A 144,179-nucleotide genomic window follows, 5' to 3' on the forward strand; every position below is an offset into this window, starting at 1 on the left:
CCGTCGACTTTGGGTTGGTAGTTGCGTCTTCCCCGGAGTCTTCTATTCTCTCGTGGCGTGCTGTGTGCTCCTTCCGTCGCTGGACGCGTTGTCGCTCCTTCAGCCGGCGCTTTTCCCAACGCAGTCGCTCCTTGCGCTTCTCACGCAGATCGTCTTGCTGCTGCTGTACCTGCTCCCGGGTGTACGTTTGTTCGGGTGGTATGTCCCTCACATACCGCTCGACCTTTTCCAGTACCTCATTCGCCAGGAGTTGGTGCGATAGGTACCGCCGGTGGCTTTGGATTGCTCGCAACGCCGCCTGGAGCCTCAGGTGTCGCTGCTCCGGCGTGAGCTCCCCTATAGGGATCTCCTCAAGCGGGCGCGGTTTTTGGTCCTCGCTTCCGTCGGCTATTGTGGTCGGCCGCCCGATGAGGGTTGAACATCTCCACTGCCCGTGGTCTTCTTTCGGGCCCCTTTCGTCCCCAGGAATCGAACTTATGGTTTTAGTGGATTCGGTGGGTTGTTGGAATTGTATTTTCACTTCATCCTCGCACTCCATTCGCATTCGGTGCCTCATCTGGAAGTCGATTCCCAGCACGATGTCGTACGCCAGTGTTTCCACAATGCAATACTCGTGTGTGAATTCTTCTCTCCCGTAATGTCCCGTGATACGGGCCTTATTTGTCACGGCGCTGCCCCTTTCCGCAAATGCTCCTCTCAGGCGGAAGCGCTTGATCGGCACCATCTCAATCTCCTCTCCCGAGTCTATTAATTGCTGGTAACACTCTCGTGTGATTGCGGTTATCTGTGATCCGGTGTCGACTAACGCCCTCACCTTGCATCCCCCAAACTCCAACGTTATCATCGGTACATCGGGACATTTGACTTCCGCCTTTTGTGACTGCTCCATGTCTCGATCGATTTTTTCGATGATCTCCCTGGTCCTTATGATGTTGAGCAGCCTTTACGTACCTTTCTTTTCTTCATTCACGCACGTTGTTGTGACGTGGTTGCACTTTCTGTCACTTGCCTTGTCGCACTTGGTATTCGCGGAGCTGTTGTAACCGAACGGCACTACAGGAAGGTACGATTCACGCTGAAATGTCCTTATAATCAACGGTCGCCACTCGGTTTGACCTTGAATAACCGAGAAGGTAAGTATCTTTGATTTCGTAGAATATCAATTTAACTAATTTCTCCTTTTTTCAGGTTCCTGTCCCGGATGGGTCATCGCCGTCGCCGACACTCTGAATCACCGCTGCCACCGCCGACCAGGACCAACGAGGGACTTCGATTCGCCAACACCGATGGATCAGGTAAGTATAAAGGTAAGTAAATGTGATAATTCCCGAAATTTTATGATAACTGATTAATTAATTTATTCATTCTTCTTTGTTCACAGAGTGTTGGTTGTTCACAAATCTTCAGATTACACAAGATGGTGGTCGCACGTATCGCTAAGTCACGACGCACAAGTTTTCGGTGGCATACAATGCCTTTTGCGTTTGTAATTGCGAATAGTAACGCTGTTCTGCGGGCGTTCCCGTTTGTTAGAGATGTCTCGGTACAATAATTATCAAAATCGCGTCACAATTGCAGAAGTTATCACGACAACGTGAGAGATACAAGTAACGCATGTTACCTCTGAGACGATCCACGAGAGACTGCCTCGAGCCGCCGGGCTCTCTTGGGCTCCCCACTTCGCTTTGCATCCCCACTCCGTCGCCTATTTGCGCCGTAGTGCCAGATGTTCCGCTTTCACTTTTCCCCTTCCACACGTGTTTACGCGTTTCGGGCGTTCTGGAAGTTTCCTATGGAAATTTCCGCTGTTATTGCATTCGGGAGACTTCGCCGACCTGGTGCCCGTGCACCGTTTTTTCACCTTCGGCAATTTTCGTCTGCCATCAACGCCGACCTATGCGCACGTCCTATTTCTATCTAATATACACGATTCCGGAGGTTCTCCCCGTAGACGATGTCCAGGTGCATCGCACCCTGAACGCCGATGACGCCGACCTTATTTGACCACTCCTGGTGGTCGACTAACTCTATTTCCGCGTCCACTCCCCGAGGATGACGACCGGGTCGTGAGATCGCGCGACGTCGCCGTATCTCTTGTCCGGGTGTCCGGACCTTGGCGCCGACCTACCCGGTCGGTGTACTAGGCTCCCCCTAGTGAGTCAGTAGTGGTCCATTCTCGCTACATATTCCACGCTACGCAATAACATCTGGTGTTTACAGCTCGCGCGAGTGACAGATGTTCCCGGCGAAAAATTCAGCTTAATTCGCCTTACGAACGACGCACTTTATCGCTGCCCGGGAAGCGGTTTTCCACCCTTTACAATTTTCGGATTTCTACGGCGCCGACCTGTGCGCACATCCTCTCCTACGTTCTTATAGAGGAATTCGGACCAACTTTCTGGAGAAGACGTCCAGGTATACTTCGCGGTACCCGCCGTTGACGGCGACCCCCGGTGCTCGCTTCTGCGACCCCCGCGAGCCTTATTCCACGCTTTGTTCTCGTGGCCGATGTCCGGGTACCGTTTTTGCGGACCGTCACCGTAACTCCCGTCCGGATGCTCGGATTTCGACGGCGACCTGTTCCTCGGGTGTACCAGGTCCCTCTCATGGGGCAACGCGGGTTTTTCCCCGTGGATGACGTCTGGTTCGCTAACTCGTTACCTAGTGCTCGGATCGCGGCGCTCTTTGTTTCTGCCCCTATCTTACGACGCTGCAGCGTGGCACAAGTAGTTTTCTCGCGACCTCGCGGGTTGGTTTCTCCCGTAGCTTACCCCTGATGCGCTATCTCTTTGCCTAGTGCCCGGATTGCGGCGCTTTTCGTTCGATCCCCTATTTTGCGACGCTGTAATGCGGCACAGGTAGGTTTTAGTCACGCTCCTCGCTCAGTTTGATAGTTAGTGTCCGCGCGTCATTTTACGTTCGCGTTGCCGGAACTTGATTTTGATTGGCTATGCCTTATTCTCGGGTCCCCTCTTCGGTCGTTATCGCGGAGAACGCTTATTTACGGAGATCGTAGACGGTCCCCCATCTTAACCCCCTGTGGTCAGCTCTCGACGCCGTTCCCTCCCGGCTGACCCTTGTGGGATGGTGGTGCGTCAGGGGTGATTATCACACCGTTCAAGTGCCCGGTCGGCTAAACTTAATTCTAGGATTGCGTCGGATGGGATCGTTCGGACACACAAACAAACCACTCCAAATTCTTGTTAGTTAAACCACAAATCAAATAGAACTTGGACAGTGGTCCGGATCCGTCTCCCGTGTCGGGCCGTACCAGCTTTCTCTTTTCTTTCGACGTTTTTTCGATGTTTGCGCGTTCGCTGTCACGCGCGGTTCGCCTGCTGGGCTTCTCAAAGGTTTGCCTCGACTGTAAGTTTTACAAGTTTTTCCGCGCGCCTTCACTCGCGCTTGAGTGCCACGCCGCTCCGCCATGTTCGCTATGCGACGCCATCCGGGCGCCGCGACACGCCTCCGTGAGTCCTTTCCGCACCCCATGTCACTATCTCGTGTCGCGCAAATTTCCTTTCCCGGTTTGCACACATGGGTCGTCTCGGACCCCGGCCCCCTGGTTCCTCCATCTGGGGACAGCGCTGCCGTGGAGTGCCGCTGGTCGCCTGGTTCGTCCTTGGTGACGCCCCTGGTGACGCTCCGTCCGTTATCTCCCGCAGGAAGCTCGTGGTCTCTTACTTCCGGAGGGCATCGCGTGTCCGGGGTACCTCAGCCCCTGGCTGTCGGAGTGCGCCTCCGCCTGTGTGGGTGAACTTCGAGAGGACCTCCGAGCGTGCTCCGCTTTTCCGTAGGACATTATGTGTCTCCGCTATCTTCGCACCCCGTGGGTGCGCCGCGACACGGATCGAGTCTGGTTTTGGTTTGCGCCCCCTGTCACAACCCGATTGCTATTTCGCCCGCGTTGACTCGCTCGGCTCGCACGCCGGGGTCAATCCGGCACGGTTCCGTTATCTCGTGGGCCCTTTGTCGGTGCTCCGCGGCGTCCGGTCGTGTGTCCTCCGCGTGCGTCTCTCGTTATGCCCCGACCGTTATCTCGTTCTATCAGGCCTCTCCGACTCGCCTGCCGGGGTCAAGCTGCCCCTAATTCCCTTTATTATCGCGTCCCCGATCGCCTACGTGAAACGCCAGCCATAAGGGCTCTTCGGACTCGCCTGTCCGGTATCTTACACTAGGAACTGCGGGTGTTTGCCGATTCCATGGCCGTTGTTGCCTCCGGCGTGTCCCCGGCTCCGTGGCTGGGTGAACGGTTGCAAGGTTAGGTTGTAACCGAACGGTACTACAGGATGATGCGATTCGCGTGGATGTCCTATATATCAACGGTCGCCACTCGGTTTGACCTCGAATAACCGAGAAGGTAGGTATCTCTGAATTCTCGAATCGTCAATTTAACTAATTTTCCTTATTTGCAAGTTCCCGCCACGGATGGATTATCGCCGCCGCTGCCCAGTGTCGCCGCTGCCACCGCCGACCAGGATCAACGAGGGACTTCGATGGATCGACGCCGATGGACCAGGTAAGTGTGTAAGGTAAGTAGAATTGATAATTCTCGAAATATTTTATGCTATGACTCAACAATTTATTCAATAATCTCGATTCACACAGTTGGTTGTTGACAAATCTTCGTATTGCACAAGTTGCTGTTCACGGGTATTGCAGAGGCCAAGTGCCTTGTCGCTTTACGGCGCACAATGATTCGTTTGGCAATTGTATGCCATTCGCAATTGTAATTGCGACAGTTAACGCTTTACGCGGGCGTTCCCGGTTGTTTCGGATGTCACAAGAAGTAATACAACGCACCCGATTTACGCTCGCGAAGTTTAACGCGGCTACGATACTTATACGGCGTGTAATAGATCTTACTCGTTCGACGATCCCCGAGAGACTGCCTCGAGTCCCGCGTCTCGCTGTGGCTCCCCACCTTCGGAGTCTACCCCCACTCCGACCGTATTGCCGCTTTCTCTTTTGATAATTTTCCACGCTACGCCGTTACAATAGGTGTTTACCACTTTCGCCGCGACAGGTGTTCGCCAAATGTTCGCGGTGAAAATTTCCGCGCCCTTCGCCTTACGGATGACGCTCTCTCTCTTCCCCAGGGTGGTGGTTTTTCACCCTTTTTATCCCGCACGTTACCACGTCGCCGACCCGCGCGCACGTCGCCTTCCGGGTCACAATTACGGCATCCGGACTGACTTCTCAAAGAAGATGTCCGGGTCTACCGGGTGCTGTCCGCCGTCGACGGCAACCCCCTCTGACTCTGTTTGGGGACCTGGTAAGCCTGTTCCCGGGTTCGGTTCTCGGCGATGACCTCCGGTTACCGAGATTGCCAACGGTTATGTATCTCGGGTACCGCGCCCCGGATCTTGACCTTGACGCCGACCCTATCTGCACGCGTACCAGGTCTCCGTGAGTGGTCAGGGCCAATTTATTCTCGGCGATGCCCCGCGGTTGGGCGAAGTCACAAAACGGGTGACCAGCGAAAGAGCGACGCGATACGCTCACCGGATCGTGAGTTAGCGCGACAGGGTACCTAGGTGGTAGAACCGTGCACGCCGCGAGAAAAATAGCGACGCGGTCCAAACCGCGGAGTCACAAAACGGGTGACCAGCGAAAGAGCGACGCGATACGCTCAACGGATCGTGAGTTAGCGCGACAGGGTACCTAGGTGGTAGAACCGTGCATGCCGCGGAAATAATAGCGACGCGGTCCGAACCGCGGAGTCACGAAAGGGGTGACCAGCAAAAGAACGACGCGATAAGGTCACCAGGTCGTGAGTTAGCGCGACAGGGTATCTAGGTGATAGAGCCATGCTTACCGCGGGAGAATTAGCGACGTGATCCAAACCGCGAGGGCGAAAAATAGAGGACCGGCCAAAGAGCGACGCGATACGGCCACCAGGAGGCCAGATAGATAACCAAGCGTCATCCGCTGGGAAAACCCAGCGGGTCACATCCAGCGGGACCTGGGACACTCGAGGAACAGGTCGCCGCCAAAATCCGATTACCCGGACGCGAGATACGGCGACATGTCGCACAAACTCGGTACCCGGACGACCCGGACGTCGTCCACGGGGACTGAGTCCGGAATCGCGTTAGTAGGGACTGTGAGAGCGAGACCCGAGGGTCGCCGTCAACGACGGACGTCGCAATGGCGACCTAGACATTTTTCTCGAGAAATCGACCCCGGGTCGCCTAAAGTGACGTAGGAGAAGACGTGCGCACGGGTCGGCGTCGTCGTAGGTTAAAAATTACGAGTGGTGGAAAACCACTATACGGGGATCGATTCAGGGCATCGAGTACATGGTACTATCAGTGGAAATTTCCACCGCGCACATCTGGTACAGTCAGAAGTTGTCAACACCTATTGTAACTGCGTAGCGGCAAACATCTGGCGCACACCTGGCGATCCGAAAGTCGTAAACATTGTTAACGCGGAGAACGGAAAATTACCGCGAGGAGAAAGCGGCCGAGACCCCATGGTGGGGGTACCTTGCCGTAGGTAGGGAGCCCGAGAGAAAAATATTCCTCGAGGCAGTCTGTCGTGGGCGCTCGTAGGTATAACTTCTTTCTCACGCGTATATCTCGGAGTATCATTCGAATTATCGCGATTACATACCGAATTACGAACTTAACGTACCACAGCGTCCGAAACAAACGGCAACGCCCGCGAAACGCGTTACTCGTCGCCGATACGAAAGGCGAAAGGTTTTGACGTACCGTAAACGAAAACTTCGCACTTTGCGAGACGTGCGACCGCCATCTTGTGCGGGAACAACAATTGTGAACAACCATCTATGTGAAACGACAATCATGAATAAATGGAAGAATCATTTGTGATAATAAATACGTAGTTATTGATTTCTTACATCGGCGATGGTGATGAGGACCGTGTAGCAAAAACCTGAAAATAAAAGAGAATTAATTAGTTATTCGAACTTTTGATGTTTGGACTTAGCCGATCAAGCGGGTGTCGCGCCATCTTGGCTCCACGTTGACACAGCCTGATGATTGATAGCGCATATCCGAGGGGAGGCGACGCAGATGAAGACCCCGTGGCGGGAATCTAAAAAATAGAAAGGATTAGAGAAATATTGGGCACGTACTTACCTAATCAAGCGGGTGTCGCTCAATCTCCGAACCTGGGCGACTTTGGGAAGCGATTGATATCAAGTCCCTGATAACAGGCGATGGTGAAGAGGACCCCGTGGCGGGATTCTGAAAATTGAATTATTTAAACAAATTGAGGAACCATATCGTCGTTCACGTCAAAGATACTTACCTTTTCGGTAGAAATAGGGCAAACCGAGTGGCGACCGTTGACTTATGGGACAAAATAGCGTCTCTCGTAGCCCGATTATGTATCGTTCGGTTACAAATTATCCGACGATCTACGAGAGACTGCCTCGAGTCGCTCGTCTCTCTGTGGCTCCCCACTATCGCTCGCGCCGCTCGCGGCCCCCACCACGCGGTCTTACTTCGTCGCGGTATTAGGCCGTACCATTGTTTTCCCTTCCACGATCACGCTGTTTTCGCATGCGGGTGTTCTAGACTATTCCCGTGGAAATTTCCGATGCTATCGCGTTCTAGAAGCTTCGCCGCCCTGGTGCCTGTGCACCAGGTTTTCATCTCCGGCGGTTTTTGTCCGCTGTCGACGCCGACCTATGCGCACGTCCTAATTAACCTTAACTTACTCGATTTCGGGCGTTCTCCCCATAGACGATGTCCGGGTGCATCGCACCCCGGCCGCCAATGACCCCGACCCCCTCTGATCACTTCTGGTGGCCGATTGAATCCATTTCCACGCCCTTTCCCAGGAGATGACGTTTGGATAGGGAGATCCCAGGACGTCACCGTAACTTCCCTCTGGGTGGCCGGATCTTGTCGCCGATCGATCCTGACGATGTACCAGGTTCCCCTGGTGTGTCAGGGATGGTCGTTTCCAGGCGATGATGTCCAGGAAGCCGTATCGCGGACTGTCGCCGGATCTCGCCTCCACGTCACCCGGTCATGTCGTAGACCTACCCTGGCTGCTCGCGAGGACTCGCCAGTTTGTCGGGGGTATGTTTTTCGCACGGTTCCCTAACTCCTAAACGGTTAGTCGAACACCGTCGCTGACCTCTCCTGATTTTGGACTTAGACTCCCGCGTGAGTCAGGAATGATGTTCGCGTGTGTCTCGCTAACTTGTAAACTTTTAGTCGGACGCCGCCGCTGACCTACTCTGATTTCGTACTTAGACTCCGGCGTGAGTCAGGAATGATTTTCGCGTGTGTCTCGCTAACTCGTACAATTTCCGTCGGACATCGCCGCGGATTGTTTCTGTCCTTATGTCCTGACTCTCACATGAGTCAGGGATGATTTTCTCGCGTGTCTCGCTGACTCGTAAACGATTAGTCGGACATGACTGCTGACCGGCCTCGGTCTCTTCTCGCGTCTCAGACGTAAGTCAGGGCTAGTCTTTTCGCGTGTCCTCTCAACTCGCGAACGGTTAGTCGGATCGCTCCGTTGAGCCTCTCTGCTGCTATCTCGCGCGCTTCGGGAGGAAGTCAGGGATACCTCTTTTGGTCGTTCGATCTTTGTTTCATGCTTTCGCGTACCCGACACACGGTCATTGCGCCGGGTCAGCTCTTCTGAAGATTATGTGTGGCTCTAGCCGCTGTCATGCGCTTTCTACGCCGATCCACGCATGTGAAAAACAAAACTAATCGATCTTGAAGCTCGAACCTTCAAAGAAAATAAACGAAAAAATTTGATCGGCAGAAAAAGTTTACCTATTCTAATTGAGCCGGTGCTCAACGATCTTTATCGCCCTACTTAAATCTATCTTATTAACTAAGAATACGCGGGTGCGCTGAATGAGATCGCAAACACGAGGGCCTAGCCCTCTCCATCCTCAGAACGCCTTTTTCCTACCATGTTCTGTGGTGCTGCTCGCTCTGTGTGGCTCAGTTGCGTGCGGGATGCATACGCCTGCAAGGTCAGGTCTGAGCCGACCGCGCACGGCGCAAGCGCGAGCCCGAAGTGGGAGGAAACGAGGTTCTTTCCTCGTGAACCTTTGCACCTTGTGTGCACATCGTTAGATGGTCTTTTTTTACCGAACCGTCGTCGGGTCCATTCGCGTATCCGAGTGATCCGTGAATATTTGGACATCCGACGAGTAGGGTAAGTATCCGGCCGCGACCGTTATCCGCAGGTTTAATTACAAGCTTATTAACATCCGGAAGTGAATATTTTTCGGAAATATATCGTTTTTTATACGAAAATTGCGAGTGAAGAGAGATGATGCAATCGGGGCGTTACCCATTGTAATCATGTACATTTTTCTACATTAACAAAATTAAAAAATAACTGTTATTTCCTTTAAAATAATTAATTATTTAATAATGATATTCAACACACACATGCAGACTGTACTTAGCAATGCAAATGGAAGCAAGATAAACTCATTGTTATATTATATATAATCTTAACGCTATAATTATAAATATATATAATATTATAATGCACTTTTTTTAGCATATGCTAAAAAAAAAGGATTATTATTCTTCATATTTTTTGTCTTTTTTTAGAGAGACAATATGACAACCCACAATAAATCTTTATATTGCGAGAGTTGTAGTCGATATCCCCATGTTGGCACAGTATCCGTAGAAGAGGATAGTGTTGACTTCATCTATCAATTTGTGAAGAAAAGATTTGTTGCTGTGGACCACAGGAGTCTTAGCATATTCTATACTGCCCCTAACATAATTGGGCCACCCAAATTTCAAAATTACGGACAACCATTTTATTTACCAATTCCTTTTTTTTATTTCGAAGTACGTGTATTTTCTGGTACTACCTATCTCTGTTATAGTCCTGTACAAAGTAATCGCTATATATTATATGTTACTAGATTTTCTACTATTTGACAATTTTGATTTTCTAATATAAAGGACAAAGTATAGTACTGGTGTTTCAATATCTCCGCGGCAAAACGAAAGTTTCACGAGACCCATTATTAATAACTTCGATTATGATGCGACAACTAGATATATTGGTATGTAATATTTAAATCGATAAATAAGATATTGTTAAGGAAGATACGTTTTTTTGCTGAGAAAAGATTAAATATAAGAGAGAGAGAGAGAGAGAGAGAGAGAGAGAGAGAGAGAGAGAGAGAGAGAGAGAGTATTTTCTATTTAAAGATATCAAGTTTCATGAAGCTGTATATCCAATCAGAGTCTGTATATATTTACGAAATATGTAATCCTGGAAGCGTAATTCAAATTTCGGCTCAAAATTTCAATAATCACTGGATTCAGTTGTGGGATGAATCGTCTCAGATTGTACCCGCGAAATCGAGATTATTTTCTCCACCGTTGTCGCATCCGTGTAACTTTAAAACCAAAATGCTCAAATTAGTATTTAAGGACAGTTCGCAGACCTCTTACACAAAGCTAGATGCTGTGATGCTCATCGGTACATCAGAATTGATCCTACCTAGAAATCCTAACGAGAGTTTAAGTAATCTGTTAAAAAGAATTAACAGCATGTATTCTCCACACCACGACGATGTTCATAATTTAACAACAGATTTAAAAAGTGCACACTTGGATATAGTTCATCTGCAACAGAATTTTTCCAAATACTGTGTTAATTGTAAAAGGTATTATTATCATCAACATTAAATAATATTTGAATTCATTTTTTCTGTTAATAATAAAAATTAATTTAAAAATTAATTTGTTCCGATAATATTTTGCAGCGACATAGGAAGGGTTTTTTAAAAGAATAATTTGAAGCACAAAAAAGTATCTCAGGAGAAAACCCCTGGTTGTGAGCAACCTCTTGATCAGAGATGTCCGCATCGTATTTTATTGAAAAGTAATTCGAATTGTGCCAAGAGTATGAAACTCTCATTGGATGAATCCAAGAAGCTATCACGTTGCAGTTTATCTGCACTTCCTGTAAAGTATTCTAAGAAGTCTATTTCTCATCACAATATTTATTACAATGACATTTTGTACTTTGAGTATTAAAGTATTTATTTTGTATTATATTAATTATATTTTATCTTTACAGAATGAAATACTACTAAAAATATTTAAATACTTAGATGTGGTAACATTATGCCGCATGAATGAAGTAAATAATAGGCGCTTTGATATTTTAACACGGAATCCTCTACTCTATACACGTTTGAACATGAGATGGATTAAATCTGACAAAAAATATTTGTGCAAATTATTTTGTTACTTTACGCCTAGATGTAAATATTTGCAACAATTAGATTTTACAGGATCCAACTTTGATGTTAATGATTTCGTAAACTTTCTTGATAATTGCGGCAGGCGTTTAACGCATTTAAGATTAAGTGTCTGCAACAATGGCGAATGTTTAAGAAGGCTCTTACCTCGATCATAAAACGACAGATCTTTATGAAATTAAATTATGTTGTAAAGTGAACCACAATGAACCGATGCCCAAAACTTTAGCATAGGTTGACGATAAAAATTTTAAAAATATCAGTATTGAAATTCGCATTTTTAACACAGGGCATATGGTAAACACTAAAATTTTTACCGGAAGTGATGTATTTTTTTGGCAAGTTTGCGAGCCAGGTAAACAAAGAACTAAAAAATTGTAGTTAAAATAATAATCTTTCTAATGATAAGAAGATAACTTGGTGTTGACAATGAGTTATAAAAGATATTGTAGTTTTAATATGACGTACGACAGGTTAGGCGAATGATCTTCCGAGTGTCAAAATCGCGCGAAGTTTCTAACCTCACTTGCACATGTCTTTTCTCTGCGCTGTATGGTAGCGGCATAATTATTCTCTCGCGCATTGACAACCTTTATTTTCGAAAATTTTCCTTTCATTTTCCCTCTCAGCATTCTCACGTTATATCTTTCTTTTAGCTCCATCTCTTCACCGCATCAATCGCTACAACGCTACACGGCTACACCTCGGCTACACCTCACTTAGCTGATGCAGACTGCTGCAGACGACGTTGTAACACGCTTATTCTGCTCTTTAGCACTGACGTAGTCAACTGACTTATTGTATAAATTTTAATATTTACACTAATAGAACACATAACTTACTCTTACACTATGTAAAAATCATTATTTATTTTTTTATTTAATTTTCCAATAATTTTATAACCAATTATTAATGATAATTTTTCGGTTGCTACATTGATTAGAGCAGCCGGGTAAAAGCCTCCTTAAATCCTGTCCTACTTAAAACTTCAGAGACATGCAATTTGAAAGGTATATGCATATAGTATATGTATATAATTGTCAAGATTATTGGTAAATTAACAATATTAGAAATAACAGTATTAGAAATAACAATTTCTAATACAAATTTTTCTTAGAATTGGATCTTTGTAAGTGATTCTGGCATAGACGACGAAGGATTTTCGTATCTCGAAGGGCTAAATCATTTGGAACACTTAAATCTTTCTTATACTGGTATAACAACCGAACGTTTTTGCACTCTTTGCAAAATACTGCAAAATAATCAACGGATTCGTCAGTTATTGGCAGACTTTATAGACGATGCAGTTCTAATAGAGTTGGAAAATTCGTGTCATGACTTGGAAGTCATAGATTCATTCCTGTACGGACGTCGTCTTACATCTGAGGGTATTAATCCTCTCGCTGTAAAAATTTACAAAAAGTGAAACTTGATCTGTAAGTGTGTGTGCTACATTATTTTTTTAAACACACATTATTGTATTCTTTATTAAAATTTGTTTGCTTCTTTTGCGAGCATCTTGAAAAAATTACATAAATTTTTTCTTTGCAATTAAAGTACTGTACTAATTACATCATTTTTGTTACAGATACAAATACCCAGCTAATGATGAAAGGTTATTTAGATTACTTTCCTCTTATCAAAATTTGCAAGAAGTTCTTTTGTTCGATGGTGTCCTCACTGATCACCAGTTGGAATTACTAGCGCAGTGCAAAAACTTGAAAAAATTATGTTTTTATTCTGTGAAACTTGATATACCTGATAATTGTTCCGTTATTTTGAAACAATGTCCTAAACTGCAGAAGATTTTTTTCATACTCTGTAATATAAATCAATTGGTTGATCAATGGAAGGAAAGATATCCGCACGTGTCCGTCTATACATTCTGCAAATAATTGAAATAGTTTTTGTTTGATAGTTTAGGACAAATCAATTTACTTTTTATATGTTTACTTACAAATTTACTTTGTAAAAATTATCTGATAAATTAGGTTTAAAATACGTTAATGTTTAATAAAAACTGTTCGAGAACGAGCTCGATCGTCTATTTGTTTTTCGTTTCATTGCGCAAACGAAGCTTCGAGAAGCTTACTTCTCGCGTGATCGTCGCATTAGTCCGAGAGCCCACCGCAAAAATTTGGGTCCATCGCTTTTATGGATAAATTTACTTGCAAAAGGTAGTTTATAAGTCGTATTATCATAAACGATTGTCAGCCAAACTCGTACCCCCTGCGTTATGAGCAATAAAAATTTATTAACAAGTGGATTTCTAAGCGATTTGGGTCCATTGCTTTTATGGACGAAACTTGTTTCATTCGAAAGGGCATCAAATTCCCTTTCAAAAAATACCCGGCTGATTTGCCCTGGCCCCTGCAAAACCCAGGCTGATCATGATTTTTGACTCAACGCGCGAGTCAGATCGAGCGTGGCGTCTGAAATGCGCGCCGTAAACAAGGACAGAGCGTCACGCTTTTATTTATACTTTGGATACTATCTAATATCATAAATTTTTAAAGATCATAATTGTTGTTATTGTTATTATTTAACGTTTATGATATTATAATATTGTGTAGGGATTAAGAATATTTTTGATTTTTTTTATCATTCATATTTATTATATTTTATATGTTAATTATATACTTTTATCATTTATCATAGTTAAAAATATCATATTTCCAGATAAAAAGTATGGAACTGTCAGAGAACGTAATGTAAATTGGAATTTTGTCGAATATTTCCAAGTTTTTTACATTTTTTTATAATTAATTGAATTTTAACAAAATCATAGCAAATACTACACGGAAAAAAATAAACTGTAAAAAATCGTCAGAAATATGATGACTATTTACAGTTTATTATGTAACTCGGCCACGGGTAATGATAAACTCGTAATTTTTCAATAAAATAAATGAGATACTACTAACACGTCAAATGAATTTTTGATATGCACATCAATGCTTTTTACAGTATATAATAATATTAATATATATTCAAACAGTAAGATTAGGTTCATACATCAATTTATAATAAAAATTCAGTAAAATGACTAAATTACAGTGTTAAACAGTATCTTTTATTGATAATTTTATTATTTTTTACATATCATTTTTTCCGTGTAGTATTTGCTATGATTTTGTTAAAATCCAATTAATTATAAAAAAATGTGAAAAACTTGGAAATATTCGACAAAATTCCAATTTACATTACGTTCTCTGACAGTTCCATATTTTTTATCTGGAAATATAATATTTTTAACTATGATAAATGATAAAAGTATATAATTAACATATAAAATATAATAATATGAATAATAAAGAAAATCAAAAATATTCTTAATCCCTACACAATATTATAATATCATAAACGTTAAATAATAACAATAACAACAATTATGATCTTTAAAAATTTATGATATTAGATAGTATCCAAAGTATAAATAAAAGCGTGACGCTCTGTCCTTGTTTACGGCGCGCATTTCAAACGCCACGCTCGATCTGACTCGCGCGTTGAGTCAAAAATCATGATCAGCCTGGGTTTTGCAGGAGCCAGGGCAAATCAGCCAGGTATTTTCTGAAAGGGAATTTGATGCCCTTTCGAATGAAACAAGTTTCGTCCATAAAAGCGATGGACCCAAATCGCTTAGAAATCCACTTGTTAATAAATTTTTATTGCTCATAACGCAGGGGGTACGAGTTTGGCTGACAATCGTTTATGATAATACGACTTATAAACTACCTTTTGCAAGTAAATTTATCCATAAAAGCGATGGACCCAAATTTTTGCGGTGGGCTCTCGGACTATAACGCTGTCCTACTTCTCCGCCTGTGTTGCATTGAGGCACACGGGATTCAATCACCGTTATTGCTCCTGCGGAAAACCGAGCAAAGTCATTCGGAGTAACCGACGGCTTGCCCGCGAGTCAAGTGTGACTCCACGCCGCGAGTGACGTCACGCGCCAAGGTGACCGTTCGCTCGAATCAAGACTATACATATAAACTCTCACGCGAAAGATACTTTATTTGTGAGAATAATAATTAGTGCTGTTTGACAAGTTTGTCGAATCCTGACTTTTATTTTGTGAGTGCCTACTTCGATCCTCTAGCGATTCTCATAATCGCGTCACGCGCATTCCGGGCTCAGCGCTGGGCCGTTCCGGCGAATCGTCTGGCGAGTGCAATTGAAACCTCTATACAATTGCGACTTGCGCGCTTTTACACAAAAACGAAATATTTACATTTATTTATAGTTTTGTTATATTAGATAGATATGCTTTATTTCACTCCCCTTCCGGGGTTGAAAATGCGTTTTTTAAGGAAAACCGCATTCCCAAAAACCTTTAAAATCTTTTACAACCTTTTTATCACCTCCTCTTATTCGCACGCATGGCGTTGTACCCAACCCTTTACAAATATTTCCCCTTCAAATCCTGGCGACCTCACCTTCTAGCTAGGACCCACCCTCTCTTTTCCTTAATGCTCCCCCGGCCTTCTCTTCCACGACTTTTTCCTTCTTTTCTTATTTCCTCTATGATTCCTTGCCCTATCTCTGCTGGTTCCTTAGTTCCTCCTTAAATCCTCCTCCATCTTCCTTCCTTTTTTTCCTTCCGGCTATTATACATTCCATCTGTTCCCTTCTCCTCCCCTCCGTACCTGCTTCTTTTTTATCGATGTTTTATTTAATTCGTTTTGAGAGTTTTCAACTTCTGCTTAACATACCTTACTATAACTTCTATTTTCACTTAGCTTTTGCCTCTCTCTCTCTCTCTCTCTCTCTCTCTCTCTCTCTCTCTCTCTCTCTCTCTCTCTCTCTCTCTCTCTCTCTCTCTCTCTCCTTCCTTTGCTTCTTATCCTTTCTTTAACATTTTGTGAGAACAGAGCTCAACTACAACCAATATCATATTTCATACGCATACTAATTACAAGATTTTGTCATACCGAATTAAAGCTTAGTTTCTTATAATTCCCTCTCTACTTTACTATTTTCTGTGACCTTTCTTTTCCACTATATTACTATTTTTATAGAAAAACGTATTTACATTATGTTACACTGTTACACACTTGTTCCGCTAGTACCATTTAATCTGTTCGTTCTTACAATGCTGCTATTGTTTCGCCAATGCTCAATAACAATAATCCTCTTTATTTCGCGTTCTTCTATGTTCTTGTTACCTTCTTTTTCTCTTCTTCACTTTCCTTTTGCTCGCGTTTTTCTTATCTTCTATGCTGCTACTCCTTCCTCATCGAGATCAAGGCATCGTAAATAAACGGTTCACTATTAACCATATTAAAAAGACAATTATAGCTACTTTAATACCATTAAAAATTATAGAAACCGATGCACCACTAATAAGAAATTTAGGATGCAAGCCCATGTGTATTGTATCGAGAATTTTTTATAGAGTATCGTGAATAAACGAAACTTCAATTATGTTAAAAACTGATTGAGACCGATATAAAGGTAATAAGAAATTTCCGATAGAATCCCAAGTATTTTGCAACGTGAGTTTCTGATAAAATACCGTAAATAAATGATTCACTAATTATATTAAAAACAATAGAAACTGATATATAGCTAATAAGATATTTACGATAGGATTCCAAGTATTTTGTAACGTGAGTTTCTGATAGAGTACCGTAAATAAACGATTCACTAACCATATTAAAAACGATAGAAACTGATGTGCAGCTGAGAAGACATTTACGATAAGATTCCAAGTATTTTGTAACGTGAGTTTCTGATAGAATACCGTAAATAAACGATTCACTAACCATATTAAAAACGATAGAAACTGATGTATAGCTGATAAGACATTTACGATAGGATCCCAAGTATTTTGTAACGTGAGTTTCTGATAGAGTACCGTAAATAAACGATTCACTAACCGTATTAAAAACGATAAGAAATTTTTTTATCGTTTTCTATCGGAGATGGTTACCAGGGAACAGTCTGATGTCGCTCCAATCAACCAGTGTATTGTATGCGCCTTAATGCACTACCAGCGCCACCATCTAAGTTTCCCATATATATAGTTGTTTTTTTTGTATCGAATCTTCTCTCTCTCTTAATAGCGTATTTAACAAGTCATACCTTTTATTATCAGAAAGATATTCAAGCTGTATTAAGTTGGACAAGCTCTGAGTTATAATAAAAGTTCAATATATAAATATATATATACAGAGCAGAATATAGTTCCTGCAGATTATCCAGATATCCTTTTTGAAACTTTTTCTTTTCGAAATCAAATTCCTTAATATTATGTTGCCCTGCCTGTTATGTTGTTACCTCGAAAAAAACAAAGTGGTAGTATTATACCTCTAAATACCTTTACCCTGTACATACTGTTTATAAAATGCGTAATACTACAAAAAAGCGTGATATCCGTACAAAATTACTTTTTTAAAAAAAGTAAAAAAAGGCGCCAAGTTTACGCATAGTAGTGTACCTATATGTTGTTACGTCGAAAAAAAAAAAGAAAGTGGTAGTATTATACCTCGAGAAAATTTAAGTAACAAGTGGTAGACGTAATCTTTATATCTCGAAAAACTCGAAAAAATCTAAGCAGTAGTATCTTTATTTCCGAAAAATTATAACCCAAGTGATCTATCAAGACATCACAAAATTATGTTACCTTATCAAAAAGAAGAGTCGCGCTTCAAGTGATCTATTACCACAGTATATACAGTAGCGCAACTCTCTGTCGGCACTTTTGATGTTAGCGTGGATGAAAATGAACTGCACATGCGCGTGCGAGGTATGTAACCAATCAGAGCACCGATAATCTGTCTCACTTCATCTCACTGTTATAAGTCTCTCTCTCTTTCTAATTTATCGTTGCGTGTCAGACGCGCGTGTTTTGATTGGGATAATGTATGGAGACGCATGTTTGACGTGCGTTATAACGCGCAGAAACGCATGCATAAACAACAAGGGTTACATTTGAGATAGAAATAAAACATGATGTACAACCAGACGCGCGCTATATATTTATTTATTGGCACTATACATTTTTTAATTATATATATATAGGTTAGGTACATACAAAATACAGATAAATTTTAATAATTTGTATAGCAATTGTACAAATGTGCCATATTACTTTTTCGTGTTATACACGAGTTGTATAACACAAATCAATAAATTATTTATGCTATCAATATTTAAACGGTCACAAAAGGAAAAATATCAAGGAAATATTAAGAAAATTATATAATATAACTTGTAACTTAATTTTATCTAATTCTTTTTATTCACAATGACAACTATGTATATGTATATAGGTATATGTATATGTGACAAATGTATAAACTGTCAAGTTACATGATTTCTGCAATGATAATTGCAATAACAAAGTAAACGAAATGAAAGGACTAATAAAAGTTAAATCTGTTACATGCCCGTTTAAAAAGCGGATAAAAAGTATGTAAATAAGTTGATGACTCGTGTTGGCAATATTCTGTAAAAAAAAAAGAAAAATATATATATAAAAATTATGAAATAATAAAAAATAAACAAAACATACAGAGACTTAATTATATAAATAATACAATAATATATATGTAAATATCATGCAAATTAAAGAATAGTAAAACAAAATAAAAAATAATAAAAAGTGCATAAGATGTAAAAAAAATGTAAAAGAGAATCATTTAAAGGTCCTGCCCTGCATGGAGCATCTCAACGGTGCTGACAGAGAGCGAAAATACAGAGAGGAAGTGAGCAGAAGTGAGACAGAATATCAGTGCTCTGATTGGTTACATACGCTCGCACGCGCATGTGCAGTTCATTTTCATCCACGCTGAAATCGGGAGAGTTGAGAGTTGAGAGTTGCGCTACTGTATATACTGTGGTTCGGGAGTCGGGAGTTTCGAGCAGTTTCGAGTTTCGAGACCATTCGAGACTCGAGAGCACTCGAGAGTGTAAAGAGGTGTCGTGTAACGCGTGCGATTGGATTTCTTGGCTAACCGGGATAGCAAATATATACTCGAGTTTTGGAGATTTATTCTGATAATCAGTCCAAAGAACGTTTCTCTATCGCAGTTACGTGCCAGGCGGTCGGCAGATATGGCTTCGACTAAGGTCGACTGGGGACAGTACGCCGACGAACAGGACAAATTGGCATCGAAGGTAAAGCGGGACTGTCCTCACTGTCCACGGATACGTTGCACCGGCGTGATCCTTTTGATGCTTATGACATCTGAACTGAACACTAGTTTTTCGTGAGGCCAGATGCAAAATGTTCATTAACCATATGTATTATGCATAGGTGACGAGTTTGAACCTGGATAAACCGAACTCAACACCCGTCCCTACCCCATCTGTGAAAGATGGAGACGTCAAGAGCGATGACGATACGTCGAAGAAGCAGATCTCACCAGCAGAAAAGTCGCTCCTGCAGAAAATTATCAGCAAAAGCTGTAAAGTTTCAAAGGATGGATCCAACGTCACCGTTATACAGTGTCAAAACCTTTGACGCACTTCATCTGTAAATACGTTATATATACATATATATAATTAACTTTTAGTCGTGACGAGAAGGCCTGATTTAAGGCCTGTTCGTTTTCGCTGCACTTCTGAACTAGTGCAACCAGTTAGAATGAAAGAAAATATATTTATTTCATTCTAACTTATTGCACTAGTTCAGAAGTATAGCGAAAACAAACAGGTCTTAGATCCACTCGTTTACTACTACTATTATTTGTTACATAATTCAATATAATGGTATATATGTATGTAAATTGTATTTTTTTTTACTTTGCATACAGCAAACCTGCCTTGTTAAAAGGTGTTTACGCTATGGGATTCAATGCACCCTCGAGAATTCAAGAAACCGCTTTACCCACTTTACTCGCCGATCCGTAAGCATTTATCAGAGACTACTTTCAGCCTTTCTTAAAACATATTTTATGAGGAAATTCTTTCTAGGCCGCAGAACATGATTGCGCAATCCCAATCTGGTACGGGTAAGACGGCCGCGTTCGTACTCGCCATGTTGAGTCGGGTAGATCCCGCAAAAGATTACCCACAGGTACTTTGTTTATCGCCGACTTACGAGCTGGCGATCCAAACTGGCGAAGTAGCGGCGAGGATGTCGCGCTTTTGCCCTGAGATAAAAATAAAGTACGCTGTGAGAGGAGAAGAAAGTAATACAGCGTTTTCTTATATAATTTGAATTTTCTGCTGTTAAGATAGTCTCTTAATATCGCTTTAATTGTTACAGTAAGCCGTGGATCGAACATCACCGATCACATTATTATAGGAACTCCGGGTAAAGTGCTTGATTGGGGACAAAAGTTCAAATTCTTTGATCTAAGCAAAATATCAGTGTTTGTATTGGACGAAGCTGACGTTATGATCGCTACACAAGGCCATCAAGATCAGTGTATCCGTATTCACAAGTAATCTTCTCGAGATGTTTAATATTTGCATGACTGAATACATTTATGTTTCACGTGAGATATTCACCATTTATTTTATGCATAGATTACTGCCACGTACATGTCAAATGATGTTCTTCTCTGCGACATACGAGCCAGAAGTGATGAACTTTGCGGAGATTATAGTCAGTAATCCGCTAATAATACGGTTATTAAGAGAAGAAGAGAGTTTGGATAATATTAAACAGTACTATATCAAGTGCAAAACGTTAGACGAAAAATATACGGCTATCACTAATATCTATGGCGTGATCACCATTGGACAAGCGATTATTTTCTGTCACGTAAGATCGATCATATATTGAATACACATTAAATCCATTAAATAAGCAACTCATTTGTAACAAAATACATTACTTTACTTTACAGACGAAAAATACGGCCAGTTGGTTAGCAGAGAAAATGACGAAAGACGGGCATGCGGTAGCAATATTGTCTGGGGACTTGACAGTCGAACAAAGGATTTCTGTGCTGGATAGATTTAGAGCAGGACTTGAGAAAGTTCTTGTCACTACGAATGTTTTAGCTAGAGGTAAATACGAAGAAATTTAATATATAGCAAATACATAATTCCTGAACTTTTGCCTGTATCTGTATCTAAGCGTAGTATAACGATAATATATTTATAATAAAATGTATGGTATTTTTGGCAGGCATTGATGTAGAACAGGTGACGATAGTGGTTAACTTTGATTTGCCGATGGACCAAAAAAAGCAAGCCGATTGTGAGACGTACTTGCACAGAATCGGAAGAACAGGGCGATTCGGCAAATCGGGGATCGCCATTAATTTAATCGACTCGCCGAAGGCAATGCAACTGTGCAAAGACATAGAGAGACACTTTGGCAAGAAGATACATTATCTTGACGCGGAAGATGCGGATGAGATCGAAAAAATCGGAGTTTAGGCTAATATTATGCTTTTATTCGGAATGTATCTAGGTATATAAGGTATTAGTGTATTATTTATTGTTGTCCTTATTTATTTATTATTTAAAATTTCGAGGTCTAGCAGCGCCAAGTTTTTTTACAAGAAATGTATTTTAATAAAATATTTTTTGTACTGTTACCTCTGTAATTCTTTGTGACCACTAAAAAATACACATGTAAACTTTGTATTTAAATATCTTGTATTTCCTTGTTAAATTTAAACACAATTTAAAGATTTTTCAAAGTAGTGCAACAATTATATTTTTTGAGGCAATATATGTTTTCTCTGTAATTGGCGCTGTAATTTAAAGACATATCATTTCTTTTTTGTAATTGTAATAGATCACTTGAAGCGCGACTCTTCTTTTTGATAAGGTAACATAATTTTGTGATGTCTTAAATTGATAGATCACTTAAGTTATAATTTTTCGGAAATAAAGATACTACTGCTTAGATTTTTTCGAGATATAAAGATTACGTCTACCACTTGTTTTGTTACTTAGGACTTGGTTAGATGGCGCGTGTGTGAATGGTAGCGGTGAAAGTGCGTTGTGCGATTTTAGCTTTGTTTCTGGGTGTAAAGATTAGTATGTAGCAAGTAGGGATAATGGAAAGATAGGGTGTACTTAAGTAGGGGATGCGATGAGAATGAAGGGAGATAGTAGGATGCAAGTAGAGAAAAGTAGTATAGAAGTGTTTAGCGAACGTGGTAGGAAGAGGTTATGGTGACGAATCAGTTAGGCGGAAAAGGCGGTAAAGGTAAAGGTAATGTAGGTAAAGTAGGGAAGGTTTCGATCGATGATTGTAAAGAAGATTGTATGGTAAATGATTAGCTAAGGAGCCTTTGGCCGTAAATTAAGTATATGTTAAGAAGATAGTTGAAAAGATGACAGGTTGAACTCAGAACACATGTAAATCTTAGATTGGGACAAATTTTAGACTAGGAAATATAGGATCAAGATTAGGAATAATAAAGAGAAAGAGGAGATAAAGGATAGAAAACAGAGGAGAGGACAAGAGGTAGGTGAAAAAAGCGCTGTTATAGAAGAGGCTATACGAAACAAAGGAGGATTAAATTTGAAGAGGATTATCGAAGAAGGAAGAAGAAAAAGCAGTCGAAAATCTCAAGTTCCGGGTCAATGGAGATGGAAAGAAGAAAGGTGAAATAAAGCTAGGACACAAGGATGGGCGGGCCTAGAGGTGTTCTAGGAAATGGAAAGTAAAAGAAGAGAAGCATAGTTGAGGAAAGGTTAAGCCAACGTTGAAGAAGAGATGAGATAAAAAAAGATAGGTATAGGAAAGCTATTGGCGTATTCCTGGAACAAGGATTGGCGAAACTTGTCTGCGTTGTAAGAAAGGAAAGGTAAAAGAAGATGAAAATAGGAAAATTAGTTAAAAGGTCACGCAAGGCTTGGTGAGATATGGAAAGGAAGAAGAAGAAGAGAAAATGCGGAAGGAGAAAAATTAGGAGGTATGAACATTACAGTTTAAAGGACGCAGCAGTTTTCTGGAAATATTAGAATCTTTGGATGACACGGAGGCGAATCCAGGTATATTAACTATGCAACAGTATAAGATAGGAGACATGGGAAGATAACTAAAGAACGCGCATGCGAGGAGGAAATAAATGTTGCTTCGGTGGGAACGAGAGAAGAAGAGCTAGGAGGCAATTTACTAGGAGTGGAGGAGGAGCAGTGTTGAGGAATTTGGCAAATAAGGAAGAGGAATGGAGCGATCCGAGGGCACAGAAGTGATTCGAGTTAAATTAGGAATGAATTCAAAAGATCAGGAGAAGATTAAGAAGATAATATATAAGAAGAAAAAAAAGAGAAGGTAGGGGCATATAGGGAGGTGTGATAAGTTTGGAAAAGCTGGGAACATAGGATAGCATTAGTTAGGTAGCAAAAGATTTGTTATTAGTCAGGTTTATTATATGTATTGTAAGATGAGAGAGTTACGTTAATATTTGAAGGTAAAGGTAAATCATTATTAATATATTAAGATGTGATTGAAAAACAGGAAAATAGTTGTAATTAAGGTAAAGGTAGGGATAAAGAAAAAGAGAGAATTAGGTTTTGGATTATAAAGTTTATAGAGAATATATTCATTGATTTAGAATTTATAAGTTTTATAAGTTTTAGGATGTAAGGAATGTTATTTTAGAGACAAAGCGAGATATGAGTCTAAAGGAGATTTGGGAAAAATTTAGAAATAAAAGAAATATAGGAAATATTAGTTGTTGCGCGTTGCGGTAAGAAGGTATGTGTGTGTATATAGGTGAATAATGTCCGTTTCTTGGCTTGATACTGCCAAAGCGGACTAGTTCAAGTATTACTGCATGAGTTTAGGTTGTGAGTTTAACGTGCAATCAATGGGTTTAGGCGTGTAGGGTTTAAGGGATAGTTTTTCTAGAAAAAATTAAAAAAGTATGGAATAAGGAATTAACAGTGTCACGCGTTAAGTTTAAAAAAATTGATATGAGTGTGTTTAAGGTATATTGTAAACCAAGTCCATTTCATGGCTTTGTATAGCTGAAATTAAATAAATCTACTGTCTACCACTTGTTACTTAAGGAGGTTCGATGGCTACAACAAAATGCAGAGTTTCATGAAATTTTAATATGTTGTTCTGGAATGCAAAATAGAATTATGTGAATTTTTTAGGAATTTTTCACCGTCCCGTTTTGAAAAAAATTTACTCCAAAAATTTAAAAAGTACAATTTTTGGATTAGATTTTTTTCAAAACGGGACGGTGAAAAATTCCCAAAAAATTCACATAATTCTATTTTGCATTCCAGAACAACATATTAAAATTTCATGAAACCGGCTGCATTTTTAACATAGGTTTTTATGGGAAATGATACATTGCATATACCTTCAAAATGAAAGAAGTACAAGAAAAAATGCAAATAATAAGGAAAGAAAAATATGCACATGTAACTTAATAATTTACAAATAAATGAGCGAAAAAAAGGGAAAGGTTACCGCACATTTCGTAGAAAAATTAATTATTAAAGCATAAATTGCTTGATTTTTTGTCTGCTAGACTGCCACGGTCGTGAATGACGTGAACAGTAGCACGCATTATACGCATGCGGCGACCAATTAAAGCAATCCCCTTCATTCCCACTACTTCAAACGCTAGTGCGCTGTTTCCAGAACCCCCGCGTCCCACTACTCCCTCCGATGAAGTCATCGAACCTCCTTAAATTTTTTCGAGGTTTAATACTACCACTTTCTTTTTTTTCGACGTAACAACATATAGGTACACTACTATGCGTGAACTTAGCGCCTTTTTTTACTTTTTTTATTTTAAAGTAATTTTGTACGGATATTACGCCTTTTTGTAGTATTACGCATTTTATAAACAGTATGTACAGGGTAAAGCTCTATTTGGAGGTATAATACTACCACTTTGTTTTTTTCGAGGACACAACATAACAGGGTAACAACATAATACATATATACACTACTATGCGTGTACTTGGCGCCTTTTTTTACCTTTTTTTTAAAAGGTAATTTTGTACGGATATCACGTCTTTTTGTAGTTTTACGCATCTTAATCTTATAAACAATATATCTTATAATCTTATAAACAGCGTATATACAAGGTATGAAGCTAAAAGTGTTACGGACTATTATTTCTAAAGAAAACAACAATTTAATATTTTGCTTAATTTCTTAAAAATAATAATCTGCAATGTAACCCTTTGCTCTGTAACCCCACATAGTGCGCTTCGTAGTTTTTGGTGTCCAGGTGTAATAATACGTTGAATGCGATGTCTAGGTGTCCCAGGTTGCCGATGACGATGTCTAGATAGTGAGCTCCGTAGTTTTCAGTGTCTACGTGTATTAATACCTCGAATTCGATGTCTAGGTGTCCTACATTTAGATTTAAAGTTATTAACACACCTAGACACCAAAAACTACGAAGCGCACTATGTGGACCTCGTCATCGGCAACCTGGGACACCTAGACATCGCATTCAACGTATTATTACACCTGGACACCGAAAACTACGAAGCGCACTATGTGGACCTCGTCATCGGCAACCTGGGACACCTAGACATCGAATTCAACGTACGATTACACATGGACACCGAAAACTATGAAGCGCACTATGTGGACCTCGTCATCGGCAACCTGGGACACCTAGACATTGAATTCATCATACGATTACACATGAACACCGAAAACTATGAAGCGCACTATCTGGATCCCGTCATCGGCAACCTGGGACACGTGGACATCGAATTCAAGGTATTAATACACGTAGACACCGAAAACTACGGAACGCACTATGTGGACCTCGTCATCGGCAACCTGGGACACGTAGACATCGAATTCAACGTATTATTACACCTGGACACCGAAAACTATGAAGCGCATTATCTGGACCTCGTCATCGGTAACCTAGGATACCTAACATCGAATTCAAGCTTGATTCATAAAAATCGACTTAAAAATTCTCTAGCGGCACTTTCTGAGCGTAGAGAATCTTCTTTTCCGTTGACTCAATATATGTATATTATTTATATTTTAATTTATTTAAATAGAAATCTTCCTTTTTTTTTTCTGACCGATAAGTCTATCGACTTAATTTCGAAATACGCGCGCGATATCGAAACTGGCGATACCTGCGCCGCCAGCGTCGAAAAAGTGAAAGTAACGTTTCTAATTTATGACGTCGTCATATAAAACGTCGGCGTTAGGAGGAGGAGGAGGAGGAGGAAGTATCTTAATAAAAAGTTTTCACATTTGGACTTTGCGTCGCAATATCTCCGCTCGTAGGGCACGTAGCGGAATATTATAAGAGAAACCCCCCCCCTAATTGGACCCCAAGCTATCGATCAAGCCTACTTAGAACTTGATCCGTTCACTCGTTATCGAGATCTCAACATCTCGAGTACACGCAACCCGTCGCGTCGCGTAAAAGAGTCACGGTCGGTCTCGTTCCGCGTGTACTTGGTGCGAGACACTACCGTGTCTCTTGATAAGGTAAATAAATCTCTGTTATTGCAGCCCTTGGAAATCCAAATAATAACTTAGATACATAATTGTTTACCTGTCAACTTTGAAGCTAAAAATGTAATTTCCCTGAATTACTGTCCCATTACATTTCCCACAATAAAATGTACTAAAAAATCTACAAAAATTCACGTGAAATTGTTTTGTGGGATATTACAGGATGTTATCTGCTAAATAAAAATAATAATAGTTATAAAAATGTAATTTCTCTGAATTATACTGTCCTATTGCAATTTTCTAGAATTTGATGCATTAAAAACTGTGTGTGTACAAGAATTCACGCAGAAATAAATGTCAGGCAAAATAAGGGTGCATCCCGATGGAGAAGAAATAGCGGAACGGAACAGTAACGGAAAAGAGATATGGTGGGGGGTTAACCAATCAGAGTAGTTCCGTTTCAATTCCGTTCCGTTATTTAGTGAGTGGGTTCCCCATGGCACGGAGCTGTTACGGAACGGAAAAGAAACGGAAAAATTTCTAACCTATTCTGTCGAAAGTTCGCAAATAAGTGCAGTGGATCGATCGCTTTGCAACATTTTTATTTTTGCAAATAAAGAGCAATATGTCGTCATCGGTAGGTATTACATGTGAAAATAAAATATGTATGTTAAAATCCTATGTTAATATGTTAATGCTAATTGACCGAATGTGATATACTTTATTAATTTCCAGAAATTCAAATGTGGATATTGCCGCTGGATTGTTTGGTTCGATGAAGACGGAAAACTTTCACATCCTTGCTTAGCAAATCATACGAATTTAATAATGGATAAAGATCGAAATCTCTTTATAAATGGTACGTATATTTGTGTACAAGAGGTACACCTTTACAAGAGGCACCCTTAGGGTGCATCCCGATGGAGAAGAAATAGCGAAACGGAACAGTAACGGAAAAGAGATATGGTGGGGGGTTAACCAATCAGAGTAGTTCCGTTTCAATTCCGTTCCGTTATTTAGTGAGTAGGTTCCCCATGGCACGGAGCTGTTACGGAACGGAAAAGAAACGGAAAAATTTCTAACCTATTCTGTCGAAAGTTTGCAAATAAGTGCAGTGGATCGATTGCTTTGCAACATTTTTATTTTTGCAAATAAAGAACAATATGTCGTCATCGGTAGGTATTACATGTGAAAATAAAATATATATGTTAAAATCCTATGCTAATTAACCGAATGTGATATATTTCATTAATTTCCAGAAATTCAAATGTGGATATGTTCAAAGCGTCCTGTTCAAAGAGCAACAGCATTAATTCCTTCCACATCAACAAGTGACAACCTCAACGTAGATGATGATCTTATTCCCATCATCAATGACAATCCTACGTCACTGTCTCCAGTCTCTCCGGCGTTATTGCTGTTATTCTCACTCTCGACGTGTGTTTCTAAAGAATCTAAATAATAACAGATTTAGTTTTACAACAAATTTATATATCATTTACATATTCTAACCATTAGTTATATTGAATATATATTGCCTCTCTTGTACACAAATATACGTACCATTTATAAAGAGATTTCGATCTTTATCCATTATTAAATTCGTATGATTTGCTAAGCAAGGATGTGAAAGTTTTCCGTCTTCATCGAACCAAACAATCCAGCGGCAATATCCACATTTGAATTTCTGGAAATTAATAAAGTATATCACATTCGGTTAATTAGCATTAACATATTAACATAGGATTTTAACATACATATTTTATTTTCACATGTAATACCTACCGATGACGACATATTGCTCTTTATTTGCAAAAATAAAAATGTTGCAAAGCGATCGATCCACTGCACTTATTTGCGAACTTTCGACAGAATAGGTTAGAAATTTTTCCGTTTCTTTTCCGTTCCGTAACAGCTCCGTGCCATGGGGAACCCACTCACTAAATAACGGAACGGAATTGAAACGGAACTACTCTGATTGGTTAACCCCCCACCATATCTCTTTTCCGTTACTGTTCCGTTCCGCTATTTCTTCTCCATCGGGATGCACCCTAAGGTTGGGTTCGCATCAGCTGTTGTGCTGCGGCGTTGCCATGTCTGTCACTGCCAATTCGATCCGCGAGGTAAAAGTATACGTTAAATTTAGGTGTGCTTTATGCGTGGTATAAATTTCAGTACCTCTTCGGGTATAAAAAATCAAGATACTGACTGAGCCTCAAAGTTTCAACTTTTACTAATGAAAAGGTTTTCCAGGCCAAACGGTAAGATACGAGGTTGGCCAAGAGGACCAAAGTTGCTCCTCTCGTCAAGTTCTAGAAGGAAAAAATGCCAAAACTTTTTTTTTTTTTTTTTTTTTTTTTTGAAACTTTGAGGATCAGTATTTTTATTTTTTATCCCAGTATACCACGCATAAAGCATACCTAAATTAACGTATATTTACAGTTTCAAAAAAATTCTAAGAAAATCGATTTTCCCTAGTATAAGGACGAGCAGAGAACGTCCTTAATTGCCTTTTATTACTCAAAAGCCAACGTAGAACCTTAATTTTTTTTTATGATTTACATAAACACTTTACACAAATAATCGCAAAACTTGAGCAATATTGACCGTATAGTTTTTTTGTAATATATTGTTCAGAAGTTGACCACTTTTAGCCTAACCCGGCTTATGGAGAAAGTCGCACCGAGGTAGATTATCAGTGGTTTAGTACACACTTAGCCATCCTAGGACTTTGAAAAGCATTTTGATAGATGAAACATCAAAGATTGTGTAAAGACTTTAAAAATCGGACTTTAGCGTGTGGATCGAAGGCTTTATTGTCACAAAGTTCAGGTCCTAGCGTAGAATATGTTGGATAATAATTAAGTGATTCCCGAGTCGTTGACGCTCTTATATAATAGTTAATATTCTATATACACTATAATAATTGACGAAGAATATAGCACGTAAGTAGCATCCACAATTCATTATACTAATATTGCATATAATTCGGGATCGCTGTAATGACATTTATTTCAATAGCATTTTTGACTCACAAATAATGATCGAACCTCAATGTCCCATCATATAACATCGTATAGCACACGCAATTCAATTCGAATTTCGAGTGCCACAAAATAGGCCAAAAACATGTGCTTTTGGAATCACTCTTTGCTGTTATACTATACAATTTTATATATGTATACATAAATTATATATTATATAATCATATTTTATATACATGCAGTTATCACATTTTGGCTGCGTTCGCTTTGGGCGCTTTCGTGCTGAAAGCATCCAGTCTATCTTTATTGCTCATTATACATGTCGAAAAAAGATGGAATGATGCTTTCAGCACGAAAGAACTCACTTCTTCTTCTACTTTGTGGCGCTATTACTTGTTCCGACACGGATGTAACTGCGTACTCGAAACTCATCTCGGTGCGATTGTTTTTCAAATTCGGGAATGTGTATATGCTGTGCGTGCGTATAAATGTGTGTGTATGTCCGCGGTGTCGGGAACTCGGGTGCCGTAGAGTCCTAGATAATCTAGATAATCTAGGATATCTAGGACTCTAGGGTGCCGTAGGTTCGTCGGGCCCAAGGAACTGCACGGATCACTTCCCCGGCGCCCTGCGGCCACGAAAGAACCCAAAGCGAATGCAGCCTAATCATGATGTATTCATGGCAACAAAACAAACAAAATACAAATGTATAATATCTAAAATATTCTTAAAAAAAGTCAACCTAAATTACATTCAGATATAAGGGGAGGAGCCATGTTCCTTCTCGCATCTTGGACTGATTTCTGATTTTCAAGGAAAATGACTACTGCGCATCCTTGGAAATGCTCAGAAATGCTCTACTATGTTTTATATTTTATATATATAAATTTTTTTTCTTATTTTTTCTTAAACTCTATAATTTTTCATTAAAAAATTTTTTTAATAAAAAAATTATTTTTTAATTATTTTCTAATCCTTTTTTTTATAAAAAAATTATACAAAAAAATAAAAAATATATATATTTATATATTTATATGTATTATATGTATATTTATACATATATATGTTTTTTAACATCTGCGAAGATCATGATGAAAATTCGTGTATTTTATATAGTTTGACATTTTTAAAACAATATAAAATATAATGTAACAAAAGTGTAATATAAAAAAAAACATTAATATGCAAATATATAATATTGGTCTAGTTTACACCGAGCACTTGGTACGCGTATCAAGTGCTATATCCGTATCAAATCGTTTGATACGCTCGGTATAAACGCTCGCGGATTACTTTAGTGCGCTCTGGTCTGATACTCCTCAATCGCGAGTATCAGACCAAGTTGATACGCGTATCAAAAGATGTCAGCGCGCTGTAAACGCTTGATTCGATTCGAATTGGATCAAGTGTATACCGCCGCTGCTGACTGTTGTTAGATTGAGGTTAAAGTTAGAAAGTTAGAATAGAAGTTTTATATCAACAGTGAAAATGTCATGTAAAAAGGGTGCAAATTGGACAGATGGTGAAACACGAACGTTTCTCGAACTGGTCACGGAAAAAAGTATTTTAAGTATAATTGATGGAAAGAAACATCGGCATGTAGAGATTTTCCGAATGCTGGTACCCGAAATGCAAGCAAAAGGTTATGAAAAAACAGCCGAGCAAATGAAATTAAAATTAAAAAATTTGAAAGCAGCATATTTCAAATGTAAAAGAAATAATAATGTCAGTGGTGCTGCTCCCTCAACGTGTCCATTCTACAACGAGTTAGATATATTATATGGAGGCAGGCCAAGTGCCCTAGCTAGCAGCAGCGATGATCAAGTAGGAATAGACACCGCTGAAATAAATGAGGAAGAAGGTAATATATATTTATTTAATGCAATTATATATAGTTAAGTATGAAAATACAAATTGGTACCATCAATTATTCGACTTAATATTATTATTTATTTGATTTTAGTTAATAACGAGAATGATTCAATAAATTGTACAACTGCTGAAGAGACTGATGAAATGTTAGATAAGGAAAATGAAGTCCCACCAGCCAAAAAACAGAAACGAACAAAAACTTCTGGTATAAATAAAATGTTTATTATTATAGCCTTATTAAGTATTTCTATTTGAGAGATGACATCACAATTTGCAACTACGCTCTACGTTATTAGTCCATATTTGAAGATTTATAAGAGTACAACTAATGATATAGGGCTAGAAGATATATAATTTTTAATTTACATATGTATAATATACGTATTATAGTACAGAAATTTTATATTTAGGAAGAAAAAGTTATGAAGTAATGCTGCAGAGTCATACTGACAAGTGGTTGGAAAACCAAAAAGAATTACTTAACAGCATTACAAACAAGCAGATGGAACTCCAAAAACAAATGGTCCATGACGAGATGATGGAGCAGAGAAAGTGGGAAGAAGAGGAGTTAGAAAAAGAACGAAAATTTCAAAGTCAGCAAACAAGCTTGATTCTGGCTGCATTTACTAACAGTATGCAGGGTATCAGATCTCAAACCCCTGCTCGTTCTACACAAAGCACCTTGAAGCCGCTGAAACTTATTCCGGTAAATCCATTTATTAATTTTTTAAATAATTAATCGTGTCACAACATTAAAACTAGTGCATGCAATCTACATATATATCAAAAGGCTCACATGATTAAAAATAATCAAATAAAAAGGAGCATCAAACCGCAACAAGGTGGAAGTGTTGTAAAATTCTATGTTAAGGTACAGATTGACAAACGTTTCGGCCCCTTATAGGACCATCTTCAGTGTTAAAGAACAATTAATTTAAGAAAAGTTAACATACGTTACATACTCTTACACTAAAATTAACGCAACAAATTAGTGTAAGATTATGTAACGTATGTTAACTTTTCTTAAATTAATTGTTATTTGACACTGAAGATGGTCCCATAAGGGGCTGAAACGTTTGTCAATCTGTACCTTAATATAGAACGTTACAACACTTCCACCTTCTTGCGGCTTGATGCTCCTTTTTATTTGATTATCTACATATATTTATACATATTATATAAATATATTTATAAATTTAATAAAACATTTGATTTTGTTGGTCTGAAAAAGTGAAACAGTGATTTATTTTGATCACAAATATTTTATTTATTATATTATTAAATAGTTATTAATTATATTAGTAAATAAATAACTTATAATTGAAATAAATTACTATTTAAGTATTTACTATTTAGTATGTGTGTATTTATTTAAAATAAAATATTCTTTCTAAAAAAGGCACTTTAAATTGATACGCGATCGAATGTATCGAAGACCTCTCGAAAGTCTCAAAGTGTATTTGTTGGCAAAAATACACGCATGTATACCACATACATACATATACATACATGTATACATGTATCTCCGAAAGGTCGGACTACATATTGACGTAGTAGTTCTTACAATAATTGTATTATAAAAAGCTCTTTATAAAAATAATTATTCAAGAAAAGATCGTATAAATATGTATAAACTTACTCAAAAGTCATTAAAAAGAAAAGCTACTGCATACTTATTTAATGAGAGTTTCGGTTTCACCGGATGAAAATTAATGACATAGTTTGATGGCAATAAAAATTAAATTAAAAATTTTCTTTTTTACAGTTGAATTATACAGAACCTCCTTCCACCTCTACAATCATTCAATCTCCTATGATAGAAGGCAAGGAACCAAATTCGAAAGTACAGAACTTTTATTATGAAACGCAATAACTGAATTTGAATAATATGAAGACTGCAGTTTTAAATATTTAAGATATATTAGGGATTATTTCTAGTTAGAAGTTATGGTGCCGTGTTCCTACACAAAATGTTAATTTTGTTTAAAAAGTACGTTCATTATTATGTTACTTTTGTTTAAAAATGTTAATTTCGTTCAAAAAGTTGCTTTATTATAATTTACTTTTTTATTAATTTATAGGCACAAGATAAATTAATAAATATAAGCTGTTTAATAACTTGTGATATAGTTTCCAAAAAGGTTTATTTGTTCTTTACAAGTTCTTAAAAAGTTGTTTTTATTTATAGATATAATATAAATCATTAATTAAATAAATAGTTTGTTGTGTATGCGGGAAAATATATAAATATTTTTCCATTGATCTCAAAATGCGATATTAATTATGATAATTACTATAACTGTGAATTAGTGGTAGGTTTATGAGACAAACTTCGAATATTTTATTATAAAATATGTGGTGTACTGTACACATATAAAAGCTGTAATAATGTTACATACAAAAAGATGTACAAATTAAAGAAATAAAAGGTATTAAAAAATGTCAAAACTATATTATTTAATTCGAATATACACATGAAAATAATATTGATATCCACTGCTACCCACTATCGGATGAGAGCTTTCCGCAGAGGATAACTGGCTGCCAAATATTGTTTTAAGTGGTTTCTCACTGCTATACCAGGTACGCAATCTCTATTACGATTTTGTACAGCTATTGGTTGAGGAAACAACTGATCACTGTTGGACACTTCGTCTAACCATTCAGGAAAAAACCGTTCCTTGTGACTTTCTACAAAATTGTGCAACGTGCAACAAGCAAGAATGATTTGTGGACAAAACGTATAAGCACAATCCATTTTTTTGCATAAAATTCTCCATCTAGCTTTTAACCGACCGAATGCCATTTCCACTGAAACTCGTGCAGAGTTCAAATACACATTAAAAGACTCTTCTTCTGCTGATAACGTGCCTGAATAGCCTTTGATGAGCCACGATAACATAGGATAAGCTGGGTCACCTACAATCATGTACGGTATATCCACACCATCGATGTTTTTAGATGTCTACAATTCATATATTATATTAGTATTACATATAAAAATACAATCAAACTTACGTCAAACAAAATAATTTAACATTTACCTGAGGAATAATGGTCTGTGCATTCTTGTATATGCTACTATCCTTGAATACGGCAGCATCGTGCACACTCCCAGGATGTTTTATTACTACATTTCTGAACCTAATATAACAGATAATTTAATAATTTTAGATTTCGGTATTTTCCAAGCTCAGTTTTTCACGCTTACCTTCCATTGTGGTCGACAACAGCCATTACATTATATGATGTCCATCCTTTTCTATTCACAAAGTCTCGATAACCTTCATGTGGTGCGGTAATTGGGATGTGTGTTCCGTCAATACACCCAATCAATTGTGGAATAAAGCTTCTTTTTTTAAATTGGAGAGATATGAACTGGGCTTCATCTTCAGAAGGCATAAATATGTTTTCTTGTACCATGACATTGTTGATGGCCATGGTCACTCTAAATAAGCACTTTCGAACTGTCGATTTGTGAACACCCATCACATCACCAACGACTCTGTACTCGGCACAACTTGCTAATTTATACAGAGCTATTGCGACCTGTTTTTCGACAGATAAAGGCTGTCTGGATACCAGGAAAAGTGGTTTGGGTTCTAGTACAGTTCGAATAATATCGCAAAGCATTGTGAAAGTTTCTTTCGACATTCGAAAAGTGGCCAGCCATTCTGACAGAGTAAAATGCTCTCCTACAATTCTTTGCCAAAAATCATTACTCCTCTTTTTGGTCCACATTCTTCTTCGGTATTGAATACCATCTAAAGTAAGGGTCGGTGATATCGGATCGGTCATTTGACTCCATTGTACAAATAATTCATTCCTCTGTTGAAGGCATAATTTTCTCAATTTTATCCTCATACGTTTCATCATATTCCTCAGCCGTTTTTTCCTGGCTTTTTGCTGCATATTTAAAATTTCGAGTAACACTGTAAATGACGCTATAATTTGTTCTGCGTTTTTCTCCATTACTTTTCGTTACTTTCACTATAAATCGACTGACACTTTACACAGAATTACTCATCCCTCCATTACCGAAAACATTGGACTTTATCTGGATTAAAGACCTAACCTAACCTGTTGTGAGATGAAACGGTGTAAACAGGGACGTATCAAATATTTAGTCCGCACCAACTTGATGCGCGTACCAACCGATTTAACGGTGTAAACTAGACCATTAACAAATAATATACAAATATCTTGAAACGCTCGATTGACCAATCAGGATAAAGAAATCTTCGGAGCATTCCTAAAGCTAATGGAGGATTCACACTGCGTCCGATGTTCGACGTGCGACGATCCGACATCCAATAGGAAATTTTTGTCTCTAATAATAAATTCTATTATTGGATGTCGGATCGTCATACGTCGAACATCGGACGTGATCGGACGCAATGTGAATCCTCCATAACTGGACAGCGTCTTACGTTACGGTTGCACTTCTTGTTTGGTTGATTTCTGATTAAATTGTGTTAGGATTAGGTTAGGTTGTAAATAGGCAACGTAAAGGCAACGTGAGAATTATTTATATTTCATCAAAGCACCTTTGTATCACTCGCAAATATGGTTCGCAAAAAGAGGTAACTAAAAAAAAGTTTATTAAATCAATAAAGACTAAATCCTAAGAGTCAGGAAAATTTCGAGATATATGATATACATATATATATATATATATACCGTGGACAAAGTTTGATTTAACAATTATATAATAACATAATAATATTAATTATGATAAAAAATGTCGAATAAAATATTATTTGTATCAACTCTATACTTAAAATAGTAGAAAAAAATAGATAAATTTTACTTATTTATATGCTTTGAAAATTTTTTATGTATCAAGATACTCCAATTTTTATTGCCTCTTCCTACATTTTATGAGAATAATGTTCCCTGTTTATGAATTTACTTCTATATATTTTAGAACAAGAAAACCTCTCGGTAATGAGGATATTGACGATATGGACGATATCGAAGATGTGGATATGAATGCTGTGACGGATTCAGAAGAGGAATATACGGAAACTGAAAAAAAATTGCTAGAGAAAGTGCGGAAACAGCGCACTACTGAAAATTTTGATAGCGACGACGAGGTTTATGGGCTGCAAGATGATAGCGAGGTGGAAGAAGAAGACGATGAGCGAGATTCAATGGAATCTGACATTGAGGGGGCACAGGAGGATTACGATATGCCCAATGACAGAGCTTGGGGCACTAAAGCGAAAGCCTTTTATTCGTCGGATTTTAAATATACAGATTATGCATCGGCGCCCGAAAACGACTTGGTCAACGCGGACATGGAGGAGGAAGAAGGAAGAAGATTGCATTTAAGATCAATGGGACAGCATTTAGCTCTTGATGGTTCAAGTTTTAGTAAAAATAAAGCAGCTCAAGTTATAGAGGACAGCAAAGTTGTTCGAAAGGATAGTACACAGTTGTCTGATAAGGAATTTTTCATGATCATGGTCAAGCTTTTTAAAGGTATTTTATAATAATACTAAAGACGTGCTTCTTATTATGAATTTATTGCTAATTGTGCTAATTGTTATCATTTATAGTAATCTGATTGTGAATTAGAATTTCTATTTCTGACACGCTTTGAACAAAGCTCTCGTAATTGGTATTTGTTTTAGTCTCGTAAATAAAAACTATATTTTTTTGTTTAACGTTATATAGTCATAAACACAGAAATGTTAACATTAAAAATATTTATTGTATTAAACGAATAAATACTTCTATTACAGATTACATGACGCAAGCAAAAGACATTTTGGCACCCTTTCTTGAATTGGTCAAAGATGGGACATGTCCTGAATGCAATGCAGTAGCTTTTATTAGAACCAAGTATGAAATTATATTAAATTATTGTACAAATATCTCGTTTTTGTTGATGCTGCAAACCAAGGGACTGCCAGTGAAATCACATCCAGTTGTAAAACGTTTGGCACAGTACCGTCATCTGATCAGCGAACTGGAATCAGAGCAGGGAGATTTGTTGGAGCAAGTGGCAGAGATACTGAAAGCAATTAAAGAAGGTAGACCTCTTTACAGCATATCGGATGGTTTTCAGATACAAAGTAGTAAAAAGAGTCCAAGGCTTACTAGCTTATCTAAAAAGCTGGCAAGTAAGAAAGAAGCAGTAACGCTAGAAGAACAGTCACTATCTGACAGTATGAATGAAGGAGCAAGCATTGAAGATCTAGATACTGAAGAGAAGTATGATGGCGAATCTCTCTCTGTGGTTGATGAAAAAGATACTACCATTTTAAATAGTATGAATGAAAAAGAAGAAGCTAAAAGAGCGATAACATACCAAATGGCAAAGAACAGAGGTCTTACGCCTTATCGGAAGAAGGAACTGCGCAATCCGCGTGTAAAACACAGAAATAAATATCGTAAAGCCAAGATTCGCAGAAAGGGCGCGGTATGTATAAAACAAAGATTAAACGTTTATTTTATTATACTGACATACGAGAGCTCTTGGGATGTGAGATAAAAATAATTATTTCTTGCAGGTGAGAGAAGTGAGAAAGGAATTGACTCGTTATGCGGGAGAGATCTCGGGTATCAAGGCAGGTGTGAAGAAAGGCATTAAATTAAAATGATTCACAGATTTTGTCCAATATAGATTACTTGGATATTTTTTCAAATATATGAATATATATTGTATTTAATTGTGTGCTCTAACTGGATATTAATCTCTTATTAATGTACAATTTCTGAGATTAACCCCATCCAGTATTTATTAACCAGTATATTTCTGAGATTCCAGTATCACAAAAAGTAGATTTTCAAACTTCGTTAGAAAATTATCAGCGGTGATTAATCGCCACATAATTGCAAAGCGCTATTAGGTGTACGAAAATAACGACATAAATACAATAGACAAATGCTTTATTTTATCAGAAAAATGTATATACATGTACAGTAAGAAACAATGGCATTTTAGCAGCAACCGATTCTTTGAAAAAATTAGGTCATTATTGAGCTAAACGAATAACTTTCAATTATATTATGTAAAACATATACTCTGTATACATATTTTTTGCTGCTAGTTCATGAAGTTCTAGAAGAACTTATATAGCATTTATATAAAACTGGAAACGTAACTTAAATTCAACGAATTAAACCTCTACTTTGGCTAATATATCCGACTCGCGGAACAAGTGGTATTCCTTGTTGTCCTCAAGTTCAACCTTCGTGCCGCCGTACTCGGGAAGTAACACGACATCTCCGATCTTGATGCTTAAAGGCACGTGCTCTCCTTTCTGATAAGAAACGACAAAAGATAATATGAATATTAACAGACAATTCACAGAAACATTTTGTAAAAGATGTGAACATGGACTACGTTTAAATGTCACTATTAATCGGGTTTAATAACATCTGTAATTATTAACTTCCTAAAACGCATGCCCGTTTACACGAAGGAATGTTATTTTATCTCCAAAGAAATCTTGATCTTGTCGAAGAAATACAACAGATATACTTTTCATAATTTTATCTAAGTTGGCAATGCCATTATAACAACTTGCTTAGTGTTTTACACGTTTCTTTAAAACCAGGTTTATAAGCCTACTACTACGTTTACGCGAGCGTTACTTCTGTAGTAACTTACGATATATCACTCGTTTACGCGGAGTAAATTATCGTAAGTTACTACAAAATCCCGTTTACACGAAGAAAAATCCCGTTTACGCGAATAAATTATCGTAAGTTACTACAGAAGTAACGCTCACGTAAACGTAGTATACATTTCTTTGTTAATGGGTGTAGAGTAATAACAACTGGTGTTATAAAGTCGAATTTAACAAGCGTTTTTACATTTTATGCAGCAGTAGTTATAACTCCTGATGTTATTACACCCAATTAATGGTGATCAATATATATAGTAGTCATAGATATTCCGTGTATGTGCGTACATCGTTCCTTGCTCCAGGACCTGTGGCAATGACTGTGCCTCGTAGGACTTTTGCTTGAGCTTTCTCTGGCAGTACAATACCACCTTTCGTTTTGGTAATAGCCTCGGCCCTTTGTATGAGAACTCTGTCAAAAAGAGGAATCAGCCTCTTCACAGCATTGGCAGCAGCCTGAAAATACGTAGACATTTGCAATTATTGATGTTCTGTATGTTTCAGCTTCAGACATTAATGTGTTAAGAACTTGTTAAGATAGTTAATCTATTACTCAATTTTTAATTAACGACTAATGTTCATTTTTATTAATGCAAATTAACTTTAATCTCACTTTCTACTTCTAAGAATTGAAAAAAGATAAAAAATAAGTTAAACCGAGATTAGAGAGAGAGAGAGAGAGAGAGAGAGAGAGAGGGTTATAATCTGCATTGATAGAGATAAACATAAATTTACAAAATTTGCGTTTAAATTTAATTTGACTACTTAGGTCCAGTTTCACAAGTCTCGATTAACTTTTAATCTTAGATTAACTCACTCTTCGTCTCCTTTTAACATCCCCCTTAGAAAGAGACGAAGAGTGAGTTAATCTAAGATTAAAAGTTAACCGACACTTGTGAAACTGGGCCTTAACCGTCATCTCCAAACTTTGTTATAGATTTAAAACAATACCAGAATTTGATAAGAAAAGAAGTATAACGATGATGAAATTTATCAGTGGAATTTCACTTATATGGCAAAAGTTAGCAAAATACACCGCAAGAGACACCGATTGCTCCTGTTTCTCGACAAATTCGTGAACAAATGCGATTCGTCTCAAAGCGATCGGTGATACAACGAAAAACTCGTGGTAAGCCTTTGTCTTTTGCACTAAGCTCTGAATTATGATATTCTCTGTCGACAAAAGGCGCTGTCTTAAACCGTAATTCCTAATCTTTAAGCAAGCTATGGCCACGTCGCATCTGTAAAGTTTAGAGCTCAGAGCAAATTAACGTCACAGTTCGGAGCAAAAGGGGGCTAGACTTACTACCACCAAATTGCAAACCGAGTCTAAAAAGATAACGCGGTGACATGCGAGCGTCGTCGCGTGGGTACCGATCCGTTCGAGGGTTATCGGAGAATAACCCCGTAAACGCGCGGGGGGGTACCCGCGGGACGCGCGGATTTTCCCCGCGAGAGAAATTCTCACTGTCGTTTCTCTTTCTCGCGTTAATCCGCAGGGAAACGTATGTATGTATATATATATATATCTCACCATGGTCGCGATCCCTTTGCAGTCACCGAGTCGGTCGAAGTGCGAAACCGGCGGCGAACGCACGCTTGAGAGAGAACTCGTGTGCACGTTGTGTAACCTAAACTGCGACCGGACCGGCGGCGAGGCGGAGCAATGCGCGCACGCGCAAACCGCGACGGCGACGTTCTCGAAGATTCTTCCCCCTCGCGGTTGCTAACACATCACCTCCCTCCCCTGCCCCTCGTCTCGCTGCGCCGCTCTGTATCGCGCACACATTGATCAATGATCATAACGAAAGAAAAGGATCGCGGATGATTACGTAATATGAGCGTCACCGGTCCCCAACCGGCGACTAAACTTCTATTTCGTTTTCTTTTATTCGTCGCTCTTTTTTAGAATTTATGTGTTTTGGAATGCTTTTCAAAAATGCTGAGAAAAGTCTACATCTTTTCCAGAATCTTTATGTATATGTGAATTCTAAAATACTCTTAAGATTTCTCGTCTTACAATTTCCGAAGAAGGCTTATAAAATTTGAAGAAGTTTATAAGATATTTTTTTAGAGATTTCCATAAATTTAAAAAATTCTTGAAAATATATGAGATGATAATTTTTTCACCGGGGTATGGACAACTCAATGGTTTAGCCTTAGCGAAATAGTTTATTAATCACTGCAGTATGAGTATACTCGATAGTTTTACAGGTGAATACTCCACCTAGACGGCTCCACTTTTCGCAACCTTTTCGTATCGTACTTGTACCTATAGTGTCAATAAATATAAATGAAAGGCTCGAATTATTTTTCCTTGAATTTTAAGAGACCTGCTGACCTTAAAGGCAACGAATTCATTTGTATCTATTCCCGATCGTTCCGCCGCGAGAAAATCAAAGACGTGAAATAAAAAGGAAAAGGAAGAGTTTGATACTCAGATTAAATCGGGACATATAAGACGTCTTAAATATGTCTTTAAGACTTTAACTTAGTCCAATGTCCCGATTTTGAACATGCGTGTTGTCTGAGACACACCATCTTTAACATAAATCATTAATCCTTAATTCTCTCTTCTTCTCTCTATCAGGATTTATTTGATCAATTCAAGAAATGTATAAGAATTGGCATCGACAATCTTCGTCAATATTGTATATTAATATAAACTATATATATATATCAGTTTTCTTTCAGAAAAATGACCGATGGTCGACTTTCCGCCGGGGTGCCGATAACGCTGTAAATAATTTACAGCGCGAGATAAAAGAAATAAGATAAGATATAGAGCCAAATGCGTATAGTAAAAATACTTCTTTCTATTAAATTCAAAATTTTAATGACGTAACCTACGAAAATAACGAACGTTCTTTACACGTTTATCCGCAATAATAATGAAAACAATAATCATAATGGGGAGTATCAGGATGCATCAGGACGCTCTCGTTTCTTCCGAAGGGGTTAGCCATGCCATGACACGTAAATTTACGCACATATCGAAGCGTACAAGCATTCACGTGTTAAAAGGCAGTAATTACTCCTACGTGTACCCGCGGCAACGAATTTTTCGGCTGCATTCTGAATGAACTTGACCGAAATCGTAACTCCCGACTAATCGTTTCCACGAGAGATTCGAGGGAAGAAACCGTTACGTTTTACGACGGTGCCACAACAGAGGAAGAAACGTAAAAAAAAGAAGCGTGATTGTCGGCGGCCGGCCGATTGCATCATACTGAATCGTCGTACTTTCTGGAACATACGGCACGCCGCAACTTCGTACGGTAGGTACTCGGTCGCGTCGCGAACAACTGGCAACAACTGGAGCCGAATCCCCGGTTAGATGTCAAAGAAAACTGCTCCAGCTGGCCTCCTGTCTCGGTCATTTCCCGCACATGACATCAGATTAATCACCGAAGACCTCATTATTCGGGATTAACCCGTTGCGATAAGGTTAATTTCAATCAAAGCGTTGATCAAGAAACGGGAAGGGGAGGAGGAAAGGCTCCCCTTTCAACGGCGGAGGGCGGAGTGCGGCGGAGGCATTTTCCCCACCGCTCAATTATACATACTTATATTTACCTCACGCTCAGAGAACCACGTGACTAGTCCGACAGACTCGTATTTGGGAGATACCAATGTAGACATTTTTGGGGCCTATATTTTTTTGTTTTTTTTTTTCCTCTTTCTTATTGTTTATATTAATATTAATAATGTATAAATATACAATTTTAAAAAATTATAAGTTATAAATTTTAAAAAGCGCGGCCCAAAAAAGGCGAATTTGTACATTTCAACTTAAGCCATATAAATATTCATAGATACATTTTATATATGTAGACGCAAAACAATTAGCTATATATTATAATCATCCATGTGAATTTGTAATAAGATTCGACTTTCCAGCTTGACCCTAATTTACCGGAAGAAAATTAGGGAAACCTTTTTTATTTTTCAATATAGTTTATTACAGCGATTTATTAAAATTGTTCGAATAATAGGGTTTCTGTGGTATCTCGAGACGTTGCATTTCATTAGCTAGATGAAATCAAAATTTTTAGATTGTAGTTAATATTGAAACATAAAAAGAGAGAGTTACTCTTTCAGAACATCTATAAATAGTCAGCGACGGAATGGGATATCTGCAAAAAAAGATATAAAAGTTAAAAGTGACTTCTGCTTTTTTACTGACACATATTCAACTAATAAATGATTTCGTCTTATCTTTTCGAGTAGATTAAATCAATATAAATTTGAGTGACCTATAACAAAAATATTGTTATTGTTTTCAGATATCCCCCTCCATCGTCGACTAGAAAGAGCAACTCTTTTTACCCTTAAATACCAATTGCGGTCTAAAAATTTTGATTAGGACCCGATCGTTCCAAGGATTTAAAACAGAAAAACGCGTACCCAGGTAGAACAAACTCGACAACATGATAACGTCATCACGAGTCATGATGATGTCATTAGCTTCATGTTCTACCTGGGTAAGGACCTGGGACCTCCTAGGACTCAATGATCTCTGAGGATGAAGGTAAAATCTCTCTCCTTGAACGTAAGATCGGACTTCGGACTATTGAATTCCGCCTTCCGCCCAATTCAGCCCTATGATGTATCGCGATATATACGTCACTGGCGATCACCGGCGCGCACGCGCGGCACGCGTAATAAATCCCTCTGTCTCCGTCTCCCGTCTCCCGTCGTTGCAGTTTGCACCCATGTGATAGCGCACATTCTTCGTCTCCTCGCTCCACACTTGTCTACTTGTCTTCTATCCGCGAGACGTTCGGTCGCGCCGTGACGATCTTCAGCCCGCTCAGCTCCCGACACCGATCGTCGATCGTCGTCCGTCGAAGAATCTTCCCTGAGAATCCAAGGTGAAGCCACGCTCGAGCCCCCGCAACGAATTCGCGCCACGTGTTTCTCCGGAAAATTCGAGAAACTTCGCCGGCGGCCGGGGAGGGAGGGCGAGTTTCTACGCCGGCCGGGAATATCCTTGCCGGCGATTTTTCGGGAGCATCAGCGAGAATATTCTTCTCTTTTCCTCGCGAACGATTCGCGCGAGAGGAAGTACGTGGTCGATCGGACGATTTTCAGTCAGATCCCGCGATAATCTCGCCGGAACGTTAACCTTCACTCAAGTCGCGCCACGCGGGACTTTTACATAACCGCGTTCTCGCCCCGGAAAATTATTCGCGACGCGGCTTCAAGAAATTCGAGGCCTGTTTATTCGCCGCACTGGACTGCACTAAAACTTTCTCTCGCTTTCGCCAAACTTCAAAAACATATCCACATATCTTAATTTATTTCATTTTCATAACGATGTACGTTAATTAGTCCTCCGGCTTCGGTTACCCGTGATAAAATCGTTCTCGTGCGATTTAACTTTTTCGGCGTCCAACGAGACACATTCCGCGAAATACTCGAGTAACGTTCGAGGAATATGATGAAAGAACTTTTTTTTTTACATTTTATTATCGTTTACGAGACGCGAAGGATATGCTTGCTATTAACCACTTATCTCGACCAATTGTCTGATCCGTTCTGAGACTTTAAGAATTAGATGGTCTTGTTTGAAATAATAGCAATGGAAAACGAAAACTGAAAGTGTATTTTTAACAACTGCGTCAGAGTTATTTAACATTGAGCGTATTACTCTGAAAGATATAATTTATCTTTAACTGATATATATTTTGTACATACTAATATACAGCACGTACACTTGGCTTGGTTTGTTAGCCGCTTATCTCCTTTGTTTTTAATTTTTTTTGTTTTTATTTTAATAACTTTTTTTTATAGATGCATAGACTACCTACCATGTTGAGAGGAGTTGCCCTGCGCCAGTTGCAGGCGCGCACTTATGCCAAAGACGTGCGTTTTGGAGCAGAGGTTCGTGCCTTGATGTTGCAAGGCGTGGACATTCTGGCGGACGCCGTCGCCGTAACGATGGGCCCTAAAGGACGCAACGTTATCTTGGAACAGAGCTGGGGAAGCCCAAAGATCACGAAGGACGGTGTGACTGTGGCCAAGGGCATCGAATTAAAGGACAAGTTTCAGAATATCGGAGCTAAGTTGGTACAGGACGTAGCTAACAATACCAATGAGGAAGCTGGAGATGGCACCACAACCGCAACCATATTAGCTAGAGCGATAGCCAAAGAGGGATTCGAGAAGATCAGCAAAGGTGCCAATCCTATAGAAATTCGACGAGGTAGGCCTCTCAATTTATACAATGAATAGTTTGTCTTTATGTATCTCGGAGAGTCTTGGGAAATGTTGAACTTTGACCTGAGCTTCGAGATAAATCAATGAGCAATCTATATGCGTCACTACATGCAATATTTTTATAAAGCATGAAAATATGAATGTTTCTCTGAAATAACGTTACACAATCTGCGGCGTTCTAGGTGTAATGTTAGCAGTAGACAAAGTCAAAGACGAGTTGAAGACGCTGAGTAAACCTGTCACGACACCCGAAGAGATCGCTCAAGTGGCAACAATATCCGCTAACGGCGACAAAGCCGTCGGCAACTTGATCTCGGACGCCATGAAGAAAGTCGGGAAGGAAGGCGTAATCACTGTGAAAGACGGCAAAACGCTCACCGACGAGCTGGAGGTCATAGAAGGGATGAAGTTTGACAGAGGCTACATTTCGCCGTACTTCATCAACTCCAGTAAAGGCGCCAAGGTCGAGTTTCAAGACGCGCTCCTTCTCTTCAGCGAGAAGAAAATCTCTTCCGTTCAGAGCATTATACCTGCCTTGGAACTGGCAAATTCGCAACGCAAACCTCTCGTTATAATCGCCGAGGATGTGGACGGCGAGGCTCTGTCGACCCTCGTTGTTAATCGTCTGAAAATCGGGCTGCAAGTGGCTGCGGTTAAGGCTCCCGGATTCGGTGACAATAGGAAAGCTACCCTTCAGGATATGGCGATATCTACTGGCGGCATTGTGTTCGGCGATGACGCAAATCTCATCAAATTGGAAGATGTTCAGGTAAACATCTGTTCAATCTAGCAGTAGCTTAATCGTATCAATTCATTATTTCCGATAAGGATTACTATTTATCTCATACTCTGAAGCAAAATTACCTTCAACACGCCAATCAACTTATAAATTGAGGCATATATGGAATTTCAAGATCGAGACTGACTATGAGTTGTGATCGCTCTTATAAATATCACTACATGCCTGATTGGTTTAGACGCCCGTACGGAATGTAGGGAGATTCAGGTTCGAATCCTGGCAGGGGTGTTATTTTTCGCAACATGCTATATCTTGTGGATACATGATTATTAATTTAATTATGTGATGTACTGTTTTTTTTTTATCTTTGATTGAAGCCACATTTAGAGTTTGAGAGTAATGGCGCGTGGTTTGCTAGGGCGATGAATTGTACATAAATTTACGCGAATAATATTAGGCAAGATCCAGTTCTGACTGGGAACAGCTTGTTCTTTAATTTAATTGCAAATCTAAATCTCTTGATTGATAAGCAACTACTCTCATTAAATTATCCAGCGCCTTAATCATCTGACACTTTAATGACGGTAATACTTTTTTCTCTAGCCAAGCGACTTGGGTTAAGCCACGCACAAAGGACGCGACTCTCATTTTGAAAGGCAAGGGAAAGAAGGCTGATCGCGATAGGAGAGCTGCGCAGATCAGGGATCAGATCGAAAATACCACGTCCGCGTATGAAAAGGAAAAACCGCAGGAACGTTTGGCAAGGTTGGCGTCCGGTGTTGCCGTTCTGAGAGTTGGCGGAAGCAGCGAGGTGGAAGTTAACGAGAAGAAGGACCGTGCGCACGACGCACTCAACGCCACGCGCGCCGCCGTCGAGGAGGGAATCGTTCCCGGAGGTGAATTTGGATCTTCGTCTACTCGTTTTCGCGTATCCCGCGTACATATTAAATGTAACATCACTTTCTTGCAGGTGGCACCGCGTTATTGAGATGCATACCGGCGCTACGACAGCTGAAGGCTGTGAATGGCGATCAGGAGACCGGAATCAATATCGTGGCGAACGCTCTGCGTATGCCATGTCTGCAGATCGCGCAGAACGCCGGCGTCGATGCCAGTGTTGTGGTGGCCAAAGTAAGCGAGGGCAAGCTCGGCTACGACGCCCTAAACGGCGAGTACGTTGACATGATCGAAACGGGCATCATCGATCCCACGAAAGTTGTACGCACGGCACTTACGGACGCTGCCGGCGTGGCGTCGTTGCTGACGACGGCGGAGGCGGTGGTCACTGAGATACCCAAGGAGGAACCGCAATCGCCGATGGGCGGTATGGGCGGTATGGGTGGAATGGGCGGCATGGGTGGCATGATGTAAAGAGAGAAACGTAAAGACTGAGCAAAAGAGACAGTCAGTGTTGCGATATTGTTCGTAATGAAACGCGATTATGCTGCGCGAAACATTGTTCAAATAGTTCCAAACGTTGATTCCGTTCGAACGGAATAGAAGAGATATCCGGTCTTGTACAATTTGTACTTTGAAACATTACAGGCGATAAAATACCACTCGTGTAGTATGAAACCATTATTATGAACACTGTTCCCCTTTGTTTTGCTATAATTATTGTTTCAGAATTCATATATGTGTGTGAGAAAGAGATCGCTTGTTTTATTCAATAAACTCATGCGGTGCATACACACAAATGTTTCTAATACAAATGCATTTACTAATGTATACAAAAATAACTACGTGAAACGAACTTGTTAACATGTTTATAAAGAATGTAGAAATACGATGAATTGACAATTCAACCAATTACACGATGATAATTTTTAAACCAATTTATTCTGTCCATCGTTATGTTCCCGATATTTCAGATTATAATTGTTTCACGAAGCCAGACACGAGAACGAGTAGTTTGTTCAATATTTTATACAGTTTTCTAGTTATAGTAATCATTCAAGACGCAAATGTAAAAATGAATATGCGTATTAACTGTGTGGGAGGTTAATTATTTAGGCTTTCATAATTTTGTAATTGTTGAATTTATTTTCCGTCTGAATAAATGTATGTGTAATTACAATTATGTCCCCATACGATACTTAACATTATATAAGTTATATGGCAAATGAGCAAATAATTAAGAAGATTGATAAGTACAGAGAGAAGAGTTTTATTAGAATGAATATAAATATATATTATTACATTATTATTAATTGTGTTCGTTCTTTTTAAACGATCATTGAAACGCAATAGATACAAATGACAAAACAATCTTTTAATCATAAGGAATTTGTTGCTGTCGCCATTTTTATTCAAGGCCTATTCCACCGTAATCAGCTGAAATATCGATCTATCGACATTTATATTTTCAGAATACGCTCGTGAAACTTTAAACTTGTTATTTTCTGAAACTATAAACATTTCAGAAGATATTCAAGTTGATTATCATACATGCGCGATTACTCGAAGAGACAAATGTAAGACAAAAAGTATTCGCGCTTTTCTGTTTTTTTTTTCCATATTAATATAGATAAAATATCCTTGTTTTAAATTTTTTACGTAATCTGTTGCGTAAATTATATTATAATGTCAAGTACATTAAGTGCGTTTCTATTATAAATAAAATTTATACGGTCGGAAAAAAATATTCCGCTAGTTTTTCTTCGAAAAACAAAGCTTAAGTGAAACGAAATTTCAATGCAGTTTGAGAGATCAATATATTTTACCTATACGCGTGCATTCGGCAGATGCGACAAAAATATCCAATTTTGAATCGCCTTAATTTTGATCCAATAAAACATAGAAAATAGCAAAAAAAAAAAAAGAAGTATGAAACAAAAGAAAAGCTATTTTCTAACGTAGTTCGACTGCGTGAAAAAGAAAAAATATCCTTTTTATATTCAAAATAAAGGGCGGCGGTGTGTGGTCTAGTGGTAGAGCGCCAGACTCGTAATCTGAGGAACCAGGTTCGAGTCCACTAGAGCCATGTAACATGGAAAAGTTTTTTTCCGAAAAACCGCGCCCCTCCGTGCAAGATGCGGAGAAAACAGGGCTCTGTCTTTCGGAAGAGACGTTAAACCGTTGGTCCAAAGGAGGAAACAGTAAGGTAGTGGATGAATTGGAGGTTAGGGTTGGGTACGTCCCATCAAAACGCCCTTTAAGGCCCCTTGGGGTATATAAAGTACAATTCTTTATTCTTTATATATATATATATTCAAAATACACACAAAGAGAAGTCCGATAAAAATATTATATCAAAGCCTAGATACATTCCGAATAAAAGCATAATATTAGCCTAAACTCCGATTTTTTCGATCTCATCCGCATCTTCCGCGTCAAGATAATGTATCTTCTTGCCAAAGTGCCTCTCTATGTCTTTGCACAGTTGCATTGCCTTCGGCGAGTCGATTAAATTAATGGCGATCCCCGATTTGCCGAATCGCCCTGTTCTTCCGATTCTGTGCAAGTACGTCTCACAATCGGCTTGCTTTTTTTGGTCCATCGGCAAATCAAAATTAACCACTATCGTCACCTGTTCTACATCAATGCCTGCCAAAAGTACCATACATTTTATTATAAATATATTATCGTTATACTACGCTTAGATACAGATACAGGCAAAAGTTCAGGAATTATGTATTTGCTATATATTAAATTTCTTCGTATTTACCTCTAGCTAAAACATTCGTAGTGACAAGAACTTTCTCAAGTCCTGCTCTAAATCTATCCAGCACAGAAATCCTTTGTTCGACTGTCAAGTCCCCAGACAATATTGCTACCGCATGCCCGTCTTTCGTCATTTTCTCTGCTAACCAACTGGCCGTATTTTTCGTCTGTAAAGTAAAGTAATATATTTTGTTACAAATGAGTTGCTTATTTAATGGATTTAATGAGTATTCAATATACGATCGATCTTACGTGACAGAAAATAATCGCTTGTCCAATGGTGATCACGCCATAGATATTAGTGATAGCCGTATATTTTTCGTCTAACGTTTTGCACTTGATATAGTACTGTTTAATATTATCCAAACTCTCTTCTTCTCTTAATAACCGTATTATTAGCGGATTACTGACTATAATCTCCGCAAAGTTCATCACTTCTGGCTCGTATGTCGCAGAGAAGAACATCATTTGACATGTACGTGGCAGTAATCTATGCATAAAATAAATGGTGAATATCTCACGTGAAACATAGATGTATTCAGTCATGTAAATATTAAACATCTCGAGAAGATTACTTGTGAATACGGATACACTGATCTTGATGGCCTTGTGTAGCGATCATGACGTCAGCTTCATCCAATACAAACACTGATATTTTGCTTAGATCAAAGAATTTGAACTTTTGTCCCCAATCAAGCACTTTACCCGGAGTTCCTATAATAATGTGATCGGTGATGTTCGATCCACGGCTTACTGTAACAATTAAAGCGATATTAAGAGAGTATCTTAACAGCAGAAAATTCAAATTATATAAGAAAACGCTGTATTACTTTCTTCTCCTCTCACAGCGTACTTTATTTTTATCTCAGGGCAAAAGCGCGACATCCTCGCCGCTACTTCGCCAGTTTGGATCGCCAGCTCGTAAGTCGGCGATAAACAAAGTACCTGTGGGTAATCTTTTGTGGGATCTACCCGACTCAACATAGCGAGTACGAACGCGGCCGTCTTACCCGTACCAGATTGGGATTGCGCAATCATGTTCTGCGGCCTAGAAAGAATTTCCTCATAAAATATGTTTTAAGAAAGGCTGAAAGTAGTCTCTGATAAATGCTTACGGATCGGCGAGTAAAGTGGGTAAAGCGGTTTCTTGAATTCTCGAGGGTGCATTGAATCCCATAGCGTAAACACCTTTTAACAAGGCAGGTTTGCTGTATGCAAAGTAAAAAAAAATACAATTTACATACATATATACCATTATATTGAATTATGTAACAAATAATAGTAGTAGTAAACAAGTGGATCTAAGACCTGTTCGTTTTCGCTATACTTCTGAACTAGTGCAATAATTAGAATGAAATAAATATATTTTCTTTCATTCTAACTGGTTGCACTAGTTCAGAAGTGCAGCGAAAACAAACAGGCCTTAAATCAAGCCCTCTCGTCACGACTAAAAGTTAATTATATATATGTATATATAAATTATTTACAGATGAAGTGCGTCAAAGGTTTTGACACTGTATAATGGTGAATTTGGATCCTTCCTTTGAACCTCTACAGCCTTTGTCGTCTCGACCAATCCTTTCCTGATAATTTTCTGCAGGAGCGACTTTTCCGACGGTGAGATCTGCTCCTCCGACGTATCGTCATCGCTCTTGACGTCTCCATCTTTCACAGATGGGGTAGGGACGGGTGTTGAGTTCGGTTTATCCAGGTTCAAACTCGTCACCTATGCATAATACATATGGTTAATAAACTTTTTGCATCTGGCCTCACGAAAAACTAGTGTTCAGTTCAGGTGTCATGAGCATCAAAAGGATCACGCCGGTGCAACGTATCCGTGGACAGTCCCGCTTTACCTTCGATGCCAATTTGTCCTGTTCGTCGGCGTACTGTCCCCAGTCGACCTTAGTCGAAGCCATATCTGCCGACCGCCTGGCACGTAACTGCGATAGAGAAACGTTCTTTGAACCGCGTATCAGGATAACGCTCCAAAATTCGAGTATATATTTGCTATCACGGTTAACCAAGAAATCCACGCGCACGTGTTACACGACAACCTCTTTATACTCTCGAACTCTCGAGTCTCGAATGTGCTCGAACAGCTCGAATGGTCTCGAAACTACTCGAAACTCGAAACTCCCGAACCACAGAGTTGCGTTCCAAAATCCACTCTGGGTAACTAAAATCTATAGTTTACGTGACGTACACTATAGCATTTTAGTTAACTAGAGTGAATTTTGGAACGCAGCCCTGTATATACAGTCACAGGTATATACATTACAGTAGCGCAACTCCTCTGATTTCGTGTTGGCCAAAACGGATTGCGCATGCGCGAAATAAAGCACTATTTCTGTCTCTTTTCTTCTTACTGTCTTTCCTTTTCTAACGGATTTAGAGGCACATTTAAATGCCTAAAGGCCGGTTTTCACACGCAATGATTGGTGGCGCCAGGCCGCGCCAGTCGACTAATGCTAGTAAAAATGCAAGTGTAAACACTTGATGCAAACTGGCGCTAGTAATGTGGCGTTTACTGGCGGTTATTGGCCAAAGCATATAACCTCAAAATTTGAGGTTATATGGTTGTTGTCATTTACTGTGTGTTTAATAAATGTTAAATATTTTCTATATTATACGCCAATCACTGTGTAAACACTTGTGAGTTTGCCAGTTGGTTCTGGCGTCAATGAATGCCAGTCAGTTGGCGCCACTAATCATTGCGTGTGAAAACCGGCCTTAAGGCGTTAAAGTGCTATAGACAGCTATAGAGTGACTTGATAAAAGTCGGAAAAAATATGTGTAAATTGTGTGATTGTAAAGCGTGTGATTGTGAAGAGATTTGTGAAGTGATTGTGAAGTGATTTGTGTATTGGAAGTATAGAAAGGAAAGTTAACCTGTATAAATTTTATACAGGTTTCCTTTTCTTTGACAGCACTTTGATCTTAGCTTTGTTTCAGATTTTTTGCTACGAGAAGGAATTAGAAAATGGAAAAAACTATTAAAGGCGTTAAAAAAGAAAGTCATTGGTGTTCAGTGACAGGATGTATGAGCACCATAAATGTGAAAAAACGACACTTCTTCCTTTTTCCAAAAGAACATGATAGGTACAATACTATTTTAATAATTGTTTACATTATTATTTCATTATTTGCGTAATTTAATTAATTATTCTGACATACACAGGTGGTTGGCATGGGTTCATGCATGCAGGAGATTTTGATTGATTTATTTGATTTATACTATAGATTGATTTAATACTAAAAAGCTCCGAGTATGCTCACGCGCAATTGTCGATTGTGCCATGTACATTTTGAAGAAAATCAGTATAAAATCGTCAAAAGTCGAGCTCGCCTTCATCCAGATGCTGTACCAACAAAATGTTTAGAGTTTACCAATAATAAGTAAGTTTTCATTTATATTAGTTTTAATTACTCTTTATTTGGAAAAATCTAGTTTTGATACTTAAAAATATTTTTGATAGTAATATAAAATAATTAAAAATAAATTATTTTTTACAGCAGTACTACAGCTTCTACAGTATCAACAGATGTAGTATCAATGGAAAATGAAAACAATAATATGTAAGCTATTTTTGCATTTATTATAAAAATATTAGAAAAATTAAATTTAAATTAACACATAACTTAAGAAGTTGAAGAAGTTTATGTATTATTAGTATTACAATGCGCGAATTACATATATTTATACATATATTTAGTTTTTAATATTATTAATGCAATTTCTTTTGTGCAATAGCTTAGCATTATCAGTAAAATTTTCAATAATATATATTCATTATTTGTAAAAATTTATCTACATATATGTTATAAAATAAAATGTAAAAATTTTATTAATATATTTTGTGACCACATATTATTGTATCATTAAAAAATTGAGTTTATTGCTACACACACACACACACACACACACACACACACACACACACACACACACACACACACACACACACACACACACAAAATGTATAATATATTTAATAAATAATATATTGTAAAATGTGACATATTTTATAAAAATATATAAATGTATACATTTAATCTAAAAAGTGTTATATTAATTTAAAATGTTTACATAATTTCTTTGTGTGTATACTTTTATGCGAGAAAATTATTCTATATATTATATATGTTATATACTTATATTTTACATATTTATTCCTGACTTATCATATTATATATATATATATATATATATTTATATATATAATATACTGTTAATATTAGTATAATATTTCATATATTAGTATTTTATATATCATTATTTTGCATCATTAACGGATTCATCTATTATATATGTAATATTTTTTAATTTTTTTTAATTTCTTTCATTTTTTTACGCGCGCATTGCATGACATTGTACATTGTTAACAATAATTCTGCATGATTTTTATTGAAACTAACAGACACGGTTGTATCTCGCGCCAACTGCGTTAAATTAACCTCAATATGGACTAAACGAGTAGGAAAGAGAGAGATGACGAAGAGAAAGAAGTGAGACAGAATACTGCTTTATTTCGCGCATGCGCACTCCATTTTGGCCAACACTAACATCAAAGGTGCCGACAGAGAGTTGCGCTACTATATACTGTGATACAGTTATACAGTAGCGCAACTCTCTGTCGGCACTTTTGATATTAGCGTGGATGAAAATGAACTGCACATGCGCGTGCGAGGTATGTAACCAATCAGAGCATCGATAATCTGTCTCACTTCCTCTCACTGTTATAAGTCTCTCTCTTTTTCTAATTTATCGTTGCGTGTCAGACGCGCGTGTTTTGATTGGGATAATGTATGGAGACGCATGTTTGACGTGCGTTATAACGCGCAGAAACGCATGCATAAACAACAAGGGTTACATTTGAGATAGAAATAAAACATGATGTACAACCAGACGCGCGCTATATATTTATTTATTGGCACTATACATTTTTTAATTATATATATATAGGTTAGGTATATACAAAATACAGATAAATTTTAATAATTTGTATAGCAATTGTACAAATGTGCCATATTACTTTTTCGTGTTATACACGAGTTGTATAACACAAATCAATAAATTATTTATGCTATCAATATTTAAACGGTCACAAAAGGAAATATCAAGGAAATATTAAGAAAATTATATAATATAACTTATATATATATAAGTTTTATTTATATATAATATAACTTGTAACTTAATTTTATCTAATTCTTTTTATTTACAATGACAACATTGACAACTATGTATATGTATATAGGTATATGTATATGTGACAAATGTATAAACTGTCAAGTTACATGATTTCTGCAATGATAATTGCAATAACAAAGTATGTTTAATAGCCTTACAGTGGAATTACTGGCTCCATCATTTGGCTGTACTGTTTCACTTGTATAAAATATACAGTATAACGTGATCGAACGGGGATGAAATGTTTTGCTCTACTTACCTCGACGATTCGTATTTTCAACCGAAAAGTAATAATCTCATGCACATTTGTTACGAATAACTTTATCATACCGAATTGGATAACGTCGCACGCGTCAAGTTTTTATTCAGATTGTTGTGGCGAAACAGAAAAGAATGTAGGTTTTTACCTGTCGGACAACTTTTTCTTTGTTCTCTCGTGTCGCTCGAGCACCCTCAAACTTCCATCTACTCGGTCCACGATTCTCTACGATCTTAAACAAGTAATGCCGGCAAGCATTACCTGAAAGGAGCACAAAGTTGCGAGCGAGATGTCGCGACGCGATAATTTGGCGATATTATTCGCTGAAGTAAGATCTCAACGACCAATAGAGGTGTTCGGTTCGAATTACTTACATCGAGATTAACACTAATAGGACTAAAGTTCTAGATAAGAATGCCCGATCATTGCCAGGTACGTACCCGCATATGCGCTAGCGATCCTGAAGGAAATAAGGAAAATGTAAAATGTTAAGAATGGCATGAAATTTTATAATATAATTTTCTTTACAAATAATGTTTGCATGCGTCAAATACGCGATGCTTTTTTTTAACCGTTCAAAACTGCGCGCGGTTTTTCTGAAACCAATCGAGTTTATATAATGCTGATTGAAAAATTTATATCAGCAATCAATAATATCCATACTCCTTCAAAACTCTCCTTATTATATAATGTCTAATTCGTGTTCAAATACTAATTTCGGTGGTATTGAGACGTGTTTAAAAAAATTTAATTTATAAAATATATGCGATATAAAATAAAATTAATTATTAACATTCTAAGCTGTAATACGCGTTTCCCTTTTTACACCTGATAAATTTTATCATCGGCTATTCATATTATGTATTATCGCTATATTAACATTTTTATACGATGAGCATTTTCTCATTTAAATAAAAATAAAAAATATTTATGCTATTTGTTCGGTATTTCTCCATATAGTCGATTCCAACAGAATGGTTTTATTTCATTTTCGTTCGAAAGAAGAACTTTCATTTCTGGGTTATTATTACATCACTATATTAATCTAGATACAATTGCTATTCTCTTCTATGCTGATGTATTGTTGCGAATAACTTTATTTTATATGCAAATCATTACATGTTATCTTATATGAAATATACAATTTTTCATCATATGTACAGATGAATTCATAAATAATATTTGATCGCATTCAGTATATGTTTGAATGTTTCAAAAACTTATCTTTACATCATTGTTTCATTGGAAACTGAATTTTTTTTAAATTTACAAGTTTCTGCAGTATATATTTGTGGAAATATGTGTATGCGAATGTGTGTATGTGTGGGTGTGTGTGTGCATATATATATATATATAAAATACATATTTTTTTATATCTCTATTAAATAGGTTTGATAAACTTTTTGAACCGAGGAAAGTGGCATCTAGGAATCCGCGGTTTACATCAAATTAACATTAAAGATATACTGAGGATATTTCGACACATGATCTTTCTTTCCCCTTTAGGATTTCTTTGTGACCGCCGTGACCGCTTTATTCCCGGATGCACTTTGCGGCACGAGATGTACGGTTATCAGCGATAGATCGAGCATTTTACGCTGGTATTTCTTGTGAAACACCATAGCGGCAGATTGCGTCTTAAACACAATGGTCGCACTACCCTCGCCCATGCGTATGCTCTATAACACGAAGAATAAAGAAGACACTGGTTATTAAATTATCGAGTATATATCGTTTATTTAAAATAAGTATAAATCTATAAAAAGTAAAAAAAGCATAAATTTTGAGATGAATCTTGAATGTTATCCACGCTACATACAAGAGAAATAAAACGAGTTAATGTAAAGTTGTCAACTGAGCAATCTTAACGAATTGTCTTATGGAATTTGTGAATATTTTTAAATTACACTAACTGTTTTAAACAGAAATTTACATGTTTTGTTACATCTTTAAAGCTTCTGAATTACATTCTATACATGAAAAAGAAAATAATACTGAGAAAATTATATGAACTAAAATTATACATATACATATGTATACAGAATGACCCACATAACTCAACAAAATAGAGAATTTATAATATATATATATATATATATATATATATATATATATAAAACTCTATATAAAACAAATATTTTAGACAATGAAGAAATATGTGTTATAAGAAAAAACTGAAATATTTTTTATTTCTAATACATATCTTTGGAATGAGTATTATAATACATATCTTTAGAGTTAACAATAATAAAATTAAAAACTAAAAGAACAATCGACAGAATATAATGTATATAGAATAACAGTCTCCAATACTTTAAAATTTACTTAAAGTAAATTTTATAAATTCTTTTATAAATCTATCATGGGAATGATATCTCATACCCTGAGATCTTATACCCTGTATCTTTGTTTGAAATCAGTATTTAATCAAATAAAACTAGCGATTTTTATGCAGAAATATATAAAAGAAATGCATGTAGAAATAAATCATAGCCTTTTGAAATCTCTAAGTAAATTTAAGCATAAATATTTTCCACAATCATAAAAACGTAAAAACAGGAAAGTATATGAGACGTGCGTAATAAGAATGATAAGGATTAATAAAAATGTAGATGTGCCAGGTGAACACTTTTCATGTAAATATAGTCACCTCAATGGTTCCGATGGCTTGACACATACGTCTGATTTGGGTCTCAGACGTGCTCGCGGCCAAATTTTCTAATTTAACTGTGTTTGTCTTTATCTCGGGTAACTTTTTCGCTTGAACCGCAGACTTCTGCAGCACAATTCGCTGGGGATTTTGCTGCGCATTCGTGACTTTCTGGCCGTGAACATTTGCGCTGTCATTAATCACGGTCTTTTGCAGACCACCCAGCGTTTTATGCGCTACTATTCTCTGATTGGCGACTGCTGCTTTCGAACCGACGACCGCAGACTTTTGTAACATATTACCCTGATTCTGTAAAACTTTCTGCGTCTGTATAACTTGCGTATTAGATATTTTCTGCTGTAGTCCCTGACTCTTTTGCAGATTGGAGACAGTTTTTTGAATTGTTGTGGCGATCTTTTGCGAATTCAACAGAGGCTTCTGTATCACAACTCTTCGCACGCCAGACTGTTGCACCACTTGCCTTGTTTGTATAATATCGCTGGCTTGATTAGTCGCATGTCCGGAATTACTTTTTGAACCACTCATGTCGGATAAATCGTTGGTTTGTATCGTTCTGATAATTCGCACATTAGATGGTCTGTCCACTGCCTAAAACAAAAAACTTCATTTTAGAGAAAAATTTACTACGCAGAAGACAAGTTAATTGCTTTATAAAAAAGATATTGACAACATAAAACTAGTTTTAATTCTAATACCTGCATCTTCTAAACAATGAAAGAAGTAACTTTAATTAAAAATCTAACGAACTTTGAATCTTAAAGTTAACACACGTCTCTCAATCCGAAGGAAATAAAAGAAACAAAATTTATTGAAAAAGTATATTTTATTAAAACATAAGGAAAATGTACAGTGACATCTAATTGTTCGTATAAAGCATTATTATTTTTTAAAAAATCACTAATTTATTTTAAAATGTATATAATTATAATTATTGATAATTAGTGTAAATGTTTAAAAAATGACATTTTCTCCCACTAATATTTAATGAATGTACAGTAATATTGCGATTCTGAGAGAAGTTTTGATTAGTCTAAAAAACCAATCTATGGTCACTCTTTACATGCACATAAGTACTTATACATAATTTATGTGATATTTACAAGTATTGTAAAATGTGTTTAAAAAAGTATCACTTAACGAATATTATCACTGGATGACTTATTTCTGTTATCTATATTTGATTTATACTGATGCAGGAATAGAAATTTGGTCGTCGTAAAAATCTTTCTTTTTACACACATACACACGCATATACTCATGGACTCACGCGCGCAGATACGTACACACATACACACAAAAGATCTACACATTCACGAGAGAAAGAAGAGATATATATTGTACAATTGTACAGCTGACAATTGCATAATCTTGTTATCCTATTGTTCAACATTAAACAATTAATCAGGATTGAAGAATGCAACATAATGATACTTTTAATGTTGTACCTCTGTGCTCTGTGTATTGACAGGACGATTCCGTCCTTTGGCAACAACAGGGCGAGTTTTAACAGCGCTGTCATTTACAAATCCCATCAGCGACGGTACAGGTTTCGTTTCTTGCTGCGTATTCTCATTTGCTGAAATATTTCGGTCGTATCGTTGTAATCGATAATAAAACAGGGGATACGTCCGTAGAAATAATAATACAATTTACCTGCGGCAATACTCGAGTCAGTCTTCGCATCCTCATTTTGTTTCTCTATCGCGGCCATCTTACGTCTGTTCTCCTTCTCACGTAACAATTTTTCCCGAAGTCGTTTCTGCTCCTCCATTTTCTTGCGGTATTCCTGCATCTCTGGATCATTATCTTCTTCCTGAGATTATAATTCCGCGATATATTTAAAAGCTATTGCTTCGAAAGATATTGTTTGTAGAATGAGAAATTTACCTTGTCAGCAACGGTTTCATTTACTGTATCTACTCTTCGCACCTCTTGAAGATTTCTGTTAGGCGGCTTACTGCGTTTCGGGCTCATTTCCCGCGGCCCTTTATCCATGGAGTCAGAAATTCTTTTTTGTGGAAGCCTGCTCACTCCGCGAGACGCAACGTTTATCAGAGGCCTAAAGGTCTTTTGGTCGTAAGGATCGCTGCGATACACATTCGGCGGCGTTCTGCTTCTCTGCACGTGATCGTTTCTTGTTCGTAGCGGCAAATCTCTTTCTCGGTAACTCTGTTGAGATCCTCTGTGATCCTGATATCATGATAAAATGAATGAGTATTGTAAAAGTAGGCAAAATAATGCAAATATTATTTGAAAATTATAATATTTACCTCTTGATGATTGTCCTTTTGATCCCATTGACCCTCCGATTTATATTTACTATCGCTATAATTACTTTCGCGAGAATAATTGCTATCTGAAGGATAATGCTTGCTCGGCGGGCTCATATTTTGAGGTCTCTGTGGTCTATTTTCTTGCCACACGTCAGAAAAATATGCATACGGGTCCTATGATAAAATTTAATGACTTGCAATTTATCCATTCGATTTATTAATTTTTCGTTACGCAATTACTTACATCACTTTTATTTTGCTGATAGTTCTGTTGATAGTTCTGCGATGGACCTTGTTGAGAAGACTGATTGTACGACCCCTGATTCTGATACGACGAGTGAGGTTGTGGAAATTGCCCGCTGTGAGAAGCTTGTGGTTGGACTTGCTGATTAGAATCCCATACAAGTCGAGCTAAATGCATTTACCATAAAAGAGGAATACGAAATACTAAACAATCAGAGATACTAATCAATTACGTAATTGAATTCAATACATAATTAATGTTCGTTAAAAGAACTCACAGTCGTTTGCAGGCTGAACGGTGCCTCTGAAATGAGGGTTGATTAGAATCTTGTGGCCTGGAGGCAAAGACGACACACTGTGTGACACATTAGATACCGACTGTTGTGGTACCGGTGGCATCGTATTATTAAATAGGCTATTGGGTACTTGATCGGGATGGTAACCAGCCCTTGCGTCGTAGGCGCTTCGGTTTTCGAACTGCGGTTCTTGGAACGGCGGCAGTCTGTTCTCGAAGGGCGGCTGACTAGGCATTTGCACGTTCGGCGGCAGGGTTTGCATGGGTGGACCCTGGGCGGGCTGCTGGCGCGGGAATCCCTGCATAGGCGGCATCGGCAGGTTTCCCCCCGGTGGCAGCATATTCGGCGGATTCCCGGGCAGCAGCATGTTCGGATTACCGAGGAGCGATCCACTACCCGGGTTACCTTGCAATAAAGGTCCCTGATTACCCTGCATCGGCCGGTTTTCCTGCATCAACCGGTTCTCCTGCATTGGCCGGTTCTCCTGCATCGGCCGGTTCTCCTGCATTAGCCGGTTCTCTTGCATCATGCCAGCTGGATTTTGGAACGGCGGTTGCATCGGCGGTTGCGAGTGATACGGTGGCTGATTGGGCGGACAATTATAGTTCGGTCCCTGCATTAATCCCGTGGTCAAAGGACCTCTGGGTCCATACTCAGGTAGCCTCGAATTAATTGGCCGCGGTCCCAAAAGGCCTTGGAACTGTCCGGGATTGAACTGTGGCCTATTCTCCACAAATTGCGCCGGCGGCGGCCCTTGCATCGGACCACTCGGGCCAAAGGGCTGTTGAAAGGATTGTTGTGGATTAGCTTGGTATATTAGCTGCTGAGTTTGTATGTTACTTGGTACGCCAAGGAGAGAACCACACGGTCTGGTCTGTATTAGTGGCGGTCTGCACGCAGGCGGTTGATTTTCAAAACTCGGCCGTGTCGTACCAAACCTGCGGGATGTAAAACTGTCTTAGAACATCCGAGTGAATAAGAGACATAAACAGATAACATCGTTTTCTTTCGTTTCTTTATTCATTTCATTATTATTCTTATTAATTATAGAGCCCTTAAGCTTATTATTAAAGCCAAATGTTACCTTGGATTGAAATTTCCAGTATTTTGTAAAATAAATCGCCCTCCTCTGCTTCCTCTTGTCCCACGACCCCGTCCTCTTCCTCTGAACGGCATTCTGGATGGCTCCGATGTGAGGACGTTCTCTAAGGTATCCGGAATATCATTGTTCATCTTTGGAGAAATCATCGTGCGCTCGTTTTGAAATCTGTTCCGCCTTTCCTTCGCCTCCTCGCAGTCGTCATCTTCCATTCCTTGCCCGTTGCCGACGTACATCTTCTGTACATTTTTCTGCAACTTCTCGCGCAGATCACCCTTGCCGATATTAGAAATGTTAACGCTACTCGATTCCGAATTTCTGCTGGACTGAGGCAACGCCTCGTGCTCGTTCGCGTAATCGGCATTCTCGTCCTGGTCGTAATACGACGACGTCGACTGTGCCTCCGGATGGTCGCCGTCTTTATAGAAATCGTTATCGCTACGTTTATCAGTATTGCCTCTACTAAACTCTATATTTTCGTCTTCGGCGTCTAAGTCGTCGAGCGCGTCCGTGACTCCTAAGTCCAGTACATCATCTGTTTCCTCTTCTCCCTTATAGCTATTCTGCTGCTCGGGGAATCAAATTGCCAGATATTTGTAATGCAAATACGAAATTTATCCATTATAATGTAGTTATATAATCTATATATCATTAACGTATCTAAAGTTGTGCGTATATGGAATATCCTCCGTTCTCTGCTCGAGTGAAACATAAACGTGTTGGTATAAATATATACATTCGCACAAGTTCAAGTTCCCGATGTATGTCTGTATATAATCCGTTCAGCATGTAAAACGTGATTTTCAATGACTTCCATCTTCTTAAAGATTTTTCTCTCCGCCTACTACATTCGTTAACATACTCGGGAAAAGCATGCTTTTATCTCTAACGATAATAATAATGAAACACAAATCTTATAAAGAAGCGTAACCGATGATAGCGGCAAGTCCGAGTATACACAGCAGTAAAAAAATGTGAGTGTATGCGGTACGATATATTATCGGTAAAAAAAAAAGAAATGTAACGTGGGACAAATAGTATCGTATAACAATCGAATAATATCTCGAATGATCTTTATACGTAATCAAATTTTGCTTATGCCTCGCGGAAGAAGACTCGTATATATATCAGTGCAATACAATATAATTCAGCTATAACTCAATATATACATGCAGTTGTACGATTGAACTGTATAGACACAATTTACAAAGTTTACGTTTACTCTTTCCAGATTTCAGCATATATGAGATTCACAATGCATTCGTAAAACTCTATTGTATATCATGTAAGCTGTAATCAGACACAAGTTACTTTTACTATATTCAATAAGCTTCAATATTTTAAAATATACGTTGTCTAATTTCGATCGTTATATAAAAAAGTTCAATAAGGTTAATAACTGAATTATTTTTTGCAGCGTCTATTCATCGGCTGAACTAGGATACTTAATTAATACTAAAAATCGCGGTACAATTTCGCATTAAGATTGCACGCGGTAACTTTTCACAACCGCTACGTTGTGGGAAATCGAGACTAAGTCTTCTAAGATTAAAATATCGAGATGGCTTAATGTAAATATTTACGTCATCATAAAGATTTCTTCACATGTATAATATACGCGTGTATTTATTTAACTACAAACATTTCCTTTATTAATTGTTGAAATTTATAAATTGCAAAATAAAATAAAAATTTATTCTCACGCAAAAAAAGCAATCATTTATTATTATAAAATATTAGCGCTTCGAATAAATGAGAAAATAAATAATATTTTTCCTTTTGTACAACGCAATTATACATTTTTATATTCATTACTTCACATTAAGCCATTCAGAGTAACGAACTCTTTTTAAAGAACAAAGCGAAATATAATCATAGAAATTTACATTTGCAATCAGCAGATGTTAAGTTGCGTACCGTCAATCAATTGACTCAATTGTTTAAATGGGATTGCGAACATTGCACGCTTTTTCCATTCAATTATCGTTGATTCCGCTTGAGATTCTTAATTTATAATCGCATTTACACGGCAGGTAAAATAAATACACATAGCACTTATATTATTAAATAAACATCTTTTAATACAATATTTGTCTAAAAATTTATATAAATTTGAACATGCGTTGCGTTGTGGCTCAAAAACATTTTAAAACAAATCTAAATATCTCAAGCTGGTATCTCAAGCAAAAAATAACATAACAAAATGTGATAACTTTTATAACTTTTTCATGTATAATAAATTAACGTTATTCATTTCTAGTTTATGTCTCTCTAATGTCGGAGCGTTTTATCAGCAGCTATCTGTATTCTTTTTACCTGTGTAATTTTATAACTGTCCATCGACATTAAATTACATGCTTACACCAAGCGTACATTTTTCATGTGCGATAATTTTCATTAAACATTTATATCCGGATAAAAAAGATGGTTCGTACTGAACCATTGAAATCGTAGTTTAAGTACAGTCCTGTGTCATATATACCTATGTAAAAAGCATATATTTCCATTTGGAAAAGGTCTATTCGTGACTATTGAGAAAATATCCAGCGCGACAGATATTACGTGGCATATATGAATATATCTACATATATTAAACTATATATATATATATATATATATATATATGTGTGTATATACAACAGTTATATATCGCGCATGTTTGAAGTTCTGGATTTGTATGCGATAGAAGAGAATACATGAGAGAGGATCAAGTTTCTTTCCTGGTACAGTCAACGGTTCCTTAACACAATCGGTATTGCGGTTCTCTGGTTCTCTTAACTCATGCACAAAACGCATTAAAAATTTTTAACAAGTAACAACAACATATATGAAGAGTATAGGAGAAGAACGATCAATGTCCATCCGTAGTAATTTCGAGAAAAATTTTAAAGTTTCAACACATCAGATAGTTTATGTATTATAGATTTTCTGGCAGTGAATATCGAAACGCAGCTTTTAAGGGTTTCATTTAGTGTTTATATTGTATATTGGATTCTGATGGTTCTTTTCTACAAGTGCATGGACTATGATGTTTTTTCCCAGCACAGTACAATTCTTCTGACAAATCAAAACAGATAAGATTTAGGTAAGTTGTTTGAAAATGTCACAAGATAGCATGATCAGACCAATTTCGACAAAAAGTAGACTTTGATCGTTTTTCTCCTGTACTCTTCATAGATATGAATTATAAGTATTGATACGTCATAAATATTGATGTATGAAATTAAGGAATTTCAAGCTTTGCGAGCGACATCAATGTCTAACTCGTGCGCACTAGAATCTCTCATAAGAAACATTTTTATGGAAAACGGAAACGTTGTTGCTTTTAACGCTTAAATCTTTTTTGTTCTTTTTACTTTAACGCTATCTGTTCGATCATCTGCAATAATGATAGTTGTGGAAACTATCCTCGATACAAGTTAGCTTAACGAAAGCAACAATAAATAAGGATCTAGAAATGAGACAATATCCATTAAGGCATCATCGTATAAAGGAATCGAGAGAAAGAGGAAAAGAGAGAGAGAGAGAGAGAGAGAGAGAGAGAGAGAGAGAAAGAGAGAGAAAAAGAGAGAGAGAGAGAGACGAATATGTCAAAGAGGGTATAATATTTCATCCGTCTGAAAAATAATAGGCAAACGGCATGCTTACCCTTTCCAGTTCATAGTCATCTGCTAGGAGAGCTTCCTCCTCGTCGTTACCCAGATCATATTCCTCGTCCCCGAGATCTTCGTCCAGTAAGGTATCGTCACTGAAAGAATTAACGAGAATTGTGTCATTTTACGAGGATCGCGATCGCGAGATCGGACTCGACGGAGAAGAGGAATCCCCTGCTTTCCAAAGTGACAACAACCTACGTCATTGTTGGAAGCGTTCGCGATCCTAACCTATTCGCGTCCCGAACGCGAACGCGATCGCGTCGATTCGAAACGACCGCTTTCTACAGTAGTCTCAATAGTGAATTACAGAAATAGAATTTAATCCAAAGTTAATCGTGTGATCTTTCGAGACGAGAAATGTTAATACTTACTGCTCTGACATCGTAAGTCGCAGCTTCTTGTAGGGCAGAAAGGAGTGGAAAGGAGAAAGAGGAGTCGAGCGAGGAGTTCGAACGACGTAGCAAGGTAGACCGGAACGACCGGAACGCAAAGCCGCGCGCGGGGCGCGGAGCAAGTCGAAGCGAACTGTCAGCGGAGGGCGGAAAGAATGGAATAGGGAATACGCGCGAAAAAAAATGGCCGTAGATTGCCTCAAGCGAAACATCCGGACATCTTCTATTTCGTTCTGATTGACAAAGTTTACGTCGGATCGAATATGGCGAAACTTTCCGCCAAATTTTAAAATATAGGTAATGGTCTGTTTTCAGGAACTTTTCTCAGTAAATGACATATAATCAATGCGGTTTTTTTTTATCTTATTTGTTATATATTTGAGTCTATAAAAAAATTAGGTTTTATAACAAGTTGTAACTTTTAAAGTTGCGTGCACCGCCAGTGCATATGGTTCCAATGCTGCATAATTTTACACTGTAGGTTAATTTAATCTGAAACACAACAATATTTTCTTGTAAATAAATGTTATACAGAATTACGAACTATCGGGGGAGGGGGAATTTTTTAATTTATAAAAATTTACGAAATTTACGAAAAAAGTTACAATTTTGCCTCAAAATTTGTCTACTATTTTTGTTATAAAAAAAGAATAAAATGCAAAATCGGAAAAAAACCCCGACAGTTCGTAACTATAACATTTTTTGGAACCATGCACTGGTACATGCAACTTGTTATAAAAGTTTTTTTATAGACACATATATATATATATATATATATATATATATATATATATATATATACTCTCAAATACATATATAACAAATAAAATAAAAAAACCCCGCATTGATTATTGTTATTTACTAATTGTAAGAAAAAAATTCCTGAAAATAGGTCATTTTTTGCGTGCGACAAATTTACCCCTGAAATAATAGATAATAATTCATAAATTGTTACCGAATTTTATTGCTCGTTTGCCGAGAACTTTGTAAATTGCAATATGACAGCGGGGTTTCAGCGCCGCGGTATGTAAAGTGATAACTTAATATTTAGTAATGTTTCAAGAACATTATAAAAATATTGATGCAAAAATTATTAAATATAGTTAGATTGTTTAATATGATAAAAAAAGAATTTATGTGTTTTGTAGCAATAAATTTTGTGCAGTCTTTGAAACGTTATGCAGTCTTTGTACTCTTATTGCCAGTTAGTCGAGCAATAAACTAACATTGATATTTTAATCACTGGCAAATAAAGTTATTTTTCTTTATTCAATCAATTTTTATTTAAAAAAATTATTTGTTTATATAAATAAATAATTAATCTGTTAATAAATAATTCACTCTTTCTTTCTTTTTTGCTTTTAGAGCTATGAAGGAATTAAAATTCTTATATATACTGTTACGTGTGAGCAAAGCTTAACTCAGTCTTAAAATAACCAGGAATGTTAAAAGAGAGATATCGATTATTGGGGAATATCGATTAATTATCCGATTTCTGATGGGGACGGTTCCCAGACCGCGGTTCGCAGGGCATAGAATTACACCTAGAGATAAGACCTTTCTCTTTTTTTAGGATACAAAGAAAGTAGTGAGAAGATCGCGTAGGGGTTCTGGCCACTTGGGTATAAATAGACGCGAAAAATCATCGTACGGAGAGCTATTTTCCAGTGCTCATAAGTTAATCTGCCTACAGTTTTTACCCAAGCTAAATAATTTTATCAAGTTCTGACTTATACACTTTAACTTCAACAAATTCTTGAATCAGAAATTAACACTTCTTTTAAATCAGAATTAAATCATATCAGTTAAATCAGATTTAAAAAAACAGTTGTAAACAGTTGTAAACGTATTCTCCCTGAATAAAAATAATTTTAATTTCAATTCTCAGAACTAATTTTACCTACAATAATATTCTTTAATTTCATAACTCTTATCCCTTATCCTTAACTGTCACTGCCATAAGAGCGTGGCAACATCAGTAATTTCCTGATATTTTTGTCGCTGCCAAAGAGTGTGGCAACAGGTTTCCTTCCTTTACCTGTCGCTGCCAAAGACTGTACGTGGCAATAGAATTTCTCTTTAATTCTCATCCATTATGCATAGAAAAGGAAAAAGATTCCAACTCAAAAGAATTAAATATCAGATTTGGTCCAAATCCCGGGTAAATAACTTAAATGTTTTGACTCAAAACGGACAGATAAACTTAACAGAACGTGACAATACCAATATATGTATATATATATTTCAAATTTCAAATTATAATATAATATCGATAGATTTGAATCTAAAGGTGCCTTTTCATGCTGACGCTCGACGCTCATTTTCAGCGGCAAGACGGTCGCATGACCACAATTGACGCCGGCGTCAATTGAAATTCATGAAAAGAAAAACAGCGTCAAAATTTCGGCGTCTTTGCGCCGCTTTGGCTTTGACGTTTGAAGCTGAGAAAATCCAACTTTCTTTGCTTTACGCTAGCGTCAGATCGAAATCACGTGATCTCGCGTTACGCTGAAACGAGCGTCTTATGAATTCGCACCTTAAGGAATCTGTGCTATTCTTTGTGCATTAATAGGATTTGCATCAGAATATGGCAGCACTAACCGCCATATTGTAAAATGTACGATGGATTTGAAAAAAAGACTAACTTTTAAGAAATATAAATTGTTAAGGATTGAATTTTATTCGTTTACTATGTAAATTACAATGTAACGTTGCAGCTATGTAAAGATGACGTAAAATTACAAATTCTAGTGAAATGATAACAAGTATTAATAAACTTGTAACTTTATAATAATGTTTTGGGAACATTATAAAAATATTAATGCAATAATTATAAAATATAATGTTAATTCATCACGATAAAAAGAAAAGCATTTGTGTCTTGTAGCAATCAACCTTTATTTAAAAAAATAATTTATTTATAAATAAATAAATAAATAATTTATCAATAAATAGTTCGATTTTTTTTCTCTTTTTGCCTTTAAAATTACGAATTAAAATGCCTACATACATATTTTTTCCCAATCAAGTTCTATAATATTCATGGATTTGAATCTAAGAAGTCTATGGTATTCTTCATGCACCCCCATGTCGCTATAAAATATAATCCTCGTTCCGCGATTTCGCTAACTCCTAAGTAGCTGTTATCCCCGAAACGGTGTCCCCTTTTACGTGCCAGGCTCATCCTTCGCGATATGATATGCAGTCTTTCATTTGTCGGACGCTCTATCAGGCGGTCTACTCAACTAAAAATAAAATATAATAAATATAAATGTTAAAATGTTAAAATGTTAAAATATTAAAAAGATTTATCAGTAACACATGTAAATTGACGTAATCATTCGTTTAAAGATAGGAATTAATCGCTCACGATTAGACTCATTAAGTTTTGCATGCGTATAGAAAGATCATATTAATATATATAAAATTTAAAATAGAAAAATTATAATTTTCTCTCTCTCTCTCTTTCTCTCTTTTTTTTCTCTCTCTCTCTTAGGACGTAATCGGCGGCGCTGATTATTTCTTTTGATGTAAATCGAAATAAATTGCGAAATGTCGCGCGCGCGCGGCGATAAGAAGCGCGATGGCACGGGCGGGAATTGACGGCGTTCCAACGAGCGCTGCGATGACTTATCATCGCTGATACAGCGACCTTGCGTCACTCTTGGAGCGTAGATTTATGTTAACATTAACGACTCTTTCGAATTTACGACCTACGCAATTGCGTATTTACTTATCAAAGCCGCGATTTACACATGCGAATAACCGCGCTGCGGACGTGCCGCGTGCCGCAGAAAAAAAAATGTAATCTTCGCTGATCTTCGCCGCCGCATGTCCTTGATTTCGCGTTCTCCCGCCGATTTTTGTCGATGCAATATATACGACGAAGATTCGCGGTCTCGGCGAGACGAGTTCCTCTCTTGTAATCTATAAAATAAAACGAACGAAAACAACTTACCTAATTCGAGAATACGCAGGATCTCCGGTGTACTTCGCTTTGATAGATACCAATTCGGTAGGAGCTTGGTCCATCGCGAAACGTCGTCGCCGGCCGCTGATGCAACGTTTCATCGATTAGTTATAAAATTCGAAAAATTATCCCACCCATGCAACTTAAAGTCAAATTAAAATGTAAAATATAGAGACTACAGGAAAGAGAAAGTATATAAATTATTATATACAATTATATACATCATATAACAGTATATTTTTATTATTATATATTATTTTCATTATTTTTTTTTAACTCTTTCTTTTTTATTTTTCTTTTACTATTACATAAATTATATGTAATTTCTGTGTTAAATTCCCCTTACATTATCATCGGATCCAGTTGCCCGCTTCTTCGCGTGGTCACCGACCGCTTGCCATTGGCATTGATTTTCGACAAAGTCACAAACGCCTCCAGCTCAGCTCGTCTTTGATCCGACAGACGTCTTTGTCGACTGCGAACACGTGGCCGGTTACGCGGTGGATTCAACAACGCGATTGAGAAAAGAAAGAAAGAAACTTCGATTCGATTCGACTTACGATTTAGCTGGGATCGATAGATTTTCTTGCACGATGAGCGGCGAGATCGCTTTTGGTTCTGAGAAATCCTCCGGCTTCGAGACACGTGACTCCAACATGCTCAAGACCAACCTATTACAAAATAAAAAAAAAAATGAGATATCGAATGAGATAGCACATTTAGGAAATGTCACTTTTCGCGTCTCATTCAAAAAATACGAATTCTTAGACGTGTCTACCTAGTTGCGAGACAATTGATATATATTTACGTGCCGAAAAGGGCTGACATTGCATCGTCCGTCGCCAGCATGATGTAATAATATCCGGTATATTCATAATATTATTCTGACGTAACATGCACTCGACGAACGTAAGAAATTTTGCATAAGAGGGGAAGAGAACTGAACGGAACGCTTCCGCTGCACAACGGGAACGTGTATTTTTCACGATAGATTGACAAATTCTAATACGAATACGTTATACAAATGGAAAAAGGAATAGTTAATTACCCATTGTTGGTCGCAGGACGTCCGTGAATAAGTCTCGGCAGCACGAGTGCGGCCACGAGGACGCAGGTCGCCATCAACGAATGTCCCATTGCGAGCGTCGAGTAACTTCCGGCGGTCACCAAAAGGACAAATCTAGAAGCACGCAGCAAGAAAAAGCGTTTTACTCCGGACGAGAGCTCGAAACGAGATTAAAACGCGATCTTGGAAGGTTTACTGGTTCGTTGTGTGTAAACTATTAAGTTAGAGTGGCGAACGTCACCGTCATATATACGTTAGGGATCCTTATCCCCCTCCTCACGTGGCGGGGCACCGACGCTTTTGCACCCGCCTTTCGGTCGCTTCTGATAAATTGCATCAAACCGATTTATTCTATACGTGGGTATTCTAGATACCCTCGAGCGATCTTCCAAGGATTCCACCGAGCAGAATTTTACGCGATCGCGGCGAAATTCGCCGTTGATTCGTGTCGTTCAACGTCGTTCTCCAAAATATGTTATTAATAATGACGATTTACGACGATCAAAAAGAGTTGCGTTTGCGCGCTTTCGACTCGTCTTCTACATCTCGTTTCTCTCTCTCTCTCTCTCTCTCTCTCTCTCTCTCTCTCTCTCTCTCTCTCTCTCTCTCTCTTTCTCTCCCCCTCTCTTTCTCTCTCTCTTTTTATTACGTTTAACGCATTTTTTCGTAATATACATTTTTAGCTGGAATGTTACACTATATAAAAATCGCCCCGCGCTCCACGAATTGCATTTTCCTTCGTTTCGTTGGAAAAACCTACGTAGCGAGCGCAGATTTTCCAGTTCAGTCTGGTACATCTTCTACGTCTCCTACATCGCAATAATCAACTTTTTTTTTGGTAAAACGAGAAGGCAAAGTACATAACGCTCGTTCTTCGTAACTTTATTTGGCCGCGCGTGCAAAACTCATGACATTAAATTCTCATTGAGAAATAAACCGAGCGCAACTTTGGCAATTTAAGTAGAGGCAAGAAAATGAACTTCTGACCTTATTTTGATATAAAACTTTGATTGTGCATAGATTATGTATATAATTTATGCGCCATACGATTGTGCTCATTTATGACCACTCGATCGGCCAAATTATATTATGAAAAAAAATCATAACGATTTCAAGCTAACGGGTTAGCTTGTAGCGATAATTCTCAATTCAAATATTTTATATTATTTAACGGGAATGTAATTTTAATTGTTTCTATCGTTTCTCTCTCTCATTCTGTATTGCAACATTGTGAAGTCCCGCCAGTGAGCCTATTCGCCTAGTCGCCGTTTTAAAATTTTTACTCCTATCGCACAAACTTTCGTTGTACGTACATCAAATTAGACGCCATTAGGCGAATCGCGTAACATGTCATTACGAAATCGTTCTACTGCCCGCTGAATGTTACGACTCTACATTTTTATTTCTCACTTCCGGCATTAATCACTTATTATATCTCGATCATTAAACTTTATCGCGCCCGAGACGTATACGGAAGCAAGGATGATACGCGTGACGAACTTTAGAATATTATATGCGCCTAATGATGATACGCTTCGTGCAAATACATCATACATCATATCATTTCGTCGATTCGACGCGTTTTTTCTTTAAATAGAAATTAAAACAATGTATTTGTATATATATATATATATATATATATATATATATGTATATTTAAAATTGAATATACAATTTTTCAATTTAACACGTCTTTTTCCTGGCACAATAATCTGTGTTGAGGCTGAAAAGACATAGCGTAAGGTAATGAAACCGCGCAAAGCTGCCTCAACGAAAACGTTCAACAAAACGTTCTTGCCTAACGCAATATATAAGAGTCGCGCGAGAGAAGAAAGAAGTGTACGAAAAGATACGTGAATTTCATAACTCATTATGATAAGCTTCATTGATTCGATGGCTGCGACGAAAAATAAGGAGATTTATGTTGAATAAAAAAAAAAAGAAAAAGAAGAAAACAGTGAAAAGAAGAAAACGATTGCGCGATCGATCGACGGAAGTGCGATCAGATTATACATTTTGGTAAAACGCAATGTTGTTAATCGTCGACCGGATAATTCCCTCGTTGCGAAATGCGCGCCGCCCACGCAAAAGTTTATTAAATATGCGTCGTATCTACCAGATAAGTATCGGGTGACTGTGTTGGGTGTTAACCGAAAGTCAAGATCACGCCGCCAGCTTTGGCGGTCGCGTTTCATGGTGTGGATTGCGATGGGATAGCTAGATTTATTTACATCATTGCGATTGCGTTACTCGTTTCCTGTTTTTACGATTTTTCTTCTGTTTACTTTAACATTTCGATCCGAGTGGAATAAATTAATAATCCTGCAAATTTTCAAGTAGTTTCCCATACAGGACAAATCATTGCAGCTATATTGCGGCAACATTGTAGAAATGTAGATTAGCAAAATGTTAGTAAGATGTTTTAGCAGCATAACATTAAAATCTCGGAAACATTGCAAAATTATTCTATAATTTTACTATAATAAAATATAATAATATTATACTACTTTTTAATTATATTCGTGATAAAAATAAAAGCTGTTTAAGGTATTCTTTTCATGACGCACCAAAGTCTTAAGAATTAACTGATTTTTTTGTACGAGAAAGTTAAAATGCATATCTTTACGCTAGAAAAAAATGAAACCACATTACCAAACATATAAAGAAGAATTATGACTTTGAAAATTCGATATTTTATATATGACGTTATCGAAAAAGTCTATTTTCCACATTTCAATGTAATAATTTGTTTATCAAATAATTTAAGATATTAAATATTAACTGCGCTACACACATATTTGCTAAACTCTATACTTTCGATAGTGCCGATAAAAATACAGAGTCACCGAATATTTAAACAAAATATTTATGTTAAAAGTTGACTTGAAATGTGGTTTATATAGATGAATATTTTTAATGGCGACTTTCAAGGAGTTATTTGGCAACGCTGCAAGCCGTACGCTCATGTCACACTTCAATTCATCACGTACGGTTTATTATCAATTTTTATTTTCACAAATTGTCCCTTATTTTTGCCCACATTACTCCTCACTTTATGTTTTTTATCACTTATTATTATTATAAAATCTCTCTTTAATAAAAAGAAAATGTCACAATATTCTTTGATTAATAAAATTGACACTTACATTGACACTTTGGTTATCAGCTTCACATTTTACAATCGGCGCCCTGAAAAGAGCAGCGTTGCCATATTGTTCTGACAGTAAAATTTACCGAAAAATGAAAAATTTCTAAATACACATAATATTTTCACTTTTTTCTTATAATTAAACATAATAATCAATTATAACTTAATTTTATATAAGTTTAATGCAATATACAAGAGTTTGTTGAGGCCCTGCTTAAGCGCCTACAAAATACGCTCTTCCGTGAAAGGAATACCTTAAGATGATAAATCGTATAGCCCATTAATTAATAGTCCGTTCTTGTATTTAATATCGTACTAAATTGCTATTTATTAATCTTGTACTTAAGAGATGATCTTAAATATAAAATCAGATTATAAATACCGGCCTTAGATCTAGCAGATCTAGCATATCATTAACAAGATGGCGGACCAGTATAAGTTGTTAAACGTAAACAAAAAAATTATTCATACAAATAAAAGTTTAAAATGGTTTTATGTTTCAAATACAATAGTGTTAAGTTATACATGATTATATTTATGTATAACTTTATAATATGTCTTGAATATGAAATCATTATGCAAACTTTTGTTCTTTTTTTTATTTTACATGTCCGATGTTTAGCTATCAGAAACAAAAACATTTTGTATGCAGCATTATATATTAGTTAACTAGATGGCTGCACCAACATTGCATTGTTTCAAATATTACAATTTACACCGCAATATTGTAATATTTCGTTGCAATCTTTCTAAAGGTGGACATTTTAACGTTGCTATAATCGTGCAGCAATAAGTGCCGCAATGTTTCGTAACAAATTTGCGCCATTGCAATCTTTTAATTATTCTACAATATGTCTGTGCAGCCTTTCTTTGCTGTATGTATTATAGGTTTTTATTCATGGTGTGGATTCTTATATATATTAATTAGATCGCTAGATTTATTTATATCGTTGTGATTGTGTTATTCGTTCACGTTTACTATTTTTCTTTTGTTTACTCGAGTGAGCTCGAGCACTAGGACCGATCCGAGTGGAATATGACTCTTGCGAATTTTCAAGTAATTTGTATAACTTTCGCTCGATGGACTTTACTCATCACTTTTTGCAAGTCGACAAAAATTAATCTTTCGTAAAATAAAATAGATATAAATTGCACCACGGTTGAATCACGTGGCGTATCGCCGCCCCCTTCCCGCGTTGCAAGTAGTACAAAGTATAATTAGCCCGACGGTCCCTCCCCGACAGGTTACAAAGAGGACTTGTTTTTTTTTTTAAATAAATTTCGAAATTCTTGATTAGCACGCGAAGTATTTGCGAACTGAACAAAAGCATCTTGTCAATATTTTGAATTAAATCGTCGTATACAAAGCACATTTTCTCGCATTAAAAATATAGTTCAACTACTCCTTCAGAATTTATTCTGTCTTCGATAGATATTTTAATTTCGAGCATCATGCAAATTTTTATTGTAATTATATTCGGCAAGGCCTTCATCGTTTTGGCATAACAAAATTTGTAAAAACAAAATACAATAATGACGACGTAACAAACGCATAGGATTGCGTATATACACGCGAGAGAGAGAAATTCTGTATATATATTTACCGACAGAAAGGGTATAATTCCGCTGTCTCTTTGCAGAGGGAGTTATAATCTAATTTTTCGCGAATTTGATGGTTTAATTTCAGCAGCGTTTCTCTCGTATCGCGTCTTCAAAATTGAAGAATGACAATCGGTAATAACGGCGCTTCGTCCACGAGACACTGCTTGCAAAAGTGAACGGGATACGCAATGAAAAAAAAACGAGAATAAATTGCATAAATAATCGATTAATTCTTTTTATTGCATTTACAATTGTATACGCATTTAATTTTGTTTAAGGTAATCTGACGACGTGATTAGTAGATGAAAAAAGGAACGTAATTGTCGATGCTCGATGCAGCGATAACTTTGTGAAAGCAATCAATTCGCAAAATTCACGTTCAAAAGCAAAATTGTTTATATCCAATAAATAAATAAATAAATAAATAAATAAATAAATAAATAAATAAATAAATAAATAAATAAATAAATAAATAAATAGATAAATAAATAAATACGTAAAACATTACAAATAATAGGCACTACAAATGATAAACAGTATAAGTGTAGTCAGAGACTTTAACTTGCAAGCTACAGGGCAAGTATCCAATAACAATAACAATATCAAATAATTTCAAAAAATCCAACTTACAAAATAAATAAATTTGTCTAGAATGAAAGTAAATATCGGTGCTCGACGCAACAAATTTTTTGAAAAAAATTTATTTGCAAAATTTACGTCTAAACGCATAATCGTTTATATCTTATTATATTAATAAATAAATAAATTTTATATTAATATCAATAAATAATAAAGTTTATATTAATAATAAATTAATAAATTAATAAATAAATAAATAAGTAAATAAATAAATAAATATACAAGTATACAAGTAAAATATTACAAATAGTAAGCACTATATAAATAATGATAAATCAGATAAATAGTAACTAGTAACCGATCAGGTAGCAAGATGACGTTTAAAGACGTCTTAATGATGTTTTATTAATATAACGTTAGAGACATCATTAAGGGGATCCTAAAGTGAAGGCTGAACTTCCTCGACGTCGGTAATGTCAACATTTCTAATCCTGTTTTCTATGTCATATATCTATACTGTTCTTGTCTAACGAGAGGCATCTGTCCTTGTTTTGATTGCTGCGCCATCTCTCGCTACACGCAATATCAACCTGAATGTGCTTTTGCACATATAAAAGTTTATTTAAACTAATCTTTTTTTCTAGGCTTTCAATCTTAAATCTAATTGCACAATATTGTTCTTAAATGTTGTCCCTAGGTCATGCCGGTCTAATTTTGTGGATATTTATTGTGGAATATTTTTGTACAAAGCAAATATTGTCGTCACGTATACCAAAAATTAACAAAAATATTAATTTTTTCTTGTTTTCGATATAAATTCGACCACCATGACCTAGATTTTGATGCGTACTTTAATTCTAGACAAGAATTTTGCATTTCTATAAAGCCATTTAAAAGATTAGTGTTAAGAAAAAAAGCCGGTATTACAGTCGGCTTTAGGATCCCCTTAAGACGTTATCAATACGTCATTTGACGTCACTCTGCTACCTGGGAAGAAATGTGGACTCACAAGGACGCGAGTCTAATAACAATTCTAAATAAAAAAAAAGTTATTAATTCTAAATAATTTGCAAAAATCAATATTACAAAAAGTAAATAAAACTACTTAATAAAATAAATAAAATTTGTTTCTAGAATAAAACGTAAATGTTGCTTGAGGCAACATGAAGCATGATAATTTTTTGAAAAAAATTGATTTGCAAAATTTACGCCTAAACGCATAATCATTTATATTCAATGAATAAATAAATACATAAATAAATAAATATGTACACAAATAAAATAATACAAATAACATTATAAATGATAATCAATGATAAAAAATATAGACTTGCAGGGCACAAGGCCAATTAATACTAACAATAATTAAAGTAATATTCACACACAAACATCAAACTATATAAAATAAAAAAAATCTATCTATAGAACTAGAATTAACAATTTATTAAGTATTTCGATCCAACGTTCATCTCTCTCTCTCTCTCTCTCTCTCTCTCTCTCTCTCTCTCTCTCTCTCATTGTGTTTTCAAAACTGACAATTAGAATGACAATTAATGTTCGAATAGCACTTCGTCCGTGGAATGCTGCCTGCGAAAGCGGACGGGATATGCAATGAAAAACGAGAATAAATTGCATGAATAATCGATTAAATCCTTTTATTGCATTCACAATCGCGTATACATGTTTGTTCAAATCCAACGACGTGATTAATAAATGAGAAAAGATAATGAATGTCGGTGCTCGATACAAGAGTCGAGAATCACGTCCTAAAATTCACGCGTAGTCACGTGCATCATGTCTAATGAACAAAATAAATAAATAAATAAATAAATAGGTAAATAAATAAATAAATAAATACGTATACAACTAAAACAGTGGGCATTACAAATGACAATAAGTAGTAAGGAACGCGGACTCGCAGGGCATAGAGCGAGTCCAATTAATACTAACAATAATCTAAACGTAATCTCCAAAAATCAAACTTAGAAAATAAATAAAATTTGCCTAGAGCTCGAATTAGCTCAGATATCGCGTCAAACTCTGTGGCCGCATCTTTTGATACCGTCATCGCCATCGCGATGAATCCCATCGATATTTTATGGTCAAAACCCGAAACGCGGGCATTTCTAGCATTGACTGGTCAATTCTGTGGAATGACTGGTCAATCCTGAGGAATAACCAAGCGTCTTGATTAAAGCAGTTAGGTATCAGGCTGGGAGTTTGATTAGTTTTATGCGGGGAAGGGGCTCCACCGCAGACCCTCACGCGCCTATTTGTGTACTGTTTATACACACATATCAACAAATTACTATAAAACTTTGACCAAGATGCTTGACCGTTTGGCAGAATTGGTTAGTCAATTCTAGGATTGACCACGTTTCGGGCTTTAACCATAACAGATGTACGTTCCTCTAGTATAACGTAAATTATCGCTCTATCATTCTATCAACGTTGTAAAAAGAACTAAATAAGAATACATAAATGTACATGGCCAAGCCCGGAATGCAATACATGCCTCTCGCATCGCGACGTAAGGGCTTTAAAATCTACGATTAACATTAATCCTGATCTTTCGCGTAATTTCGACGTAAATCGTCTGCGAAAAAATAATCGCCTTAGTTCAAAACTCGCCAAGGTAAATTCGCAAGAGTCTCTTAACGAACGTCGTTCGTAATCGCATCACAAAAAATTGCGCTGTTCTCAATTTATTCCTCGGAGGAGGAATAAATCGAGATGTCTATTTAAAAGACAGCACGATCGATCGTGGTTACATCGCGCTAAGATTCCGCGTTGGATTCAGTCAAATAGCGGCAAAATTATTATGAGGTATTTGAGATTCATGACACCGTAAGACGTCGACGTTTTAGAAAAGTGAAACTGCAAATGTTCCTCTTCAAGGCCGAATGACCGTGCGTTTGTCGTGATTGCGCGTCTCTTGCGCGGAAGAAACCGACGCGAACGAGAAAAGCCGGTTATAATGAGATTTTTCACTTTCTCACGAGATTTTCCATCTGAGCGTTTTGCATGTTACTTACGCAGCGATTGACTGAATCCGACGCGGTCGAACGAAAGCGGATCGGAATGAGCTTGCGCGCTTTCTTTACCTCTAAATATCATAGAGTGGTTTTGCCACAGAGGGATTGCGATAGTCACTTTAAAAGAAAAGGTTGTCACTTTGATTTGAGTAAATCCGGGAATTCAAATTTTTAGAGCCGTTACTCTATCGGAGTGATACGATCTCACTCTAAAGCTAGAGTGAATCACGATTTACTAAAGATTGGCTGATAAATGACTCTAACAGAGTGAAATTTTTTACTTAAAATTGTGGAGTGACATAATTCACTCTTGCGGACACTGATCTACTGCACTCTCATAAAAAGTGCCCTTTCACTAAAATGGAGTGCAATTTTACTCTTTCTTAAGAGTGGCAAATCATTCGAAGTGCACACGCTCAATTTACACTTTTCCGTTACACTTGCATTTTACTCGTTGTGAGTGATATATTTCACTCTTTGACTTTTAGAGAATATGAGAAGATCCAAGCGCCTTGCATAATGAAGGCGACAGTTGAAGAAATCATTTAATCGAGAATTAAATAAAATCGAAATTTTGCCGGCGAGAGGAGGCAAAGATTCGTCCGACGCGTTATCGAGAACGTATCTTGCGAATTGTCACATTATGTCACACGAATACTAAGACGGCATTCACATGTAAAATACTGTTTTCTCGTTAAGTCTCGAATACTTAAATAAAGAACGCAGTCTGGACACGATCGTGCCGCTTTCCTCCCCTAAGGATGCAGCACTTTGCACGATAATTTGCCGTATACGCTTTCGTTATCTCCCGCTGTTGCCGTTTAGGTCCTCCGCATGTTACGCGCGTTACGCGCGATAGTTAATTACTTATTTCTTAAGGGGATGCTGTAGTGGCCAGTAATTACCGACATTTTTTTGAACACACGAAACTTTGAATTGGCTTTACGGAATTGAAAAAGCTTTTTTACAGAATTAAAGTACGCACAAAAACGGAGGGTGCTGCAGTCAAGTTTACATTAAAAACAAAAAAAAATTAAAAATTTCGGCACATAGAGCTGTCACTGACAATATTTGCTTAATACAAAAATACTGCAGTTTATATATATAAAATGAGATTACAGCACTCTTAGAAAAAACATTTAAGAACAATATCGTGCAATTAGAACTAAAAGTCTAGAAAAAAAGTTATATGTGCTTTTATATATGCAAAAGCACATGGAGGTTGATATGATGAGTAGTATTGCGTGTAGCGAGAGATTGCGCAGCAATCGAACAAGGACAGATATCATTTCGTCAGACAAAGACAGATACAGGAAAAACAAAATTAGAAATGTTGACATTATCGAAATCGAGGAAGTTTGGCCGTCACTCCAGCATTCCGTTAAGGCGAAAGTTTATAAAGAAATTGGAAGCTCGGACGGAGGCTAGTCCGTAGTAGTGCGTTGTCGACGGATCATGGCTGAGAGATCAAATTAAATATGCGTGCACATATGTATATGTGTATATGTGTATGTGGATATGTGTGTATTTTTGTTAATTGTTATTCTACTTCCTCCTTTTTGTCTTCCTCTCTTTCTCGCACTATCGTTCCTCGCCCGTTGTCTCTCTTCCGTCTCTCTTTCCTGACTTTCGCCTCGTTCTCGAGCGATACCGAGTCTCCGAATTAAATCAACTGATAGTCCCTTTGTTCCTCCCGCGGATCCTCCTTCTGTAATTAGAATAGGGAAAATCGAATTAGTCCCGATCTTCTTGAGACGACAGATTCGCAATTACGAAGGCGATTCTCGCAAACGTATTATCGCGATATAGCGTCATCGAGCCTTTCTCGCTTGTTAGATTTAATTGTAAGTAGATCTCGCACGTACACACCTACAAAATGTAAACGCAAGTGGTAGTCGCGTTTTGTACGTGTCGTACGTTTACTTGTCGTCCGACGTGAACTAACAGGAAAAAAGAAAGTAGATAAACCGAGGAGAACAGGAACCAACGAAGCGTCACACGTCGCGTCTCGGAAACTTTCGTGCCGGGCAGCACGCTAATTATACGCTCCTGCAGTTCATTAGAATTCAGCGACACGCGCCGCTGCGCGCTGGCTCCGGCCAATCTTTCTTCGTCGTGAAATTATCGCTCAAATACACGCATGATAAACGATCTCGATTTCTCACCGTGGAGGAGACCACCGCCCACCGCGCCCGAAAATGGAGCGAATGTAGGAAGAGTGTCCGATAATGTGTCCCATGTGTTTATTATCGCGTGAAAGTTGGTAACTGCGACATTTGTGCGAAGCAAGGACGCGATAAGCAAATTATATGTATATTATGCGCGTATCGATCTCGATGATATTATTCGGTACTTACCCACGGTAAAGGACGAATCTGATCAGATTGGTCCGCAGTTGATTCCGCATCTTGAGCAATGAGCAGCAAAAGATGATGCAATTTTCGAAAATTATCTTCCGAAATGGATCTCCGTTTACGGCCTCTGCAAACACAATAGTAAAACGCGTGTGAAAAAAATCAATCCATTTAATACGGATCATCAATTGATCATGATTGATTTTATTATTAATTTTATACGCAGAAAAGAAATAATGTTGCATTAATCCATTAAGCCTTAAGAAATACGCGCTTTCCTGTTTTAAATCTTTTGTATAGATCGGATTCTAATCGGAAATTTTTAGATTGCAATTGGTATTTATTGATAAAAAAAGAGTTGCTCTTTGCAAAAATATAGTCGGCGATGGGGTGGGATATTTGAAAGAGAAAGATATAAAGATTGTAAATGGAATTTAAAAAAATAAGTAATCCTGTCCATTTACTGATAAATATTCAACTAATAAATAATTTTGTTTCTGTTTTCTTTTCAGAGTAGAATAAATCGATATAATTATTATTTGAGTGATCTATATAACAAAACATTTTACTCAAAAAGGTAGACGAAATTATTTTACAGAGTGTCCCACGGGAAGTTGCTGACAATAAAATTAAATTTGTCCCTTTTCCCTCCACGACTTAGATAGATTGTCTGTAGTCTTATACCTGGAACTTCGCAGTTTTATTCTGTTTTATTCAAACCTTCTTCGAAAATAAGAACGTGTGCCGAAAAATGAGTGACTTCAAGACAGAAGAAAAAGTTTATCTTATTGTGAGAGAGGCAATCGGAGCCACGCGCAGTAATTAATGCACAATCAAATAATAGTCAATAATAAAATATATTAGTTAATAAATAAATATAACTAAAATATAAATAAAACTAAACGTCTTCTGTTAAACGCAATTTTGTTTTTCTCGTTACAGAATAAGAGCTAATTAATTTCAACAACTTTCCGTGGGACACCCTGTATTAGTTAAATATTTGCCAGTAAAAAGGCAGGGGTTTCTAGCAACTCTTTTTACCCCTAGATACCAATTGCGATATAAAAATTTTAATTAAGACCCAAATTAGAAAAATTTAAAGCGGAAAAGCGTAAAAGTCTTCTAGGATTTAATGAGTTAACAGCATTAGAGTTGACAGCACATTCCAATTGGAAATAATCTCGTTAATTCAACAACGATATTAACGAAACAAGTATGTCATATTCAATACTGTTATCGAATTAACAAAAGATTTGGTTGATGTAAAACATTTCTTATCTCTTGCGCTTCAATAAATTTAATATTATTATTAATTTTTGACAAATAATGTAAATATTTTTATGCGCTTTAATAATACAAAGTCGTTTGAATTTCCGTCAATGTTGAGTCTCTGTCCTCTTTATAGAAACGGCTACGTTCCGGATAAATCGCGCGATCACGCTGAGTTCGTGTGCCGAAAGGAGAAGAAGCGATAACGCCAGCCGACGCAATAGTCATGCAATCGTCATGCAATAGTCATGCAATCGCCTAAGATCTGCCAAGTAATATATAATATCTGACGAGTTTTATCGCCGGCGAACGGGTGTGTTACGCGCGAGGACGCGTAAATTACGCGGCTGCCAACAAGCAGCGGCAATATCTGTCGTAGCATAATTTGTTTATCGAGGCTTAATTAATTGCCCCATACTGATAACATCGTCGCCGAGATACGCGGGAAAGAGGCCTCGCTGAATAATGGGCGATTATTAACGAGAAGACCGTATAATATCGCGCTTGTGGATCAAGGTATTTTTAAATTTCCTATCAATTCGGGTATCGTACTCGCCGTCTGCCATGCCGATCGTTCGGGACAAATCACAGACTAAATATGTTTTATTATACGAATTTTATATTTCATTTTTCATCCAATTTTTTCACGGCACATCTCTGATGGAAATATTTTACTGATAATATAATAAAATTTCATTAAAATTTTCTCTCAATTGATCCTATTTCATTGTTATTCTACATGAAATCGATGAAAAATGAAATAAAAATTATTGAAAAATTACTAAATATATTTCAAAATAAATAATAATTTTTCTTATGAAATGTAATGTAATACTGTGAAATATAAGAAAATTTAAGTTATACTATTGAAAAGTAATAACAAATTTATTTTATGTTAGGTATCATGAAACTTATGGAATAATAATGAAATGAGGTCAAGTGAGAAAGAATTTCAGTAAAATATTTCTATCAGGGCAGCCTTGAAACTATTTAATTTAATTTGCATACATTATTTAGCATTCCACTATTCTCGAATATTTCAGCCGTTACATGTGCGATTACGTAATAATGGGTTGAGGTGCGAAGAAAGAAGTCAGGTTTCGAGCGCCGGCTTGTCAATCATCGGGGGTGTATGTACAGCGCGGCCGCTCGACATTCATGATGTCCCGTGTTAATTAAGACGTTGGACACGTCGTTGACATCGTCATAAATGATCGTCAATTAATTTACGCGCGGTATAACGAGACGGGAGCGGTGACGATATCGCGATACGCTTACAGGGGCTTCTTTTCACAGAACGACGAGCGGGAACAACGTCCGGATAGAAATTTATTCACGAGACATTCAACAAGAAGTAACCTAGTTAGAGGTTCCATTTGCCGTCGTTGCCTTCTTCCGTCTTCGTTTGTCACGGGCCGCGCGTCTACTTCTTATTCTCCTTCTCTCCATTCTCGTTCTCTTTCTTCGGCTGTTCTGATGCAATTATGTTATTCAGCGGGCGTCGTTGCATTACAATTTGTAGGCGTATTCATTGTCTCTTTTCAATTTTTTTTGTTGAAATCGATAGCGCGCGCGCTATCGATGTCACAAGATAAGAACACGGGATTATTGCTAAACTAATACTAGCCAAAAACTTTTCTCTTTGTACCGTCGTGTCACTTCTCCACAACTTGAAATATATATATATATATATATATATTTCTCCAAGAATATTGAATATTTAAAGCTCTTGTTTTTCATGCATTAATTTTTCAGGTTGCGGACGAATCACTTTTTACATCGTTATAGCTTTTTCTTTTCTTGTTTAATCTCTTTTTTATGCAGTTCTTTAGCTGACGTATGGTATACAAGCTATTTGAAGGTTCGAGGAAGAAGCAACAAGTGTAACTGCGACCGATGAAATCTCTAATGGCATTGTAGCGATGTTGAATGTTTTATCTACTGTTTATTAAAAATTCGAATCACCAGCGATAAAGAAAGATTAAATGCAACTATTGTGATTTAGTAAGAATTTTAATATCAAGAGTACTCTTCGCACCGGCCTTATCTAGCAGTAATATACTTGAGAAAAGGATTTCCAGAATGAAGAGAGGACGGTATCACACTTATCGTGATATGACTAATTTCCTCGTGATTTAATTTGTGTTACTCGTGATGGCACACGTGACAAAAGTTGGCAAATCTGAGAACGGATGATCTTATCCCTGGAACTATCAGTTATATATTTTTGGTCCTTTTTTAATTACAATTACAAGAAGTACCGCGTGTAAGCAATTAGAAAAAGCTTAAAAATATATTTAAAAAATTAATAAAATTAATTATACACAATAAGTCGGAGACGCCAATATAATATGTCGAAAAAGCCAATTCTCTTAAATAATTTTTATCGTAATATGACTAATTTCTTCGTGGTTACCATTTAATCTTGTCTGCGTTACGATAGCGCATTAATTAATCGTTAAATGCGCAATTCATAGCATTCTTATTTTTTTTTAAATAATAACTGCTTAAGAAATGCTTTAAAAAATATTTAAAAAATTATTCTTTACTCATTTCAACCCTTTGAACCACTTGAATCCTTTTTGGACTATTTTCATGATGATGTAAGAGCAGAGATGTGCAAAGAGATGTGCAAAGCCGCGCTTTCAATTCGAACTTCATAAGGGTGCACAGATTAAAAAGTCGCTTTTGCATGTATGTAAAGCTGGGCACTCTTATCATATAGGAGTTAAATTTGGCGAATTTTAGCGAGTGGAAGATTTTAATCTTAAAACTATTAATAACATTATTTGCCTTTTTTTAAATTTATATTTATCATTATACGACTAATTTTCTCGTGATTACCGTTTATCTTGTCGGCGTTACGACAGCGCAGTGATTAAGTTTGACAAATTTCAGCGGATGGACGATTTTAATCTTAGGACTTTTTGTCTTATTGCGCTTAAGAAAAAATTCCACATGTAAGCGATTAAGAAAAAGTTCCACATGTGCTTAGAGACATACTTGAAAAATTGATTATAGAATGAATGATACAATTCTTATCGTAATACGACTAACTTCGTCGTGATTATCGTTTAATCTTGTCTGCGTTACAATAGCGCAGTAATTAAATTTGGCGAATTTCAGCGAACGCGGATAATTTTAATTCTAGAATTATATAGATACTGTTATTAAATTTTTAGTATATAACAACAAATTATATTTAACCGCACCTACTCAATATGTCGTTAATTTAACTAAAACAATGGAGTTAAAATTATACTGTTCTATATTAAAATAATAAATTTTTACACACATAGGTAATTAAAAATGTTAATTAACTTAAGGTATTAATTTAAATTTTGCCCTTGAATATTTAACAGCGTATGTAGCATATTTTTGTCCTCTTAAAATACATTTAAGAGTAAGCATTTAGGAGTGCATTTGAAAAATTAATAAGACGAACGATACATATAAAGATTAATTAATTAGATCATCATTGTTCGAAACAGACTGGAAAGTGAACTTACATCATAGCTGGGTTTACTTTTCCGAATCCTACGGGAACCACTACGCCCTTCACATTTTGCAGCGCTAAAAGTGTCTCGAGTTCAGCGAGTCTTTGATCGGAAAGGCGTTTCTGCCGACTGCAACAAATCGACATGTTACTAAAACTATTCTCGTTAGGGACAATTCTAGGGATGGCGCGCGTGATGGACTTTTTTCCAATTATTTGACGAAAATCCCGATTCTCGTATAGTCGCCAACAACCGCGACCAGTTTTAATCTCGGGAGAAAAAAGAATCCATTGCCTCTCTCAATAGCCGCGCTAATCTTGCGAACGTACGCGACACAGATAGAGCCGTGCGCCAAAGCTTCAGCTATATGTTCAGTAAACATGTTATCGTCGCATGCAAGGGTTTCAGAAAGGAAGTTGGTCACTTCGTCCGCGTGTGGAAATCGAGATCGTTGGATTCGGAGCTATATTACAACGCACTTTATCTTTCGCATTGTTCAATATCTCCGCACTAAATTAATCGAACATTCGATCGCGCGGGATTTTGACTCAAGTTACTCGATTAAATTCGTATTGTTTCAAATAAATCCAATTTTACACTAGAATCGATACGATATCGATTGACAATAATTGGCGACGTTAAAGCCGAAGTTGAATCGACGAAGTTGAATATGGACCTCGATCGGGAGAAAGCGGGAGTGTCGCAATAATTTCACGGATTGCCTCACGGCATTTTGAACCGCGTGACAAGATTCCCTCCTTAAGTCCTCGATCTAATTAGATTCTCTTCAGTAGCCGTACCTCAGTAGCCAATCGCCCGGCCTGGCGTGCACCGTTTCCGACAGCAGGACCGCGAGCAGGACGCACAGAATCGGCGTGCCAACTGACAGATTCATCTTCGCGCGCACCACAGACAAATTTGCGAAACGAACAGGAATCGGAGTCAATCGCTAATTGTGTCACAAGAGTCTACAACCGATTCTGACACCGAATTCTGTCACACACTTGTTGCCTTTTCTTCTCCCCCCCCTCCTATCTTTCGCGGGGATTTCTTTGACTGATAAGTCTCTTTCACTGATGATATCGACTTCCGAGTTCGATATGATCGCGCGTCGTATCCCGATCCTTCCTCTTACGTCGATTTTGCTTCTTGTTGAACTGTAGCTAGTCTCGGCCGCATCGAGCATATATACCCGCGTTACCGCCCTCCCTATCCCCACGCTGTCGCCACGACGAAGACTGTCCCCCTACTTCATCAGCGTCGGATCCACCCTCGCTTTTTACGCAAAATATACACATATACCCACGGTTCTCTTCTCATAAACTCGGGAATCTACCTTCTCTCCCTTTCCCTCGTGTGCGCGAACCGTGTGCGATCATCTCCCTCTTCGCCCCACCCCGCTGCGGGGGATACGTGTCATTTTTGAATATATCACGCGACACATAAGCCATAAAGTTACATGCTATCGCACACTCAGCACGTTCTTTCTTCGCTTGATCGTAAAATCGAATGGTAAAGTGACGTATGTTTTTTTAATATATTCAATAATTTAATAATTTAAAATTAAATAATCGAACAACAACGTCGCGACGATATTATCTTAATGCGCGACCAAGTCGCACGAGATACGTCTCGTACACTTGATATCGCTCTAGGACGATTTTTTCCGGTTTGTACTAATCTTTGTGTCTCTCTTTGCGTTCGTAAAATTTGTCAGACTCGTGATTACCCAACTTGAGGCAATATCTCGAGTATACTTTGAAACTAATTACGATGGCGCGTACTTAAAAACTTTAATTACTTTCTTTGTGTAATGTATAGATACGCGATTCTGCGTCCTACCTGCATCGCGCACCCACGTCTCTGAGACTCCAGGAGAACAAAGGTTCTGTTTCCCAGTATCCGTTTTAGCTTCGTACGTATACAAGAGGCGGGAGAGACGATCGTCCGATTTAAAGAATCATCATTAGTTCTTCCAATCAACTTTTATTTAATAAATGATTATTATTACTTATTACGTTCTTGTTGTTATTATAGTTAGAATTTTATTGAAACAAATACGAACAAACAAAAACGTAATAAAATTAACGCGAATGTATCATTGCTATCATTCACAGCGTATTGTTTACGAAATTGTCCGTCCATTCTCTACTTTATCTCTCAGGAATTATTGTTATTAATTCTCCTTAACTATGTAAAATATAATGTTTTTCGAAAAAAAAACGGAAAGATGTAAAGGATTGTAGAATTAACAAAGAAATGCTTTTTTTGTTTAATTTATTTTAGCATGTTGTTTAAACAATAAACAAACAATTTATTTAATTTGGAAAATTCGAATATCGCATTACATGAATAACACAATGATCAATAGCAAAAAAAATATTTATCAATAAAGGATGCTAATGGTAGAATTTTTTATTTAAAATGTATTAATTTTATTCTTTATTCAATGTAATTATTTCAACTCTTATTGCAATTTTGCAATAGTTATTAAAAATCATTAAACAAGATGTCAGGTCAAAAAATATAATGTTAAAAATTTTTTTTTTTTTTTTTTTTTAATACTACAGGTACTAAATGCAACAAAAGACAGTTGAAGGTAGCAACAGGTTCACCAGGTGAACGGATTGTTCGAAAAAAACCAGTTTTTTTTGACAATACTTATATAAAGTAGAATTAAAATGAAATTTAGAAAAAATTTCATACATAATCATACTAATAATTCATAAATAATTTAATCAACAATAAAGAATTTTATGATTGACGAGCCTGTTTTTGCAGAAATTCCTGCTGACATTAAAATAAAATTAATGTTTAATCAGAAGTCATATAGCGTTCGCGAAACGGATTCTCAATCCGCCGCGCGAACGCACAGCGCACAGCTGTGATGGACACAGATATTTTACTGCTACTGTTACCGCGGATATGCGGCACTCGCCACCGTCAAAATTTCAATTGGAAGAGCGCACGATTGTACATTCACTTTTCCGAGGATCATCGTAAAGCTACGGCGCCGCGGCGTAGCCGTTTCGCCGCACTCTAACGTGCCTTAAGTATTCCCGCTGACGTAAAGGTAAACTACACACGAGAGGGAAATACCTCGTCGATACTGGGAAAAATGACAGACTGTTTTTATGACAGTTTCATTCGTAATCTCCTAAGATCTATTTGCAGGCGCGCGGTTATCATTAGTTTGGGGCTACTCTCGATGACTGTCGCTTTATTTTCAATCCGCTACGCTAATATTGCATATTCTCATATCGCGAGATTGCCGGCTATCTAGACGATATAGACGATATAACATTTGATCGTTATAAATTGCGCAAAGCGTTACAAAGCATAAAAATGAATTGACTTAACGCGTGACGTCATAGTTCGTAAGATCGTGTGGGAAACCCCTGCAAAGATATTAGCAATTAGAAAAGAAAAGAAACACGCAAAATATAAACGCGTAAGATGATCTAATTAATTAATCTTTATATGTATCGTTCGTCTTATTAATTTTAACTTTAACTGTACACTGTTAAATTTGTAGTGTAAAATACTATACCTACTCAATTTGAATCATTTTTAACCATTCCTTTCAAGTAAATCAATGGAGTTAAAATAATATCTACTCACAATAAAAAATTTTGCGTTAAAAACACATTTCACATGTCTCAATTTATCAACTCTAAATTTTATGTTAACTTAACAAAAGGCAAATATATAAATAAATAACACAAGTAATGTGTGAAAAATGAACACAAAATTGTAATACATGGACGCTATCTGGAAGCAAAGTTTATGTTAAATTAACATATTTATAATGTTAATTTTAATTAAACTAGACATCACAGACGCGCGCTTCGCGCGCGCTATTTGGCTTTAATATTACACACAACTGTCCAAATATGCTATGACAGCCGCTCACGAAGTTAGCGCAGCAATAGAATCAATCAGCATCGCGGAAAAGAGCCAACAAAGCAATTCGAGACTTTCGAGAAGACTTCGAGAGATGCGAGTATCGATTTAACATGCCTTTTGTTAGAAAAGAACAAAATGTTATTTTTGCATTAAATGTTTTCCTCTCTTCTCTCTTTCTTGCAAAAAACAGAAGCGATATTTTTTTATAATATATAACAAAGAAAATGTCGACAGATTTAACAGATGATAACTCTTATAGAGAGGAAACACAACTTAGGTATTTATTTTAACATATAATATATGTCACCAAGAATTCGTGCATTTACGCATATAAATTGTATTATTTTAACTCTTAGAAACGTTGAGTGTTAACGCAGAAAAGTCAAAATAACACAATGACAATATGTTGCATTAACACCGCAGTGTATGTTAAAAATTCTACACGGATGGAAATTCACTAAAATACAAAATATTTTTTACCGTGTACTGTTCTGTGTTATAAAATAATAAATTTTGACATGCATAATAGTTTAAAATAACAAAATGTTATTTCTCAAGATATTGGTTAAAATTTTATCATTAAAAATTAGATATTGTAATAAGCGACCCAACTGGCCAAATTTTATTGAATTTTCTTGATTGAACACCAGGGCGATATCAGAAAGCACACTAGCAAACATTCCGCGTTGTGAGCGAGCACAGAATGTCTTATGGACATGATTTTGACTGGGGAAAGCCAGAAGTACTTATTACATCAAAAAAGACAGACTAGAAAGAGGGAACTAGCGGAGATGTTTTTTATTAAAAAATTTGACGGCACTATCAATTTACAAAAGGACACGGAGAATCTTAACGTTCTCTACGAACATATCATAAGAGAACTATAACTTCTTCTCCTTCTCTCTCTCTCTCTTTTCGCTACTTCCCTCTCTCTCTACGTCCCATCAGCTTATTACTATACGGCAACTGTTTGTTTTTATATTGTCAAGTTCATCAGTCTAATTTTGCCACCGCACGGCTCTGACAAACATCTAACGAAGAATGCCGGTCAGCGAATATTTTATATTATATCGTTTGATCCCGACACACAAATATGTAAGTTTTTAATTGTATAATTACCGATTTTTTTATTTTTACTTATTGCGGAGCGCTAAAATTTGTCGTTTAGTTTTCGATTCGGCGTAGCTAGGGCATTATGCCTGACTAATGGCTATTTGTGAGAGGTGTATTTGCGCTTGAAAAGGACCGGATCCACGGTCGAAACGTAGCGTTTTAAATCAATAAAATTTGGCCAGTTGGGTTGCTTACAATATCTAATTTTAATTATTCACTGGCAACTCAAACTCTCTAATACTGTTTAAAATTTTATCCTTTGAATAATATTTAACAGTGTATAACTTTAGCGGAAAATAGAAACTGTAGAACATACATATACGTAATAATAATTAGAAGCAAAGTAAAAACGTAATTCATGAGTCCGTTTAAATTTATATATTATGGATTAGATTTTAAGTGCGTCTTTAAGCTATTTCGTACAAAGAATTACACTCTGTACAGATTTACTTGAAATTCCGTATTATTTTGCGACGAAACGCTGCTATGATAATTATAGAACACCCAATCATTTTGCTTACCGAATTTGTCGGTCAGTTGCGTTAATTCCTTATCAATTTATCGCGTTTAAATCGCAAATACCAGCGATTGAAAGCGTGCTGACGACCGCTTATCGCATAACGCGGTATATACTTTGCACTGAAAATAAGAGCCGCCAAATGTTTCGCGGCGACACTTTGATAATATATCAGAAGTTGCCTACATCATCGTTTCGTCAGTTACCCAAGAGATATTTAAAATCGCGACTCGGGGAAACCCACGAAATTTCCCAGCTGCAAGGTTCGACAGGTTCTGTCCATTAATCTCACAAGGCATTTTCGATATACTTATCCGTTCTAAGAAAGATTCTAATATATCGGACTTTGCAAGCTTTTAACTATGACGTTTTTAACACTGACTACTATGTCTATAGGTGACGTATAAATTTCCGCAAAAATCTTGACGCTCATTTTGTAAATGAGTACAATGTACGGTTTTATTTACCCGATTAAAATCGATTTTATTAAGTATTCAAAATATAAAAAAGCAATATATAAATTACATTAAGACGTAAAAAAAAAAAAAAAAAAAAACAATTTTCTTAGTCGTATTTACTCGATTCGGAGCGTCGTGACCTCTCTCTGCATATATCTGCATGCGTAAAAAAAAACCATAAAATAAAACACGCTAGATTTATTAATTTTGATGCCGAAATCAGCTTAATAGTCAAAATGTTAAAATGTATTTTTTATCTTCGGAAAGATGCCGCTATAGTAACGGATATAGCAAGAGTAAAATTCTTGTATCTCTCTTTCTAATATACTTTTATAATGTTCTGTGGTCCAGTTTAAGCCAAGAAATTTGTCGGGCTCATATATATCTTTTCTAATTTTTTCTTGCAGGGACATTTGTACTTACTTAAGAGACTCTTTTATAATACATTTTGTTGAAACAAGTTGTTTAACAAAACAAAGTACTTATCTTTTAATTGTTTAACAAAACAAGGTACTTATTTTTTAATGAAAACAACAACGTCGAGTAATTTGGAAATTATTCTTCTATCAAAGATTCAATTAAAAGAAAAAGAACTGAATCGGGAAGAAAAAGGAATTAACTGATTTCTTAATAAAGAAAGAAAGAGGGAGAGAAAGAAAGAAAGAGAGAGAGAGAGAGAGAGAGAGAGAGAGAGAGAGAGAGAATACGGAAAAAAAGGATTTGCTACTAAAGCAAATCTATTTGTTAAATATGGGATAACTAACATTTTTTGCTGCAAGAGCTAATTAATAGCAAAATTAATTAGCTTAATTAGCTAAAAAAATGTTTGTTATCCCATATTTAACAAATAGATTTGCTTTAGTAGCAAATTCTTTTTTTCCGTGAATATATAAGTTCCATAAATGGAACTTGTGAATTATTTATTACAACTGTTCAAAATGTCATTGACACTGCAAAGGGCTGTCGTACAAATTCAAATCTCTTCTCTCGTATCGTCTCGCGTTAAGCTTATCCAGCTCTCGCCGCTTCTCGCGCGTCGCAATAAGTATAAGTAGTTTATTTTCAATGCCGATGAAACGGGAAGGAATCACGCAGCCGCCACCTGCGATGCGTACTTGCACTTTGCCCAAATTCTCGTAAACATCTTCGAGATAATGCAGACGAGAGATAATACTAGCTCTATGACCTAGATTATCACCGCTGCAAATGTATAGTAATATAGCTACTGACAAGCATTTTAAACCAAAGTCTTTTAATATCAGAGAGGAGGTATGACGCAACGTGTTTTCTTTTTTTTTATATAACAAGTGTCTTCCGTTTATTTTTACATGCTCCACCCTGCATGACGAAATTACGGACAGATATACTTGGATTAATTGTATTATAGAAGCTTTTATCCGATTTTTTTATTTTATTTATTGTCGTCTGTCCTCGAGATAAGAGCTTAGAGAAAAACATTAATTATACAATATGCGATACTGTTAAAATTTTTTTATCCTCCTCTCGCGGCGCTTCACTTTGACACTTTTATATGCGATATTGCGTATATATCGGCTGTTTGCGCACGTACATAGCACGCGCGTTTAGTCACGTATATCGTCATAAGCTCGATCGGGATTGTAACGACGCATTCCCCTGATATTTCGGTAGCCAAAAATTTGCACGATGTTTGAAATTGTTTGGAAAACGGGAATCCTTCGAATAGCTGCGGCGACCGCGGTACCGAAAATCAGTCGTACCTGCTTATGCGGCCGGAATTCGTAGAAACGCTTAATAAAAGACGTGAAACATCGTTCCGGCACTCGGGCAGGAGCGGGTGGCCCGTTCGAAGGGTGAACGTAGGCGTAGCGCGAAGAATCCGAAAATGTTGATGTTTTTATGTCTTATCTGCATATCGTCGTATCTTTGGCACGCGTAACTGTCTCTGGCCGGCGCGCTACTTTATGTCAGGTCTTTAATATTAATTACGTAAATAAATTAACAATCTGCGAAAAAATGTAGATACATCAGACCGTTATGTGCTTATGTATTTATCATCAACAATGAGATTAAGTACCTTATACGAGTAGATTCGAATCTGTTGGCGTAGTTTTAAACACTCTCTGTGATTACTTTAAAAAAATAAAAGCAATGCAATACTTTCCAGTAGACTCGAACTTGGACGAAATAAATTTGAACTCTCTATGGATACCTCGAAAAACAAGAATATTACTTCCAAGTGAATTAGGCCAGTCATATTAGACATCGAATCGTCCAATTAATCTTCCCAGGTTGCAACCACCATGAATCGCTTTGATTTGAGGTGCTATAGTTGGAATTTAATTTGCTTTGCAAAATTAACGCGGAATAAAAAGTTATTAACAATATTATCAACAAAATACGCGATTGTTTATATTTTTTCTCAAATATCTCGAAAATTAAGCAAGATAGGGTAACTAACTATACGTTTCTTTTTTGTAGAGCGTAAAATTATCTACAATAATAATCTAAACAACATTTATCGTCAGGTCAGTCGTTTAGCTTGCACGCGCCGTCAAAGTCCGAGACTCGGATCCCGAAAACCCTCGATTTCATCGTTTTTTTTTATGTTGCGCCGCGGTGATGTTTTTCCGTCATTTAAAATGGAATTAAAAATCCCCCAAAAAATCACACATCATCTGAGAACTACAAAGAATACTTTTCATGATGCAACCGATTTTTTAGACCCTTTTTCTTTAATTTGTAGCTATGTAAGCAAAAAATTTTGATTTTTTGGAATAGTCTTAGTTTTTCGCTGTTTTCAGACCTTAAAATTTATTTGAGACGAATTTTATCATACGCATCTTGTTGTGGACAAAATTTGCAACAAAAAAGAACCCTTGTATTTTTTTCGTACGACGAACGCTGATTTTTTTATTGACGCGCAAAGTTATTTTTATATAATTATTTTTTTATATAATTACAAAAATATATATATTAAATTATCAACTGTTGAAATTAAATATAAAAAGAGATATCATTAAAAATATAGAATAAAAGTTACTTATATAAGGATTTTTCGCTTTCTATTCTGAAGTAAAAAATGCGATTGAATAATAAAATGTCATTACAGCGATCCCAAATTATATGCAATATTAGTATAATAAATTGTGGATGCTAGTTATGTGCTATATTCTTCGTAAATTATTAGTGTATAGAATATTAACAAATATATGCCCCGAAGTATGAGAGCATCAATTACTCGGGAATCGTTGTCAAATACTTATTATCCAATATTATAAAGTAAAAGAAAAGTCATAAATAATTTATAAAAACCTATATGAACAATTGTCAGAGAATACTAAAGACTTAAAATGATTAATACATTGATGATTTGTGATGATGACATTGATGACGTGTCGTGAATTCATGATTAGTGGTTAAACATTGTTTGTGAGGTTGGGTTCGCATCAGCTGTTACGATCTCGATCCACGAAGTAAAAGTAAACTTTGTGACAGCTTTAAATCCACACGGTAAAATCCTATTTTTAAAGTTTTTATGCAATCCTTGATGTTTCATCTATCAAATGCTAGTTTTTCAAACTAAGTTGGTTAAGTGTGTATTAAATCAGTGCTCATTTACCTCCAGAACGCGACCGTTTCTCATATATACGATAGGCTCAAAGTGGTTAACTTCTGAATAATATCACAAAAAAAACTATACGGTCAATATTGCTTAACTTTTGGGATTATTTGCGTAAAGTGTTTATGTAAATCATATAAAAAAATTAAGATTCTAAGTTGACTTTCGACTAATAGGCAAACCTCCTTAAAATCTTTATGCATTACATTCTTTAAATTAACAACTTTATTTTTAGAATTCAAGCACTAGGTACTTGTAAGATATTCGATTCTTTACGATAAAAACTACTTATAAGTACATTTCGAATCCTATAAAGTATCTACCTATTCTAAAATTTGAAACTAACTCGGGACCGATTATTTCGCGAATACAATGTATTAGATATTATTTCTTATAAATATTACACGAATCTTAGTAAATAAAACTTGATTATTGGATCTGACCTGAACTTTTAAGTACACATTGCCCTTGATCCTATTCCCAATATTTATAGAATATATAAATATGTAATTTTAATTTAGATTTGTATACATGCTCTAACTGCTAGATGTTAGATTAATGGACTAATAACCTTAGACATTGCAACAGTTATGTAATCTGTATTATATGAATTGTAATGTAATAAATTTGTAAGTACCGGAATTACTGCATTTTTCGTACGTTCCGAAGAAATGTCATGTATGCGAGAGAAACAATTTTTTTGTATTAAAAAAATTTTGATTTGAACACGAAGGGTTCTCGAAAGTCTCGAAAGAGCAAAATTTGTTGTATCAGCGCTGTATATACAGCGCTAATTCGTTTGTAATAACGAGTTCCGAGTTGTATAAGCCTATACAAGTTTCGACTTGCACAAGGCTGTTGCGCGAGCCCAGCGAGGGGCAATCGAACGAAGCGGAGGAGGTGACGAAGTGAGTTGGCGGAGAGAGAAAATTAGTTCGTATATAGTCGTATGTGATTATATATGTATATATATACAGAGTGCTGAACGCTCGTTGAGTATGTGAGATTCTTCGAAAGGAAGCGAAATCTTTTCTCGGGAGAGACAATCGGGAGGACAAACATTTTTTCGTTCAGGAATTCCAGAATGTATATCATTTTTCTCCGAAATTACTAACGCGATCAGTTTCAAGTATTTCTTATTAAAGAATGTCATTGACCCGAATATTGATGGAAAGACAACAATATGTTCGATTTTCGAGAAGCAAGATGTAAATAAAAATGTAAATTTGAAAAGTAAGAATGCAACCCCGCACTCTGGCAGTTTGGATATTAACGGGAGCGATAAATATGTTTTTTTTTCTCTTAAAAGTTAGCATAGCTTAATCAATACAATATATAATATAATTTGTACAATTTATGTATATGTAGGTACATATATATATATATATATATATATTATATAAAATATATTAATTATAATTTATATTATACACATATACACAATATATATGTGTGTGTAGGTGGGGGTGTGCGTATGTATAATACAATTCGATTATTCAATACACGTAACTCAATCCAGTTATCGATACGTGCAAAACGGATCGTTAGATTTGACATTAGATAATGCAAAATCGATGGGAGATTAGTAAGGAATTTCTGCTATCTTAACGATAAGTTCATCGATTAGAGGTATGACGCATTAGCTCTATCGACCAAATGAACCGGAAATTATTCACACGTAACGTATTCTGGATTTGAATTAATTTCATCCAAATCTCATTTATAAAAATAAACTTTATCTTTTGATGACACAAAGATTTAAATGTTATTTATCAAAACATATATACATATACAGGATGTCCGTCCATACATAAATGTCCGAGCAAATATCTTGAAAAATATAGAAGATATGGAATTTATGGACGGGCAATATATATGTATACAACAATGTAATTTTTTCTTGTAGTGCGTTTAAGAGAAAAGAGCAGAATGATGTCGATTTACAACATAGCTTGTTAAAACGCTATGGCAGATTTTATGGCAGATACGAAGTGCTCGATGCAAGTGTTGATGCAACAGGTGCCAAGGCGAAAGAATCTCGGATTTATTTGATGATGTCTCTCGCGAAAAAAAAACTAATATGTCATGTTGATACGATCGGTATTTTATCTATATAATCGATAGACGTGCAAAAAAGCGCATTGCACGCCCGTCACCTACTTAGGTCTATAATCTTTTCTGTGTTGCCGATAACAGCCGGAAATTTACGGCGTTTGGCCGTCAAGATGCCAATGACTAATAAGCAACAAGGAATTAATTGAACAAAGAAATATTGGCGTACCGTGCCTTCTCTTCATGCCTCTATCAAACATCTCGAATCCATATCATCGTAAAATAAAGAGAAACTACATGTTCTACGCTTTTGCTATGCTGACCGAGCAACGCGCGCAAACATAATTATAAGGCAAATACAAACAAGCGCGCGAGCGCGTCGAACGTGGTCTAAATTATCGTTATTACAATAACGATGAGTAATTCTTCTGACTGCAACGCTCTCGTAATTATTTGTTGTCTTCTCACTAATGTTACGTATCGATAACTTTCTTACCCGTTCACCGCTGTCGAGGACTAGAGATTATTTCGATTATGTAATCCGATCGAGAGGCGGGGGGGGGGGGAAGCAGCGTATCCGTAATAAAAGCGGCCGATGTCCGGTTTCACGAAGGTGTTTCCTAAACGATTCTCTCTGCGTCTCGCGGGAATGTCATTGTGCCACTTGCCGATGCTAATGGAATACCTAAGTCTGGACCGATATAACGCGCGTATATATCAATGCAATGACCGTACGATTTAATGCGTGGGCTTCAATGCCAAGTCGGGTAATGAAATGGTCATCTATTCTGCTAACGCAGACCGCGCTCGCCTTAGAAACGTAATGCAATTCGAATCGTCGGAAAGCCGACATGTAGTTTACGTTGGTGTAACTACCCAGCAGCAAGCATGTCCAAAATCGGGACATAGGACGTCATAAAAACATCTTTAAGACATCTTTAAGACGTTTCATAATATGGTATCCAAAAGACGTCTGATATCCCGATTTTGGACATGGTGCTGGATAGTATTACCCATGCAATTTATATCAGCCTAATGTTTTATTTATTTTAGAAAGTAAAACACAGTGAAAATAAGATATACGTCCGAGAGATCGTCCTTTCTCGTCGCGTTCGCCGCGATACTGAAACGCAATGACGCGCGGTACTTCTCGGGAATACGCGCTTCGTTAGCGAGACTTATCATTGCGTCATGGTACTTGTAGACGCGCATTCCCCACTCGAAAGCACCTAGACGATTCTATCGCTCTCGCAAAAACAACTTCCTTGAGCTGCCTCGCGAGGCGGATTTACTATATGCGTGAAAACTAACCCGCACAACACGCACGTAAAAACATCTTTAGACATGTATGTTATTATGACGTTTTTTGGACATGCGTGTTGTCTAAATAATATATAAATAATAGTTGTCTTAACAAACAATTATTATGCGCATCTCACGCGTCGAATAGTTCGGTAATAAATCAACGATCAGGCACAAGGTACGAGGACAAGACTTTTTTTTGCACAGAAAAATTGGATTTTAAATTCAATGGTTTGTATATGCGCTAAAAGTTTACAAAACTTATATTATCGGCGAATCATTATAAATAACCTGTGTTTTACACTCAATATATTTTCTTTCGTTTCAATATCAAATTACACGCAGGCGTTCCGCAACCGCGTACTCAGAAATCGGAATAGCGGGAAGTATAACGAAAAATTTTCGTGTTTTTAATTAGACGCGCTAATGACCGCGGTATTTTTCTCGCCGCTGCGAGCGTTAGGTCGCGGCACGATAACCCGTTCTATTTTGGTGCTCTGAGCCCGAGATGCACGAGTAACTCGGGATTAGAGTCTCGTGCGAAAGTTGATTAATAGGCACAATGACAAAAAAGTTGATAAGTGCATCGAATATTACGCCACGATAAGCGACACACTAAGCTGTTTGCAAAACTCGCTAAATGCGCAAATCCTATTGATATTGCGCGAACGATCAGCGGATCTTAAACGCGAATATGTAAAGAGAGAGAGAAAGAGAGATTGATTGATTGATTGATTGATAAGTATATTTATGCCCAAGCATAGCTACAGGGCAAAGATAGCAAAATATAGTAATATACAAGATAAAGATACAGTGATACGCAACTTAACTTAAACGCAACTTAATATTAGAAAGACACATAATCTACAAGCAACTAAAAATTAAAGAAACAGAATGCAACTAAATCGAACGCAGGTAATACTAAGTGAAGAGAATACTACGAGTACTCTATACACACTACACGCTAAAATATCTAAGAAACTTAGTCCGAGAATTTGGATGACAGCAGGTAGGAGGATCGGAGGAGATTCTTAAAAGCTGCAATAGTAGTAGCGGATGTAATATTGTCCGGGAGAAAGTGCCAAAAATAGATAGCCGCTATCTGAAAGGAATTTCTATATATTTCCGTTCGGAAAGCTGGGATATGGAAGGTTTGCGAAAAAGAATTTGCAATTCGAGTCGATCTTCTGAGCGAAGGGCTAAGTGGGGTAAAAAGTTCACTCAGATATGCTGGTGAGCCCATGTAGATGATATAATACATCAGACAGCCAAGAAAATACAATCTTCTATTTTCTACGGACAGCCACCCTAGGCGTCGTCGATATTGCGTTATACGCTCGTCTTTCCGCAAATCAAAGATAAATCTGATACAGCAGTTTACAAGTCTCTGTAACTTCAGATTAAGTTCCTTGCTCAAGCCATGATAGACAAGGCAGCAGTAGTCCAAGTGGGGTAGTACCAGAGATGTTACCAGCTTGATTCTAAGTTCGGGGTGGAAAGAGAACTCTTGCTGAATTTCAATTTATACAACGCATGATGAACTCTCTGCGAGACATGCGAGACATGCTTATTCCAAGAGAGATTCAATTCGAAACAGACTCCAAGGTTTCTCACCTCACTTACATATGGCAAAGGCGTGTGATTAACAATAATAGGTGGTAATGCATTCAGATCAATATTGTTGATATTTATTCCACTGCCAAAAATAATGACTTTGGATTTTGCAGGGTTCAGTTTCAACCCATTGACATTTGCATAATCGAAAATAGCGTTTGCATCTTTGGAGATTAAGTTAAGGTTGTGGAGGAGATCGGAAGGAGCACATGAACGATAAATTTGAACATCGTCAGCAAATATCATGTAGTCGGAATATATCAAGAATGTACCAATGTCATTAATGTAAAGAGTGAACAAAGGTGGACCGAGGACAGAGCCCTGCGGAACACCACACAGAGTAGAAAGCCAAGAGAAATGGTTACCCTCATCGTCAGCGACAGCCTGAGAGCGACCAGTGAGGTATGAGTAAAGCCAGATAAGAGTGGGGTCAGAAAAACCCAGTTCTTTGAGTTTGATCAGAAGTCTGAGATGCGGTTCTGTGTCAAACGCCTTGCTGAAATCGAAAAGGATCATGATTGTAACAAGTCCAGAGTCAATCGCTTTCTTTATATCGTCACACACATGCAAAAGCGCAGACTGAGTGTTATGATACGGACGAAAAGCTGACTGTCTCGTATTGATAAGATTATGCTTAGTTAAATAGTCAGCAGAGAGAGAGAGAGAGAGAGAGAGAGAGAAATTTTATTGTCTCTCCATAAGTGTTACAAGTGCGTCATTCCATTTTGGAGCACGATGATCAGATGTTTTTGATCAATGCATCTGTGCATGACGCAAACATTATCTTTCCTTCCAAGTATATATTGGCGCTCGTCTGGAGCGACCGAGAGAGTAAGCTCGCGCCAAGGAGGCGAAAGAGGAGAAAGGAGTTAATGTTAATCATGAGCGACACGTAAGACAGCGAAAGTAGCGAAGGAGGAGACATCCGGTAAAAGCCGCTACTCGCGCGGATGTGGACGATCACGTATATCGAATAATAAAGCTGATGTAATCAATTTAGAGAAATTAGAATAGCAAATTATTCGCGTAGCGTTCACGCAAGAGCGGTGACCAAGAAGGAAGAGAAAAGGGACGGTAAAAGGAGAGAGAGCGTAAATCCGCTGAAGAGATAGCGGAGAGAGTGCTGCAATCTGTTATAACGATCGATTCCGACGTATCTGAGCGACAATAAATATATTCGATTTGACCGCAATTTTTAGAATCAGAGAACCATAGGCACTCGACAAGATTTCAGCGTGGACAAAAGTTTAATTCTACAGATCTGAGAGATATAAAGTTTTAGAAATATAATTTTAAAAGTACATAGAAAAAAAATCAGTCTTTAATCAAGACAAATATATTCAAATCAACACGATCATTGTTTCACATGTATGAGCATGCAAGAATATATAATTTTCTTACAAGAATTTTTTATTCTTGTATTTCAAGAATATTATAATTTAATTTGAATATTATAATTGTTATAAAAAGTACAATATGATTATTTTGATGATATAATGATGTCTTCTTTTTCCGATTTTTCTTTTTCTTTATTGTAGCATAATAAAATTAAATCAACATTATTTGTGTTCACGTAGAGAATTATTGAATTTTAAAATAAGATTACTGTTTTTATCGTTATAATAATATAAATATTCTTGGTTTAAAAGTATACTGTTATTCTCTATCTCAATATTTTTTTGCTTTCCATTAATAAAAATTATTTTTGTAAAATAAGATTATATTTTTTAAAATTAAATTATATACCTATATACACATATAACGTTTTAATGCAAATAATTTATTTTTGTTTAACGCTGTATAATCTTATTTTAAGATTTACATAAAAAATAAAGATATTCTCTAAATTAAGAATGTTCCTTTTTTTCGGTGTACGCGTATATATATTTTTAGGGTTATAATATATATATATATATATTCTTTTAGAAATCTCATTGTTTATCCTTATCATTATATAATATATTATTACATTTAATAATATATAATAATATATTATTAAAATATATTATAATTAAATAAACTTATTTTTATTATACATATTATATATCTACTCGTATATATATATATATACGAGTATATATATAATAGTATATATATAGTTTATTATACATATATATATATATATATATATATGTATAATTCTAAAATCAAACATATAGATAAATAAAAATAAAAATAAAAATAGTGAGAATGAGACCAATTAATGAGAAGAGCGTATATGCGAAGACACGTAAAACGCGATGCGCTTTGCTTGAATCAGGACGAAGGTCCACCTAAGGCCACGTATCCTCAAACGTCCTCGGCGGTCCTAGCATCACAGTAAGAATGCTGTTCTCTTTGTGTCCACTGAGGTTACCACGCGTCATTGAACAATATATGTACCTGCATGTAATTCTTACAAATGGAATCTGTCTGTACGCCGCTTATGCAGATGCGATATTCTCGTAATCAGCAGATAATCGCTTTACATAAATCGCGAGCCCGAAATAATGCGGACGCGTGTAAATAGAACGGGTTCTTGGAAGGTCGATTGTTGAAAGCATACCAGATCTAACGTTAACGTGCCCCCCGTCGTCGCGGCGAAACATTTCAGAGATCTTTTCCTCCGCGAATAGAGAGATTCGAGGAGATTTAAAATTCTTCGGGAGAAACGAGCGCATTGCGTATGTCACACGCGCGCTTACAACAGGATATGGTTCCGATATGTCTGTCGTAATGTCTATCGGCATGGTAATACGACATAGTACGGAGGATTCGATCTTTCTTATTCTGAAAACTTCGCGACGGCGAAGTAAATAATACTTCGATTTCCAGTCGTTCTGAATAAGCCCCTCATCCGTCAGAGATCCTTTCACGATATAAAAATGAAAAATATTTCAAATTTCTTCCAAGAGAGATAATGCTCATCGCGATACGGAGAACGATTCGTATTTATCGAACATCGCATGCGTATATGAATCATTTCTGGGTTTTCACTTCAATATTGATTTTTCGATAAAGTCGTACATTGTTATACGTGCGTTATTGTTACGAGTAACACGGTACGTTTGGCTTTTGAATGTAACGAATTGGCGACGCGCGTAGTTGTATCGCGATATGCGATATCTCCATCTCGCTTCGCGCATTTTCACGATTCGGCGAGAAGAAACGTGTCTACACCCTACGAAAACACGTGAGGCGAACGTAAATACGCCGACAAGTCATGACTGCTGCTCATTTTTGGAAAGATTTCCAGTCGATATACAGCATCAGTGACATTACATCTATGTTATAATTTTGCACTTAACAATGTAAATGTTAAATGGCTGGTGATTTGTTTCGAAGAATCGTTTGATATTCAAGCATTAAAGCTTCGACATTAAAATCTTCAAAGATCGAAGCTTTGAAGCTTCAAAGAATCAAAATCGTACAATTATTAATTTAATGTAGTGGTCATAGTACCGCAATAGGTACACATTTATAAAATTATATGACGAAACCCGAATAAAATTTCTAATGTTGCAGGTATGTCGCTTATGTCGCAAATATCTTTTTTGAAGCTTCGGAGTTTTGAAGACGCACACTTCGAAGGTTCGAAGTTAACTTCAAAGCTTCAAAACTGTCGAAGAGTAACAGCCCTAAAAAGTACCTAATATAACACATGTTGTTATATTACATTTACATTGTTGAGTGCAAAATTATAACATAGATGTACGTAATGTAACTAATGCTCTGTCAATTGGATTACTATCGAGAATCGCTCTTGAGGCAATACAATTTATAGACATATTAGAAAAAAACTCCACAAAAAGTTACCCTTTTACTTACTTTTATTTTACTAAAGTTAACAGCTTTTCAGTGGTTAATGGTTGAAAACAAAGTCTGTCAGTAGAGAGTATTCTTCGATTACTAACTTAAAATTAACTTTAAAAGTTTTTATTTTAAATTTTGTTTAACTTTATTTTATTTGTGAATTGAGATGCATTTTTCTTTTATCTTCTTCTGTTCTCTGAAGCATTATAGTAGGGGAGCTAGCTCCATTTTTTCATGATTATTTCGGTACTTATAAAACTTTTTGTGGTGATTCAGAATGTTATTTAATGATCAAAAGAATTATGGTGCAAAATGACTGACATACCGAAATGACTTGAAAAAAAATTTTTGTTGCACAAGTGAGCGGCTATACCACCCTAAAGCGCCCCACTTTTTAGTCAGTCCCCGGAGTTTTGATTATTAAATAACATTCTGAATCACCACAAAAAGTTTCATAAGTACCGAAATAATCACGAAAAAATGGAGCTAGCTCCCCTACTATTATAACATCGTTGAGACTTTAAAAGGTGTCAATTTATCGTGGAAATATCATTTAAGTATCCAATATCATAGATATTCGATAGTTTTATTTTTGCATAGTATTATAATAATACTGTTCAGCAAGAATTTACTTTCTTTTGAGCATAAGAGCGAGAATAATCGTTTCCCGTAGTTTTCTGGCTAAATACGATCCCTTGTATGAATAAATGAAATTAGAAAAAAGTAAATGCGTTCTTTCGATTATCTGTAAAGCGATGTGTGTATCGTAGTACTTATCAAATTCGGACAGATGGTCTTGATCCCTTGGTATGGTCGAAATAATACAGACTGAAATGAAAACGCTAATTCTTTCGAAGAATTTTTTTTAATTATACTAAATCAGATAATGCGATCTAGGTATCGTTGCGCATCAGCATTTCGTTATCGAACGAAAAAGACGGTCTATTTAAATTTAATTTTAGACGTGATCGAAGATCTCTCGAGTATCGTGTTCGAAAGCAACTGGGACTGACCTATGCTAGGATAATCCGTGGAAAATCTTTTCTCCGTTATTTGCATGCGTGTTTTCTTTTAGTTTTTGTTCGTCGAGTGAGGCTGACTTGAGTACCACGTCGCGTTGTAGGAGTAGAGTTAAAAAAAAAACACGGGTTGCGATTGTTTTCAAACAATCTCCATCGACGCCCCGGCGCGGCTGCTGATCGCGAGGTACTGTATCAAGGAGATGAACCATCTTTCGCGAATTTCAAAAGATCTCCGTATTTTTCAAATTTTTATAATATACTAATATACTTGTTACAGAAATGATATTAAAAAAGATTGTGTATCCGTTAGATTACAATTCATTACGGTTTTTGGTACAAGTTAGCATGCAGATAAATATGCGAAATTGACAAGTTAAAAGTTGACAAAACGATGGTCTCTGAAACTTAAAAAATTTATGAAAAATGTGTATGCGAGGAGACATCAGATAGTATCTTGTGCACGAGCGAAAAGATCGGTTTTATTAATTAACCCGATATTTCTGTTAAACTTACTTATAGGCTCGTATACTCATGGAATTATGCATTATAGTTCAGTCAACAAGATTTTGGTTGAACTGTAAACTGTCTTATACATCATCAGAAATATATTGTGCTGTTATGTAACAATTTTGTTATAACATTATATTGTATATAACAAAAAAGAACTTTCTATAGCTGCCCAATTTCTGCTGAAACCCGTTCTCGCGTTCGGTTATCGCACATTAATCGCATATATTCTAATAATATTTATAATATTCATCCGTTTATTCGAGCAATTCGCCCTAGTTTAGGCTTTGTTAGATGTAGGGGACCGGGACAAACTCGACACGATTTTTTCAACGGCAATTTTTAACAATTAATTACAATTTTCAAGCAAAATTAATAATACACATTTAAAGAATGTTTCTTCAAGTACAAAATTACTTAAGGAAGTTTTGCTGTACGTCGCTTAGTTTTGCCTCCAGGAAAGGAATAGTGACGCGAGGACAAATTTTCAAGTTAAACTCGACACTTTGCCTGATCGACATAATTTGATCTGGAACTTATTTTTTATTGTCCGAAATACATTATTTCACTAAAAATAAATTATTTATCGTGTATTTAGAAAGTATACAAAAATTCGGAATTAAGTAAAACAATTGTTGGAAATAATAAGAACAAAAATTGTTGAACTATCAATTATTTTCATGTAAACTCTTGTTTGAAAAACAATTTATGTGAGTAAATTCGCGATTAGACGTGCGCACACATTTGTCATGGGTTATAATATGGCTGTTGGACAAATCGAGACAGTTCCATTTCTTAAATGCGTTTTATTTTATGAGTAAAATTTATGAGTAAAAAGTTTGTATTATTATGAGTATATATATGTATATATATATCGCAACCCGTCGCGTCGCGTAAAAGAGTTCAGGGTGCCATTACATGGAGCGCGGAAACGCGGAAACGCGGAAACGCGGAAGACAAAATTTACTAGATTTCCGTCGATCCGTTCCGTCTGTTTTGAATGCCTTATATTACATGGAGCACATTTTGAGCGGAAAAGCGGAACGGAGAATTATAAAATATTAATTTTTAACGGTATTTATTTATTAAAACGCTTGTATTCAATATAGATAAGCTGAAAAGATAAGCATATTAATAAAAATTGCAATAAATTAAGTAACACAATTTTAAGAAATAAATACAAATGTCTATTTGTCACTATACTGTTCCGCTTTTCCGCGCAAATTGTGCTCCATGTAATATAAGGAGAAACAAACTCGCGGAACACGAACGCGTCAAAATCTGTTGTCAACGCGGATACAGTATACTCCATCAAATTTCGGAGCTGTCTAATTACATTGAAAAAGAAAGCTTTTACATACTTCGATTACTTTATTATTTTATAAAAGTGGCAGTATAATATTATAAATCCAAACATCATATGTTGATGGTTGTTATGAAGTATCTTATGCAAGCCAGGGTACATACATACACGATGATAATAGCGGATTCCGCTTTTCCGTTCAAACGTGCGGGACTCAACTCGCGGAAACGCGGAATCTAGTTACTATCTGTTCCGTGCTTCCGCGTTTCCGCGTTTCCGCGCTCCATGTAATGGCACCCTCACGGTCGGTCTCGCTCCGCGTATACTTGGCGCGAGACACTACCGTGTCTCTTGATATATATATATATATATATATATATATATATATATATTATTACATTAATAAAAAAGTTTTGAACATGTTTCATACATCGTTATATGATAATGTTATAAAAATTGCAATTTGTAATAAATTATACAATAAAATAAATGTATATTATAATAATTATTATATACTATTTTGTTATTAATGCCTTTAAACACAATAAAAATTATGCAATATTAATGAAATAGTTCACCTTGCCCGACACAGTTTAAATTACCTGTCAAAAATCTACCCTCGAAAATTTTGTATTAAACTCACTATAAATAAACGAAATTGGTTAGAAACACGTTGTAATAAACATTTTACATTACAACTCAGCGTAAATAAAATTCAGCTATCTATAATAATTTTCAAGTTATATTGAAAAAGTTTAGGATCAAAATACTCGAATTTTCTCAATAAAGTTTTTGATTTTATTATAAAGTTTTCAATGAAAATAATTGTAAGTAGAATAAGACAGCTAATCTACGATTCCGGTATAATATTTTTCATATATAAATACACATAGAAGAAGTTCCCAGGTGAAATACTCTTATAAATAGAACAACCGCGATACCTAGAATATTAAGGCCCGATTTCTCCAACGTGATTTAATCTAATCGGTCGATTAAACTCACTCTTCATCTCTTTCCAACTGTTCTCCTAGAAAGAGACGAAGAGTGAGTTTAATCGACCGATTAGATTAAATCACGTTGGTGAAACCGGGCCTAGGTGTCGCAATTTAACAGATAGTCAGGGAATTAGGAGAAACCGGGGCTAATTGGCCAGTTTTTCAGTGCTTAATTTTTAGTAAAATACATAAAATAAATATCATTGTGACATTTGCTGCCTACGGTAAGACGTACATTTGGCTATCAAAATAAATTTTTTTAAGTTAGCTTAAATTGATAATAATTAATGCATTTAATATTTTCCGTATACCTTTCACGCTCGCTAATTAACCCTATGGTCGGGGTTAGTTGACTAACAGTTTGGGGCAAATTGACGAATAGATATAATCGGTTGGGCAAGTGTTATTAATTGGCAGCTTAATCCAACGGTAATAAAATAGAACAATATTTGTTGTATTATAAATTTATTAATTATTTTTAACAAGATAATCATTATAATAATACAATTGATTATTATAGTATCTCTTTAGTAAAATTAGTGACTTTGAAAAAATAACAGAAAATTATGTAATAGAAAATTTTTAAAAATTAATAATGTTCAAATTATTACAAAAAACTTAACATTTTAAAAAAATAATAATTTTTAATATATTATCTAAAATAAGTTATTATTAAACAAAACACACACACATAAAATCATCTTTCTGAAAACAAAAAAATTCTGATCTCTACATTAAAAATAAAAACATCACATGGAAAGAGATCCAATATTCCAATGTAACTGTTGGTTGACCAGTCAACTAAACTCAAATAAGTAGTTAACCAACAAGCTCCGAACGACTATTTCTATTTTTATTTTAAGTCCTTTATCTAACCTTTAAATATTTATGGATTTAAACGAAACTGGTCTCAATCTCTTGTCTAATAAACCAGACTCTAAAATAGTATGCGATAAACCTTATTCTTTTGTAGCTACATAAAGCGTGAAAACAAAAAAATCTCGGATAAAAAATATTTACTTACGTAGACAATTTTTTAACAAACTCGTATAATTCTATAATAACATGCATGCGACTGTGGCTCGGCATCTAGTACCTACAGTTGAAGAAGGAGGAATACTTGTTTCTATAGTGAATTTTGGCGCGATCTAGCGCGCATCTATGCGAAGTTATTAACGATCAGTCTACCTGCTCCTATCGCCAACTAGCCCCATTCTTTCCTACTAGCTGTCGGCCTTATAGTGTTTTTTCAAAATTTAAAAACATTGGACCGGTAAAATGGTTCTTGCATACTCGATAACTATTATATTTGTATACAGCAGGACCTTTGGTATATAATTATTTTTTATTGCATGCTGCTATCCATAATTTGCATCTTTGAAACATATAATAATAATCATCGTATAACAATTACATATAATATTATATAATATCTTATTATATAATATACAAATATCTATTTATAACATATATCTAATATATCTATTTACAAATAATATTTATTACCGTATTTAGATATATATTTATTTATGTATTTATGTGTATTTTTACGTATTTATGTATTTATGTATTTATGTATATTTATGTATATTTATGTATTTGTCATAATGAATACGTATGTACCTTTCTGAGTCTTTCGGAAATCGGAACAAAGTTTCTTTTGATCTCATTTTTCCAATGCTAACACTACCACAATCTTTAAATACACACCGATAACCACTTTTATTACTCATTATGCCAATAAGGAAACCTTTTCTTCGCCAGTGAATAAAATAAAAAGGAGTAGTAATAATTGACACTGACTGGCAATTTATATTGCCAGTCAGTGTCAATTATTACTATATATATATAGTAGTTATATTACTATATATAGATAGTAGATAGGGACAGTGGGAATCTCGTTAATCCATTCATGCGCGTCACTAATTAGATGACGAGGCATTTGGCTACCTTAAGAGAGTCATAGTTACTCCTGCCGTTTACCCGCGCTTGCTTGAATTTCTTCACGTTGACATTCAGAGCACTGGGCAGAAATCACATATATATATATATATATATATATATATATATATATATATATATGGGTAGAGATTACAGAAACAGAAAACAAACATATCGCACCCCTAGAACAATACTTTCACAACTCACAAATTCACAATTTTACAAAAAAAGAGGTAACTAATGCAATTACAATTACTTATATTTTGTGAATAATAAAATTTATACTGTTTCTTGAACAGGTCTGGTGTAATTCACTTGTCAACTTATTTATAATACTATTCATCCAGCGACCGCAACATAACCGGTTTAAAAAAATAACGACACTTTTACTCCGTATTGCGGATTTCACCTTATAGACTTGTGACACTATTATATAGAACGTAGGTAATATTTTGAGCATAATTTTTATAGGCTTAACTGATAAAATCAAAATTAAGTTGTGATGCGATATATGAACATATTTTATACATATTAATTATGTATATTTTTATATGAAAAATCTTTTACCAGGATGATACTAATGCTACTTGTTATATGAAAAAGTAAATGTAAAAATATGATGTAATAATTTACATAATATATCATTGTTGAACGTACCTATTGTATTTAATCTTTATTTTATTATATTTCTATTCTGTTTATCATTATTAGTTTAGTTGACAAAAACTTAAAATAATAAAAAAAGTGTGCAAGTTGAAACTTGCACATTGCTTCCTCATAGTTATTAAGTGTGCAAGTTGAAACTTGGACATTGCTTCCTTAGAGTTATTAAGTGTGCAAGTTGAAACTTGGACATTGCTTCCTTAGAGTTATTAAGTGTGCAAGTTGAAACTTGGACATTGCTTCCTTAGAGTTATTAAGTGTGCAAGTTGAAACTTGGACATTGCTTCCTTAGAGTTATTAAGTGTGCAAGTTGAAACTTGGACATTGCTTCCTTAGAGTTATTAAGTGTGCAAGTTGAAACTTGGACATTGCTTCCTTAGAGTTATTAAGTGTGCAAGTTGAAACTTGCACATTGCTTTCTTAGAGTTCTTAAGTGTGCGAGTAGAAATCTGCATATTGGTTCAGTTTTTAAGTGGGCAAGTATATTGCTTCGAGGAAGCTTTGTGATGGTAAAAAAATTTTTTTTCGAGATTTTGATGGAAATAGGTTTAGAATGTTCTAAAATGTCGAAAAATCGTATTAGTAAAAAATGTCCGGAAGTATGTATGTATGTGTGTGTGTGTGTGTGTGTGTGTGTGTATGTGTGTGTGTACGGATTTTTTGTACACGCATCTACTTCTACAATTTTTTAGATACCGGGTTGAAATTTTACACACAAATAGAGTATCATAGAAAGTATGTCCTCCTCAAATTTTATTGAAATCGGTCGACCGGTATAGATTTTATGCAGATTTTTATTTATAAAAAAAATGTGTTTTACGCTGCAGCTTTTTCATTATTTGAGATAGCGATTTATTTTTAATTCTATTATATTTTTCAGTTTTTTCTACCCCTATTTCATATATAATTAATTAAAATTTGGTTTATTAGTTCTCGAGTTACGGACGTTTGAAATTTCGGAGAATCTGTACATAATTTTTACGCTACAGTTTTCTCAATATTTGAGATAGCGATCTATATCTAATTCTATCATATTTTCCAGTTTTTTCTACCCCTATTTCATATATAATTAATTAAAATTTGGTTTATTAGTTCTCGAGTTATGGACGTTTGAAATTTTGGAGAATCCGTACATAATTAGAACCCTGGGACGTTTGAAATTTCGGAGAATCCGTACATAATTAGAACCCTGATAATTATATATCAAACAGGGGTAGAAAAGACTGATGAAAGCGATTTATTTTTAACTCTATTATATTTTTCAGTTTTTTCTACCCCTATTTCATATATAATTCATTAAAATTTGATTGATTAGATCTCGTGTTACACACATTTGAAATTTCTGAGAATTCGTACATATATTTAATGAATTATATATGAAAAAGTGTGCAAGTAGAAACTTGCACATTGCTTCCTCATAGTTATTAAGTGTGCAAGTTGAAACTTGCACATTGCTTCCTCATAGTTATTAAGTGTGCAAGTTGAAACTTGGACATTGCTTCCTTAGAGTTATTAAGTGTGCAAGTTGAAACTTGGACATTGCTTCCTTAGAGTTATTAAGTGTGCAAGTTGAAACTTGGACATTGCTTCCTTAGAGTTATTAAGTGTGCAAGTTGAAACTTGGACATTGCTTCCTTAGAGTTATTAAGTGTGCAAGTTGAAACTTGGACATTGCTTCCTTAGAGTTATTAAGTGTGCAAGTTGAAACTTGGACATTGCTTCCTTAGAGTTATTAAGTGTGCAAGTTGAAACTTGCACATTGCTTTCTTAGAGTTCTTAAGTGTGCGAGTAGAAATCTGCATATTGGTTCAGTTTTTAAGTGGGCAAGTATATTTTTATTTTTTTATTTTAGTGAATGTACATAATTATGTATACAGGCTCCTAAAGAGTTAGGTGTGCGCCTAACGCATAGTAAATTTAGATGTAAGATACTCAAATGATAGTAGAAATCTTATTTTTACTCCTATACAAAGGCATTTTTTACTTTACAATGTTTTTTTTAGTATCATTTGCAATTTTTGTAATTTATGAGCCTAAACAGGGCAGTGAAAATGCCCTGATTTCAACTTTGTACAAAGCTACAGATATTGCGGCCGACAAATCGCTTGAAGCGAGCGCGCGCTCCCGAGCGCGTGCCGTAGCGACCACACGTTCTCGAAACGTGAGTGCAGCGCGAGCTTAAGGAGGTTCGATGGCTTCATCGGATGGAGTAGTGGGACGCGGGGGTTCTGGAAACAGCGCACTAGCGTTTGAAGTAGTGGGATTAAAGGGGATTTCTCTGATTGGTCGCCGCGTGCGTATAATGCGTGCTGCTGTTCACGTCGTTCACGACCGTGGCAGTCTAGCAGACGAAAAATCAAGCAATATTATGCTTTAATAATTAATTTTTCTACGAAATGAGTGGTAACCTTCCCCTTTCTTTCGCTCATTTATTTGTAAATTATTAAGTTACATGTGCATATTTTTCTTTCCTTATCATTTGCATTTTTTCTTGCACTTATTTCATTCTGAAGGTATATGCAATATAATATTTCCCATAAAAACCTATGTTAAAAAAGCAGCCAGTTTCATGACATTTTAATATGTTGTTCTGGAATGCAAAATAGAATTATGTGAATTTTTTGGGAATTTTTTACCGTCCCGTTTTGAAAAAAATCTAATCCAAAAATTGTACTTTTTAAATTTTTGGAGTAGATTTTTTTCAAAACGGGACGGTGAAAAATTCCCAAAAAATTCACATAATTCTATTTTGCATTCCAGAACAACAAATTAAAATTTCATGAAACTCTGCATTTTGTTGTAGCCATCGAACCTCTTTAAGCTTGCCCCGACGCTCGCTACCGCGACGCCCAATTACAAGCGCGCGCCGTGCTAAAACCGTATTTTGGCAAACGCTCATTCGCGCAATTGTCTCTGGCCTTCTAGAAGGTTCGTTAACGGCAAGAAATATCCCTCCCTGTACGGGGAACCTTCTGGAAGGTCAGAACCAATAAAAGAACCCAACGGTGCGACGCTCGTGGCAGTCTTTCGCTAGAATTCCGCATTAGCCGTTTCTTAGATTCCGATTACTGTAATTTATAGAGTGCATAGTTGTAATATTAGTTGTGTTACCTCTCTTTTATTAAATGTTAAACTGAACAATCAGAACTTATTTCTCACCGACATTCCTCCATTCCTCGCGATTCAATTGAACTGATAAATTCAAGAACAAACTTTATAACGTCAAATTATTAATAAAATTAATAATTAATAATTAATAATTAATTATCATTAATTATTAATTTATTTCTTTAAAATGGCGTAGTGAAGACAATTGAAACTTGGCAGATATTTTAATCTATTCGTATACTAGATGTACACAAAAATTCAAAATATTGGTAGAACTCCTTCAACATTTTTTTAGCTGTTTTATTTGTCAAAATCGTCTCTTTCCATAAGAATACGTGTAAAATCAGTGAAAATTAAAATCGTTATATCTCAGCAACCGTTTAGTGGATTTGTTTCTACTTTTTTTGTAGCACATCAGGAAGACTAAAAAAACATTCTTACAAATTTTTATCCACTTGGTAGCGCTTTGAAAATAGGTGCAATACATCCTTAAATATTTCTTATATGTTTTTAAAACACGTTTATTTTTTTTTTTATTCCAACGGCGCAACAGTCCGAGTCGGACCTAGGCCTCTCCCAAAATCATATGTGCTTGTGCGCACGTAGGTTGCATACAATGCAGCACATGGGACCTACAGTTTAACGTCGAATCCGGACGGCAAGGTAGAGGGGGTTGCGAGGCAAGAGATACTCCTGACGGGCTGCCATTCCGTCGAAGTTTTAAAACACGTATCCACTTTTAAACTTCACTTCGAGGCAAGGAATACTCCTGATGGGCTGCCATTTCGTCGAGGTTCTAAAGCACGTATCCACTTTTAATCTTCACTTCGAGGCAAGGGATATTCCTGACGGGCTGCCATTCCGTCGAGGTTTTAAAACACGTATCCACTTTTAATCTTCACAGCTCAGCCAATATCGAATTTTATTGCTCAATTAATTTTTGTCTCTTAACTTATTAGCATATAATTAACGTGCAAGCTAAAAATTCAACTTTATGGCCTAATAACAGTTAATCCCTATAAATTAATTTCTTTAAATAATTTTTTAAATAACAAACATTAAAATTTTTTTATTTATGTGTACATTTTAACATTTTTACTGACAAGTGAAAAAATGACGCCTTCAGGCTAAGACTGTTTTTTGATCAGTTGCTGTGTTTTCTTGTTGATTCTTATAGTATATTTATGCTTTTCCAATCCCTTTTTTTTTACAGTTTTTGACTTAATTATTCGGTATCATTTACGACAGGGATCGGCACGCGCAACAGGCAAGTGTTCACAGACTGAGCTATAAATTTTAGAGACCACAGTTACTATTATACAAATCGTTAATTTTGAGTATTTCCTATTTAGAATGACATTTACGTGTAGAGATAGATTTTATTCATAGATAAATAATAATTAACATATTCATCGCTACATATATTATTTACAATACATTTACAATACATCTAGAACTTATATAACTATACAGCGATGAGAATGTTAATTATTATTTTTCGTAAAAAATTCACTAATAATAAACGCGGAAAAAAAGAATAATTTTATTTATTTAAAAAATTACCAAAATTATTTATGTATATATACTTAAAATATTTTATGTTATATTTCTCTATCACTTAACGATGGTTTTCTCTTTAGTGTTTAAACAAACACATTCCTTTCATACGTAGAATACTTTTACAGCTAATAATAAATATGTAACTTCAATGTTATCTCATATTGCAAGGAAAAAGTTGAAATTAAGTCACGAACAGTATCCTGTGATATAAGAAATGTAATTTTGATTTGAATGCAAACTCAGGTATACTGGGAAAATTACATGGAAAAAAATAATTCTGCTGTTGCATCAAAATCATCACTACTGCATTTTCGTAGCAACAAAATTATCTCATATCGCAAAAAAAATGTTACAACAACAATAAGTAACGAGTAATATGTGATAAGAATGCAATTTTGGATTATAACTTAGAATTTATAGATGTACTAGGAAAATAGGCATTTATTAGAAATTTTAATAGTATTCGGAAAAGTATTGTAAATTGTTTCTTTAATAATGGTACAAAAATAAAATGCATGTAATTATATAATTATACAATATAGTTCTTATTCTTAGTCGTTTATGAAATCGTTATTTTAACTGTTTCCTGCTTAAAAAAAAAGTATTTAAAATGTATTAAAATTTCTGAATATATATGTATGAAAAAAACAAGAAAGAAACATTTACAAAAATACACACAAAGTTCACTGTTTCATGCATTTGAGAAATTAATTCTGTCGGAATAAATATAAGACAAGAATTCAATGTTTTCTAGTTTAACCCTGCAACCATAATGAGTCGTTCGCGGCTTTGACATTTTTGACTATGTAGTATTTACCAAAAGTCCGATTACTTAGCGCGTTTTCTAACGGTTCTTAAAAAAAAGTTTAGGGTGAGGGAAGTGTGAGACCCCACAGGACACGCCGGCATTCGTTAGTTTACCTGCAACTGGCGAACAGTAAGCATCTCTGTCGAGGATGCCAACGACCCATATAAACGACTTACATAAGTAAAATTCGACTTTTCAAAAAATTTTTTTGCTATAATTCTGTTCTTTGTCTTAACATATAAATTTTCACAAAAGTTTTGAGTCAATAATTGCTAAAATGAAAATAGTGATAACATCAGGCGATTGCTTCGCAAAAAGTTTTTTTTATTGTATTACTTATTTTAATTACTTAACATTTCGGTGGGCGCGCGTGTATACTCGCGCGGCGATTCTGAAGGAAATTCATGGAAACTTTCAATTTGAATTCTGGCTCTCCGAGCTATTCCTTCAGTGCCCAGCTTTAAGCTTTAAAATATCGTAAACTTTTACTGCATAATACTTATTTTATGATAAATATCCCTCATGCTTTCAAATTTCCAATCTCATTCCACGCAGTACTTTGGCAGTACCTACACGGCGCGCCTGCCGAAGATTAAAATAAATAAATATTTTCAACAATTAAATTAACAATTGCAAAATTAATGTAGGGTTGTTAAGGAAGCGATAGAGAGCGAAAGAGTTAGTCAAGCAGTCGTAGAGCAAGCATCAAAGTTATAAATCGAGAGTTTGTAATCCGTCAAATAAACTATTTGTTTTTCCCGTTATTTCTGGCCAATTAATCCCATATTATTGGAGGCTCGTTTGGGATCAAGCCAGCTCGGTCCGGAATATAACAAGTTTCGGGAAGTAACAAGTGTTAGTGAGAGACCGCGAAAAACGTCACTGTGAGAAGGTGCAGCCGTGAGAGACTATACCGCGCGTTAATTACGCGTGAGATACATTCGGGACAGACATCATAAGTGCGAGGAGTAAGTGACCTAACAATGTTAAATTAGAACTGAAGGAGAAATTGATGAAGCTATCCCACTCTTATGGGATATATATAGCAAAAATGCAAGAGTTTCTAAAAGTTTTTTTATTAAATACAAAAAATGAATATTTTATATTTCTATTTTTTTTATAGTATTTAATTCAATTCAATCTTTATTTTTCGCCCTTTCCGGGATTGGAAAGGCGTTTTTTTTTCAGGAAAAACGTTCCCAAAAACTTTTACAATTATACATTCAATCATTAATCATAATCACATACATTTTATATGGCGTTTTACAGGGACGCACCGCCAACCCTTTACACATACATATACCCGTAACTCATGTTAATTCTATTCAAAACCTGGCCTTTGTGCGACCTTACAATACTACTATTACCCTCCCTACCCCTTCCAGTGCCTTTCCTCCGGTCCTTCTCCTTCGTCCTCGTCCGTGCATGTCCATCAGTAGTTTTTCCTCCATCCTCTCCGCGATCTCGTCCTCTGCCGACCTCCTTGTCCTCCCACTTTTCTCCTCTCTCTTTTCCTTTCTCTTTTTTCTCTCCTTTCCTTCTTTGATCCTTTTCTTCACCGACTTGTCTTCATCTATCTTTACCTTCATTCTGCTTCCTTCTTTTTTCCTTGCTTCCAGTACTTTCCATTTATCCTCCTCACTTCCCATCTTTACCAGAATTGTTATCCATTCTCCTCTCTGCCCTATCATGTTCACCTCCTTCACCTTCACCTTCACTTTAAGTCCTTCTGTAAATAGCTGCTTCACCTTATACCAGTTTAAATCCTTCCTCCCCATCTCTCCTTCTCGACCCTAATTATCACATTCTTCCTTTTTTTTTATCATCGCTCCCTTCATAATCTTCATACCACCATTTTCACTTATATACCTTATTCCTTCTCTCCTCACTTTCGTCCCTCTTCCTTTTATCTGAATTTTGCTCCATTCTGTATACCTTCCTTTTCACCCTCTCTACTTCCTCTTTCAGTTCTTTTATTTCTTCCTTAAAGTCCTTCATCATTTTCGCTGCTCGCCCTTACACTATCATCTCTATCGCCTCCCTGTTAATTATTATTGTTTCTTTGCAATCCATTTTTCCGTCCATCTTTTTCTTTCCTTTCCTCTTGCGATATCTGTAAACAAAATTTAGGTTACTATTTATTTCCTCTGTTTAGCACATCACTGTGTCCTCTTGCATTCCTCTCCTCTCCAAGTCCGCCATCCGTTTCTCTCCTTCACCTTTGCTGCCTATCTTTACCTTTGATTCTTCTGCAAACAATTCTTTCAATAATCACCGCTTACTTTCTACTACCGCTCGCTTCGTCCCACAGCTCGCCTTCACTGCCGCCACGTGCGTTTCTTACGTAAGTAATAACGTTATTGCAATTTATTCTCGCCTCTAATTTCCGAAATGTGCGACTTTTCGAATTCACCCCTGACTACTACGACTTTTTAATTCTTGTACTTATTTGACTGCAGCAGATCTTGAGGTAAGCTCCCTCCTTTCTTTTACTGTTTCCTTTAACGATCGATTAAATATATTTTTCTTTCTTTTTCACAGTGGAAATGTCCACTATAATCGTGCGTACCAGCTCGCTTGTCACATCTCTTCAAGAGGGAGCTTTCTGCCTCGAGCTCTGCAGGAATAAAATCCTTTTCTTAATAAATGCTGAAGATGGCTCAAAGGAAGAGCCGAAACGTTCGTTACATTTGAATACACGTCTTAAGTTTTATTACGCACCACGTCCCGCGCCTGACTCGCATTTTTTTTCTATTTTTATTTTTATACTCAAATTAAATAAATTGATTAAATAATTTAAAACACGTTGCTTCTGCACATGCTCTGATTCACCTTTATTTTCTAAAATAATTGCGTGAATTTTGCGGTGACTTATATTTCTCGAAGCTGTTGACAAATTATACATACACAATTGACATATGCGTACTGCGATAAATAAACAAAAAAATAGGCCAGTCATATTAAACATCGAACCTTCCAATTAATCTTTCCAGGTTGCAACCACCATGAATTGCTTTGATTTGAGGTGCTGTAAGTGGAATTTATTTTGCTTTGCAATGCGCATGCGCATTACAAAGTTATTAACAATATTATCAACAAAAAACGCGATTTTTTTTATCTTTTCTCAAATATCTAAAAAACTAAGCAAGATAGGGTAACTAACTATACGTACCTTTTTTGTAGAGCGTAAAATTGTCTACAATAATGATTTGAACATCATTTATCGGCAAGTCAGTCGTTTAGCTTGCACGCGCCGTCAAAGTCCGAGACTCGGATCCCGAAAACCCTCGATTTCCTCGTTTTTTTGATGTTGCGTCGGTGATTTTTTTCCGTCATTTAAAATGGAATTAAAAATTCTCAAAAAATCACACATTATCTGAGAACTACAAAGAATACTTTTCAGGGTGTAACCGATTTTTTAGACCCATTTTCTTTAGTTTGTAGCTATGTAAGCAAAAAATTTTGATTTTTTAGAATAGTTTTAGTTTTTCGCTGTTTTCAAGGCCTTAGAATTTATTTGAGACAAATTTTATCGTATGCATCTTGTTGTGGACGAAATTTGCAACAAAAAAGTGCCCTTGTATTTTTTTCGTGCAACAAACGCTGATTTTTTTATTGACGCGCAAAATTATCTAATATTGCGCACAGGTCGGATAACGCTTGTTTTACACTATAATAATTATTTTTTATTAAAATTTACGTAATTTTTTGCATTATTATTGAACCATATTGCAAAGCCGTTTTTAATACATTCTCTCATTTTTACTTATTTATTAACAAATTGTTTATTTAAAAATTATTATAAACAATTAGAAAAAAACATGTTATATTCGTTGTACTCGTCGTTTCATATCAACTCAAAAAATGTTTTTAAAAAATTTGTTTATATTATTTATAACATTTATTCAAACATACAGTGCATCTTTTGACTATTTTCCACACCACCTCTGAGGTAAAGTCAATGGTGCGTTTTTTTTCTGTGGTTTCTCCAGTAAGCCTAAAGGTGCGTGTCCACCTGCGAGTAAAACTCTCGAGAGTAGCTCTCGAGATTGATTCTGACACTGTCCATTTGAGAGTAATTTTTCTGAGATTGTACTCTCGCGAGCATCTCGTGAGAATTCAGAGAGTATTCTTTCGGAGAGTTCTCTCAAAACCGTGTCCACTTACGTACTTTTTTAGTCGATCTCTGAGAGTGGTGACATCATAATGTCTCGTAAACGAAGAAACTTGCTACTATAGTGACTAGCATTCTTTTGAAAAGAAAAAGGGTGTTAAATAACAACAAAAAGACCTTCTGGGTCAAGCAATGGATTGATCGCAGGTGCCGGATATGTTCTAATTAAAGAGCTTGAGATTGAAGACTCCCAACAATTAAAAGTATCTACAGACTTACAAATTGTGAAGTAGAATACATAGTGCGATATTATTATTTAGTTTTTAGTTTGCGAAATACCTTGATGTTAGATTTTTACATGTAAATATTTAATAATTTTATTTTCTTTTTTTTTAAATGTATTTAATTCGCGATGTAAAAATGTATTTAATTTCAGCACTGTAACTAAAACGTGCAAAGTATGTAAAAAAACTAAAGTGTAATTAATTATTGACCAAGTAATTAGAGAATGTATTAAAATAGTTATTTGTGTAACAAGTGCGGAAAGTTGAGAATTGGACATTGGTGCGGAGTGACGCACGAGCCGAAGGCGAGTCTAATATGACTGGCCTAAAAAGACGAAGCTATCATCTATTGTCATTACTAATCTCATGAACTAGTAATATATGCGGTGTCGCTTCGCCTATACTTGGGGCGCGAGAGAGAGAGATTGATTGATGATTGATGGTTTATTTATGCCATAGTCACAGACTTTAGGCAAGTAAAGAATTACAAAGGTGTAAGCATACAAAAAGAAAGAAAAAATAGGATAACAACAAAACATAAATAAAAATAAAAATAAAACATAATAAAGAAATAAAAGAACAGTATAATAGTGGCAGATGTAAACTACGTAGAAAAAAAAAAACTAAGACTAATGAAACGCACAAGAAATAAGTTGACACCCTAAGTCAGAATTTGCATGGTGAGCAGAGGCTGAGGAGACATTAGATCGAGTTACGCTCAAGCGAGAAAAGATGGTCGTACAGTTTACGCTTGAAAACGGCGACAGACGATGCCGATACTACGTCGGTGGAAAGCGAGTTCCAGAAGTAGACGCCTGCAAGATGGAAGAAGTTATGATATGCTTTGGTTCTATGGATAAGAACAAAGAAAGAATGAGTAATAGCCAGACGTGATGATCGCCTGACTAAGGGGTCAGGACAAGTAAAGATTTCAGAGATGTAGGTAGGAGACATATTGTGAAACACCTTATACATTTCAGTACCTAGAAAGTAGAGGCGTCGATGCTTGACCGTCAGCCACCCCAGCTGATGTCGGTAGGGCGTGATGTGTTCATCACGCCTTAAATTAAAAACAAAGCAAACAGCACAATTTGAGAGTCTCTGAAACTTGATGTTGAGCTCGTTAGACACAAGGGAACAGTAGTCTAACAAGGGCCATATCAAAGTGGTCACAAGTTTTGCACGGAGATTGAATGATAGGGAGAGAGAGAAAGAGAGAGAGAGGGGGAGAGAGAGAGAGAGAGAGAGAGAGAGAGAGAGAGAGAGAGAGAGAGAGAGAGACTACCGTGTCTCTTAGTTCTACACTAGGCACCACCACATTGTGGTTTGATATTTTGCAAGGATTCGAGCAGCTATAAGCAGCTAATTCTTTTTTTATTATTCTCTATGCTTAGTAATCTTTGTTATGAGATAAGAAAGAATGCGTATCTCTGCGTCGCACTTTTTATATTGACAATTTTATTCGTATCATCCGTTCATAAAATTTTTACTGTTTAAAGAATTTATTATAAATGTTAATGACCACAGCATATTGCATTTTTTATTATAATATATGTTAGAATAAGATTTTATCAAGTTATCATTTTAAGGACATAAAAGTTTATAGAACATTATCATTGTGGGAGACAGCAGATGTTATAGTTAATTGTAAAATATAGTATGGAACGCGTGCATAAAATTGTCTGACTTCGAGGACGTATTTCAAAGTTGCAATACATATTCATAAAATAATTATTGCATAAATTTGTTCACTAAACATTTAAGATAATATAATTTTATATTTAAATCCTCTATTAAATATTTGAAAATTTAGCTTTTGGCCAGGTTTTTAGGATTTGGGACCACTGTGCGACGCAGGTAACTTAGACAAAATGTAGTAAAGAGGTTGCGATTAATAATCATATAATCGTTGCTTTAATTGATACCGGAAGTGATTTGTGTCTTATGCGCGAAGACCAGTACGTTGAGATAGGATCTCCTTTGTCAGAGCGTAGAGAGACGCGATTTCGCGGCGTTAGGATTAAAAGAAAACATAACACTCGGAGAATTTCGTACGCAATTAAATATTACGATACCTATATTGATACACATTCATATTCTAGCCTTGCTCGAATTGTTTTTAACGATAAGGTTACTCATAAACTTATCGGTAATGACCCAGATAACAAAATGTCTGCAATTTTTCCGGCAAGTTGCTATCAAGTCGACATATAAATTGAAGAGTAACAACGGGACAAGGTGATTCCCCAATACGTGCGCAAGATATGCGAATAAGCTATTGCTTAAAAGCATGATGACAAATCTGCAGAAAATATGCTGCATCTAATTGCGTTACTTTTATAGACGTATTTGCTGTACATTTGTTTTCAATAGCAAAGCTGTCTCTCATCTTGCATATTGTATGCATTATTGTATTGATAAATTAACCTTGTTATCAGTCTTCAAATATAATAAGGTACTATTAACTAAAATAAAATTAACGTTAAACCATAAATCCAAAAGTGTGCCACACTTTATTATAAGAGAGCAGACTCCATGATACAACTGATATAAGTTGTGCAGTTTCGTGATTATGTATCGTTTTCATATCCACCGTTCATCATATTTTACTTACGAGAAACGAATCTTATCGGATGCCATCTATCAGATAATCCGACATTTGGATATTTTTTTAATTTAAAAATAACCTTAGCAATATGTTGGCAAGATGAAAGCAATGAAAGTACATATTTGATAGAGCAACTCTTTTCCGTATTTTGATATCAACTTACTGAAATATTTGTATGTATTACAAAGACTGGTGTGTTGCCTGAAAATTACTATTGCAGTATCAAATTGAAAATGATTGCTGTTACTTTGCCTTTTGTTTGATGACAATGCTTTAGAAATATTTGTTCACTTATTGCCAGTTTTAATTTATATACAATTAAATATGGGCAAAAATGCAGCAAACAAAAAGCTACTCTATTTACAATTATATGACTCATATTTTGAAACGTGTCAATTAGTCCTGCGGAGGATCGGAAGGATGCACGATTGTGAGTTGCCTGAAATATTACAAATAGATTTAGGATGTGAGGAAGATAAAATAGATATAACGCATATTTTGATCCGCGAACACCGATTAGCTTTTAAAAATACGGTTAACAACTATCGTCCTCTTAAAATTAAAGAAACTATAACATTAAAATGTCAATACATAATTCTAAAAGATGAAGTCGAGCCGGTGCGGTGTATCAAAAAGCTCGACGATTGTCGCCGAGAAAGAAAAAGTAGAGAAAGAAAAAGTAAACAAGCATATATTAGTGAGTGGATTCGAGACGGCATTGTGCAGCCCTGTCTGATTATGCGAGTCTCGTAGTCCTAGTCGGAAAAAAAGGACAGAAGCACCAGATTATGCATAGATTACTGTCTACTTAATAAAAAAATCTTAATAGATTTCCGCTTTCGCTTATAAAGGACCAGATAGATGATTTACAAAACGCGAAATATTCTAGCACAATTGATTTGAAAAACAGCAGATTTGAAGAACTTCTTTCATGTTCCCGTAGAAAAAGACAGTCAAAAGTACACAGCTTTTATATAGTCCCGGACGGACATTTCGAATGTTTATATACATATGCCATTCGGTCTTTGTAATTCGCCATCAGTTTTCCAGCGATACATAAATGATATTTTCAAAGAGGCAACACTTAAGAAAATAGCATTAACTTATCTAGACGACGTGATAATTTCTTCTGAAGATGAAGATACAGGAATAAAGAATTTTGAAGTAGTGTTAAAAATCGCGAATGAGGCAGGATGGATCATATATAAACTGGAAAAAGTGGCGGTTTTTACAAATCAGAATAGAATTTCTTGGTCACGCGACAGAGAATGGTCAATGAAGAATATTCTATGCGACAAACCCGTGTTACGTCTATATAAATTAAATACTGCAACAGAGTTATATACGGACGCGTCAATTGATGGATATGGTGTAATTATTTTGCAAAAAAATTACAAAGTTGGTACATTCCACCCTATTTATTACTCAAGCGGCAAAACTTCTCCTACAAAGCGACGTTATACGAGTTACGAGCTAGAGGTACATACTTACCATAGTCAAAGCGTTAGTAAAATCTCGTTTAAAATAGTAACAGATTGTCGCGCGTTTGTGTTGACTATGCATAAGAAAGTGTGCGTGCGTGTAGCTCGGTGGGCAATGCTCGTATATAGAGGAGTTTAATTATACTATATCGAGCATAGACCCGGAAAAAGTATGATTCATGTGGATGCATCGAGCCGCAATCCTATTCCAAGTTGCATGATTGTAGACAAACGCAATAATTTAACAGGTTTAACTATAAAAAAATTTAAACATGCGTAACAAGATGACGATGATGTAAAGAAAATATTTGAATTTAACAACTTTTTTTAAACAAGTAAGTTGAAAATTTTTTGCAATTTTTTTTAATCTCACAATTTGTTTAATTTTTGATATTAAAAAATTTTTTTAAGTTTACAAAGAAGGTAATTACATAAAAATTAAGAAAGGCCGTAGCCGGATAAGAAGAATCAATGTGCCCCTACATGGATCATGCTTTTTTTTTGCTTTGATTGTTATCAGTGTCACTTGCAATTTAGTCAAATATTAGCCCTTAATATTGAACCGTTTTGCTGCGTAAAAAATAAAAATGAAAATTTCAAAAATAATTCATATTTTTTGATCGGCTTAACCAATTTTGATGAAATTTTAATATGTTGTAGATATCATTGAGACACATTTTTGGAAAATTCGGGAAAGATTTCTGATGACAGAAACATTGATAAAAAAAAAAAAAAAAAAAATGTTCTTGATTTTTTTTAGTCCCGATATCTTTCTTGTACAATTACGAAAAAAAATTTCTAGAATCTTGGAGTAGTTTCCTATTGGACATATCTTTTTGGAAGCAATAAAATGGATAAGCGGTACTTTAAAAAAATAAAGCTTTTTATTTTTTTTTAAATATGATATGCTTTTGGTACCATCGCCATATTTTTATTTAGAATCTTGAAATAGAATTCTACAAGTAAACTTTTCCAAAATCGATTAAATAAATAGGTGCAAGTACTAAAAAAATAATAAAATAAAGTAAATTCATATAATTATAAAAGGTTAAACCATAATCGTATTAAATCAAATGTTTATTAATGAAAAACACATACACATACACGTACACATACACTCAAAATAATAAAGTATACATACACATTCGTTCACATAATCACTCTTATACTATTATTTACACTATTTATACACGGAGAAAATTTTATATTAAATTTTACTATGCTGCCGCACCAACTGCGGACCATCAAAACGCCAAAGTTTAAATGCTATAGTCTTATAGTAAAATTACTATGTATAATAGGCGTAATGCCGTCTGTTTTAAATATATTTAAATATATGTAGTATTTATATATTTTTAATATTATTTTATTTTTTATTTTTATTTTTTTATGTCATTTTATATTTATTTTAATATATATATATATATTATATATTTAATATATTAAATATATTTTTTTAATATTTAAATATATTTATAAAACAAACGGCATCACGCCTATTATCAATAAAGATAGTGATAAAGATAGTCCATCCATATGAATATAACTGCAAATAATAGTATGAAAGTGATTATGTGAACGAATGTGCATGTGTACTTCATTAATAAACATTTGATTTAATACGATTATGGTTTAACCTTTTATAATTATTTAAATTTACTTTATTTTATTATTTTTTTAGTACCTATTTATTTAATCGATTTCGGAAAATCTCTCTCTCACTTGTTGTAGAATTCCATTCCAAGATTCTAAATAAAAATATGGCGATGGTACCAAAAAGCAATGATAATTTTGAAAAAAATATTTTGTTTTCTACCACTTATTTTATTAGTTCGAAAAAATTACTTGTTGTAGAATACTATCCCAAAATTCTACATAAAATATATGGCGATCGTACCAAAAGCATCATATTAAAAAAAAAATAAAAAGAACTTTATTTTTAAAAGTACCGCCTACGCATTTTATTGCTTCCAAAAAGATATGTCCAATAGGAAACTACTCCAAAATTCTCTCTAGAAATTTTTTTTGTAATTGTATAAGAAAGATGTCAGAACTAAAAAAAAATCAAGAACATTTATTTATTTTTTTAATCAATGTTTCTGTCATCAGAAATCTTTCCCGAATTTTCCACAAATGTGTCTCAATAATATTTACAACATATTAAAATTTCATCAAAATCGGTTAAGCTGATCAAAAAATATGAATTATTTTTGAAATTTTTATTTTTATTTTTTACGCAGCAAAACGGTTCAATATTAAGGGCTAATATTTGACTAAATTGCAAGTAACACTGATAGCAATCAAAGTAAAAAAAATGAGCACGTTCTCTTCCCTTAAATAGAATTTTTATAAATACGCGGCGCGCGTATCTTTCTTCAATAATTCTAGTCTATTCCATGGGCAAAGCACTAAAAATTGAAATAACATTAGAATTAATTTTTGTTTCAAATACTCACGAGAACTGTTATCCCTTTCGTCAACAAAATAAATTTCTTCTCTCTCTGCAATGCGTCACTATTTAATAAAAGAAATTATTTTTACGATTTACAGAAATCTAGACGTACTCTCGTATTAAGAACAAAAATAAAAATTTTAAATTGACGTTTCCTTAAAAAAAAAAAACATCTCGGAAATTGCCTGCGTTCTCGAACATGCAAAGTAAACCGCTTCTTTTTATTGTAACACACTTTCTCTTGCTTTTTCGATCCCATAATAAAATAAATACCTTTTTATTTAAACAAAATTTTATAAGTTCCGGAACTCTAATTGTAAGTAGGTCATACTAATCGTGAGCACAATTGTACATCGTAAGGTAAAAATGGGTAAAACAACAACTGAACAATATATGTTTCGCGCGTTGTGTGCATGTTATTTACGTATTTTTTTGCGACGTATCGAAGATTACGAAGTTGTTATTACGCGCGAGTGCAACTGGGCAGATTCGAGAATTAAACACCGTATATAGAAGTAGGGACAGTCTCTCTCAACGGAGCAAAAGAATATTATAAGGTAGGTACGTATGAGGTTCATGCCTCAGTTGCGGAAGTTATGGTGGTGGCGACAGACGGGTCGAGGCGCGGTTTACAGCGGTTTACGACGGTTTATACGCGAGAGCCCGGCGCAAGCAGGTAAGGAGACTGCAAGTGCGTGTGCATTGCGTAAATGCAGCTGAAGAAAGTTCTTCCGCGTTTTGCCTGGCGCGGGGCAGGCCAGCGTTGCATAATACTTTCGTTGCAAAGATTCGAAGGAAAGTGTTTATCCTTTTCGCTCTCCGTGCTGCTCTCCCCCCCTCGGTCGCCCTCCTCTTCTGCCTGCATTTCGCAGCCGCGAGAATGCAGGCAGATATTTTCTCGCGCCTGTGCATGCAACAGTTTGAGGTACGATTCTTTCTCTCTCACTCTCTCTCTCTCTCTCTCGGAGAAAAATCGTTGAGTCCATTTTCCATTTTGGTCACTCCGTTGTTTCGTCGAATCGTGCGGATTGTCGCGCGGATGTAGATTACAAAACACCGCACCGGCCGGACTACAGAATAAAATCGTTTTCCTATGACGGAAACGGGACGCGAGCGGATGTTGTCGGAAAATAACTCCGCGAGCGTAATACAAAGCGAGGACTCGAATTGCAATCGAGTTTACGACAACAGCTGCCTGCAGCAGATTCAATTACAGCTTCCGTTAAATACACGCCGACGGCGTATCTAAAGTGTTAAGCGGATAGCGGATTGAATCGAAGTTCTTCGAGACGACTTCGGAGCCACGCGGATTTGATCTGGAACCGGTTTTTTTTACCCGAATGCTACCCACCGTCAGCCGTTTTTTCCACTTAACGACGATCTGCTCTATCGTTATACGTCAATATTATTACCTTGAATCGGTTATTCGCCCGTGCTTTTTTTTATTAGAAAAATATAAAGTACAGCCAGTAGGAGCAAGCCTATTTGGCACTTTCGTCCGTGCTTAGACCTTGGACATTCTTGACGACATCTCTAGTGATAAGCATTATTGAATACTATTTATCATATATCTCCTTTTCTCATTTGGCGCAATTTTCTGTTATCAACATGTTTTAAAATTATAAAATGTTATAAACTTAGACAGTATTATGATTTTGAATATGCGTGCTGTCTGAGAGGGTGCCATTACATGGAGCGCGGAAACGCGGAAACACGGAAGCGCGGAACAGAATAGTAACTAGATTCCGCGTTTCCGCGAGTTGAGTCCCGCACGTTTGAACGGAAAAGCGGAATCCGCTATTATCGTGTATGTATGTACCTGTATGTACCCTGGCTTGCATAAGATACTTCATAATAACCATCAACATGATGTTTGGATCTATAATATTATACTGCCACTTTTATAAAATAATAAAGTAATCGAAGTATGTAAAAGCTTTCTTTTTCAATGTGATTAAACAGCTCCGAAATTTGATGGAGTATACTGTATCCGCGTTGACAACGGATTTTGACGCGTTCGTTCCGCGAGTTTGCTTCTCCTTATATTACATGGAGCACAATTTGCGCGGAAAAGCGGAACAGTATAGTGACAAATAGACGTTTGTATTCATTTCTTAAAATTGTGTTCACTTAATTCATTGCAATTTTTATTAATATGCTTATCTCTTTTCAGCTTATCTATTGAATACAAGCATTTTAATCAATAAATATTGTTAAAAATTAATATTTTATAATTCTCCGTTCCGCTTTTCCGCTCAAAATATACTCCATGTAATATAAGGCATTCAAAACAGACGGAACGGATCGACGGAAATCTAGTAAATTTTGTCTTCCGCGCTTCCGCGTTTCCGCGTTTCCGCGCTCCATGTAATGGCACCCTGAGAACACTTATTGTCCATCTAAACATTCTTCTTCCGGAAATTAACACCATATTGAAATGCATAATTATTTTATATTTTTTATTAAATATATCAAAACAATTTTGTACAATAGTTTTTTATATTGGTCTAAAATACACGTGAGTAGTGGCTCACAAGCGATACCTTTCTAATATTTAAAGAGACATAAGTATATAGAAGAGAGCTTTATATAAGGGAAGGTTCTCATCTACAGACTTTTTAAAATAGCTCAACTTTGGAAATTTTTTTCAAGCAAATTGTAAGGGATATTAATAGAAGGTTTTTTGCTATAAATTTATTGTACTCTTAGTATACAAAATAAATTGTTTTCGAGAGAAGAAGTGGGTGCTTTTGGTGGGCAGTAGGTAGAAGGTGGGCCTCAAAAAAAATTTATTTTGTATACTAAGAGTACAATAAATTTATAACAAAAAACTTCCTATTGATATCCCTCACAATTCGCTTGAAAAAATTCCCAAAGTTGAGCTACTTTTTAGGTCTCTATATGAGAACTTTCCCTTAACTCTTTTTTCTCTCTCTCTTCTCCCTCTCCCCTCCATCTTGGTCTTATTTTTCTTATTTTTTTGATTCTCTTAGATTTAGGTTGTCTGTCACTTCCGCTTTTTCCCGAACGTTTCCAGAGCTGTTAGTTGCAAAAAGATGATATACGTACGACGTAAAAATGTACATAAATGAGCCTCACGGGAGCCAAACGCCGGCAAATTCGCTGCGAGCAACGTAATCTGTGCGAACGACGGCGAAGCAGCCCGGAATGCGAGCCGATCGATTTTTCGCCCTCGGTCGGCCCTTAGTCGAGGAGAGTTCCTGCGCTCAACCCTCTCGCGCGCAACCCCCTTACGCATGTGTGCCACGGGCATTATATTCCCCCCACACACATACACACGTGATTTCCGGCCGTCCCGCGGCTCGACGGCGACGTACGGTGGTAATGCAACGCGCAGCAGTCGCGCAGTGCCCGCGACACGGTGCGACGTGACACGGTGCGTCTCACTCCTTTTGTTCAGGACGGTTCGTTCCGGTGCAAGGCGGCGAGGTGGTCGATCGAGGCCCCTCGACGAACGGTGGTGCGGCGCGGCGCGACGCGACGCGGCATAGCCGCCACGCGACGTGGTGAACCTCGTGATCGAGGATTCGGAAAGCTTTTGAGCCTCCCTCTTCGGCCACCTGGTGAGTCTAAGTCACTCCTGGTGACAGCGCGCGATTCTCGCGTGGCAACCGCATCTTCAGCATCTCATCTCGCGTCCGACAGCCGACAGCCGACACGCCGACAGCCAGTTCGGGCCACCGATGTCGTGATTCACGAAAGGGTAATTGTCGCGATGTCGCCCGCGTTTCCGCCGGCGTCGAAAATTCTATCGTCGAGATGCGCGAGGACGTGCTCCGCCTCTTCCAGAGCATGCGGACCGGAAGACACGCCAATGAAACTAGAGAGAAAGAGGGAGAGGAATGGAGGGTATGTCGAGGAACCAGGCGCCGAGCGGGCTCACCCATCAGGAACTATTAACGCGCACGGCACACAGTGAGTCGACACACGTGTCAAAATTTGTGTCAGTCTCGCGAACGATTTTTCATTATGACAGTCGCGCATCGAGAGAGAGAAAGAACGAGAGAGGCAGGTGCATCACACCACGGTTTTCATGCGCTTTTAATGTCGGAGCACTCCGCTTTTATCTGTTATCTAGATCTAGAACTAGCAAATATTTGTGTCCACAAAAATATCCTTAAGACTCGAAGATCTGTGTCGAGTTGGATTCAATACGATATTTCGTTCCAGCAGCTCCAGTGTCGAGCTAGACTCGACATAAAGCTTTTATATACTTTCTCCTATATTTTTTAAATTAATTAAATAATTAAGTTATTATATATAATTAATTGACAGTATTATGCTTATTATATGATTCGGTATTTATATTATACCAATGTTTTGCTTTGTTTTTTATTCTCGTTATCGGGTTTTTATATACCCAGATAGCATGCATGTCCAAAATCGAGTACGCAAGACATCTTTAAGACGTCTTATGATATAATGTCTAAAAGTCTTATGTCCAAAATTTGGACCTGATGGTGCTGTTTGGGTATTTAACAGATTTAAAATCTTGATCCTTAAAAGGGTATTTCAAATTGAGAAGCGATACATATATGTATGTAATACTTCCATATTGTTAGCCAGCTAACTTTCCAATTAAGCGGTGTGCTCGCCGATAAAGTAAGACAGATAGCAGACGATTTGTTCTGCGCAAACGCAACGCCTGTTAGACAGTATAATAATTTCCCGTTTTGTCATATTTTCTTCAATTTTCCACGTTTTTCCCGCTACAAGCGTGATTTTTATGACCATTTTCGAATTCTACGACTCCAAAATACGTAAAAATACGTATTTTTTCGTTTCCGTAACAGTTCCCAAAACCTCAATTTGGAATACCTTCCTTTAATGTGAAAGAAAACTTTTCCTGTCCTGCGTGAAAGGAAACCTCATTCGGGCAAGTGTTTCAAACGATATCATACATTATTAAAATTCAAAACACACACACACAAAATGTAAAAAATCGTTTTTAAAATATACTGACAATTATAAAATATCCAATACATTCTTTACTTTCTACATCAAAAAAGATATGAAAAATTTTTACTTAAAGCTGGCGTTTGTTAGTCAAACGGTTAAACTTTATGTAATTCTTAATGTCCGTTTAGCAAAATAAACTGTCCCGAAACTATCTCTTATCACTTTTATTCGAAACTTCTGTTATCGCGCCGCAATTATGCCGTCCAATTTCTACTTCCCCTCCACTTTCGTAACACGTTTTATCGATGTTTTCGATCAAAAGAACGGCACAACTTTTCGTTAAAAAAGAAATATTCCGTCGCGAATTCCATTCGTCGCAGCGTCCTTGTGCCGTGCGGTAATTTGATTGTGAGAATTTAGCTGCATTATGCTGACACTTACAACCATGCGCGATAAGATAAGAAAACGACAGTGGCGCATGCTCTCGTTACTTGGCACGCCGAGTCGTAAAACCGGATCGAAATATATTGTTTACTTTGTCATTGACGTTATAGAACGTAATTATTGCACGCGTTCGATTACGCGATAAAAGGAAGTCATCGGCGGAATTAGTTTTCGCGAAAAAATGACGAGAATGAGGCGTGAAATTATATCCGCAAATATAAGAAAAAGTTTTGACTTTTGTAAAAAAAAATAAATAATAATAATAATAATAAACAAAGAAGAAAAAGGGCGATATCCGCGGAGCTTCTTATTTTAGTCGTTCGAAGCAGTTTCTACGTCGTTCTTCAAGACTGTCGCAGTTTTAATCTTAACAAGCAAGATTTACACTGATATTTACGCACATACGTATAAGCGAAAAATGTAACTTCTGGTATAGCTGGCCGATCGATATTCGGAGCGTATAGGTCGATCGATCGCCCCAAGTTGTACAACCACGTGCGACTTCACGGCGCGGCGCGGCGGCCAGACCGTTTGCTTTAACTCTTCCTGTGTAAAGGGCGTATATCCGCGCCCATGAACGATTTACATAGAGCGCGTATTCGAACTCTACAATATTAGACAATCACCTAATGTCCATTTCTACCAATGCAGATTAACTTTAATCTTGCAGGTTTAACTTTAGTTGTAATATTTTTCTTGTTCCAAGAAGTAGAAACAATAAGTTAGATTAAGATTAAGATTTAATCCGCGTTGATAGAAATAAACATAATAGTTACAGATCTATTACGTTTATTTTTTTTATTCTTATTCGCCCATTAGTGTCCCCATGAATGACACATGTAGAATGCTCGAGATACTCGCTTGACATGCATACGTTCGATGTACGCGGTGCTTGTTTTGCATCAAGAGCAACTGTCGTTGCAAAGATCGTCTATTTTGATTTTTATTTTAGTTTAAATATTAAAAAGATAAAAAAATATATATACATATATATATATATATACATATATGTAGTGCGAATAATTTTAATCATTATAATAAATAAATTCGATATTGCAACGGCTTATCAGCAATGCTGCCCGGGAAAAGAAATCTCTTATAATGTCTTATATATGATCATATAAGAAGCGACCAGTGTGACAGGCGTTTTTTAAGGGTAATTTTCAAGAATTAATTTCTAACAAAATATTTATAAAACACCAGTAATTTTTTTTTTATTATTTTGTGTACACATTGAAGACCGTGTCCAATTTTTTTGTGTAAAAAAATAAAAAACTTCGAGTTAAGTTACTTTCGCGCATCCCTATAATTTTCAGGCATGGTTGGATGGTGTACACGATTTTGTGAAAACCAGTCGTCTGGAACAAAAATAAAAAATATTCTTATTATCTATATTGTATTGGCTTTCGGCTGACGGAGCATTTTTTTTTTCATTTTTGGCGACGAGAAAAAAATTTCTGAATTTTGACTGCAATTTTTAGGCCTAAATTACATGTTATTATAATATTATTAATAATTGTATGTAAAGGGTTGGGAACGTCCCTCCAAAACGCCTTGCAACCCTGAGGGGAGTCAATAAATATATCTATCTATAATATTATTAATAATTATTGAACAAAACATAATATTGAAAAAATCGTCCGTCAGCCAAAAGACACTAGTCCTTAAAATAAGTGTACCAAATTTTAAGTCGATTCATCGATTAGAACTCGAGATATCATGTACACCGTTTTGAAAAACATGAGAAAAACGCGTTTAGTTTTGGTACTGGCGTTTTGGTTTTTTCAGTGAAAAAATGTATTTAAGCTTCTTACCCTTAATCTGCCATTCCTGCCTCATAAAGGGGACCATCCTCTTCATAAAAATCTTCTTTAAGAGCCGATCTCATCGCTCTTCTTTCGACTCTTCCCTCTTTTGAGGCCTCGAATGATCGCACGCGTTTGAGTAATAGCTCGAAATTTTAATGAAAACGACTTCAGGCGGGTATGAGACCTTTTGTCCCTTATTCTAGAGGGTTTAAATGATTTTTTAAGCCAATAAAAAAATTCGATTTTTTGAAAATTTCACACTGGTCTACCCCCTTATTTATAACTCTGCCTTCTGACTGATGCTACTGAGATACCTGGTGACTCCTATTATAAACCGACTATATTCATTCACGGCTGTTTACATCCCATTATTAATAACGGGGGGAGGGGAGATGTAAACAGCTATGAATCCCGTTATTAAATCCATTTTAAACGATCTGTAATCCTTATAATTAAACTTTAACAGATTAAAAGTTTCTCTTCACTTTAATTATATCAAATTCATAAAATTACTCTTCTTCTGTTGAGTATAAAGCGATAATATCAGCGTTCTTATCTCGACGACCACTTGAATCAACTAAATCAACGAAGCGATTACGATAAACCACAAAAAATCTGTTTAGTATTGGTTATTTTTAACATATTAAGAAACAAGTGTTAAAATCATAAATATTGCAAATCTAAAGCAATTTCTTCACCATCTTTATGTATTTTTTATTTCTGATCTTGCGATCAATTAGGTCAGTCGGTGCCACTACTAACCCAATAAGCAAACTGCCTGCAGTGTATGACACAGATCGACAGTAGATTTGCTCAGATATCGCAACAGATCTGGTATCATTTGTGTCGGCATTAAAACTCGTGTTTTGCCGGTAAGCCTACCGATATAATCTCACAGTAGATTGTCGGTAGAAATCATGAGCAGAATCTGTCATTTTGTAAACATTTAAATGGAATGCTTCATTTAAATTATGGTTACAAAACAGTAGATTTTTCTCAGCTTCTGTAGTCAATCTGTCAATTATATTCTGTTAGCAGTTTCTGTCATATTTCTGCTGGCATTCTATCGACAAAATTTGCAACAGATACTTTCAAAATCTATTCTCGACAAAATATTAAGGCTATCCGGAAAATCTTAATATTTTAAAACAATTCTTTCACATATATTTCTTCCATATACGTTTTCCTTATCTCTGATTGTGTCTCTGAATACTTTTGCAAGTCTCGATTCTTGTCTGATCGACTTATATTTTTCTACTTGTATATTCTTGTTTCTTTAATTCTATTTGTGCATTTAAAATGTATCACGTTTTGTTTTTCTTCGATTTCACTGCACACCCTTTACTTTATTTATTTCAAACTAGCATGCCCCGCCGGGCTTCGCCCCGGAGAACATGTGTATTAAGACACGCAAATAGTCTCTCTCTCTCTTTCTCTCTCTCTCTCTCTCTCTCTCTCTCTCTCTCTCTCTCTCTCTCTCCCTCTCCCCTCTCTCTCTCTTTCTCTCTTCCACTCCTCCCCTCTCTCTCTCCCTCCCTCTCCCTCTCCCTCTTTTTCTCTCTCTCTCCAACTCCCTCTCTCTCTCTCTCTCTCTCTCTCTCTCTTTCTCTCTCTCTCTTTCTCTCTCTCTCTCGCTCTGAAAAATTTAGTAACCAATTTCCAAAAAGATACCGATTCCCAAAAAAATCGGTAACGAAAAACTATGCAGTTTATAGCACTCCCCGGGAAATTCTACCCCTACTTCATATATAATTTTTTGCGATTCGGTCAATTAATTCCCGAAAAATTTGAAAAATTTCTGATACCGGCTTCCAAAAAATCGGTAACGAAAAATTATACATTTTATAACATTTCCCGGAAAATTCTACCCCCGTTTCATATTTAATTCTTTGAGATTCGGTCAATTATTTTCCAAAAATTAAAAAAAATTAGAAAAACCGGTTTCCAGAAAATTGGCAACAAAAAACTATACACATTATGACACTCCCCGGGAAATCCTACTCCTGTTTCATATATATTTCTTTGAAATTCGGTCAATTATTTCCCGAAAAAATAAAAAAATGTCGAATACCGGTTCCCAAAAAGATCGGTAACGAAAAATTATATATTCTATAACACTCCCCGGAAAATTCTACCCTTGTTTGATCTATAATTCTTTGAAATTCGGTGAATTATTTCCCGAAAAATTAGAAAAATTAGAAAAACCGGTTTCCAGAAAATCGGTAACAAAAAACTATACACATAGTGACACTCCCCGGAAAATTCTACCCTTATTTCATATACTTTTGGTAAAAATTCGGTCGAATAGTTCAAGAGTGCATAAAGGACATACATACATACATACATACATACATACATTCATTTTTATTTATATAAATTTCGAGTTATAACTGCAAAATCAAAAATTGGTTGCTAACATCGAGTTAACTCATGGGAAACTCCAATAAATTATAAAAAATCAATTATTGTTTATGTTTGAGTTTTCATTTAATCTTGTTGAGAGATATAATTAATATAAAATTAATGGTTTTTTTATACTCTTTAGTTAGAAGTTTAGTTTAGAAAAATTTTATATCCTGCATTAACCAGAATTTTATTATACTCCATATAAATATTTAAATCAGTTGTATCGGTGAAAAGGGATAATAAAAAAAGTATTTAAAAAATGACATAATATCTTTTCCAGAATATATTTTTATAATAATTTCCTAAGCACTTCCTATTTTTTTTGTTTGTTCAATTTTTACTGATAGTTTTTAAAGTATTTTTTGAGATATTTTGATTATAAATTTCGAGTTATATAACTACGAATTCAAAAATTGATTGATAACATCGAGTTAACTTAATTGTGGGGGACTTCAATAATCATAAAAAATTAATTATTGTTTGTTTATGTTTGAGTTTCCACCTAATTTTCTTGTTTGTGCAATTTTTACGACTTCGTTAAAACGTCCACACAATCATATAGGTAATGATAAAGCGAGCTGTGATAGTTATATCGAATTCAATGTAACAAGGAGAGGGTCGTAAGAGTGTCCCTTCTTTCTCTGTTTGGCCTTAATGACACGACATTTACTAGAGATATAACTTTTCAAAGATATATATTCCGGATGTAAAATTAAATCGTTTAAAAATAGAATGTATTTTTATTTACGTATTATTAACAGTCGAGACGTCGCGTCGAGACAAATTCCGTGATGTATGACACAAGGTCATTAAAGATAATTTAAGCTTTAAAAAACATAAATGTGTTATCAGTTCTCCGGTCTTCGAAGCTATTTTATTTTGTCGACTGCACATATACCTATATGTATACGCGTAGGCCAGTCATATTAGACATCGAACCTTCCAATTACTCTTTTCAGGTTGCAACCACCATGAATCGCTTTGATTTAAGGTGCTGTAAGTGGGATTAATTTTGCTTCGCATAATTAATGCGCATTAAAAAGTTATTAACAATATTATCAACAAAAAACGCGATTTTTTTTATTTTTTCTCAAATATCTCGAAAACTAAGCAAGATAGGGTAACTAACTATACGTACTTTTTTTGTAGAGCGTAAACGTATCTACAATAATGATTTGAACAACATTTATCGTCAAGTCAGTCGTTTAGCTTGCACGCGCCGTCAAAGTCCGAGACTCGGATCTCGAAAACCTTCGATTTCATCGTTTTTTTGATGTTGCGTCGGTGATTTTTTTCAGTCATTTAAAATGGAATTAAAAATTCCCAAAAAATCACACATCATCTGAGTACTACAAAGAATACTTTTCAGGGTGTAACCGATTTTTTAGACCCTTTTTCTTTAGTTTGTAGCTATGTAAGCAAAAAATTTTGATTTTTTGGACTACTCTTAGTATTTCGCTGTTTTCAGACCTTAGAATTTATTTGAGACGAATTTTATTGTATGCATCTTGTTGTGGACAAAATTTGCAACAAAAAAGGACCCTTGTATTTTCTTTGTACGACGAACGCTGATTTTTTTATTGACGCGCAAAGTTATCTAATATTGCGCATAGGTCGGATAACGCTTGTTTTACACTAAAATAATTATTTTTTATTAAAATTTACGTAATTTTTTGCATTATTATTGAACTATATTGCAAAGCCGTTTTCAACACATTTTCTCATGTTTACTTATTTATTAACGAATTGTTTATTTAAAAATTATTATAAACAATTAGAAAAACATGTTATAATTGTTGTACTCGTCGTCTCATATCAACTCAAAAAATGTTTTTAAAAAATTTATTCATATTATTTATAACATTTTTATTCAAACATACAGACAGTGCATTTTTTGACTATTTTCTACACCACCTAGTAGCGTTTTTCTCCTGTTGAGGCTAACACAGCTTGGAACGCTACTACAATATATCTAGACAAGACAATTGTAGTTAAACTTCACGGTAAGTTCGTTCAATTTATAAATTATACATTATATCTCTTAATATTATATATATATATATATATATATATGTATATATATTATAATAATCAGTTTTTTATAACGTCTCATCGACGATAATGTCAAGTTTCTTACTGCAAAATACTTTTTATAAACAGGGTATATAGAGCAGAAATAAAGATACTTATGTTATGTAATCAAAACTCTTAGTTATCGACTCTGAACTTATTAAGAGTTGAATCGGTTCAAGAGCATCATTGAGATATAATCTGAAGTATTCTCAACTTGTCGGCTCGCGTATATATCGTTCCCCTTAATGTCAATATTATGAATAATTCGATAAATTTTGGAAATTTACAATTCCAAATAATTCTGGAGATCATTTTTTTTTGAAATTTTTTGCAAATGTCAGTTTTTATTTTAGATTTAAATTTAACTATAAATTAATTTTTGATTGCTTCTTCTTCCTTCAGTCTAGAGTTTAGAGACCCTCAAGTTAAGAATCTGGCCAATTTGACAAATGATGGTGGCTGCGTTTAAAAATAATGCACTCTATACAGAGTTTATATATTAGTTAGAGACACACGACAACACATGTTCTGTATGACAAATTAAAAATAATATATATATAGGCTGGATTCGTTTTGACGTTTTTTATATTTTAGATTCGTTCTGCCACGATTTGTCAACACCAATCAGCACACAGTCGATCAGTGGCTAGACTCTTACTTGATAGTCTTTATTTTAATCATGAAAGCACATTTATGGTTCTGGTATAAACATGAGAGGAGCGATGTATGGTCGATATACGCCTTCGCTGTTTGTCGCGCATAACTTGGCGTAAAAGCAGGTTTCTCGATATTCTAAGTGCCTCAAGAACAGCGAGTAATCATCAATAAATAGTCACATGTCTATACTATAGTCTATGATGCGATAACATCATTAGTTCTCATACGGTTTATTCTTATGAATTAAAGATACTTTTTCTTCCATTTTCAAATAAAAAAATAAACAGTTAATACAGTGTAACCCAAAACATACTTTGCTATAAATGTTTGTAATCAATTTCTTATTACTTATATTTAATTAATTATATAATAATTAATTTTAATCAGTTATATACATAGAGATAGTTTGAATGTTTTCTTCTGTTAAGATGTATCGTAAATCCGTAATATAACCGCGCGAGTCACAGTATTTCTTAATTCCCACTTCGTCTCGCATTTCGTGTCCCATCCAGCGTGAGCTAGGTCAGTGTTTTGTCTCGGACAGTCGGTGATAATAGTCCACGAGATTGCAATTGTATCTTGAGACACTGTTTGTAATTATATCTCCAGACCGTATAGAGTCTCGCGGTGAATTATCTTCTCGCATCGGGCGGAGTAATGGTCAGAGCGATAAGCATTCAACGTAAACTCGACCTCGATAGAACCACCCGCTGTTAATTGTGCCACGAGTCACACAGCGTTTCAAAAGACGACTATTCGATCAATGAGAGAATATTTAATGTATACACGTATATTTTATTCAAAAATTTGTGTCCGATTTGTACAAAATTTACAATCTATGTAATATATACGTGCGTACCAAAAGTTCCGGAATGGCCAATTATCTCCGACAGAATTGGTTTATTGGAAAAATGTTTCACATAAAAATTGGAAGGTTTAAACGAGGCCAAGACGATCTTATTAGACTTTGGGTCTAGGACCCGTGTTGGACCTAGCAGAGCCCAAGTTAAATTTAAGTGTAAAAACCTCCATTTCTTATTAAACTGTCTACTAATTAATTTAAAACAACTTTTGTCCGAAAAATGTTTTTTTACAACACCTCCACGGAAAGTTCGACTTTCCATGCCTGTAGAGAGGGACAAAAGTGGCCAATTTCACGCCAGGGAGGAAAGTTGTTTCTTTTGTCCCTGTTACAAGGACGAAAGTAATCAAGTTGTTACTTTCCTCCCGCCAAACAGGGACAAAAGTGGTCACTTCCTCCCTAGGGCGGAAAGTGATCACTTTCCTCCCTGTTTGGCGGGCGGAAAGTAAAGTAACGGGCAAATCTTAAAACATATATAGGAAGCTTTCCAGCAAGTGACAAGTCGACGCAAGTGTCGTTTTCTCTTTGTTACTCATTGCCAAAAAAGAAAGATAAAACGACGTTTGTGTCGACTTGTGTCGCTTGCTGGCTGTATCATATCATGACTAAAGATACATCTGAATCAACATCTAAAATACAAAATAGAGGAAATAATCCAATCTTTCAATTCCAAAATTGTAGTGTAAATATTAAATTCACTAATTAATGGTTATTCTTTGTAAAAATTATATTTTTTAATTATGTTTTAAAAATTAATGGACGGCGATACGAGTCGCGGGACGTGGTGCGCAAATAGAGAATTAAAGTTACAAAAGTAACGAATTAAAATGTATATGTATACGTATATACATATATTCCAACTTAATAAACTACGCGCCGATTATTTGTCGGACTTGAAACACAGCTATCGTTGGAACATTAATATTTTTCGCAATAATTTCTTTACAGTTTTTTTTAATAATTAAATCGTGTAGATTTAATTCTCCGGGGAGGGAAGGGTATTAATGTTCCAACGATAGCTGTGTTTCAAGTCCGACAAATAATCGGCGCGCAGTTTATTAAGTTGGAATATATGTATATACGTATACATTTTAATTCGTTACTTCTGTAACTATATATTAATTTTCTATTTGCGCACCACGTACCGCGCTTGACTCGTATCGCCGTCTATTAATTTATTGACATTTTCACGAGTCTAATGATATATTTGAGGTGCGGCTGGTCTAGTGGGTAGAGCGCCAGATTCGTAATCCGGAGAACCGGGTTCGAATCCCACTGGGCCACTGAGAATTTCTCAGTAAAAATACCGCACCCCCATCTGACGGATAGAGGTAACCTCTAGATGGGAAAACTGGGCTCCGTCTTTCGGAAAGAGACGTTAAGCAGTTGGTCCACTCATAGCCGTCGACCGCCATGAAGTACCTCAGGAAAAAGCAGAAGGCGCTATCCAATAGGACGGCTTCTGTACAGCGGTGTGGAAGGCAACGGGAAACCACCAAACTATTTATATTCCCACGAGAGTTATGAATGATGTAAAAAGTTCATAACCACGACCCTCTGTCAAGAGTGTAGGACTAAGAAGAATGATATATTTATATTCTAAAAATTATATTTTTTACATTTTTTGGAAATTTTATTGTCATTTTAAAATTAAAATTATTTATATATATTTTTTAATATTTTATTTTAATTTTATTTTTTTCATGTAAGGGGCCTCGCCCCCCACACCCCCCCCAGGGGCTTCGCCCCTGGACCCTACCGAGGGCTTTACTCCTGAACCCCACCAGGGCTTCGTCTCTGGACCCCACATCACTCTCTTTTTCTCTTTCTATTTAACTACACGCGCGTATAAACTGTATGAATGGAACATCAAACGCATACACTCTACAGGCATTCAAAAGTCGAACATTTCCGTAAAGAGGTGTTGTGAAAAATATCGTGTGCACCTCGGGTCGAAAGCTTTTTCAGACTCGTATGAAGGCGAGGGCGGCAAACTTCACACGCGTCTGAAAAACTCTGCTTTCTCCCCTTAGTACACAATATACTATTATTTGCCCAATACTTTTTGAGATATTCAAGGAAAACTGAGTAACTTTAATATAATTGTTTGTCGGACTGAAAAATGGTACAGGACTTTTTGATTTGATTTAATATCAAGAATATGCTGCTACAATAGTACCTCAACTTTTTTACATACTTGTGTATACATGAAAGCTTCAAGGAGATCTCGAAGTCATTGGAGATCTGCAAAAGGCTGCAATAATTTCTTTCCAAGCCATGCTGAAACAAGATCTTCGCGAATTATTCATTCTAATCAACCGTACCATATCTCTCGCAGATGGAATAAGTTAAATAAATCATTTTTGTCACAATTGTTGCAGACTTTTTTTAACATTCTCACCGCCACGTGTATCATTTACGATACACTTAAAACTTAACCACGTAGGCCAGGTGTATCGTAAATGATATACCGAATAATCAGATTTAAAAGTTGTAAAAAAAGAAATAGAAAAGCATAATAAATGCTGTAAGGCCGATAGATGTAGTTTCAAAGTTTTATGAAATTTGGTGAAATAATTCCAAATATTGTCAAATAAACATATTTAAAAGGTTTTTTGGAGCAATCAAAAATTAACTGACAATAACGTTAAAATAATAATTGTACATACAGAAAATGTACGGGGTTTGGGTACGTTCCTCATAAATAAAAACGCCTTGTAAACCCTACGGGGAAATGCAATAAACGGCATACATACATACATAATAATTGTACATACATACGTTAAGAGTAATTATGGAGTATAGAGGATGCAGCTGCTGCTGATGACCTCTATAATTTACTCTAAACAACAACCGTTTACAAGTAACATCAAGGGTAAGTGGGGGTAGACCTCATTCGTGTGGAAAATTGAAAACTCGAACCATATAACGAAATGCTGTTCAGAGAACCATCTATAGATAGCGTACACGCGATGCGAAGAGTACCCCATCTTACCCCATCCAGGATAAAACTGGCTTGCATTAGCAGGGTGAAACAAGGTCTATCATTGTACGGTTCGGATTTTCGACTTTCCACACAAACCGAGGTCCACCTTCCTCCCACCTCTGCTTGCGAGGGAGGGACGGTACCCCTTCCCCCGCCTACATGTGTACTGTCTATACAGTTATATTTAACACAAATTTTTTTTACTGTGTACTAGCAAATTACTTCCTTTGACGCTGACACAAACTGTTATATTTCTTAAACTTTTTTATTAATAACTTTTCGGGTTTCCAACTTTCTACGCAAAGCGAGTCCACTTTACCTCACTCCCTGCTTACAGGGCGATACGAGGTCTGTTGTTGTATATTACGTTTATTATTTTAGTATTACTTTGGTTAATTTTGAATTGTGCTAAAAAACCTTTTAGATATGTTTATTTAGCAGTATTTGGAATCATTTCAACGAATTTCATGAAAATCGAAGGATGGACCTTTTCAAAACTGTATCCGAGTCGGCAATAAAATATAGC

The 144,179-nt window shown here is 36.2% G+C and overlaps 10 protein-coding genes and 4 long non-coding RNA genes across 18 annotated transcripts in view; 8 read left to right on the top strand and 6 right to left on the bottom strand.

Moving 5' to 3' along the window:
• Positions 1 to 10,200: 10,200 nt before the first annotated feature.
• Positions 10,201 to 13,263, top strand: LOC143901987 (uncharacterized). Its single transcript, XR_013258234.1, has 4 exons — positions 10,201 to 10,648; positions 10,748 to 10,949; positions 11,065 to 12,684; positions 12,837 to 13,263. It is a non-coding gene; the product is annotated as an uncharacterized LOC143901987 (long non-coding RNA).
• A 5,858-nt stretch (positions 13,264 to 19,121) lies between these two features.
• Positions 19,122 to 21,750, top strand: LOC143901973 (DEAD-box helicase Dbp80-like). The gene is given in 9 exon segments (XM_077414644.1): positions 19,122 to 19,372; positions 19,512 to 19,660; positions 19,662 to 19,730; positions 20,011 to 20,103; positions 20,171 to 20,388; positions 20,466 to 20,643; positions 20,729 to 20,966; positions 21,052 to 21,214; positions 21,336 to 21,750. Coding segments are annotated over 9 exon segments (1,425 nt in total). The 5' UTR covers positions 19,122 to 19,309; the 3' UTR covers positions 21,590 to 21,750.
• A 5,130-nt stretch (positions 21,751 to 26,880) lies between these two features.
• LOC143901983 (uncharacterized) lies at positions 26,881 to 27,987 on the top strand. Its single transcript, XR_013258230.1, has 3 exons — positions 26,881 to 27,213; positions 27,312 to 27,435; positions 27,597 to 27,987. It is a non-coding gene; the product is annotated as an uncharacterized LOC143901983 (long non-coding RNA).
• LOC143901982 (uncharacterized) lies at positions 27,802 to 28,556 on the bottom strand. Its single transcript, XR_013258229.1, has 3 exons — positions 28,362 to 28,556; positions 28,140 to 28,263; positions 27,802 to 28,030 (listed from the first exon to the last, which is right to left on the bottom strand). It is a non-coding gene; the product is annotated as an uncharacterized LOC143901982 (long non-coding RNA).
• Positions 28,557 to 28,675: 119 nt separating this feature from the next.
• Sas10 (UTP3 small subunit processome component Sas10) lies at positions 28,676 to 38,104 on the top strand. 2 transcript variants are annotated; one of them, XM_077414646.1, is made up of 4 exons: positions 28,676 to 28,699; positions 36,360 to 36,916; positions 37,180 to 37,859; positions 37,951 to 38,104. In XM_077414646.1, the coding sequence occupies exons 2-4, from the start codon at positions 36,397 to 36,399 to the stop codon at positions 38,038 to 38,040; spliced, it is 1,290 nt and encodes a 429-aa protein (XP_077270772.1). In that variant the 5' UTR covers positions 28,676 to 28,699; positions 36,360 to 36,396; the 3' UTR covers positions 38,041 to 38,104. The 2 variants fall into 2 exon arrangements, with proteins under 2 accessions (XP_077270772.1, XP_077270771.1); XM_077414645.1 differs by lacking the exon at positions 28,676 to 28,699 and adding an exon at positions 35,841 to 36,015.
• Positions 30,762 to 33,855, top strand: LOC143901975 (uncharacterized). Of its 2 annotated transcripts, none has more exons than XM_077414648.1 (5): positions 30,762 to 30,784; positions 31,044 to 31,421; positions 31,524 to 31,637; positions 31,843 to 32,138; positions 33,198 to 33,855. In XM_077414648.1, exons 2-5 carry the CDS (start codon positions 31,049 to 31,051, stop codon positions 33,303 to 33,305), a joined length of 891 nt encoding a protein of 296 aa, XP_077270774.1. In that variant the 5' UTR covers positions 30,762 to 30,784; positions 31,044 to 31,048; the 3' UTR covers positions 33,306 to 33,855. The 2 variants fall into 2 exon arrangements, with proteins under 2 accessions (XP_077270774.1, XP_077270773.1); XM_077414647.1 differs by having other exon boundaries at positions 30,774 to 30,832.
• Positions 38,105 to 38,312: 208 nt separating the features above from the next.
• LOC143901981 (10 kDa heat shock protein, mitochondrial) lies at positions 38,313 to 40,771 on the bottom strand. Its single transcript, XM_077414657.1, has 3 exons — positions 40,604 to 40,771; positions 39,358 to 39,525; positions 38,313 to 38,703 (listed from the first exon to the last, which is right to left on the bottom strand). The coding sequence occupies exons 1-3, from the start codon at positions 40,604 to 40,606 to the stop codon at positions 38,560 to 38,562; spliced, it is 315 nt and encodes a 104-aa protein (XP_077270783.1). The 5' UTR covers positions 40,607 to 40,771; the 3' UTR covers positions 38,313 to 38,559.
• Positions 40,772 to 43,750: 2,979 nt separating this feature from the next.
• On the top strand, positions 43,751 to 48,236 carry LOC143901970 (heat shock protein 60A). Its single transcript, XM_077414641.1, is given in 6 exon segments — positions 43,751 to 43,943; positions 44,866 to 45,277; positions 45,474 to 46,060; positions 46,634 to 46,656; positions 46,658 to 46,926; positions 47,001 to 48,236. Coding segments are annotated over 5 exon segments (1,692 nt in total). The 5' UTR covers positions 43,751 to 43,943; the 3' UTR covers positions 47,402 to 48,236.
• Positions 48,237 to 49,200: 964 nt separating this feature from the next.
• LOC143901972 (DEAD-box helicase Dbp80-like) lies at positions 49,201 to 51,708 on the bottom strand. The gene is made up of 8 exons (XM_077414643.1): positions 51,550 to 51,708; positions 51,181 to 51,419; positions 50,809 to 50,901; positions 50,524 to 50,741; positions 50,269 to 50,446; positions 49,946 to 50,183; positions 49,698 to 49,860; positions 49,201 to 49,576 (listed from the first exon to the last, which is right to left on the bottom strand). Exons 1-8 carry the CDS (start codon positions 51,610 to 51,612, stop codon positions 49,323 to 49,325), a joined length of 1,446 nt encoding a protein of 481 aa, XP_077270769.1. The 5' UTR covers positions 51,613 to 51,708; the 3' UTR covers positions 49,201 to 49,322.
• Positions 51,709 to 52,461: 753 nt separating this feature from the next.
• Positions 52,462 to 53,787, top strand: LOC143901986 (uncharacterized). Its single transcript, XR_013258233.1, has 3 exons — positions 52,462 to 52,795; positions 52,875 to 53,092; positions 53,210 to 53,787. It is a non-coding gene; the product is annotated as an uncharacterized LOC143901986 (long non-coding RNA).
• Positions 53,788 to 56,225: 2,438 nt separating this feature from the next.
• LOC143901888 (uncharacterized) lies at positions 56,226 to 65,914 on the bottom strand. The gene is made up of 11 exons (XM_077414525.1): positions 65,756 to 65,914; positions 65,377 to 65,476; positions 61,714 to 62,294; positions 60,612 to 61,567; positions 60,335 to 60,501; positions 60,088 to 60,264; positions 59,705 to 60,007; positions 59,471 to 59,630; positions 59,263 to 59,393; positions 57,797 to 58,405; positions 56,226 to 56,825 (listed from the first exon to the last, which is right to left on the bottom strand). The coding sequence occupies exons 1-11, from the start codon at positions 65,764 to 65,766 to the stop codon at positions 56,649 to 56,651; spliced, it is 3,372 nt and encodes a 1,123-aa protein (XP_077270651.1). The 5' UTR covers positions 65,767 to 65,914; the 3' UTR covers positions 56,226 to 56,648.
• Positions 65,915 to 68,923: 3,009 nt separating this feature from the next.
• LOC143901989 (uncharacterized) lies at positions 68,924 to 71,044 on the bottom strand. The gene is made up of 5 exons (XM_077414660.1): positions 70,795 to 71,044; positions 70,307 to 70,417; positions 70,093 to 70,221; positions 69,735 to 69,830; positions 68,924 to 69,021 (listed from the first exon to the last, which is right to left on the bottom strand). The coding sequence occupies exons 1-5, from the start codon at positions 70,881 to 70,883 to the stop codon at positions 69,018 to 69,020; spliced, it is 429 nt and encodes a 142-aa protein (XP_077270786.1). The 5' UTR covers positions 70,884 to 71,044; the 3' UTR covers positions 68,924 to 69,017.
• A 6,737-nt stretch (positions 71,045 to 77,781) lies between these two features.
• LOC143901932 (uncharacterized) lies at positions 77,782 to 87,490 on the bottom strand. The gene is made up of 4 exons (XM_077414563.1): positions 87,097 to 87,490; positions 86,309 to 86,425; positions 81,534 to 81,657; positions 77,782 to 80,884 (listed from the first exon to the last, which is right to left on the bottom strand). Exons 1-4 carry the CDS (start codon positions 87,189 to 87,191, stop codon positions 80,840 to 80,842), a joined length of 381 nt encoding a protein of 126 aa, XP_077270689.1. The 5' UTR covers positions 87,192 to 87,490; the 3' UTR covers positions 77,782 to 80,839.
• A 43,238-nt stretch (positions 87,491 to 130,728) lies between these two features.
• The window catches only part of LOC143901969 (putative fatty acyl-CoA reductase CG5065), a 40,005-nt gene continuing 26,554 nt past the window's right edge, over positions 130,729 to 144,179 (top strand). The window contains exons 1-2 of one of the 3 annotated variants that reach the window (XM_077414638.1): positions 130,730 to 131,081; positions 131,164 to 131,433. In XM_077414638.1, the coding sequence (XP_077270764.1) occupies positions 131,234 to 131,433 (200 nt within the window). In that variant the 5' untranslated portion in view covers positions 130,730 to 131,081; positions 131,164 to 131,233. Of the gene's footprint in view, positions 131,434 to 144,179 lie in introns of all 3 variants that reach the window. The other 2 variants (XM_077414639.1, XM_077414640.1) reach the window with 2 other exon arrangements.

The sequence above is a fragment of the Temnothorax americanus genome, unplaced genomic scaffold (assembly GCF_048541705.1).
Source record: "Temnothorax americanus isolate GAGA-0224 unplaced genomic scaffold, ASM4854170v1 Scaffold37, whole genome shotgun sequence".
Lineage (NCBI taxonomy): Eukaryota > Metazoa > Arthropoda > Insecta > Hymenoptera > Formicidae > Temnothorax > Temnothorax americanus.

Bases quoted from the DNA above. Each gene is read 5' to 3' on its own strand.
- LOC143901888 (XM_077414525.1), bottom strand. The intron at 60,265-60,334 runs GTAAGTAATTGC...ATTTTATCATAG, and splicing joins ATCAGCAAAATAAAAGTGAT to GACCCGTATGCATATTTTTC. The intron at 59,631-59,704 runs GTAAATTTCTCA...TTATAATCTCAG, and splicing joins ATGAAACCGTTGCTGACAAG to GAAGAAGATAATGATCCAGA.
- LOC143901989 (XM_077414660.1), bottom strand. From the start codon at position 70,883: ATGGGACATTCGTTGATGGCGACCTGCGTCCTCGTGGCCGCACTCGTG. The intron at 70,418-70,794 runs GTAATTAACTAT...ATTTTGTAATAG, and splicing joins CGTCCTGCGACCAACAATGG to GTTGGTCTTGAGCATGTTGG. The intron at 69,831-70,092 runs GTAAGGGGAATT...ACGTTGCATCAG, and splicing joins CAACTGGATCCGATGATAAT to CGGCCGGCGACGACGTTTCG.
- LOC143901972 (XM_077414643.1), bottom strand. From the start codon at position 51,612: ATGGCTTCGACTAAGGTCGACTGGGGACAGTACGCCGACGAACAGGAC. The intron at 50,902-51,180 runs GTAAATAATTTA...CTTTGCATACAG, and splicing joins ACCTTTGACGCACTTCATCT to CAAACCTGCCTTGTTAAAAG. The intron at 50,742-50,808 runs GTAAGCATTTAT...AATTCTTTCTAG, and splicing joins CCCACTTTACTCGCCGATCC to GCCGCAGAACATGATTGCGC.
- Sas10 (XM_077414645.1), top strand. The intron at 36,917-37,179 runs GTATTTTATAAT...CTTCTATTACAG, and splicing joins CATGGTCAAGCTTTTTAAAG to ATTACATGACGCAAGCAAAA. The intron at 37,860-37,950 runs GTATGTATAAAA...TATTTCTTGCAG, and splicing joins AGATTCGCAGAAAGGGCGCG to GTGAGAGAAGTGAGAAAGGA.
- LOC143901932 (XM_077414563.1), bottom strand. From the start codon at position 87,191: ATGAATCTGTCAGTTGGCACGCCGATTCTGTGCGTCCTGCTCGCGGTC. The intron at 86,426-87,096 runs GTACGGCTACTG...GATTTGTTGCAG, and splicing joins CCGGGCGATTGGCTACTGAG to TCGGCAGAAACGCCTTTCCG. The intron at 81,658-86,308 runs GTAAGTTCACTT...TTGTGTTTGCAG, and splicing joins AAAGTAAACCCAGCTATGAT to AGGCCGTAAACGGAGATCCA.
- LOC143901975 (XM_077414648.1), top strand. From the start codon at position 31,049: ATGTCATGTAAAAAGGGTGCAAATTGGACAGATGGTGAAACACGAACG. The intron at 31,638-31,842 runs GTATAAATAAAA...TTTTATATTTAG, and splicing joins GAAACGAACAAAAACTTCTG to GAAGAAAAAGTTATGAAGTA. The intron at 32,139-33,197 runs GTAAATCCATTT...TCTTTTTTACAG, and splicing joins AGCCGCTGAAACTTATTCCG to TTGAATTATACAGAACCTCC.
- LOC143901981 (XM_077414657.1), bottom strand. The intron at 38,704-39,357 runs GTACGCACATAC...GTTTCTTATCAG, and splicing joins GTCCTGGAGCAAGGAACGAT to AAAGGAGAGCACGTGCCTTT.